The sequence below is a fragment of the Miscanthus floridulus genome, chromosome 6 (assembly GCF_019320115.1).
Source record: "Miscanthus floridulus cultivar M001 chromosome 6, ASM1932011v1, whole genome shotgun sequence".
NCBI lineage: Eukaryota > Viridiplantae > Streptophyta > Magnoliopsida > Poales > Poaceae > Miscanthus > Miscanthus floridulus.
Window position 1 is genome coordinate 119,192,540 of NC_089585.1, and position 144,179 is coordinate 119,336,718.

Here is a 144,179-nt window from a genome sequence, read left to right on the forward strand (position 1 = left end):
TTTTTTATTTCCTGAAGAGTTAGGTAATTTGAATCTTCCATTAATCAAAGAACCACTTGATCCGATCGAACAAAACCCCTCTGGACCAGTACTTGGTACTACTCTCTGGAGTCATTGTTTGTTTCCTTGTTACTTTGCCTTTTCTAGATGTGTTAGCAACTCCTTTTTTCATGTGGAAAAGGATTATGCTATTCTTGTGTAAATGTTGTTTGTGTGGTTGAGCCTGTCATATCTTCACTTTACTGGGTTTACAATCGGTTGCGCGGTGAGATGGATTCGAGTAGGACCGTGCCAGCCTATAGCCCATCCAGCCCATGAGTCTCATGAGAACAACGGCATTAATTCACCTCAGCCCCCACCAAAGTTCCAAAGCTCTCGTCTTTTCTCATGCCCCCTTTGATTTCTTGCATTGCATCAGAGAGCTTTAGCTTTTATGTGCTAGTCTTTAGTATCTGTGCTGTGCCGTCACTTTTGTTAAGCATTTGGTTCTTCAGAACGTAACGGCATGACTGCTGCGTCAGGCGTATATGGAAGGTTAGGTGAGGTGTAACCTGTGTAACGCTGTACTATATGCTGGTACATGAGGGAGACCACCTCCAAGTAATGGAATCTAGCAGTTTTCCCTTTGGGAGACTTTGGCAAAACAGTTCTCTTGGCATTATCTGCTATTGTTTTCTTATGATGATGGTTAGTTAGTCCTAATTCCAATGCTTGGAGGACAGTTTTTAGTGAGCAACTTTTAAAGTTAATATGTTAAGGTAATGAGTAATGTGCTTTATTAAAAGGAGGCTTGTGACTGATGAATGATGGCTACTTTCTGATGTGATATGGGTGGTTTGCTTTTGTCATATGCTCCTGATCCCAACCCCAACTGCCCCGTTTAAAAAGAGGAAGATAAACTATGGCAGGTCAGTTTGATGGTTGTCTTAGGTTGAGATTAGAGGAAAAGACAATGAGGGTCATGCGTGTTTCCTTTTGGAGATGCGCTTACTACTGGCAGTTGAGAAATATGAAGCTTTTGACCATGGTAGCTCCATTTGCCAAAGTGAATTATTCTGGGTTATGCAAAGTCATAGCGTAGGTAGGTACAGCTTGAGTGGCTCCCAATGCCACCCTGAAACTCCCGAATAATTTGTCATGATGTATAAGGTACATTGTTTCTTATTTAGTGTTCTAACTAATGCAGTATTTTTTTTTTTGTAGTTTTAGGGTGTCACAATTCTGTTTAGGCCATAAGAGTAGTATTTCGTAATAGAATATCTACTAGTATTTCTTTGCTGACTAAGGATTCTGTCTTTGAAATGAACTAAGATTTGGCCTCGATTTTGAAAACTAGGGAGACATGCTACTAGTGGATTGTTAATACAGAAAATGTCCCACTCCCCACCTATCTATTTTTGAAATATCTTTGTATTTTTGGGATCCAGGTATTTGATGTACTGTTTTCTGCAATATTGCCAACATGTGCAAGATGTGCTCCTCACACTTTTTCTCAAATTTCTCAGGTTCTCTTAATCATCTTTATTTTTCTTATTAGGAAGTTAGTGATGAAAGTATATCAGAGGGCACGAGCTTATGTGTCATGCTTACTATCCTTATTTCCTTCTTTTATATGAACTATGATTTTGTTGTTATGCTCTATTTTCACTAACTTTTGTTTCTTTTCTATACTGCTAGAGAATTGAAGATTTGAAGTTATGATGGAAAAGTTTGTATAGTAGCGCTGAATCCAGTTCTCTTCAAGCAAGTCTCAACTATGCAACATCTTACAGTGATAGCCTTTTTGGCTGCTTCTCTCCTCATTGCAAGCATTCCGCATGCCAAAAGTGCTGATCTGAACTCTGACAAACAGGCTCTTCTCGCATTTGCTGCATCACTGCCTCATGGCAGGAAGCTCAACTGGAGCTCCACCACACCTGTCTGCACTTCTTGGGTGGGGGTGACATGCACACCAGATAAGAGCCGTGTACATACACTGCGCCTACCTGCTGTAGGACTTTTTGGTCCAATACCATCAGACACTCTTGGGAAGCTTGATGCCCTGGAGGTATTGAGCCTTAGGTCAAATCGCCTTACTGTCGACCTCCCTCCTGATGTAGGATCTATTCCTGCCCTCCATTCCCTCTACCTTCAGCATAATAACCTGTCTGGAATCATACCAACTTCCCTCTCTTCCAGCTTAACATTCTTAGACCTGTCATACAACACTTTCGATGGAGAAATCCCATTGAAAGTGCAAAATCTTACTCAACTTACTGCATTGCTTCTCCAGAACAACTCACTTTCTGGACCCATTCCTGACCTCCAACTTCCTAAATTGAGACATTTGAATTTGAGCAACAATAACCTCAGTGGGCCAATACCACCTTCCTTGCAGAGGTTTCCATCAAGTTCCTTCTTAGGGAATGCTTTTCTGTGTGGGTTTCCTTTGGAACCATGTTTTGGAACTGCACCTACTCCTTCTCCAGTATCACCACCATCACCCAATAAGACCAAGAAGAGCTTCTGGAAAAAGATTAGAACTGGTGTGCTAATTGCGATTGCTGCTGTTGGAGGGGTATTGTTGCTTATTTTGATTCTCACGCTCTTGATATGTATTTTCAAGAGAAAGAGACACACTGAACCTACCACAGCTTCGTCCAAAGGAAAGGCTATTGCTGGTGGCAGGGCAGAAAACCCTAAGGAAGACTACAGCAGTGGTGTTCAGGAAGCAGAGAGGAATAAATTGGTTTTCTTCGAGGGCAGTTCATATAATTTTGACTTGGAGGATTTGTTGAGAGCTTCTGCTGAAGTCCTTGGAAAAGGAAGTTATGGAACCACCTACAAAGCTGTTCTTGAGGATGGAACCACAGTTGTTGTCAAGAGATTGAAGGAAGTGGTGGTTAGCAAGAAGGATTTTGAACAGCAGATGGAGATAATTGGTAGGGTTGGCCAGCATCAAAATGTCATTCCATTGCGGGCTTACTATTACTCCAAGGATGAGAAGCTGTTGGTGTTTGATTATGTCCCATCTGGTAGCCTTGCTGCTGTTTTGCATGGTACGCTCATTATTTTGCCACTTTGATTATTACTGTGGTCAACACTATTTCTTAATTTCTAACTGTTCAACTTGTTCCTCAATATTGAAGCTAGGAAATAGACTAATACGCACAGTTCAAGGTTATTAAAGATTTAGCTAGAAAATCACGAATTAAAACCAGAATCAATGCTACTAGTGGGTTTGGGACAGTGAATCTTTAATGCTTTAACATAATTAGTAAATCTGGAATGATTCCTTTAGTATGTATAGTAGTTGTTTTTATCATCATCCAAGTTTTTCTAATCAGATTGTTTCCCAAGAAAGAGACAATACTAAACATTATTACACTTTTGTTTGAATTGTGCTCTTCAACCTTTACCATCAGAAGAAATGGACTAAAGTGGTGTTCTGTAATATGTGCCAGAGTTGCCACTAAACCTGTATCAAATCTATGTGTTAGCTCTTCTTTTAATCATATGAGAACTACTGTTTTTTCTTCTCCTAAGAAAGAATCGACTAAACTTATCACCATTTATCCTAGCTACCCACCTTGCCCTTTTCCTTTTAAATCCATGAGTTGGAAAATGCATGTCATTAGCATTCACTGTAAGTGTATCAATAAGATTCAGGCATTTAGCATCGTGTTTTGAATTTAATTTATGCCAGAAACATCGTTCTTTGTTGACAAGATTTTGTATATTTTTTATGGCTTGTGATATGAAATGACGCTGTTGCATTTCACTGTAACTACGTTCAGGGAATAAAGCTGCTGGAAGAGCTCCATTGAACTGGGAGACAAGAGTCAAGATATCTCGGGATGTAGCCCGTGGTATTGCCCATCTTCATGCTGAGGGAGGAGGGAAGTTCATCCATGGCAACATCAAAGCATCGAATGTCCTTCTATCACAGAACCTCGACGGCTGTGTCTCTGAGTTTGGCTTGGCACAGATCATGACCACTCCACAGACCGCGCCACGGCTTGTTGGATACCGAGCACCAGAAGTCCTCGAGACTAAAAAATCAACTCAGAAGTCCGACGTCTACAGCTTTGGTGTCTTGCTCCTTGAAATGCTAACTGGAAAAGCCCCTCTCAGATCTCCCGGGCGCGAGGATTCCATAGAACATCTCCCAAGATGGGTGCAGTCTGTGGTTCGTGAAGAGTGGACTGCTGAGGTCTTCGACGTGGACTTGTTAAGGCATCCCAACGTCGAGGACGAGATGGTCCAGATGCTCCAGATTGCAATGGCATGCGTGGCCATTGCCCCCGAGCAGCGGCCTAAGATGGAGGAGGTGATCAGGAGGATTACGGAGATCCGGAATTCTTACTCTTCTGGGACGAGGACGCCCCTTGAGGACAAGCCAGAGACTGCACAAGCACCATGAGGGGGTACAGCATAGTTTAGCAAGAGATGGTAGCTAGGTTGCATAGTGAATTGCTTATAGAGCTTCAGCAAAGTTGATAGCCACCTGCATAGCACGGTTTCCGTTGATTCCCCATCGTTTCCAGTAAATCTGTTGTGCATTTTCTTTTTTTTCTGAGTCTAGCGAGCTGATTGACAATCCATGCCATTATATTGTTCAGTTAAATCAGTAGCTCTTCTGATTTTCATAGGATAGTGTTGCTCTGTAATTTGACATAATCTCTGCAGCGTGATTAATGAATTGAATTTCCCCTCTATTTGTGCCAGACCACTCAGATTTCGCAGTGCTTGATTTGGTCTCCTTTTCCTGTTCAGTCAGATTTCGCGGTGCTTGATTTGGTCTCCTTTTTCCTGTTCGTTTTCCCAGGGATTTTTTTTTGGTCCGTAGCTGCTGCTTGTTGGGAGATCCAAACCAAAGGAGCTTGTTGCTTGATCTGGTTTAGCTGGTGGTAGTAGTAATAACTAGCCGCTTGCTGTTGCTGGCTGTACCGTCCTATCAACCCCGTACTTGTAGTAGTCAGCGACCTGAGTGGGTGACTCCCAGAGGACATCAAGATGTGATCTTGCCCGTCCGCTAATGGGGCTACACGAGAAGGCAGAAACGGACGTGGGCTCGTTTGTTAGGCCTTATTTTTAGTCCTTCTCAACGATTTTAAGTAGAACCGTGTTTTTTTAAGTCAAATTCAGCCAAACGAACGGGGCTAAGGTGGGCGCAACTATTGCCAAACCAGGACGGCGGCTGGCCGGCTGCGCTGCCTCCACGTTCTGCCGCCTGCCGGCCGTGTCCGGCAACTAGCCGTCTAGCCCAACTAGTGGTTGCGCACAGCCTCAGCCGCAGGCCGCTGACGCCGAGCACAGGCTCGAGACCCAACCGCGTCACCTGGGCCGGCGGGCCCCATGAGTCATGGTCCCCGCGTGCGCGCGCCGCGTGATTGCTGTTGCAGCCTCGCAGGGAAGGCTGTAGCAGTGCGCGCCTTCACGGCAACGCCGGGCATCCGGCACGCCCGCGGCGCGTGCGTAAGGCAGCACAATGGAGTTCTAGCCCAAATAAGTGATCCATATATATTAGAAAATATTAAGACTACTGTTTATACAATATAAACTATCATTACTTACGATTTGTAAAGAAACTTTTCTCTTTCATCATACCTTATTTTTATTTCCTTTTCCTCTTTTTTTTATAGTATGAACCACTTTCTCTTTCTCTAAATATACGTAGTTTCTATAAAAACAGCTATTTTTTTATCTGATACTATTTGGGCTACTAGTAAAAAAAAAGCAGCGGAGAAACCCTTGGTTCGGGTTGGCGGCAGTCGTGATGGCATTCATGCGCGGGGACGCAATTTCACGTGGCGTTCGTCGGACGCCGTGCGCACGCTGGCGAACCGCCGGCTGCCTGTGGCTTTTCGCAGAGCGTATAATAGCAGGCTGTAAGTCGACTAAATGCTGAGGTAGAGGAGAGAGGGGAGGAGAGAGAGGAGAAGCGGGCTGTAAGCTTAGAATCAAGAAAGTCTGTGAGAGAGATAAGTGGACCATGTATTAACTGTAAAGAGCCAACTACTATATGAGTGGGCTGAGAGAAGGCTGCAAAAAACCTTACAGCCAGCAAGCCGGCTGTATTATTAGTCTTGCTCTCATAGCAGTAGCCAGTAGCCGGTAGCGTTCTAACCTTCGGTCTGTTCGCTGGTTAGTTTCTGGGCTGGTTTAGATTGGCTGGTGCTGGTTTGATGTAAAAGAAAAATACTATTGACTGGCTGATTTGGGCTAGCTGAAACTAACATGCGAACAGGCTGCTTGTTAACGCCGTCTCTTATTGAGTTTGGCATAAGCACGACCGACTGCCGTGTCTGCTATAGTCGCGGGGCAATGCATCTATACCAACCATATTTGATGTTCACTTCAGGCTTTGACCGGACTAAGAGGCACTAAATACAATAAAATGTTAATGAAAATATTGGTCGTGACATACATTATTTCACCTACTTTATAAAGCACAGGTCATTATCATTATTAATTTATTATTGATGCAGAGCATGTTTGTTTCAGCTTGCAGATGCGCTAGATAATGAGCTGTACAATCTGATGCTCAAATAAACATTCAAATTACAATAACATTACTCTTAACATCCAAATTATCATTTTGAGTGTCTCCATGAAAAAAAGTTATCATTGCTTGGATATGGTTCTTTTCCCCTAGATTCTATATATGATTGTAAGGATCTGTTTGTTTCCGCAACAGCCCATCGCGCGACCGTGATAAGCGAACGCGGCGCGTGATTTTCTATCGTACAATTCAAATTTTTCCGCGTATCCTGTTGTGGGAGGCTGGCGGACGCGCATTTGATGCGAGGCGTTCGACGGGCTTTTCTCATGATTTCGCTGAAACGTGACGCGACCGCGGAAACATACAAGCCCCCAACACGAAAATTCTTGACAAGCTTCATATTTCAGATGGTATTCCGGAATTACCCCCGGGCCACCTTGCATTGCATATTCAGTTATCGGTTCACGACGCACCAACCGAAGCCAAAGGCCACCACCATTCCTTCCCCAACTCCGCAGGCTGCTCACCGCCCTCCCTCCGCGCCGGACGCGCCCCGATCCAGATCCAGGTATCCCCATCGGCCGCAGCTCCGCCTCCGACCCTTATCCCTTAGGCGTCCTCATCGTCCCCGTTCCCCTTCCACCTTCGTCGATTGGGGATCCATCCAGGACTGGATTCGATCCCTTTTTTGTTTGGTTATAGGAAGCCTAGATTGCTTCGGCGGACTGATCGTTTTGCTCTGTTCTGTAGAATATCTTTTCTGCTGTGAGCCCTGAAATCGAAATATTTCTTCCTGCGATTGGTGCTCCCTTGCATCCAGTTTGTTGCGGATTTGCTTGTTGTGTGGTGTCGTGCTAATAATACCTGTTTGATTTTGCTATTTTGTGGGGTGGTCAAGTTCTGCTTCTGGGTTTAGCAGTAGCGGTGGTTGATCTGATGTCCGCAGATCGTGGTCCGCATATGTTTCTTCGTTCTAGCATAATTCATGAAGCTAACTTTAAGATTTTAAATTGTCAGCCTTATCTGTCCAATTGGTACCTGATTGATGTTTTATACGCTTCTAACAGACGAAGTCATGTCAAGATTTGGTATATTTGTGGATCCACCATGTAGATTTTAATGTTAGCGTCTAGTAACCAAATAAATACCCACTCCTTTACTTTGTTCTGTTTACTCATGCTGCCAGAGGTGCCAGTTTAGTTTTTCTAAGTAGCATTAGTTTAAGATTTGTTTGAACTATTGTATTTGCCATTTACGTCTAACTAGTCACAATATGCAAATTTGGTCAATGCAGGGGCTTATCATGGCATCAAAACGTATCCTCAAGGAATTAAAGGACCTGCAAAAGGACCCTCCAACATCATGCAGTGCAGGTATGAGCTTGCCACATGGTTTTTATCTGAGCATTGATGCATTGTGTTATATTTCTGGATACTAATTAAACTGTTACAGCTTACAGGGTAGAAGCTCATGATAGAAAATCTTTATTGTGCTATAGAATTTTGTCATCACGAGTAATTTTTTCTGTCATAGATCTCTGTACTTTGAGTGAACCTAAATAAACTGAAAGTATTCATGGGTTTGGTTCTCTCAGGAATTCATTTTGAGATGTTTCGTTGGAAAATAAATTATGAATATCTGTACTGCAGTTTGTCAGCTGGGAATGCTATTTGTGTAATCACATATTTATCTATGCATACAAGTTCATTGCCATTCTTGCTCTGCGATACTGTGGAATGGTTGTTGATGTCTCATGTTGTGATAGCTGACGTTGATGTTTGATTTTCAAAAAGAACCATCCAGAACAGAGCATCTTACTCTCATTATTTAATTAGAAATCTAATTTGATGAGTCGTGAGCAATGATTTTGTTTTTGCTCTCTTTTTGTGCTTTTCTTGTACACACTTGAGCGTTCATGGATTATAGTTTTCTATTTCCTTAGGTCCTGCTGGTGAGGATATGTTCCACTGGCAGGCAACCATCATGGGTCCTCCTGATAGTCCATATGCTGGAGGTGTTTTCTTAGTGAACATTCATTTCCCCCCAGACTACCCCTTCAAGCCTCCAAAGGTTAGCATCACTTTATTCTAGAGTTCAATTTTCTGTTTTTTTTGTTTTCTTTATTGGAGGATGAAAGTGTTGACTGTCTGTCTGCGAGCAGGCCTTTAGCTAAGTTGTTTAGGTGGCTCTAGTAGCACTCCTCAAGTCCTGGATTCGACTCCCCGTGGGAGCGAATTTTAGGCTGGGGTTAAAAAAAAATCTCCTCGTCTGTCCCACGCCAAAGCACAGGTCTAAGGCCCAACCCAAGTTGCGGTCGTTCTCACATGGGCTACGGTGCCGCTGTGTATGGGTGGGGCAGGGGTTCGGGGGTTTTCTCGACTTGCGTGAGAAGTTCTTAGCAAAAATGCCCGGGGTTGTCCCCCTGCAGGTTGAGTTTTTTTTTTCCCTGTCATTCTCTTCTGTAATGTGTTATCGTGAAGAGATGTTCATGCTATCAACTTACACGCTTCATAAATGTACCAGTGTTAATTCTTGTATGTATGATCATCCGCAGATTTTGACATGCAGGGTCAACTAACCCATCTGTTTCTATGGTTTAAAGCCCATTATTTCATTATTTTAGTAATTCCTTTCATCATTTTTATGTTGTTTATTTTTCTGAATATCACCAATATACTTCTTGGTGGCACTGAACTTAAGGTCAATTTTGGATAGGTTCAAATTTTTGGGTCTGTTTCTTTCTGTATAAAGTTTTTCTCTGTATGTTTTCTTCTGTTTCTGTTCACTACCATTGAATTGTCTCTTTTTTAGGTATCTTTTAAGACGAAGGTCTTCCATCCAAACATCAATAGTAATGGAAGCATATGTCTCGACATTCTTAAGGAGCAGTGGAGCCCTGCTTTGACAATCTCTAAGGTGCTGACACAATTTAGTATGACTTATGCACAGTAAATGATTAGCTTAAATGCATGCTGTCATGTTTATCTTCGTTGTGTTAGCCCCTATACTCTTCATATTATAATCGAATGCTAATTTAGATGATATAGCTTCCTGCAATTTGAAATGTCAGTATTTGCCTCCTGGTAATAGTCTCTATATATGTAGAAGATTAAATGCTGTATTGCTGTTTATCCAGTCTAATGGTTCAGAATAAAACTGATATATATGTAAGCTGTTTTTGTTTATGCTGTCAGCATATTATGGGCTTATGGCAGGATATCAATTGCAAGCCATTCTTTTGGTTCAAAATTTACACGTCCCAAAAAAATACCAGAGAAATTATTATATATAGTTAGGTTGTGCAGTCGTTCTTATACACCTTTTGATTACAGAACTGTCAGACAATAGTATGATTCTCTCCTCAAGCTCACCTAATCTACAACTGCCATTCAGGATCAGTCCGATTACTATATGTAGTATGCTATCCTCGAAATACTTGCATACTAATGTGTAGCTGCATCACTAACCACCATTGTTTTTTTATGTTTTAGGTCTTGCTTTCTATCTGCTCCCTGCTTACTGATCCCAACCCAGATGACCCTCTTGTCCCTGAGATTGCTCACATGTACAAGACGGATCGGCCTAAGTATGAGGCGACAGCCCGCAGCTGGACCCAGAAGTATGCCATGGGATGAAATGAAATGAAGCCGAAACCCCATATTCGGCATTACTGCTTAAATGCAGACGATTGTGGTGTTGCCCCATGAAACTGTTTCTAGGGACGTATGTTCTTCCATTCCTTGTGGTCCGTGTGCATTCTTCGATCCTTCTAGGATCGAGTCCTAGTCCAACATCAACCTACCATTGTCGTCGATAATGAGATGACTTATGCTTGCTGTGATAACTATGCTAGTGTTGATGTTATTTGGTAAATGATTCTCATTGACGGCCTGTTCAGGGATTGGAGGGGATGAGAGGGATTTTGACTCTCACGTGTCTGTCTCTTAGTGTTTGGTTCAGGGAATCAAGTGGGATGGGGTGGGATGGTCAGGGATAAGGGGTGTTTGGACGAGGGGCAACCAAGGGCAGGTCGGTCCCAAGATGGAATATTCGCCTCGCCTTGGATCCAGGGCGTCCCCATCCCATGAAATCGAGGGGACGGGGTCAGCCTCAAGTGGGATGAGCGCGCTACAGGCGAGGAAGGAGAGAGGAGGCGTGCTTGCTCACGAACGGCGCACAGGAGAGGATGGGAGAAAGGAGGACGGGCATGCGGGAGAGGATGCGAGGAAGAAGGACGACGCACAGAGGATCTTGAAGATGGAGGAACCCAGTAGGGCGAGCACGCCTCCTCGTGGGCGAGCGCAAGCACGTCGCCTCGCTGAGCGGCGGCGAGCTCGGGGGAAGGAGGCACGGGGCGAGCTCGGGGGAAGGAGGTGCGGGGCGAGCTCGCTGGATGGAGGCGCGGGGCAAGCTCGCTGGGGAAGCCAGGCACTGGCGGAGGAGACGAGGTGCGCCGTGCCCATGTGTGAGACTCGAGTCCAGGTGGTTGGGATCGAAGAGATAAGGAGAGGAAAAAGAAAAGATTTTTTTTTTTAAAAAAAACTGACAATTGGGTCCCACCTGTCAGTAGCTAATCCTACTTTTGGTCTCTCGTCCAAACAGAAAACGGGTTCGTCCCATCCCTCAACCAAACAGAGAATAGAGCCGTTCCATCCCACGAATCAGAGTCAGGACCATCCCACCCCACTTTGACTCTCAACCAAACGCTACCTTACATACTCCCTCCGTCAACTGGCTTCCAGTGGTGGAGCGGCCGGTCGTCGTTTACCATTGGGGTTTCCCTCAATATTTTTAGCCTTGCACATGGATGTGCCACAATGATCAGGGTGACGTGTCCGTCACATGTGAAAGGATCAAGATGCCCAAGAGGGGGGTGAATTGGGCTAATTCTAAATTTCTGCAATAATTAAATCCAACGGTTAGCCCAATTAACCCCTTGTGCCTAGAAAGCGTTTCTAATGTTCTATCACACAAAAAGTCTTGTAACCTAAGTTCCAATTCTACTCTAGCATGACAATTCTATGAATGTAAAGATAAGTATTGAATTGCTCAAAGTAAATGCTCAAAGTAAAGAGAGAAGGAGGAACGCGGCGATGTTTTGCCGAGGTATCGGAGAGTCACCACTCCCCACTAGTCCTCGTTGGAGCACCTGCGCAAGGGTGTAGCTTCCCCTTAATCCACGCAAGGATCAAGTGCTCTCTACGAGTTGATTCTTTGACACTCCGTCGCGGTGAATCACCCACAACCGCTCATAACTTGAGTTGGGTCATCCACAAGCTCCACCGGATGATCACCAAGCTCCCAATAACCACCAAGCCGTCTAGGTGATGGCGATCACCAAGAGTAACAAGCACAAACTCTCACTTGACCACAAGCCTAATGAGAAGGGTGGATGCACACTTTGCTACTCTTGATCTCACTAATGAGGGCTCTCTTTGGGATTCTCAAATCTCAATCACCTCACTAGGATCTTGCTCTTCTTGACACTCTCAAAGGTGTTTCTCAACTGTTGAAATAAGCAAAAGTACCCCCACATACGAATGGAGGAAGTATTTATAACATGGGCTGAAAAACAAACTATTATGTGCCTCTGTGGGGTGACCGGACGATCCGGTCATGTTGATCGGATGCGCTGGTCAGTTCACCCTGAATTCCAGTGATCAAATAGCGATCGAACGCTAGACAGCGTCCGGTCAGCACTGGCCAGACGCGTCCGGTCGTGATTTTCCCTCTCTGGAACCTTACTGGAGTCGATCGGACGCTGGCCCTCAGCGTCCGGTCACTTCACCTCTCAGCGTCTGGTCACTTTTAGACGACTTCACCTTGATCAAATGAACTGATCGGACTCTGCGCTAGCGTTCGGTCACACCAAAGCCAACGTCCGGTCAGTATTTGACCCTCCATTCACTTCCAATTTTCGATCGTACGTGAATGGAGTTTGCTCCGATGGATCTAAGGGCTTTTTAGGAGCTACCTAGTGCTAGGTTTAGCAAGTGTGCACCACACCTAACCCACTAGACTCACCTAGGTCAAGCTACGCATCCATACTCCCCTTAATAGTATGGCCAAAGAAAAAATAAAGTCCTAAACTACTCTAAGTGTATCTTCAACACCAAACGACACTTAAAACTAGTCCATCCTTAACCTTGTCGTCCATCCTTTGAAAACCGAAACGATTTCCATCGTAGGGGCATGACCACCATGATAGCCCAATCGATCTCCATTACCATGACCTAACTTAATTGCCTCCGCAAAACACACATTAGTCATAGTAATCACGTATTGTCATTAATCATCGAATCCAACTAGGGGCCTAGATGCTTTCAATCTCTCCTTTTTTGGTGATTGATGACAATACTACCTCGAGTATATGAAAGAGTTGAGGTTTTTAACATGCTTGGTTCATATAAGCTTTTGACAATAAGAACAAAAGAGTTAGGCAAGCTTATATGACCCAAGCCAACATGATGTACTCAAAAGATATGAAAGCTCATTTGCATCGGAGTAAAAATGTGGAAGCAAAGCAAATGAGCATAGCTCAAGTGATATGCCATATAAATAATTCAAAATAGAGAGCACACATGTCATATATCACGATCACGTAGATATCACTATCACATAAATATAGTTTGATGCATAAAAGTAAACACATGAATGCATAATAGTATATCATACATAAAACTCCAAATGTAATAGATAATCTAATAGATAAACTAAGCTCCTCCTAGATATGTCGCTCCTCCTAAGACTAACATACTCGATCCCTCTTCCCCTTTGGCATCAAACACCAAAACCTAAGGGTCGGTCGGCGGGGCTGCAGCGGACGAGTCGGGCGCTGAGGTACGAGGAGCAAGCTGGAACTGAGTGCCATCATCATCTGAACTAGAGTTCTGAGCAGTCTGACCCTCTATAGCTAGAAGCGACGCTGAAGCGGTCTGGGTTGGATCAACAACTAGAGCTGCTGTAGACTGTGCATGTATGACTGGAGCAGCCGGCTCTGATGATGCCACTAAGGAAGGGAGCGTCTCTGTAGTCCCGATAATAGGTGTAGCTATAGAAGGACCTAGGACATACAAATATGGCGGAGTAGGCTGTCCTATCAACTCACTAAAAGTCGCTCCAAGACTCCTGGAGACTAAGGTATCTAACACTAGTAGTGAGGAAGTCTGAGCCGGTGTGAAGCCCGTCTAAAGAGGTGTGAACTACGGGGCTAACACTGGCGAAGCAAACCACTAGGACACCTACTCTGTAGGTGAAGTAAACTGTGCTGGTGGCTATCCCTAACTCTGAAGCCCACTAGGCTGTAAAGCTAGAGTCATAAAAGTGGTGGTAGGCTGACTAAGCTGGGGTGAAGGCTATGGCGGTGGAACCCCAATAGTTGTCACTACATGCTGCATAAATCTAAGGAGCTACTGCTGATGCATGGCCTGCTACTGCTGCTGTATGGCCTACTGCTGTTGCTAAAACTCATCCTGTCGAGTCTGAAACTATGCAAAAGTGGCGGCGGTCTCCTGAGCCTGACGAGTCTGATCCTGCCTCATTCGCTCAAGTATGGCAAGTAGAGCGGAGTTTGTCTGCGCTGTAGGTAGAGATGAACTGGAGCTACCAGCCTCATGGTCATGTCGACATGGAGGCATCTGAGGAATGTCTTGGTAGTCCTCATCTGAGCTGTCACTGGGGTCGCTCTCGACCATCCCCTCCTACTGAGCATCAAGCTGCTCCTCCTCTATAGCTGCTATGCCCCTAATAGTCTCATCCTGCTGAGTTGCAGTCTCTGGCATCTCTGGACATCAGCTCGACTGGCTAGGTGTCCTCATTGCACTATGGCGGATCATCTGAGTCATGGTGTATGCAGGGAACTCTATAGTAGCACCACTGTACTCTGCCAGCATCTCTAGTGGCCTCATAGTAACTGCCCTGTGGATCAAGAATGTAATCCAATGAGCATACGACAGCTGCCTGTGACCCTAAACCCTTCTGCAATAGTATCCTTCATCTCTGATAGAAGGAGATCCCAAATATCAAACACTGTCTGCTGCATTAGAGAGTTCAGTAACCACAACTGTATGCGAGTCCAGCCCTCGCGATACCCCATCCTTAGAAGTAGTGTCCTCCTCATAATAGCATTAAGCACTCTAGCAGTGGGAGTGAGATCACTAGGTGTCCTGCTAGACCCCTCGCTGAATGGCTCTGTGAAGCAGTGGTGGACTAGATCTATAGGGGGCACCATACCACCATGAGGGCGTCTGGGGGGTATTGTCTGTCCATAGCAAACCTTATGTAGCTGGGTGGGCTGCTCCTAAAGCCTGAGTATCTCTCTGAACCTAGTGCTCGTCAGCCTATAATCTCTGCCACTGAATACAAAGTGTAAAAATCTGTGCTGCGGGTCAATCCAGAGAGAAGCATAGAACTAACGAACCTAAGATGGAACATATAAGTCTATCATTCCAAGTAAATTTGCTAGCCCTAGCAGGTAAGATAGGTAGGGACGAATGTGCTCTCCAGCTACTGCAACAATGGTCTCAATGTTACACACCCTCTGAGATCTGAATATAGCCCCACTGTTAAGATACGCATTATAAAAATCTTCCTGCAGAGGTTTGTAGAAATCCTCTGAAGCAAGCTCATCCTGCCTTGGTGGAAACCACTGCTCAAAGTCTACAAATCTGAGCTGCTGAACCTGCTTGGCCGTGGCGTCCCTCAAATCCAAGTGGGTCACTGGAGGCTGACCCTATGGTCTAGGCGGTGGACATGAACCCCTCTGCTAGGTCTTTGACCTCGGAGTGATTGGCACACGGGTACGACTAGAGCGGCGAAGCTATGGCTAAGGTGCCTGCTCTATCTCCATGGCCTGCTCTCCCTCTTGAGTCTGCGCTGCTGGCTGTGGCTCCTGCTGTGATGCCCTCTAAGGCTGACTCTTATCCAAGACAACTTGTCATCCCGCAACCATGACAGTCCTAGCTGGACCACCATGATGGCGCTCAACCTGCTCAAGTGTAGCTCTCATAGATGGAGAGAGCTTATCTATGATCTGGACTCCACTCCTAACACCTCCTGCCTCTGCATGCTCTGCTGCTGCTACAACTGTGGCTGCTCTAGCTGTATCTGCATCTAGATACTTCCGCTTCTTTATTGCAAGCTTCTTCGTTGCCTTGTCTTTTGGATCTGCAGGCAAGCGAGGTGGGTGCCTCAGATCCTCATCACCGGGACCACCTCCAATATTCTTGACACGAGCCATCTGATGGATCTGAAAAGAACAACTGCTGCTTACAAAGATCAATTGTCAACTATCACTTCCGAGGCTTGGCCTCGATCCGTACTCGCAAGCTTGGCCCCAAGTTGACTGACAACTACAAATAGGACCACAATGGCACCAACTCGCTACACGATAGAATAGAGGGTATATAAATAATTTTAATTATTCATCTAGAGATACAAAACCCTAGGAAAGCAAGCAAATAGATGCGGAATTAGAACCGATGGCTTGCTACCTGACGAACCGGCGAAACAACAAGAAGAGGAATGGATCGGGGGACCACCGGGTCGGCAACTGGTGATTAGGGTTTGTAGTGGCATGGATCAATGACAGAGGATGTAGGGCATTGTAATGTGGCTCGGGCACATGAAGTAGAGGCACGAGTGCGGGCTAGGGCAAGAGCTCGATGGCGCTGGAACAAGGCCTCGGCGGCACTGGCGCTCGGGCAGGGCATAGCAGCGCGGGTAGCGGCGGTGTGGCTGCGGGCAAGGCATGGCGGCATGGGTAATGGTGGCGTGGCTACGGGCAGGGGAGGCATAGGATGGCATCGCGAGGCACGGCGGCGGCGGCGCACGGCGCGGAGGCGTGGGTATGGCGCAGCGCGGGCAGCGGCAGAGCACGGGCAGCGGCGGTGGTGGCGCATGGCATGGAGCTGGCGGTGACATGGAGGATAGGCGCGGTGGTGGCGAGGATGCGGAATAGAGATAGGTCAAAAAAACCACACGCGGAGATTTATAGTGGCCCCCACGAAGTAGAATAGGAAACGGAGAAGGGAGTTCTATTCCCGCACGATTTCTACTGACCGGACGCTGCCACCCAGCGTCTGGTCGATTCCAAAGAGGTCCAAATCCCTTGGAATTGCGACCAGACGCATCCGGTGAACACCGATCGGACACAGCCAGAGTCCGGTGAAAGCTACCTTCATTGTGTTCGATCGACCAAACGCTGGATCACCATCTGACCAGACGCTGGGATAACACTATTTCAGCATCTGGTCACTCCTTAGCAGTAGTTCACCTCCTGTGAACTGACCGAACGCTGGATATCAGAGTCCGGTGCAGCGTCTGGTCACCCTTTTTCAGCAAATCTTCAAAGTCCTTCGTGCTACATGTTCCCAATTAAGTTTCAACTCCAATAAGATCCAAATAAACACTAATTGGGACTGATATGAGTGACCTCTCTCAAACCCTCAAGTTTTTCAAAAATATTTTGCCTTAGGCTATAATTCTTTTTAAGAAAATAGGCAATAAGAGGGCAATTGAAGATAAACGACAAAGCAATATTCATGCATATGCAATGCAATACTTGAAAATAAATCTAGTTGCTTGTCAAGTTTGATCTAAGGTTAAGCTTCTTTACACGCTTTACGGTAGTTATCTTAACCATGTTAGACAATCCCTATATGCATTACCAAAAATTAAAGATGTTGTATATTACAATGCAATGCAAGGGACAACACAAGCTTATTTTCTAGTGAAGTTACTAAAATCAAGAACATTAAGCTCATTCCACAATCGATAAAAAGTCACCTCATCTAGCGGTTTAGTGAAGATATCCGCCAATTGATCCTCGGTCCTTACACCTTCTAATGATATATTATTTTTAGCAACATAATCTCTAAGAAAGTGATGGCGATATCTATGTGCTTGGTGCGCGAGTGTTGAACCAAATTATTTATAAGTTTTATCGCATTTTCATTGTTGCACAAAAGAGGTACTTTTTCTAGAACTATACCATAGTCTAGCAAAGTTTGCTTCATATAAAGTATTTGTGCACAACAAGCACCCACGGCAATGTATTCCGCTTCGGTGGTGGACAAGGCCACACTATTTTGTTTCTTGGAGGACCAAGACACAAGTGATCTACCAAGCAAATAGCACCCTCCGGATATACTTTTTCTATCAACTTCACAACCAGTATAATCTGAATCAGAATAGCCAACTAATTCAAATAAAGCTCCTTTGGGATACAAAAGGCCAATGTTTGGTGTGTGCTTAAGATACCTAAGGATTCTTTTTATAGCAATTAAGTGAGTTTCCTTAGGATTAGCTTGAAATGTAGCACACATACATACACTAAACATGATGTCGGGCCTAGATGCGGTTAAATATAATAAGCTATCAATCATAGAGCAGTAGATAGTTTGATCAACCGTGTTACCTCCCTCTTCTAGGTCGAGATGTCCATTAGTTGGCATTGGTGTCTTGATTGGGTTACATTCATCCATCTTGAATCTCTTGAGAAGATCATTTGTATATTTCTCTTGAGAGATGAAAATCCCTTCTCTCATTTGCTTGACTTGAAAACCAAGAAAGAATATAAGCTCTCCAATCATTGACATCTCGAACTCCTTTGATATCAATTCACCAAATTCATTGCAAGAATCTTCATTTGATGATCTAAAGATGATATCATCAACATACACTTGACAAATGAAGATGTGCCCATCAAGCTTCTTGGTGAATAGTGTGGTATCAACCTTCCTGATGGTGAAGCCCTTCTCAATGAGGAAGTCCCGAAGGCGCTCATACCAAGCTCTTAATGCCTTGGACAACCTATAAACATGATTAGGATATCTAAGGTCTTCAAACCTGAGAGGTTGAACAACATAGACTAGTTCATTAATAAAGCCATTTAAAAATACACTTTTCACATCCATTTGATATAATTTCATTTCATGATGTGATACATATGCAAGGAGGATACGAATAGCTTCTAGTCTTACCACCGGTGCAAAGGTCTCTCCAAAATCCAATCCTTCAACTTGAGAGAACCTCTTTGCAACTAGTCTTGCCTTGTTCCTTACAACTATGCCTTGATCATCTTGCTTGTTGCGGAACACCCACTTTGTTCCAATGACTCTTGCACCTTTTGGTCGCTCTTCAAGAGTCCAAACTTCATTGCGGATGAAGTTGTTCAACTCTTCATGCATGGCATTTATCCAATCTGGATCTTGAAGAGCTTCTTCTATCTGGTAGGCTCATAGCAAGAGACAAAAGAGTGATGAGCAATAAATGAAGCAAGTTTTTGTGAGCGAGTCATTACACCCTTTAATGGACTCCCTATGATGAGATCTTGTGGATGATCTTATAGTAGAGGTGTATTTCTTCTATTGACCACTTGAGGAGAAGGTTGTGGAGCATCAACATCTTGTGCTTGTACCACCATTTGATCATGGGAGATATGAGTATCTTCATTTTCTACTCTCCCATCTTTATCACAATCTTGTGGCACACTTGATGAAGAAGGTGGATCAATCACTTGTATATCATCTTCATCATGTTTAGGCTTGATGTCTCCAACCAGAATTTTCTTCATAGCCTCCCTTAATGATTCATCACCTACATCATCAAGATTCTCATGTGCTCCTTGGGAGCCGTTAGATTCATCAAATTTCACATCATATGTTTCTTCAACCAAGCCAGTGGCATGATTAAATACTCTATATGCTTTAGACTTTGATGAGTAACCAACAAGAAAACCAATATCACAACATCTTTGAAACTTCCCTAGGTGTTGCCGCTTCTTGTAGATGTAGCATTTGCAACCAAACACCCTAAAGAAACAGACGTCTGGCTTCTTCCCATTGAGCAACTCATAAGGTGTCTTGCCAAAAAACTTTTGAAGGAATAGGTGGTTGGATGCATAGCATGCGGTGTTGATAGCTTTCACCCATAGAGCTTCGGGGTGTTGTACTCATCTAGCATTGTTCTTGCAAGAGTGATCAATGTCCAATTCTTTCTTTCAACTACACCATTTTGTTGAGGAGTATATGTTGCGGAGACCTCATGCTTAATCCCAACTTCATCACAATAGGCTTCTATGTTTGTGTTGTCAAATTCCTTCCCATTGTCACTTCTAATCTTCTTGAGCTTCACTTCAAATTCATTTTGTGCTCTCTTGGCAAACTTCTTGAAGCAAGATGTAACTTCAAATTTGTCATGAAGGAAGAATACCCATGTATATCTTAAATAATCATCAACAATCACAAGACAATAAAGATTTCCTCCTAAACTCTTGTATGTTGTTGGTCCAAATAAATCTATGTGAAGGAGTTCTAGCACTCTTGTGGTTGACATGAAAGCTTTGGTTGGATGTGTATTTACAACTTGCTTGCCGGCTTGACATGCACTACAAAGTTTGTCCTTCTCAAACTTCACATCCTTCAACCATCTCACCAAATCATTCTTCATTAGCTTCTTGAGTGAGCTTATCCCAACATGAGTAAGTCTTCTATGCCATAGCCACCCAAGTGTTATTTTGGTGAATAGGCAAGTCTTCAAATTTGTATCTTCAGAGGTGAAATCCACTAGATATAGGTTGTTGTATCTAAATCCTTTAAATATCACTTGATCATCATCCTTCTTAGATACAATAACTTTCTTCTCGGTGAACAAGCATTGAAAGCCAAGATCACACAATTGTCCAATGGATAGCAAGTTGAAGCTCAATGAAGCAACATATAGCACATTTGAGATAGAATGATCATTTCATATTGCCACTTTGCCCAATCCTTTAACCTTGCCCTTTGAATTATCTCCAAATGTGATTCTTTCTTGTCCATCTACTTCTTCATCTAGTGAGGTGAACATACGAGGATCACCGGTTATATGTTGTGTGCAACCACTATCAATAACCCAATGACTTCCACCAGTCTTGTAGTTCACCTACACATAAGAGATCAAGCTTTAGGAACCCAAATTTGTTGAGAGCCCTTCACCTTCTCAACAAGTGACTTTGCAACCCAAATTTTCTTAGGCCTATTCTTGTTGGAAGGTCCTAAGAACATGACTTTTATTTTTCTACTAGAATCCTTTCTAAGCATGTAGTGTGCATTGAAGGCAAAAGGTCTAGCATGCTTGGGTAAGGGTTGTGGTGGTGGAGTTTGGCACTCATAGGCAAAGTGACCTTCTTGTCCACACTCAAAATATCTCTTTGGCTTTGGCTTTGACTTGTGTTGTTGTTGAGCTTGAACCTTCTTCTCTTGGTTTGCTAAATACCCAATGTCACTTCTATCCATCTTCATGATGGTGTTCATAAGTAGCTCACTTTGTAGATACTTGCCTCTTATGAACTTGCTCAATCCAATCTTGAGATGCTCTTTCTCCAATTTGAGCTTCTTGTTTTCTTCCTTGAGAGCATCATTGTTTTTCTCTTCCTTGAGCTTCTTGTTCTCTTCTTTGAGCTTCTCATTCTCAAGGATTAAGTCACCATCATGATCAAGAGTTTCTTGCATAATAGTGTTATGGCTTTTGATCTCTTCAAGATCTTTCTTGAGCTTTTTATTGTCATTCTTGAGCTTGACAAACTCATCATAATCATTAGCCTCAACCACTTGCTTGCCCTTGCTACTAGAACTTTGCTCAATGCTCTCAATGATCAAATCATCATATGATGTAGCTATATCAATCTTAACAATATTGTTAGTAGCATCATGTGGCTCATTGGATAAGAATTCTTGAGCAATAACAAGATTATCATGATTGATCTTTAGAGTTATATATTCTTCTTTTAGCTTGTTATGGCTAGTGATGAGCTCATTGTGTATCCTCTCAAGTTTATCATGTTTATCTCTAAGCTCTTTCTTGGAAGATTTAAGCTCCTTGAGTTTGGATGATATAGCATCATTTGCTTCTCTAAGCTCAATACTAGCCTTTTCCGCTATATCACATTTTACTAAAAGTGAATCATTCTTAGCTTCTAGCTTTTCATTCTTAGCTCTAGTCTTTATAATGATCTTAGTGTATTGTTTTAGCAATCTAGCAAGATCATCATAAGAAGGTGATTCATATTCATCATCATCACTATCGCTATCATCATTACTAGCATATTCATCACTACTACTATCATCATCATTTGATACCTTGGGTTCACCCTTGGCCATAAGGCATAGGTGTGTAGAGGATGATGGCGGTGGTGGCGGTGAAGATGATGAAGAGTCAATAACAATTGCGGCCACCTTCTCGTTGTCACTATCATCATCGAATGAGCCACTAGATGAATCAATATCCGTGAGCTAATCACCGACGATGTATGCCTTTTCACTCTTCTTCTTCTTGTGGAAGTCTTTCTTCTTGCCATCTCTCTTCTTGTATGGCTTATTTTTCTTCTCATCTTCTTCTTCATTACTTGAGTCATCTTTCTTGCTCTTGTACTTGTTCTTGAACTTGTCTTTCTTGGGCTTGGTGCATTAGTGTGCTAGATGACCAAGTTCTCCACAATTGTAGCAATCCATCTTGGAGATTGGCTTCCTTCTAGAGCTAATGAAGAACTTCTTTTTCTTGCCATCGAACTTGATGCCACTCTTGTTGAGCTTCTTTAGCATCTTGGCGGTTTTTCTCACCATGAGAGCAAGACTTGAGTCTTGCTTTGCCCTTCTCTTGGCTAGCTTTGAATGGTAAGTCCTTTTCTTTCTTCTTTATAAAGGATGAGCCATCTTGAGGTGTGATGTGCATGTACATCTCATGAGCATTGATCTTTCCCAAGATTTGTATCGGTGTAGCGGTGGAAAGATCACCTTGATGAAGCACGGTCACAATATGCCCATATTTGTCAATGGGGAGGACACTCAAGATCTTTTTTACAACATCGAATGGTTGCATTTGAGTGAGTCCAAGCCCATTGACTTTTTCTATAAGAACATTCAAGCGTGAATACATTTCATTAGCACATTCTTTAGGAAGCATCTCAAAGGAGTTAAGCTTTTTCATGACAAGATGATAGCGTTCCTCACGCTCACTCTTCATTCCCTCATGGAGCGCACAAACATCTGACCATAGTGCATGGGTGTCTTTGTGGTTCCTCACCTGGTTAAACACATCTTTGCAAATGCCTCTAAAGATGGTGTTTCGAGCCTTTGCATTCCATTTCTTGTAATTCACCTCATTGCCTTGTAGGTTAGTAGCATCTCGAGGTTTTGGGAAGCCTTGTGAGGCGGCTCTAAGTATTTCAACATCTAGAGCTTCTAAGTATGCCTCCATGCGAATTTTTCAATATGGAAAATTGTCCCCCTCAAAGATAGGAGGAGATCCATCCCCGTGAGACATCTTTCTCTAGGCGATTAAGCCTAAATACGTGAGCACGAGGCTCCGATACCAATTGAAAGGATCAAGATACCCAAGAGGAGGGTGAATTGGGCTAATTCTAAATTTCTTTGCAATAATTAAATCCAATGGTTAGCCCAATTAACCCCTTGTGCCTAGAAAGTATTTCTAATGTTCTACTGCACAAAAAGTCTTGTAACCTAAGTTCTAATCCTACTCTAGCATGGCAATTCTATGAATGTAAAGACAAGTATTGAATTGCTCAAAGTAAATGCTCAAAGTAAAGAGAGAAGGAGGAACGCTGCGATGTTTTGCCTAGGTATCAGAGAGTCACCACTCCCCACTAGTCCTCGTTGGAGCACCCGCGCAAGGGTGTAGCTCCCCCTTGATCCACGCAAGGATCAAGTGCTCTCTTTGGGTTGATTCTTTGACACTCTGTCATGATGAATCACCCACAACTGCTTACAACTTGAGTTGGGTCATCCACAAGCTCCGTCGGATGATCATCATGCTCCCAATCACCACCAAACCATCTAGGTGATGGCGATCACCAAGAGTAACAAGCAGAACTCTCACTTGACCACAACAAGCCTAATAAGAAGGGTGGATGCACACTTTGCTACTCTTGATCTCACTAATGAGGGCTCTCTTTGGAATTCTCAAATCTTAATCACCTCACTAGGACCTTGCTCTTCTTGGCACTCTCAAAGGTGTTTCTCAGCTATTGAAATAAGTAAAAGTACCCCCACATATGAATGAAGGAAGTATTTATAACATGGGCTGAAAAACGAACCGTTATGTGCCTCTGCGAGGTGACCGAACGCTCCGGTCATGTTGACCGGACGCGTTGGTCAGTTCACCCTAAATTCCAGTGATCAAATAGTGATCGGACGCTGGACAACGTCCGGTTAGCACTGACCGGATGCGTTCGGTCACGATTTTCCCTCTCTGGAACCTTACTAGAGTCGACCGGACATTGGCCCTCAGCGTCCAGTCACTTCACCTCTTAGCGTCCGGTCACTTTTTAGACGACTTCACCTTGATCAAATGAACTGACCAGACTCTGCGCCAGCGTCTGGTCACACCGAAGCCAGCGTTCGGTCAGTATTTGACCCTCCATTTACTTCCAATGTTTGATCGTACATGAATAGAGTTTGCTCCGATGGATCTAAGGGCTTTTTAGGAGCTACCTAGTGCTAGATTTAGCAAGTGTGCACCACACCTAATCCACTAGACTCACCTAGGTCAAGCTACCCATCCATACCCCCCTTAATAGTACGGCCAAAGAAAAAACAAAGTCCTAAACTACTCTAAGTGTCTCTTCAACACCAAACGACACTTAGAACTAGTCCATCCTTAACCTTGTCGTCCATCTTTTGAAAACCGAAACGATTTCCATCGTAGGGGCATGACCACCATGATAGCCCAATCGATCTCCATTACCATGACCTAACTTAATTGCCTCTGTAAAACATATATTAGTCATAGTAATCACGTATTGTCATTAATCACCGAAACCCAACTAGGGGCCTAGATGCTTTCAACATGCAAAGCCTGAATAATTTCGGATATCTCTCAGCCATGTGCAACCTCAACCTCTTCATATAAGGTAGGTCTAGCTTTCGCACTGGAGGATGTGTGTGTGAGTCTGTGTGTGGTGGTGTGAGTTATTGCGTGAGTTCAGATACTACATCTTGCACCTGAAGGTTGAGGAATAAAAAAATGCAATTCTCGTTTCTCGATGAGTCAAAAGTTTAAACTTTGACTAAATTTATATCAAAAGGTACCAACATTCATGATATAAAATAAGTATTATTAGATTAGTTATAGAATATATTTTTATAATAAAATTATTTAGAGATATAAATGCTAATAATATTTATTATAAACTAAGCTAAATTTGAGCTAGGTTAATTGACATGGATCCTATAATTATATTGATGGAGGGAGTAAGTGAAAACTGCGGACCTCCTACGCAGCACATGGGCTAGCATCACAGCCCAGGCGTCTGAAATGGGAATGCTGCTCGCGTAAGGGGAGGATTGCCTGGCTTGAGAAGCAAACTGGGCCCGCTCTGGCCTGCTAGCCGAGGCCATGTACAATGCAAATATGCTTGCTTAAAAAAACATGGGGTCATGGCCTATTTGCTTAGCTGCTCCTTGGCCTGCCAACATCGATGGACCATCACTGAAATTGGTTTAGCTTCCCTGGCCTACCAGCATCGCAACATCGCTGGACTATCATAGCAATTTGGTTTATAATTTCTTATAGTTCAACCATAACAACATGGCCAATTAGTTCTAGGATGCGACGCAATTTGGTTTATAATTTGGGTTTGTCTACTAATATGTCAGGTGATTTATGGCGATTGGTCACCCGAGTGAGCCAGAACCATAAATCACTTGATTCTACCTCCAAACCGGAATCGAGTGATTTCAATCTAGCAATCACCCTATTTTCAAAAACCACAAGATCCAAATCCAAAGCCACAAAAAAATAACAAAAAAACAGAATAGAATCAAATATACAAATAAACAAATTTTATCTATGTAAGGTAAATTGGAAGAAATTCAAAAATAACAGAAAAGAAATACAAAATAAAGATAACAAATTCACAAAATGCAAATTTAAATAGAAGAAAAATATACTAGATTTTTTCTATGGAAGGAAAATTGGAAGAAATTCAAGTATGACAGAAAGAAATACAAAATAAAGATAACAGATTCACAAAATGCAAATTTAAATAGAAGAAAATTTTACATATTTTTTCTATGTAAGGCAAATTGGAAGAAATTCAAATATAACAAAAAAAATAAATTACAGAATGTAAATTTAAAAACTTAAAACAAATTACACAACTCAAAAAATAAATTTACACTGAACATACCAATGTAAAGCATGAAATGATTGACTGTAATTACAGTACACTGAAACTGTAAAATGTAAGGAAATAATACAGAAGCACATGAACCAAACAACAAAATTATCTAAATTTACAGTACAAGCACAAATCTATAGAGATAAGGCTGGAATAGCAACCAGCTAGCAAAAAACACTCATCCTGGAAACTAAATAAGCATATATATTAAAAGAAACAAAAAAAGAAATTATAAGAAGACATATATATTACAAGCCAACATCCATAAGCAGGAATTTAGAAACCACAAGTTCAGATACACAACACATTCTTCTAATAAGAGTCCATTACTTAACAAATTTAACAACTTAAAACAGTTTCAACTACTACTTGCCATCACCTTGCCCACAATAAGATCAGAGAAACAAATACCTCAACAAAGTTGAATTAAACAGCACAAGGCTGCCAAACCTTGCGCATAGAAGCAGACTGATAAATGTCATCACCTGCAGACCTTGTCTCAATGTTAAGCACATGATAAAAACTCATAAGCTGACCTCCCACTTTGAAAGAACGACCATCCATCAACTGAGCCTCCTGAGCGTCGCCAACCAACAGATAGACAGTCCCATTCACACCATCCAAAGCATTCTTGAACTTTGGTAGAGAAGACGCACCACGGTTCGGCCAAACAACATGAGCTACCAGCTTCACCTTGTCTTCGTTTTCCAGACCCTTTGCAGCAAGAAGTCTGTTTTGAGCTTCAGGAACTAAATCCATATGCTCAACAACAAACAATGAAACAATCTCATTGTCCACAGTTGAGTCAGAATGATTTCCTAAAAAAGAAAAACAAATAATAAAGAAATGAAATAGTATCATGTAGATTAAATAAACATCATCATTATTATGCTTTAATATCAAAGGATAACAGTACAAGTATTAAAATAGAACTCAACCTGTTCAGCTATTCATCATAGTTCATTCTTCAGAAGTTTGCTGACATACTAAATACATGTAAATGCATGCCACCCTTAGATATTTTGATTTCTACCACTCCTATGTCACAATGCTACAGACTAAGTAAGGCAATATTGTAGAAAATAGCTATGGAAGGCAAGAAAACAGCTATAGATAACAAGAAAATAGCGTTCAAAAAATTAAGTTTCCAAAAGCAACATCCAAAAACTAATAAAAATACTATAAGAAACATACCCTAATCCAAATTTCCATATCAAGGAAATCTCTTCTTGAATTCTCCCTCTCAAGAATACTCTTGACTTCAAAGAAGGAAACAGTTTCCTCAGCAACATGATAACATAAACGATGTTTATCAGCAGCTAGACCATCACTATGAACAAGGCAATAATCAGTCTCATCAACCTCATCGTAGCAAAACTTGAAATTCTTGACAAAAGCTTTGGAACCAATTTGTTTAGCAGCACGAGCAACCATGATAGCTTTATCTTCACATTTCCACTTCATCATATTTCTAGCAGCCATCAAATGATCCTACTCGCCAACTTGAAGCTCAAGAAACTCCATCACATAATAAGACACATGCCTGTTCTCATAGGTGTAGGGAGAACGCTTGTTCTAAAAAAATTTAAAAACAATATGGGATAGATAGATTAGATCAATGTGCAATTAAAAACAAAGTAGAATAAAATGAAACTATGAAAAACAGATACAAAACATACTTCCACAGCAGCTATGCCTATGAACACCTGACAAAGAAAAAAAATTGTACAATTATAATAGATATAGAATAACATAAAACCAACAATTAAAAAAATGCACTACACATTTCAAGTGAAATGAACAAACACAGAAACTGCATTCTCACTAAAACTAAAACTTAACATTACAGAAACAAAAGATGATAGTGACCATGATCCATCCAATTTATAGAAATTTATCAACACAAAAACTAAACAAAAGTTAACAAATAACGTAGATACAATTTTTAGATATTAAACAGACACAGAACAATACTAAAACTAGATCAATTAATCAGACTACTCCTAGACCTCCTCCACATCATCATCTAACATAGTGGAAAGCTAGTAGATGATGATGAAAACAAAAACACAGAATAAATATAAAGATCTATTCTATGCAAGGGAAATTAGAAGATAACCAAGTAGAACAACAAAAAATGAGCCAACTTGAACCTAATTACACCAACCATACAAGATATTTACAATACAAAAATCATTGTAAAAATTGTAAAGATAAACTGTAATTACATACCAAATAAACTGTAATTGAAAAATCCGCAGCGAAACACGAACATCAAGTGCCTCTAGATGCAAATACTCAAGCAATGCACTTGGATTCTCTCCCAATCTCACAAAGATGATGAATTAATGATGGAGATGAGTGGGAGGGCTTTGGATTCTCTCCCAATCTCACTTGGATTCTCTCCCAATCTCCCAATCTCATAAAGCGAAATCCGTAGCGAAACACGAACACCAAGTGCCTCTAGATGCAAACACTCTAAGCTCACAAGGTTGCTATGTCAATGAAAATGGCCAAAGGTTATGAGCTTCAACCGGCCATGGGGCTTAAATAGAAGCCCCCATGAAATAGAGCTATTGTACCTCTTCACTGGGTACAGCGCGGGGTGACCGAATGCTCTGGTCCAATCGATCGGACGTAGCATCGAACGCTCCGTTCATGAATACCGGACGCATCTGGTTAGACTACCGGACATGTCCGGTAGCTCCCAGACTGCCACGTGTCCAGTTCAAACCAACATAGCCAGTTGCTGCCCATTCTACCGACGACCGAACGCTCATATCGGATCACACAAATACAAATGACCCGACTGCTGAGGCGTCGAGTCCGGTCGAGTCCAGTAAGCCCCCTAGGGCCGACCGGACTATGTCTGTTAGAAACTGACCGGACGCTGAGCCTCAGCGTCCAGTGAAGTACAGTAAGCATCCACGCTCGACCGGACGCGTTCGGTCACATCGAACCGGACGCTGCCAGCGTCCGATCGACTGTCCTGCCGAACATTGCATTTGCTGATTCACACCGGATGTGTCTGATCACTGAGTTCGTCGCCAAATACCGGACGTGTCTGGTCACCATACTGGACACGTCTGGTCACTCTGTAAATAGCGCGACTAACTCCTTTTCAACTCTATCTTCTTCACCCTTGCTTAAATGTGCCAACCACCAAGTGTATCACCTTGTGCACATGTGTTAGCATATTTTCACAAACATTTTTAAGGGTGTTAGCACTCCACTAGATCCTAAATGCATATGCAATGAGTTAGAGCATCTAGTGGCACTTTGATAACCGCATTCCGATACAAGTTTCACCCCTCTTAATAGTACGGCTATTAATCCTAAATGTGATCACACTTTCTAAGTGTCTTGATCACCAAAACAAAATAGCTCCTATGGTTTATACCTTTGCCTTGAGCTTTTTGTTTTTCTCTTTCTTCTTTCCAAGTCCAAGCACTTGATCATCACCATGGTATCATCATCATCATGCTATGATCTTCATTTGCTTCATCAATTGGAGTGTGCTACCTATCTCATGATTACTTGATAAACTAGGTTAGCACTTAGGGTTTCATCAATTCACCAAAACCAAACTAGAGCTTTCAATCTCCCCCTTTTTGGTAATTGATGACAACCCTTTCACAAAGATATGAATTGAAATTCAATTGAATCCATGTTGCTTGTCCAAGCATATTTACCATGTGTAGAAGGATATGGACAAGTTTCATGAACTCTAAATGGTAGCAATTGCTCCCCCTACATATGTGCTAAGAGTTTGGATTATAGCTTGCACATATGCTTGGATAGGAAATATAGGAGTCAATGTCTACCAAATGATGCTAAGGTATAAAAGATGGACCTTTGAAGCATGATACCAATTGGAGTGCACCATTTTACCATCCTTAGCATCATGGTTAGCTTGATACCATTTGGAAACAACACTTTGAACATGAAATCACTATATAACCTATGCATACTAGTTTTTCATTTCATCATTCAAACCTACAACTAGCATACATCACACAAGCATGAATGTTTAAATTTAATACTTGTGCCATGCAAGCAAACATATGAAATGCACATTCAAATGCCATACAAGTTCATGAGCTTGCTCCCCCTACTTGTGTGCTCAAAATTTTAGTTGATCCCTTTCCTTTGTTACTTCTCTCCCCCTATGTCATATATCAAGTATATCTTTATGTTTCTCTCCCTTTATAATATTTCTCCTCCTTTTTCACTATTTTTACTACTATCTTTGTTTCTCTCCCCCTTTGTCATCGATGACTACAAAGGTTCAAAATATAGATAGTATTACTTGTAGGGTCGAGATTATCAATGTCAATCAATGGGGTGAGGATTAAAGTTTCCAAATTTGGTTCAAACTAGAATATATGCCAAAGATATTTAACTCGGTTTGATCTAAGGACAAGGTTCTTCACACCTCCAAATAAGGGTTATCTTGTACCATGTTGAGTTAAACACTTAGAGCTCATTTACTAGATTAAACACTAGGTTTACAAGCCCACAAACATGTCATATGCTACCACTAGATCAAAATAAGCATAGAAGCAATAGTGATACCATATAAACATTAAATTCATTTGATTTTCATGAATGAGCCTAATAAAATGGAGAAATGACTAGATGCACTAAATATGTCTTTAGCAAGGATGTATGCCATGCCAATCAACTTTTACCTTGGATTGCTCGAAGGAGAGGAATGTCATATAAGTGGGGGGTGCATCAACACATATTTGAGAAATCCAATATGTTCAACTCATTCCTTAGCTTGCAAAACCTTTTCTCATCTAATGGCTTGGTGAATATATCGGCAAGTTGATCTTCGGTGCCTACACTCTCAATGCAAATGTCCCCTTTTTGTTGGTGATCTCTTATGAAATGGTGACGGACATCAATGTGCTTTGTTCTTGCATGTTGAACCGGATTGTTGGTTAACTTGATTGCACTCTCATTGTCACATAGCAATGACACTTTCTTGAACTTAATTCCAAAATCACTCAAAGTGGCTTTCATCCAAAGTACTTGTGCACAACAACTACCGGCGGATATGTATTCGGCTTCGGCGGTTGATAATGCAACACTATTTTGCTTCTTTGATGACCATGAAACTAAGTGATCTTCCCAATAATTGACATATGTCCGAGGTGCTCTTCCTTTCAACTTTGCATCCCGCATAATCCGAGTCGGAAGTAACCAACTAGCTCAAACTTTGAATCCTTTGAGATACCACAAACCAACATTTGGTGTATGCTTTAAGTACCTTAATATTATCTTTGTAGCCTTCAAATGACTTTCTCTTGGTGAGGCTTGAAATCTTGCACACATGCATACACTAAACATGGCATCCGGCCTTGATGCAGTCACATAGAGTAGGCTTCCAATCATAGACCGATATAACTTTTGATCCACCATGTTTCCACTTGCATCACTATCCAAGTTGCCATTGGTTCCCATTGGTGTGCTAATGACTTTGCTATCAATCATTCCAAACTTCTTGATTATGTCCTTGATGTACTTGCCTTGACTCACAAATGTACCATTCTTCAATTACTTGATTTGAAGACCAAGGAAGTAACTCAACTCTCCAATCATGGACATTTCAAACTCATTAGCCATCATCTTTCTAAATTCATCACAAAAGTCTTGATTGGTTGATCCAAATATGATGTCATCAACATATATTTGCAATACAAATAGATCTTTTCCTAATCTTCTTGATGAAAAGAGTGGTGTCAACCTTGCCCATTGTGAACCCTTTAGAGAGTAGGAAATCACTCAATCTCTCATACCATACTCTAGGTGCTTGTTTCAAGCCATACAATGCCTTCTTCAACTTGTACACATGGTTGGGCTTCTTGTCATCTTCAAAACCAGGAGGTTGCTCAATATATACTTCTTCATTGATGTAGCCATTGAGAAATGTACTCTTAACATCCATTTGATATAGCTTGATGTTGTGGGTATAAGCATAGGCTAGTAAGATTCTAATTGCTTCCAATCTAGCAACCAGGGCATATATTTCTCCAAAGTAAAGACCTTCAACTTGTGTATAGCCTTGTGCTATCAATCTTGCTTTGTTCCTTACTACTATCCCATCTTGATCTTACTTGTTTCTAAAGACCCATTTGGTTCCAATCACATTGTGTCCCTTTGGTCTCTCTACTAATTCCCATACTTGATTTCTTGTGAAGTTATTCAATTCTTCATGTATAGCATTCACCCAATCAACATCCTTCAATGCTTCATCTATCTTCTTTGGTTTAATGGATGACACAAATGAGAAGTGTTCACAAAATAATGCCAATCTTGATCTTGCTTGTACACCTCTAGAAATATCACCAATGATAGTGTCCAAAGGATGATCTCTTACAATATTAGTTGGTTAGAGCATTGGGACTTGATTGCTTGCACTTGCTTGATCATTTGGTTGAGATGATGTACTAGCCACTTGATCTTGTTTATTGTCATAAGAGCCACTTGCACTAACTTGATTTGTATCATCTTGCACATTTGAGTTAGGAGAGCACTTGCACTTGATCATCTTCATCATTATTTACTTGCCTAGGCCTCAATTCACCAATATCCATGTTCTTCATGGCATTTGAAAGTTGAATGCCTCTAACATCTTCTAAGTTCTCATTCTCTACTTGTGAACCCTTGGTTTCATCAAATTCAACATCATGAACTTCCTCAAGAGTACCACTATCCAAATTCCAAACTCTATATGCTTTGCTTGTAGTGGAATAACCAAGTAGGAATCCTTATCACATTTCTTGTCAAACTTGCCCAATCTTGTGCCTTTCTTCAAGATATAGCATTTGCAACCAAAGACCCAAAAATATGCAATGTTGGGCTTTCTACCATTCAAGAGCTCATATGGTGTATTCTCTTTCAATCGGTGAAAAAATAGAGGCGGTTGCTATAATAGCAAGCCGTGTTGATAGCTTCGACCCAAAAAAATTGACTCACATTGTACTCACTAAGCATAGACCTTGCCATATAAGTGAGTGTTTTATTCTTTCTGTCAACAAGGTCATTTAATTGAGGTGTGTACTTGGCTAAGAATTGATGTCTAATTCCAAATTCATCACACAACTCATCAATTCTAGTGTTCTTGAACTCACTACCATTGTCACTTCTAACTCTCTTGATGGTTGTTTCAAACTCATTGTGAATACCCTTGACAAATGATTTGAATGTTGCAAACACATCACTTTTGTCCACTAGAAAGAATACCCATGTGTATCTAGTGTAGTCATCCACTATCACAAAACCATATTTGTTGCCACCATTGCTAGTGTATTGTGTTGGCCCAAATAAATCCATGCGCAATAACTCAAATGATTTACTAGTGCTCATCATGCTTTTCTTAGGATGGGTGTTTTCAACTTGTTTGCCGGCTTGACAAGAGCTACAAAGTTTATCTTTCTCAAACACAACATCTTTCAAGCCTCTAACCAAGTCATGCTTAACCAATCTATTCAATTGTTTCATTCCAACATGACCAAGCCTTCTATGCCATAACCAACCCATGCTAGACTTAGTGAACAAGCATGTAAATAATCTAGCTTCACTAGCATTGAAATCAACCAAGTATAGATTCTCATATCTAAAGCCTTTGAAGATCAAGTTAGAACCATCTACACTTATGATCTCTACATCATCTACCCCAAATATGCATTTGAATCCAAGATCACACAATTGTGCCACGGATAGCAAATTGAAGTTCAAGCTCTCTACTAGCAACACATTGGATATGCTCATGTCATTGGATATTGCAATCTTACCAAGCCCTTTGACCTTGCCTTTGCCATTGTCACCAAATGTGATACTATCATAACCATCATTGCCATTGGTGTTGATTGAGTTGAACATTCTTGCATCACCGGTCATGTGTTGAGTGCACCCACTATCAAGAACACAATGCCTTCCTCTGGCTTTATAATTGATCTACAAAAGAAGATCAATTCTTTTTAGGTACCCAAACTTGCTTGGGTCCTTAAAGGTTAGTCACTAAGCTCTTTGGTACCCAAATGGATTTCTTCTTTGAGCCCATCCATGGTTTACCAATGAACTTAGCCTTCACACCATTTGTACCCTTAGTAAGCATATAACATGAATCAAGCTTAAGGGAGGATACATTAGCATTTTTGCTTTTGTTCTTGCATTCTTGCTCTTTATGATCAACTTGCTTGCAACTAATGTAAAACCGACCATTGTTCTTCACAAAACTAGTCTTGTGAGGAGCAAAGACCGCCTTGCCTTTCTTGAGGGTTGTTGGCGTGGGACCCATGGGATACCCCATAAGGAAGGGAGAACTAGTCTAACTAGGATTCTTCTCATGTAATCTTAGTAGTAGTATTATTCTGTAATCCTACTAGAAACTCTCATTATAAATCGACTAGGACTCTGGCCTCCTGAGTATATAAAGGATGGGCAGGGCTCCTTGGATCAGGGGGGTTGAGAGGACAATTGTACGACACAACACTTTACAATCAATCCAACGCAAAGGCTAACGCCGACTGGACGTAGGGCTATTACTCGATCAACGATCAAGGGCCCGAACCAGGATAAATCGACTATCTCTTGCGTTTACCATCGAGTTCTGCATACGCCGAAGCCCAAACATACTGCCTCGGGGACCCCCATGGTAGGCTATCGGTGATCAAACATCGACGACTGGCGTGCCAGGTAGGGGCTTTCGACGACTTTGCATCCGAGAGCTCAATGGACCTCGACAACATGATCTTCCCAAAGGGATCAACCTTCATCTTCGGTTCATGGATCTATAAGGTAGGTGATGATGGCAAGCTCCAAGGCCGTCTCCTCAAAGATTCAGATCATCATCAAGACTTTTTCATTTCGACGACAACGACATATCAACTTGCCAGAAGATTTGTGCAGCTCATGATGTCCAATCCAACTCAGATTTTGTGACTTCACGCATCCGATTCAAACTCAAGTTCCACTTCTGAGACAGAGTCTTATCCGAGTTCTTTCAGAAAACTGAGTTCTTTTCCGACAAAGCTCCGGAACATGACGTCAACCTATCAAGAATACTACTCGAAGTACACTTAGAGTACTTCAAAGAAGTCAGGTCCTTTTCCGTTTGGACTCCACAACATGACATCTTATCAGACATGGCCCGAAGGATCCACCTATCCTATGCTTAGAATGCCATGAAAAGGAGCCCAGGAAGGTCTCGTTTTAACTATAACCTCTCAAGACTACATCATCCACTGGCCAGGTTCCATTCCTAAGGATAGCGGCACTCAACTAGTCGACAACGTGACAACAATAGCTCTACCCTACCAAGAAGGAGACTCGATCTGTGACCTTGAAGCTTCTACTAAAGTTATCAACAACTCTAATAGTACGGAAACCAAAGACGATGATAGAACAACTCACTGCCTAGAGAAGTATTCATGATTCGCCGTCCTCGATCACCATTAGTCCCCCCAGAGGCACCCAATGTCAGGTCTTTAGATGAATCTGAATGCAACATATCACCATTTATCTAGGAGCACGATGGTGAGACTAAGAGTCAGAGGCAAGCCAAAGAGAGAAAGAACAAATTGAAACAAGGACGTCAACGCCGTGCTAAGCAGTGAAAGGACACTTGGATCAAATATGAGTCAGACCTAGCCTGAGTACAATAGAAGAAAATCAGAGCGAGAGGTCAAAGAAGGACGAGCAGCGAATACACCCTATGATAAGATCCAAGAAGTACTAGAAGAACTCAGGGCGACCTCATATCCCAATGAAAAACAAGAACAGCTCTGGGACTTTCTTCGATCAACAGTCCTTAGGACACACTGACAGGAAGGGCAACATCTCATGAACAGGAAGATCAAAATCAAAGGAAGTTCACTTTCAAAAGACTTGGATCAAGTGGAAGTCACAATAGAGAGAGTCGAAGAAATCATAGTCAAAACAACCGAGTCGAACAACCAAGAAAGGCCAGAAGCAAAGCACCTACTCGGACAGCCACGCAAAACTACTCTCACCAAGACAACAGTTAGCAAGAAGGGGGCGCCGAATTGGAATACATAGAAGCCAGAACGTACGATAGATTCCCTTGTTTCACAAATAGACTTGCTTCAATACGACTGCCTCATAAATTCAAGCCATCCAACCACTCCAAGTATGATGGCTAGACTGAACCAAAGCAATGGCTTAGGATTTACTCGTAATCGATTGAATTGGCCAAAGGAAACAATGACATCATGACCTTGTTCTTTCCCATGGCCTTAGAAACCATGCCACTGCAATAGTTTGACAAATTGAATCTAGGATCAATCAGAAATTGGGAGGACTTGCAAAGAGCTTTCTATAAAATTTCATGGGTATCATTACACACCCTAATCACCCACGCAGAGTTAAAAGGACTCAAGCAGAAAGGAGGTGAAAGTCTAAGAAATTACTACCGACGATTTGGCGAACTACGAGCTCAGGTACATGACATCACACAACGAGAAGTAATCGAAGCTTTCTCTCACGGAATCATGCCTAGGTGGCAATTTCAAGATTTCTACAAAGAGAACCCAAGAAACAATGAAGAATTCAGACAAATAGTGGATAAGATGATTACTGCAGAGGAAAAGACACGAGAAAGATTCCTGGATAGAAATAATAGAGATAACCCGGAAAGGCAAAATCCTCAAAACAATAGACATCAAGAAAGAAAACGTGGTCCAGACAACACAGTAGCAATGGCTGACAAATTAAAGAAGTTTTCAAAACCCAGAAGATATGATGACATTGATAACCTACGTTGCCCCTTGCACCCCAATGGAAAGCACACCATCGGAAATTGCTACACCTTCAATGAAAGGTACACAAAAAAGATAGTAAGGGGAACAATAAAGAAGACAATCAGAAAAAAGAAGACGACAATCGTGAAGACAAGGGATTCCAAAAATCTAGAGGGATAGTGGCAGTAATCTTTGCTAGGGATTCCTAGATTCTAGAAGTAAACATCAAGAAAAACTAGCATTATGAACCATCATGGCAGTAGAACCTGCTACACCAAGATATCTCAATTAGGTTAGAGTATCCAATCCAATTTTCAAGAGAAGACCAATGGACCAGCGTAGGAAACGCATGCCATTACCCACTGGTTCTAGATCCAACCATTACCGGTATGACTGTTACGAAAGTACTAATAGACAGAGGAGCCGGACTCAACATCATTTTTTAGAAACTCTAAGGAAGATGGGACTACAACTCGCCAGGATGATCACACCAACAAGCACACCTTTCTATGGCATAGTACCCGGCAAGGCGGCAATGCCACTTGGACAAATCACTCTACCGGTTACTTTTGGGACTCCCTCGAACTACCGCACAGAGTTCATCAAGTTTGAAGTCACGGACTTCGATTCATCATATCACGCAATCCTTGGGCGCCCAGCACTAGCAAAATTCATGACAATTCCACATTATCCGTACCTGTTGCTTAAGATGCCAGGGCCTAACAGTGTTCTTTCTCTTCAGAGTGATTTAAAGCGCGCATTTGACTGTGATGTTCAGGCAATCCAAATTGCAGCAAAAGTGCAGGCAACGATGGAAGAAAAGAAATAACCATTGTTGCAGCAGAAATGAGCCCAGAAGAGATAGAGATACCGGCTAAAAAACCTAGCATTCTAGCACCTCCAAAAGAAGCCGACGTCAAGCAAATCGATCTGGGCACCGGTGATCCCTCAAAAACTGGCAACCATCAGCGCCCACCAGTCGGCAAAATAGGAACTCGTGCTCACCAACTTTCTTTGGGACAACAAAGATATCTTCGCTTGGAAGCTGGCCAACATGTCAGGGGTCCCAAGAGAGTTGGTTGAGCATAGAATTATTATCAATGAAGGCTCCAAGCCTATGAAGCAACGGCTACGACGATTCTCATCCGACAAGAAGGCAATAATTAAAAAAATCACGAAGCTATTAGCAGCCGGGTTCATCAGAGAAATCCTTCATCCAGATTAGCTAGCAAACCCAGTTCTAGTACAGAAAAAGAATATAGACGAGTGGTGCATGTGCGTCGACTACACAGATCTCAACAAACACTGCCCGAAAGATCCATTTGGCCTACCGCGCATTGATTAGATAGTTGACTCAATGGCAGGATCTGCCCTATTATCCTTTCTTGATTGCTATTCAGGATATCACCAGATTGCATTAAAAGAACAAGACCAGAGCAAGACATCTTTCATCACTCTGTTCGGTGCCTACTGCTATAAAACCATGTCATTTGGACTCAAGAATGCTGGAGCCACCTATCAAAGAGCTATTCAAACATGCCTTGGTGATCAGATCGGCGAAAACATAGAAGCATACGTGGATGACATAGTGGTAAAGACAAAGAACCCGAATGCACTAATTGAAGACCTAAAGCAAACCTTCGAAAACCTGAAAAGATGGAGGTGGAAATTGAATCCAAACAAATGTGTATTCGGAGTTCCTTTGGGACAACTACTCGGATTCCTGGTCAGTCATCACGGAATCGAAGCAAGCGCTAAGCAAATTCGAGCCATAACAGAGATGGACCCTCCTCGAAGTGTCAAAGATGTGTAGAAGCTAACAGGCTACATGGCAGCACTAAATCATTTCATATCAAGACTGGGCGAAAAAGGGTTAGCTTTCTTTAAATTGCTAAAGAAGACAGACAAGTTCGAGTGGACAGAAGAAGCCAATGAAGCTTTCAAGAAACTAAAGGCATATCTCACATCCTCACACGTTCTCACACCTCCAAGGAAATACGAAGACATGATGCTGTACATTACGGCAACTTCTACTATGATCAGCACAACGATTGTTGTGGAAAGAGAAGAAGAAGGGTGTATATATAAAGTACAATGCCCCATATACTACATCAACAAAGTACTGTCAGAATAAAAAATCCTATACCTGCATGTACAAAAACTACTCTACGCCCTCCTAATCACTTCACGTAAGCTTCGACACTATTTTGAAAGCCACAGGATTACCGTGGTGATAGATTTCCCACTCGGAGACATCCTACACAACAGAGATGCAACGGGGTGCATATCTAAGTGGGCAGTTGAACTTGGCGCTCTCAACATCAATTTCACCCCACGAAAGGCAATTAAATCTCAAGCCCTGGCTGATTTTGTTGCCGAATGGATAGAAATTCAACAACCTGTGTCAAGCACCATCCTTGATCATTGGAAGATGTACTTTGATGGATCACTCAAGCTAGGCGGAGCCAGTGCAGGTGTCCTCCTAATTTCTCTAGACAGAAAGCAACTCAAGTACGTCCTTCAGATATTATGGTAAGCTACAAACAATGAGGTAGAATACAAAGCCCTCATCCATGGGCTACGAGTGGCAATTACCCTCGGAATCAAACGTTTACTCATTTACGGAGATTCAGTAGTAGTAATCAATCAAGTCAACAAAGATTGGGACTGCACTAAAGAAAACATGGGCGCTTACTGTGCTGAAATACGAAAGCTCGAAAAACATTTTCAAGGATTAGAAATTCTACATGTCCTACGCGATTCTAATATTGCGGCAAACATCCTCGCCAAGCTTGGATCAGACAGGGCGAATGTCCCACCCGGTGTATTCATAGAGGAGTTATCAGCTCCCTCTATCAAACAACCCGGTGAGATAACCCCTGAAATCTCAGCCAAAGACAACCAGATCTTGGTAATCACCACTTCATGGACCCAGGTTTTTATTGATTACATCAAAGAAAATAAGTTGCCAACAGAAAAAGAAGAAGCTACCGAGTTGTTCGCAGAAGCAAGAACTATGTCCTAGTAGGAGACAAGCTCTATAGAAGAGCCGCTTCATCAGGAGTACTCCTAAAATGCGTTTCATTTAAAGAGGGCAAAGAGATCCTAGATGAAATACACTCAGGTTGCTATGGAAATCACGCCGCTTCAAGAACACTAGTCAGAAAAGCATTCTACATTGGTTACTACTGGCCAACCGCTTTGAAAGACATAGAAGAACTCATTAGAAGATGCAAAGGTTGTCAAATGTTCACAAGATAGGCTCATGTGCCAGCTCACAACCTCATCTGCATCCCACCTGCTTAGCCTTTCTCCTGCTAGGGGCTGGATCAAGTAGGACCTCTTAAGAAAGCAAAAGGCGGCTTCGAGTACATCTTCGTAGCAATTGACAAGTTCACCAAGTGGATTGAATTCAAACCACTCACAAAATATAGCATGGCCAAAGCAGTCGAGTTCATCCAAGACATTATGCACCGCTTCGGCATGCCCAATCGAATCATCATGGATTTAGGTTCTCCCTTCATAGCCACAGAATTCCAAAGTTAGGCACAGGACTGCGGCTTTAGAATAGATTACACATCAGTCGCACATCCAAAGGCCAACGGATAGGTAAAAGGGCAAACGGACTCATACTAGCTGGATTAAAACCAAGATTGTATGAAGAACTAATAGACTATGGATCAAAATGGATTAAAAAATTACCCAAGGTTGTATGGGGGCTACAGACTCAAATAAGTAGAGCCACCGAATACTCACCTTTCTTCCTAGTGTACGGATTAGAAATCATACTACCCATAGACTTGATCTAGATGTCACCAAGGATAGAACAATACGACGAAGGAGAAGCAGAACACACCCGAAGATTAGAACTCAACAATACATAAGAAGTCAGAGTAAACGCTACCCTTCAATCAGCAAGATACCTCCAAGGACTAAGATGCCACTACAACAAGAATACCTAGTCTTGATCATTATAAGTCAGAGACCTAGTACTAAGAAGAATACAAAAAACCGACGGACACCATAAACTACTCAGTCCATGGGAAGGTCCTTTTATCATCACAAAAGTCATCGGACAAGGCACATACAAGCTAATAACTGAAGATGGAAAAGAAGTAAACAATACATGGCACATTAGTAAGCTACGAAGATTCTACGCATGAGAATAACTCAAGGGAAAATATGTATACAAGACACAAGAGATCAATGTTCATGATCAACAAAGATAGCGCTCATCAACAACATATGTACTATTGTGACCCATTAATATTCATGATCAATAAAGATGGTTCTTTCTCGACAAATATATGTCTCATTATGGCCTTCCCTGAGTTGTTTCTAATGAAAACAAAAAAGCAAAATGACTGAAAATACGCCTAAGCATCCCAGCCGAGAGCAAAATAGCTGAAAAGATGCTTGAGCCCGCCGATGAGGGTAGCTAATAAGCTAACACCCGAATTAAAAAGCAAAATGGCTGAAAAGATGCCTGAGCATACCGACCGAGAGCAAAATAGCTGAAAAGACGCTTGAGCCCGCCGATGAGGGTAGCTAATAAGCTAACACCCGAATTAAAAAGCAAAATGGCTGAAAAGACTGCCTGAGCATACCGGCCGAGAGTAAAATAGCTGAAAAGACGCTTGAGCCCACCGATGAGGGTAGCTAATAAGCTAACACCCGAACAAAAAGCAAAATGGCTAAAAAGACGCCTGAGCATACCGGTCGAGAGCAAAATAGCTGAAAACATGCTTGAGCCCGCCGATGAGGGTAGCTAATAAGCTAACACCCGAACAAAAAGCAAAATGGCTGAAAAGACGCCTGAGCATACCAGCCGAGAGCAAAATAGCTGAAAACATGCTTGAGCCCACCAATGAGGGTAGCTAATAAGCTAACACCCAAACCAAAAAGAAAATGACTAAGAATAAGCCTGAACATAAATCAGAGCAATTTCAAGACAAGACCCTCCAGCTCAGAAGATCCCAAGAAGTGCTACATGGTTTCGCTCAAGAAAGCACTTGAACAATGCTTGTTCCTGCTCAACAAGACTTGAAGGAAATAAGACAAGGCTTCTAGAACTCTACCATGAAGTGATCAGGGGGCTTGCCGATCCTAGGATACTTTTTGCAACCAGAAATAGGACTAGATGCTGACCACACTATGAGCTAAGCCAAGAAGAAGAAGCTAGAGATATCCTAAGTCTTTTTTTAATACTAACAAGAACACAAAGTTTGTCGACACAACGGGCTATACCGAGTTGTTTACAAGTCATAGACGAAAGCCAGACAAGCACTCAACAAGTCAAGGAAGTCTGTCAAGACATCAATCTACATACACCGAGTTGTTTCACATGGCACAGATGAAAGCCAGACAAGTACTCGGCAAATCAAGAAAATTTGTCAAATACAACGATCTACATACATTGAGTGGTTTATACAATGCGGATGAGAATCAGAACAGATAGCTACCCAGAGAAAATTCTGATCAATTGGACAACACATTTAAAGAGTAAGCAAGGATTAGACATCCAGACAAAGAAGACATCAACAAAGATAGAGGATCTTCATTTCAAGAAAGAGTATAAGTATTCTGTTACAAAAAGCCAGAGTGCAGGGGTCGATTACATTCAAGCATTGTCATCAGAAGTAGAAACATCAATATTGAGATTATCTACAATCTTCCTAGCTAAGTCATCGACCTTAGGCTCTAACCTCTCGACAACATCGAGGTACTCTTGGCTCTTGGCTTTGTCAGCAACCTTGGACAAAGGAAAGTTCAGAGAAAGAACCTAGACCTGGGCAAGGACGTTCCTAGTGCAAAGATGGGCACAACGCTTCATGAACTCCTGGAAACGGGTCGGCACTTGGGGAATGAATTGAGCCCAAGAATGACCATCGTCTGCTGAAGTCCGAAGAAGGTCGGCTACTGACCGAAAAGACTTCCACAAAGCTTTCCAGTTTTCAGTAGTCGTTGCCAACTTGCCAGTCAAGTCCTCGATGGTCTTTTGGGCCTACACAAGATCTCTGTCAGCTCCACGCCTAATCAATCTAGCAAGCGCGAGTTCTTCTTTAGCTTGAGCAATTACCTCCTCAGCCTTATTGTGGCTAGTTCAAGCAAGCGTCTTCATCTCCTTGATACCCTCCAAGAGCTTCTGCTTTTCAACTCGAAGAGCTAGACCAGGCAACAGAAACAAGTCAGCGGAAAAGAAAATCAGAGTACAAAAGAAAAAATGAAAAGTTAGCAGAAAGGGAAGCTATAATACAAAAGGAAACAAAAGAACCCACAATACCTTTGCACTCATTCTTCGCAGCATCCTTCTGCTTCTCTACCTCTACCACCCGGGCACGAAGAGTTTTCTCCTCCTTTTGATGCGTCTGATGCTCGGTCTCCAACTCAGCCCGGAGGAGGTCAAGCTCGGCCTTCAGGGCGCTTACCTCAGAAGACAACTTCTTCTCATTTTTGGATGAGAAAAAGAAACCAGTATGATCTCAAGAGAAAGATTGGACAAAAAGAGAGAGAGAAAGAAGGCATAAGAAGAAAACAAAGATCGAACACCCAAAGAAAGAACTCCAGCAAAACTCACCTGAAGCTTTTCACCAAAGGAAGTCGAAAGGGCCCCCTAGGCAGCAGTCAATTCTAACAGACGATGGGTGGCGTTGAACTGTAGCAACACTTCATTGTCCAAGCGCTGACTGCTGGTTCCAAGGTGAGCAGAGGGAGAAGCTGGCATAGGCAAAGAAGGCAGAACTAGGGTTGTATCATGGAAAGCCCCGGCTACCTCTCTAGAAGTACCCACCGCCGTGGCCACGATCACCTCCAGAGCAACAGGATCAGCAGTGGCAGGGGACCTGGCTTCCCTCATAGCTACCTCGCCAACCAAACATCCCAAGTCTAGAGACTCAGTGCACAGAGGTGGGTCAGAGGACTGAGAAGAAGTAGGTGGAGGGTTAAGGGAAGGCGAGGGTCTACAAAATCACAAGAAAAATCGACGATAAAGAATATGAGCGAGGGAAGAACAGAGAGAGAAGCAAAAAGAATAAAAGGAATCACTTACTCAGATATCTTCTTCCTCATAAGACCAAAAGAAGACCTCGCAGGGGGAACCATGGTAGCAAAGATGTCCCCGCCACTTGACGGCAGGAGCAGCATAGCCAGTACTGGAGCCCTGGAAGAACTCGGTACCGGAGCTATGGAAGAACTCAGAGGAACTCGGTGCCGTTGCCCTAGAAGAACTTGTACCCAATGACCGCTTACTACAAAGAGATCAAGACCAAAGTCAGAACAAAAAGAAGGTTTCAACTACAGGAAAGCAAGAAAACAACTCACCAACGAGTAACAAGGGTAGCACCATCGTCCTCTTTCGCCTCACTCTCGACCAAGGTTGCCAAAACACCAGCTGAAAAGGGACAAAAGTACTTGGTTCAAGACAAAAACAAGAAGACAAAGGGACAGAGCGTATTAATATGCTCACCTAAGAGTATGATAGCTACAACTGGAGTACCTAGACGAGTACTTAACTGGCGAGACTTCTTGGCAAAAGACAAACCAGAAGAACTTTCAGCTCGCCCCCTCTTTCCGACACTACGAGGGCCTCGAGGAACTAAACGAGGAACATACTCTATATATACATCAGGGTTTGCGGAAGAAACACCGAGAAGCATTACGATGGTTTACGACTTACTAGTTAAAGAAGCCCTAGCAAGACTACCCCCAGCCTCCACAATGGCAGGGAGGTCATGAAGGGGAATTAGGTCGATGAAGTTACGCCCCAATCCCTATGAAAAGAATAAGACAACAAGACAAGGAAGATTAAGCAAAAAGAAATACAAAAAGTACCTGCATAAAGAGAAAACAACTTACAGCTGGAGGTGGGATCTTTGCATAGAACTCAAAGACAGTAAGCAGGACAACACTTGCTCCTTTCAGTATCTTCTGAAGACGCTCGAGTACTTCCTCATCGGTCAACTCAAGGGCCAGGACCATGCGTGAAGGATCCTTAGCCCCAGAGTACTCGAAGCCAAAGTTCTCTCGCTCCTTTAGAGGCTGAACACGACAGCAAAGAAAACTAGAGACGATTCTGAAGCCGATCAAGCCCTGCTGCTTCAGAGTGCCTATCCGCTCAAGGAACGGCTGGATTGCTTGGAGCTCATCCGGTGTCAGGGAGTTCTTTTCCCACCGGTCATTAATCGAGGGACCAGATCTAGAATGAATGGCGAGAGAAGGAATCAAATTGGTGGCATAGAACCAGTCAGCACGCCAATCCCTCATAGAGTCAACCAGGTCATAGTCAAAGAACTTGCTTTTAAGACCCTGGTGAAATTGAATCCTGCAGCCACCAAGAACATTGGTGTCTTCATGGCGAGGTTGAGGCTTTAGACGAAAGAAGTGATGGAAGAGAGAAAGAGGAGGAATTCCAAGGAAAGCTTCACAGAGATGAACAAAAATAGAAAGATGGAGAATGGCATTGGGAGTAAGATGGTTCAAACTAACCCCAAAATAACCAAAAAATTGATAAAGGAAGGCAGAAGCGGGAAGACAAAGTCTGGCATGGATAAAGGAGACAAAGAGAATAATCTCACTAGGGCCTAGAGCAGGGACTTGATGCTTGCCTGGAGCTCTCCATTCAGTAATGTCCTTGCTTTGGATCAGACCATCGCTAACAAGCTCGCGAAGCTAGTCTTCGGTCGTTGTCGGAGCCGACCAAGACTTCTAGGCAGCCCTCATGGCCATGAACTCCTAGTTCTCGATCATGAAAAGAGATGACTCCTCATCCACGAAGGTTGCTTAGGACTTGCTCATGGCTTTCTTCCTACCCATGTACTAATGGAGGCAAAAAAGCACTAGGGAAAGAGAAGGCTTGGATGGCGGTGCTCAGATGGCGGCGGTAATGGCGACAGCGGAGTTGCAAAGGCTAGGGTTTTTTCAAGGCAAAAGGCGAAGGCATGGTACCAAAGAAAAGGAGGACAAAGGCCTTTAAATAGATTTTACACCAGTAAAAATGTGGCCCACCAGGCCCGTTTTAACGTGGCATGAGAACGCAATGGTCCATTTACTAACACAGCTAAAATGACGGAAGGCATAAATCCACACAACGGTACAGTTCAACGGGCAGATTTTGGGCTTATCCATCCAGCAAAACGGCAGAGTTACCATATGGCTACAAAAAAGAACTCATCAGCCATGAAGCAATGAAAGGTTACCTCACAAGGAACATAACAACCCTGGTTCTAACATAAAGAACTCGAGAATCTCATAGACAACCTAGGACATCTAGCAGAATAAAGAATGATAACTCGGAAGACAAGATTCTTTATATTACAAATGATTTCAAAAGATACAAGATTACACATCTTACAAGACCTAACGAACTCAGAACTAGGACAGGCAAGTAGCAAAAAGGAACCCAGAAACAACTAGGCTCTGGAACGACTACGTGTTCCAAATTACTACTCGATAGAACAAACCGCACTCAGCTACACAATTTTCTTCAAAGGAATGGACGCAGTGCACCCAAGGTAGAAATCAGTAGAATGGCAGGACAACATGGAGCAGAGAAGGCTAGTGGGCATCTGTCTACCCAAGTCTGATGTGATGCTAGATATGGTGTTGATCTGCACCGGACAGTCTCAAGACAAGCGGCAAGGATCAACCCAGAACTGCCAGATGAAGGAACGAAGCCCACATCACAAGACTTCCTCCAACTACTACCATGTACATCCTGGTACATTGCTGTTGCGGGATTAGCCTACCTCTAATCCCTATCACAAGAATCCCTCTAGCTATGGCAAGACACATAAGAACTGCAAAATAAACCCAGAGGGCTACTCTACTTTATAAACTACCATATTCATGACTACAGAGACTTCAGAACAAGCAACAGAATGCTCAATGAATCAAAACAACACTCTAGGGGGCTATTTATAAACCAAAGGAGTGGTGCACATGGACCAAGAGCACCAACGGAACAAGCCTAACAAAGGACACAGTGAAAAGATAGAACTCAATAATGAAGGGGAACTCAGGCATGAAGGAACAGTACTCAACAACAAGCATATTTAGGAGAATATACTAACACAGTACAACCCGTGAACAAAAGGCATTTACACTCAACTACCGCCATTCAACTACACCTGACAACAGCGGACTCTACATCTGAAAGCAGCAGACTCTACATCTGACAACAGCAGACTATCAGAGAATATGCCTATCTGAGTTCTTTTTGAACAATGCTCGGGAGCTACAACAGGGGAAGTTTTCAGTTCAGTTGAACAACTTAAATTCAAGACCCTCCAACTTTTTGTTCCAAATAGAAAGAGGCTCGGGGGCTACACTCAGTGAGTGCACTTTTTCTTCAAAAAAGCACATGTCACTCAAAAGACTTCTTCAAGACTAGACGACTTCAAGGCCATGCGATAAAAAGAACCCAGACATAACTATATCCGAGATCTTTGAAAAAAAAGAACCCGGATATAGCTAAATCGAAGCTCTTTTCGACAAAGAACCCGGGTATATGCTCAGGGAGCCCTTCGACGAAGAATTAGGGCGATTTCAAGAAAAGACCCTCAAGCTCCTTGTGCCAAACAGCAAGAGGCTCGGGGGCTACATCCAAATGGGAGTACTTTTTTCTTCAAAAAGGTACACGCCACTGCGAAAGATCTCACTGAAGCTGCTACACTGGTTTCGCTCAAGAAAGCACTCGAACGACGCTTGTTCCTGCTCGATAAGACTTGAAGGAACAAGATGAGGCTTCCAGAACTCAACCATGAAGTGCTCGGGGGCTTGTCGGCGTGGGACCCACGGGATACCCCGCAAGGAAGGGAGAACTAGTCTAACTAGGATTCTTCCCATGTAATCTTAGTAGTAGTAGTATTCTGTAATCCTACTAGGAACTCTCATTATAAACTGACTAGGACTCTGGCCTCATAACTATATAAAGGATGGCAGGGCTCCTTGGATCGAGGGGTTGAGAGGACAATTGTATGACACAACACTTTACAATCAATCCAACGCAAAGGCTAACGCTGACTGGACATAGGGCTATTACTCGATCAACGATCGAGGGCCCAAACCAGGATAAATCGACTGTCTCTTATGTTTACCGTCGAGTTCTGCATACGCTGAAGCCCAAACATACTGCCTCGGGGACCCCATGGCAGGCTATCGATGATCAAACATCGATAGGGGTATAGCCCAATCACTCTTTGTAGAGAGAAGCTCTTTGACTACCCAAGAACATAAGCAAGCGGTCCTCACCACCATAAGCTTTAGCTAAGGTGTGAGTGAGCTTATTGACCTCCTTCTTGAGGTTCTCATTCTCAACCACTAGTGAGGTGTCACAAGTGAGACCATCACTACTAGATGAGGAGGAAGTGGAAGTACTACAAGAAGGGTTAGTAGGAGCAACAATGATAGGCATAGATAGTGATTCATCAATTATATCACAAGTTAAACCTACATTACAAGTTTCAACATGCTTCTTTTTATTTTGCTCATCAAGCAAAGATGAATGAGCCTTTTCAAGCTTTTTGTGAGCTTTGCCAAGCTTCTCATTGGCTTCCTCTAGCCTCTTATGAGATGCATTGAGCTCATCAAAGGCTTGCTTAAGGTCTTTTAGTTCCTTATGTAAGCTTTTGCATTCCCTTCTCTTGATGTCAAAGTGTTCTCTAGCATCTTCTAGCATGTCAAATAATTCATGTTTAGTGGGTTCATCATTATCACTATCATTTCATTTCATGTTTATTTTCATCATCATGTTCTTCATCACTTTCATCATCACAAGATTGTACCTTAGTAGGCCTTATCCATGAAGCATGATGAAGATTTGAAGAGAGAAGGTTTCTCATTGATGGCAATGCTTACAAGAACCTTCTTCTTGGTGGTCTTGTTATCATCACTATCATCAGCATCATCACTTGAGGAGGCATCACTATCCCAAGTGACTACATATGAACCACCCTTCTTCTTCTTGAATGCCATCTTGTCCTTCTCTTTCTCTTCTTTCTTGTTCTTGTTGTTGTACATCATCATTGTCACTATTATATGGGCACTGAGCAACAAGATGATTTTTGCTTCCACACTTGAAGCACCTTCTTGACTCTTCTTTGTTCTTGGATGAAGACTTCTTTCTTCTAGCACAGGTAGCCCTTCTTCACCATGAACTTGCCAAATCTCTTGACAAAGAGAGCCAGCTTCTCATCATCATCCCAAGATGCATCTTCTTCACTTGATGTTTCTTGCTTAGCTTTGCCCTTGGATGATGTGGCTTTGAATGCCATGCTCTTCTTCTTGTCATCCTTCTTATCATCTTTCTTCCCCTTCTTTTCTTCCTTCTCATCATCATCTCTATAAGTATCATCGGTTATTATATCTCCCAATACTTGGTTTGGTGTCATGGTGTCCAAACCGCTTCTCACTAGAATGGTGACCAATGTACCAAATCTTGAGGGCAAACATCTCAAGAACTTATGTGAGAAGTCCTTGTCCTTCACCTCTTCTCCAAGTGCTTTAAGATCATTGACAACCACTTGAAGCCTATGAAACATCTCGGCACACTTTCATCCTCCTCATCTTGAAGCTTGCAAATTTTTCTTTGAGGATGTATGCCTTTGCACCCTTCACGGCTTGAGTGCCCTCAAATGATTCTTCCAACTTCTTCCATGCCTCATGAGCCATCTCAATATTTTTGAGTTGCTCAAATGTTCTTTCATCAATTACATCATGAATAGCACTTAGAGCAATGTCATTGTTTTGGAGAAGTACTTCTTTGGCCACGGTGGGATTCTTTAGATCTTCAATCTCAATTTTGGTTTCTACCACATTCCAAACCTTCCTATTGATGACTTGATATAAGTTGTCATGTTGGCCTTCCAATAGGGATAGTTGGAGCCATCAAATTGGGGTGGCTTCTTAGTGTTGTTGATTTAAGCTATTTTTACACCGAAGGTTGTTAAGCCTCAAATCACGGTGACCTTAGCTCTGATACCACTTGAAAGGTCCTAATGGCTAGAGGGGGGGTGAATAGCCTAATAAAATTTCTACAACAACACTTAACAAAACGGTTAGACAATTATGAGGCGAAGCAAATATTGCGCTAGCCTACTCAAAAGGCAAGCCACCTATCACAATTCTAGTTTAGATAGTGTCTATTCACACAATAGCTATGACACTACTCTATGTTAGTGTGCTCTCAAAGACTAACTAAAGAGCCACACCAACCAAGCATGCAAGCTCTCACAACTAGCTACACTAAAGAGCTTAACAACTAGTTTGCGGTAATATAAAGAGAGTGATCAAGAAGATTATACCGCATGCGTAGATGAAGGAACCAATCAATCACAAGAGTGAATAACAATGAAGACCAATCACCTCGGAATCAAATGATGAACACAATGATTTTTTTACCGAGGTTCACTTGCTTGCCGGCAAGCTACTCCTTGTTGTGGTGATTTACTCACTTGGAGGTTCACGTGCTAATTGGCATCACACGCCAAACCCTAAATAGGGTGCCGCACAACCAACACAAGATGAGGATCACACAAGCCACAAGCAATCCACTAGAGTACCTTTTGGTGCTCCACCGGGGAAAGGTCAAGAACCCCTCACAATCACCATGATCGGAGCCGGAGACAATCATCAACCTCCGCTCAACGATCCTCACTGCTCCAAGCCATCTAGGTGGCGGCAACCACCAAGAGTAACAAGCAAAATTCGCAGCGAAACACGAACATCAAGTGCCTCTAGATGCAAACACTCAAGCAATGCACTTGGATTCTCTCCCAATCTCACAAAGATGATGAATTAATGATGGAGATGAGTGGGAGGGCTTTGGATTCTCTCCCAATCTCCCAATCTCACAAAGTGAAATCCGTAGCGAAACACGAACACCAAGTGCCTCTAGATGCAAACACTCCAAGCTCACAAGGTTGCTATGTCAATGAAAATGGCTAAAGGTTATGAGCTTCAACCGGCCATGGGGCTTAAATAGAAGCCCCCATGAAATAGAGTTGTTGTACCTCTTCACTGGGTACAGCGCGGGGTGACTGGATGCTCCGGTCCAATCGACCGGATGTAGCATCGAACGCTCCGTTCATGAATACCGAACGCATCCGGTTAGACTACCAGACATGTCCGGTAGCTCCCAGACTGCCATGTGTCCAGTTCAAACCAACATAGCCGTTGCTGCCCATTCTACCGACGACCGAACGCTCATACCGGATGCACAAACACAAATGACCCAACGCTGAGGCGTTGAGTCCGGTCGAGTCCAGTAAGCCCCCTGGGCCGACCGGACATGTCTGTTAGAAACTGACCGAACGCTGAGCCTCAGCGTCCAGTGAAGTACAGTAAGCATCCACGCTCGACCGGACACGTTCGGTCACATCGGCCGGACGCTGCCAGCGTCCGATCGACTGTCCTGCCAAACATTGCATTTGCTGATTCACACCAGATGTGTCCGGTCACTGAGTTCATCGCCAAATACTGGACGTGTCTGGTCACCATACTGGACGCGTCTGGTCACTCTGTAAATAGCGCGACTAACTCCTTTTCAACTCTATCTTCTTCACCCTTGCTTAAATGTGCCAACCACCAAGTGTATCACCTTGTGCACATGTGTTAGCATATTTTCACAAACATTTTTAAGGGTGTTAGTGCTCTACTAGATCCTAAATGCATATGCAATGAGTTAGAGCATCTAGTGGCACTTTGATAACCGCATTCCGATATGAGTTTCACCCCTCTTAATAGTACGGCTATTAATCCTAAATGTGATCACACTCTCTAAGTGTCTTGATCACCAAAACAAAATAGCTCCTATGGTTTATACCTTTGCCTTGAGCTTTTTGTTTTTCTCTTTCTTCTTTCCAAGTCCAAGCACTTGATCATCACCATGGTATCATCATCATCATGCTATGATCTTCATTTGCTTCATCACTTGGAGTGTGCTACCTATCTCATGATTACTTGATAAACTAGGTTAGCACTTAGGGTTTCATCAATTCACCAAAACCAAACTAGAGCTTTCAAACATTCAACACTCATAACACAATGCAACCCCAGCAGTTCGTTCATTAAAAAGAAAATATTAAATTCAAAACTACTCCTAGACCTCCTCCACATCATTATCATCATTCCTGCTAGGAAGTGGATAGCGACAAATAGGACATGTGTTGTTGCACCTAAGCCACTCAAAGATACAGTCCTTGTGAAAGACATGGGAGCAGGGCATGACTCGAAGCTCTGCTCTAGCTGCAACATCCTCCTGATAATGGTCGGCCAACGGCTTGAGGCAGATGGCACAGTCATCTTCAATTGAAAGCACATATCCTATTTGTCGATGAGGTAGTGGTGGGGATTGGGGCAGGGGTGCAGATGGAGAACTGAATTGCCACAACCAGAGGCGGTTGTTCGTATATGGGCCTCAGCCTCTAGTTGTGTGTAACGCACTTGTTCCATCTAAATTTTTTTTTAAAAAAAAGTGAAACATAAACCGACAACTTAAGCATGAACTAGCAAAACCTGAACCTGAATAAAAATGTAACTGAAAAATATTACTTTTTCAGTCAAAACAGTGAAAAATGAAATAAATGAAACTAAACAAAAAAGAAAATAAAAACTAAACTAAACTAAGAATAAACCTTAACCTAAACCTAATATAAACATCAAATAAAATACAAAGAAGAAATGGAGATTCTACATAGCACTTTCTATAAAAGGGATCTTCCTACCATCACAATTAAAATATAACTAAAACTCAAAATATAACATGAACATGACTAAAACTGCTACCTAAAATTGAAAAAAAAACTAAGACAAAATCAAGCAGGACAAAGAAAGCAACACAGAACAAGACAAACAACCCCTCCTAGTCGGCTAGTCATAGTCCTTGCTGGGGACATGTAGTTTACAATATTGAGTTATTAGAAACAATTTTCAGTCATCAGGCATGCCTTTGCTAACCTCTAAATGAACTGGAATTCATATATAGAGAGACAAAAAAAGTAGTAGGAAAAGTGCTTCTTCAAAAAGAAGCCCCCCTAGAAACTACTAACAGCAAGATGAACTAGATTAAACAACTACAAACCAACACTAAAATCATACCAAACAATAAACAGTTAAACCTAACCAGGCAAAAACTGAATATCACATATTAAATGAACAAGAACAATAGCAACAAATTATTGAAATCAATTTAACATAAACATAAAAGAAAAAATAAAACATATATTAACATATAAATAAAGAGATAAACACATACCTAGAACAGATTTAGGAAAAACACAAAAGTAAATCTTGATTATGAACCCTAAAAAGAAAACACATAGTTAGAGAATGACCTAAACAGCAAATAGAAGAGAGAGATTGGCTACCAAAAATTAAGAACAAAAAAAGAACCAAGAAACCAGAGAAAATGAATCTAGAAGACAAGAACAAAAAAGAATAAAAAACATTTGATTTAAAAAGAAAGATAAATACCTGATCTACTAGATTAATTAAGATGCAACCGAATATGAAATAGAAAGAAATAAAGAGATAAGATGAGAAAAAAATATAAGGAAAAAATTACAGAGACAAACTAGAACAATAAGGAAAAATAATAGATAAACAAAGATCAATCTGCTCGAGGTAGGATCATACGTAGAAACCAAATCACAATACAAAAACAAAAGAATGAGAAAACAAAAATGAATACAAGAAGAAGAGAAGGCACTCACCTAGATTAGAAGAATGCGGACGGGGAGGGAAAAGATGAAGGAAAAAATACAGAGATAAACTAGAATAATAAAGAAGAAAAATAGATGAAGACTGATCAATGTGCTCGGGGTAGGATCTTACCTAAAAACCAAATCACAATACAAAAATAAAATACTAAGAAAAAACATAAAAGAATACAAGAAGAAGAGAAGGCACTCACCTAGATTAGAAAGAAACCAGACGGGGAGGGGAAAGAGAGGAGCCTACCAAATGAAAGGGAGAAGGGGGAGATGAAGGAAAATGGACTTTAAAAACAAGAAGGAGCAGTTCAAAAGGCAGTGAATCGTGGAATAACTGCACACATGGTTGCAGTAAATGACCGTGGGAATCGGAGAAGACCACCGATGGGATGGAATAGACTAAATGCATGTAACTGCCCATCACTGTAGATCTAAAGGGCCTAATAAAAAGTGAAGGCCCAAGAAATAAAAAATGAAAATTAAAAAAGAAAAAAGTCCAACTAACACTAGAAGGACAAGGCCCCAAAAAAGGCCCAACTACAAACCCCAACTATAAAAAGCACAAGGACAAAAATGTAAAAAACACAACCAACGTAGACCAACTTGATCTACAAGCATCCACCCTAGCCGCCGGCTACAAACCAGATCCAGAAAAACAAAAGAACAAATGGGAGAAAGAGAAACTAACCAAAACTAAGATGGAGGACGAAGGCGAACTACACCAAAAGCAGCAAAGCGAAGAAAACAACAGAAGAGGCAAGAAACCAAGTAAGTTCAATGAGTCCTTAGAAGTCAATTAAGATCCATGGCAAAAACAAGCATGAAACAAGTACCTGGTTTCCTGCTGGTGCTCAACCACTCAGTTCTAACACCAGTTCATCTTTTACCGTGATAGGAAAATGAGAGAATGAGAAGATATACAACAATGGAGAAGGGCAAACATCAATTGATGGACACAGATGCAAATCTGTTGATGCTCAACTCAGAATATATTTGGCCACGAACTTACACAAGGGCTAATCATGGAACAGATAAGTAACTCACAAGAAGATAACACAATTCTAGCAAGTTACTAGGTAATCAAATTGTACATTCATGTTCAATTTACATGAGAAATATACTAATCTTACAACTTCAATGACTGATGTAAATAAACAACAAGCACAATGTAAAAAAGATAAAACATTATTTTCATACTAACTGGAATCAAATATGCAGGATCCATATGCAACATATACATCTTTGCTACTTGGAGACATCAACACAGAGGTACACATGATCAAAAAAACATGCACTGAGATATAATTCCTAGCTGCTATTCTGAATAACCATAATATAATTATTACAGTTAATACAAATTTAGGATTTATACAGGACAAGGCAAGACTCTACACAAAGTGAACAAATATTAGCCAGGGAAGATAACTAGGTAAAAAAATCAAAGCACATGTAATATACAAAAAAACCAAAAGTAGTGGGTAGGCTATCAAACTTACACTGCTATGATGATGATCAGTAGGTACATGAAGGAGACTATGGAAGCTACAATGACTTTGTCAATTGGGACTATGATGAACAAGAATAAGAACAAGAAGAAGAGGTAAGAAAAAAACAAATGCATACATGAGAAAAAATATCAAAAGTTAAAATAAGATACTTATCTTCTTCATGCATGAATTACAGGTTGCAACCCTTGAACATGAAACAATGATAGGGAAGAACTACAATTGGGGAACCAACATATTCAGTGATTTGAACATTGAGTAGGTAAGAGCAGAATATACATCTTAGAAAATAAAGAAACATATTCATTTTTAACATAGAATTAATAAAAATAAACTATTGATGCATGCAGGAAACATCACATAGCATCGGGACAGAGAATACTACAACATATAGTATTGTGATAGGAACATCACAGCTAAGTGGGTCACTAGAAGGAACATCACACATCATTCACCAGACCTACTCAAATGAAACATAAAGGTAAAGCAGAGCTAAAGATGCAAATCAGAGCACAAACAACAAAGAAGGAGATCAAATGCTGATAGAAGAAGAGATTGATGCATTCATTTAGTCAGAACAAAGGGCAGCTAGAGAGGGAAACAATGTAGACTATAATAGCAGATACACACCTCAATTGGGGATGCAATTCAAAAGCTGAGAAGATGCACACCATTTCTTCCACTTCTATGAATTCCTAGCAGGATTCGACATAGTCGTCACACATACAAGCAAAACAACAGACAAGAAAAGGAACAATGAGGTCTTCAAGGTAGAAATGAAATGCCACTGTTATGGCAAACCTAAAAAGAATAAAACAAAAGGAGATGAGGAAGAAAAAATAGAGATACATACAAATAACAAGGACAAAGGACCAAAGGGGAAAACAAATGTACATATTAAAACAGACTGCCCAATGGCGATGGTTGTCAAGGAAGAAAAAGGAAAATGGAAAGTAATAAGATTAGGGCTAGATCACAACCATCCACTGCAACCTGAAGATAGAGAGCAACTATTCAGTGGGCACAAGTATATGATAGAAATGGAGAAGGCAATAATCAGAACACTAAATGACAACAACATCCCCACAAGAAAGATGATATTCGGTACTATCATATATGAGAGGAGGCGTCATAGCTCTACCTTACAAGAAGAAAGATGTAGCAAATTTTAGAACTAAGCTAAACAGAATAATCACTGGATCAGACATGAAGCAAGCACTAAGCTACTTCATAGAAAAGAAAGCTAAGGACCCAAGCTTCTTCTACAAGTTTGATGTAGATGAAAATCTCAGAGTTAAAACATTTTCTAGAGAGATATATAATCAATGAAATACTATGCAGACTATGGAGACTCTGTGAGCTTTGACACCACATACATGACAAACAAATACAACCTACCTACCTTTTGCACCATTTGTAGGAGTGACAGGACATGGACATACCTGTTTGTTTGCATGTGCCTTCATATGCGATGAAACAATAGAGACTTTCAAATGGGTCTTCGAAGCTTTCATAGAAGGAATGGGCGGAAAGGATCCAGTGACAATTATAACTGATCAGGACACAGCAATGAAAGCAACTATAGAACAAGTGTTCCCTGATACGAAGCACATAAATTGCTTATTCCACATCAAAAAAATGCTACAACAAAAATATGAAATGCTTTGCAAGCAATGAAGGCTTACTAGAGGAGTTTGAAGATATCATAGGCAACTGTTTGACAATAGAAGAGTTTGAAAACCTATGGACAAAGATGGTTGCAGATTACAAATTGGAATCCAACAAGTACTTCAACAAGATGTGGGAAATGAGGGAAAGACTCATACCAGTGTACTTGAAGAATGATTTCTTCCCATTTCTTCAGAGCACAGGCAGAAGTGAGGGCACTAACGCTAGGATCAAGGATAATGTAGGACCTACATACAGCATAACAAGCTTCTTGAAAGAATACCAAAGAATAGTAGATGCAATAAACATAGCAGAAGCAAGAGAAGACAATGCAAACAAACAAAAAACTCCCAAGCTAATGGAATTTGGGTACAACATCGAACTACAGGCAATGGAGATGTACAACAGAAATATATTTAGCAAGTTTATGAAAGAACTAAAAGCTACAACTAGACTAAGTTGTAAAGAATTAGAACAACAAGGACAATATGAGGTATGGGAGAAGACAAATCAAGTACATAGTAGACACAGGCTAAGGAGATACATAGTCATCACTGACCTGACACAGGGGAGAGAAGATTATAGCTGCATATGTTGCAAATTCAACAAGGATGGAATCCTTTGCTCTCATATCCTCAAAATATTAGTAGAAATAGAAGTAAGCAAGATTCTAGAAAAGTATATGTTGACACCGTTTTTTGCGCGTGTCAAAATAATCGGAGTGGACTAATCGGCAAGGGGAAAGTTATTGAATACTTTGATAGCCAATAAAAGCCAGTTTGTAAAGATGGTTGCTGATAGCTGGTGATGGTCGATGTAAAGGTTGATTTGGACTCGGGCGTTGCCGATGAGGTTGGAGGCTTGAAGACTACTGCCGATGAAACAGGGAATATGCCGATGAAGGAAGACTTGAAGACTACTGCCGATGAAATAGGGAGTATGCCGATGGGAAGGAGGACGGTGAGATTTCCATCGTAATTGAGGTGGACAGGGAAATAGATAGGAGTTGATTTCCTTTTCTGTATTTGTTAGGTTATGATTCATGTAAGAGTCACGTGTTTCCTTAGATATGGGATTGGTGTCCTAGTTGTGTTTGGTTGTGTCTCTTTAGATCAGGGTATAAATATGGAGTAAGGGGCAATGTAATAGATATCATATCAATCAATATTAAAACCAATTTTTACTCCTATTTGCGTCTACTTACTTTTCGGCGACTTCGTCAATTTGCATATTTTCCCTTTTTTACGAGTTCTCATTGATTCGGCGAGCTGCATCGCTTCAGTGCGACCTTCGGCGATTCTCGAGTTCCGCGTGAGCACCTCTTGGCCGTGACTTCCGGGCGTATCGCTGTTGTCAGGACCAAAGTGTTCGTATCTTCATCCTTGTCGATTAGCAGGTCAAATCGACTGGCACGCTTTGGATATCGATTCGGGTATTAGCCCTTTGTGTTTGCAGATCCACTTTTGCATCAACACATCTTTTGGCACGCCCGGTGGGACACTTCAACCAATATGTTCAATTCCGAGATCGATCCAGGGAACATTATCGCAGTATCAGAAGAAGATCTCAAGGAAGAACAGAGGCAGGCTATGGAAAAGGCTGTAGAAGAATACAAGCAGCTTTGTCTGAGATCGTTTAGCTTGAACAAGAGTGGACAAGTCATCCAGAAGCAAGATTTGCCATTGCCTCGGCAGGTTACCTTTGACTCCAATCCTGGTAAACTTCAAGAGATGGTTAATTCTGCAGTAAATCATGCTTTGATTAATCATTCCAATGTGCTGTCCAATACTGTTCATAATGCTGTGGTTCGAACTCTCAAAGAAGGACAAGCGGCACCACATTATGTTGGGCCTGCCTATCATCAACCAGAGCCGGCATCTGTCAAAACTCCATCGGCTCCTTCGGCCGTTGTGGGTACAGAAGTTACTTCCCCTCCAGTATTGGCAGGCTCACCTAATATTCAATCTACACCGATACAATCAGATCAGGTATTACCAGGAGGGCGAGTTCAGCTTAATACAGATCTATCGGCATCAGCTATGTCAGGCCCTGTGTCTCAGAATAGCCAGATTCCTACTAATTGGTGGGGATATGGCATGCCTCCAGAGTCCTCTGCTGTCAATCCTAGATTACCTCAAGTGTTTGATGCAGTAGGAAGAGCGCCTATACCATCGGCCGTTTCGCCGATGGCTCAAGTGCCTCAATATGCCGCGACTACTTCTGCGCAACCAACTCCAGGAGGTTTCCAGATGCCTATGGTTCAAACATTCAATTCAAGTTCATCGGCGAGCTTACTGCCGATGCAGCAGAAAGCCCCTGCTATGAGTCAAACTGGGGTTCAGTTCATGCCTCAAACCAGTTATAATTATCCAACAATATCAGCAAATTACCAGCCATCGGTAAGTTTTGTACCGATGAGTTCTAATAATGATTGGTCAGGACAGTTACCTGTTCAACATACAGTTCAGCGAAATCAGTAGGTTGTAGGGATTCAACAAGGTCATATGCAAGCTGGTTTCCAGAATCAACCATCGGCAGCCCAGCCGATGAATCCTTTCCAACAGGTTAATGGACCACAAGTAACGGCAAATATGCCGATTGCTGGAGATCGTGGGCCACAAAGATATGTGGAGGGATGTCAGCAGGCACTTCCTGTAGAAATTCAACCAGTTCGTCAGCAGGAGGCTGATGCTTTTTGGGCCGATAAGATAGCAGAAATTATGAAGGATCAGTTTGGGATAAAGCCCAAGGTCAATACTTATTCTTATCGGACTCCATACTCTCCTGCATACGATTTAATTCCTCTCCCAAATCGGTACAAGGTACCGGATTTCACTAAATTCTCTGGGCAAGATGATACATCAACAATGGAATATGTCAATCGCTTCATTATTCAATGTGGAGAGGCAGCTAACAGAGATGAATTAAGAGTCCGATTATTTTCATCATCTTTGTCTGGATCAGCATTTACATGGTTCATTTCATTACCACCAAATTCTATTATTACTTGGGTTGATCTAGAAAAACAATTCCATAAGTATTTCTTTGCTGGAATCCATGAAAAGAAGCTTACCGATTTAGTAAAATTGAGACAGCGTAATGATGAATCGGTGGAGAGCTTTGTGCAAAGGCTACGAGATGTAAAAAATAAGTGCTATAGCCTGGTGCTAGATGATCGGCAGCTTGCCGATCTAGCTTTCCAAGGGTTATTGCCACATCTTAAGGACAGATATGCTTCTCAGGAGTTTGAAAGCCTCAGTCATCTTGTGCAAAGGATCTCTGATCAAGATACTAGGGTTTTTGAACCTAAAAAGAACTGGAGTAAAAAGGTATCATTTGTTGAAGAAGTAGGAGATTCTGACTCTGATGAAGAATCAGTTATCGGCTTAGCTGAGTGGGTTAAGAATAAAAAGCCGATATCATGTCCCTTTGGTCAAAAAGAGCCAGAAAAGTTTACCTTTGATATCACCAAGGCCGATAAAATATTTGATCTTCTGCTTCAAGAGGGCCAAATTAAGCTGTCACCTAATCATGTGATCCCATCGGCAGAAGAGTTGAAGAAGATTTTGTACTGCAAATGGCACAATGCAACTTCACACAGTACAAACGAGTGCAAGGTATTCAGGCAACAGTTACAATCGGCTATTGAATCTGGGAGAATTAAGTTTGGTACTTCCAAGACCCAGAAGCCGATGAAAATTGATCAACACCCTTTTCCAGCAAATATGTTGGATGCCAAAGGAAAGACCAAGGTATTGACGTCAGAGGCTGCTGAGAAAAACGCGTTAGTAGACCCCCAACATCGGATAACTACCAATGATGCAAAGAGTAAGGGTTTGCTAGGAGAAAGCAGTAGTTCCAAAAATCCTCCTCGACCTGGCATTGTGATTACTCATCGAAGGCAGCAGGAGGGTTGGCGTCAACGTAATGACCGATATCGGCAACAGCAAGAAATGAGACGTCAGGAAGAGTGGAATCGACATAAAGATCATTGGAGATGTCCGTTTTTCATCCATTGCTGGGAAGAAGGTATTAAATTGCCAACTGTTAAAAATTGCCCTGAGTGTAATGGTTATTACGGAGTCAATCGTTCAGAAAGGAGGTTTCAACGTGGTAATCAGGGTTTGTCTATCAATGAGCCGATTAGAGGCAGAGCATCAGTGCATGATCGGTTGGGGGGCAGACTTAGTGTACATGAGAGGCTTGGTAAACGCGCTGGATGTTTTCCAAGGAATCAAGAGGAGCTTGAGGAGATGGCAAACGCAAGAGTTCCCGATGAGGAAATATTCTACAGGGACCCTAATATACGTCGTGTAGAACCAACTAGGACTTGTTATCAGCCGGTTTGGAAAACCAAGTTTCCTCGATGGTGCCCAGAGGGTCTAACAAAGACGCAGAGAAGGAGGATGCAACGTGAGCGTCAGGAGGATTTATACCAAGAGGAAAATTCCTCCAATGAAAGGCCTGGTCATCAGCAGTGGCAGGTAAAACACAAAAATAAGGGTCCATCGGCAGATGTTAATATGGTATTCATGTTGCCGATGGAGTTTCTGGCACTATCTGATAATGAGGAAGAAGTTGTTCTCTCTGATCAAGTAGCTCAGTTAACACTAGATCCAATGATGGCTGTTTTTGAGAAACCTACCGATGACGAGAGACAGCATCTTAAGGCTTTATTTGTGAAGGGCAGAGTTGATGGGCAGCCTATGTCTAAGGTACTTATTGATGGAGGGGCTGCGATTAATATTATGCCTTACGTGATGTATCGGAAACTTGGTAAGGGAGATCAAGACTTGACCAAAACCGATATGATGTTGAAAGATTTTGAAGGCAATGTGTCACCGGCTAAAGGGGCAGTGTGCGTTGAATTGACCATCGGCAGCAAAACCTTGCCAACGACGTTCTTTGTTATCAACGGCAAGGGTGCGTATAATCTGCTTCTAGGGAGGGATTGGATTCATGCTAATTGTTGTGTTCCTTCTACAATGCATCAATGCCTCGTACAGTGGATTGGGGATAAGATTGAGGTCGTCCCTGGTGATTCTTCTTATATCATCGCATCGGCGGAATCAGATACTTATGAGCGAACTAAATGCATATCGGGAGAAGCTTGGGAAAAAGAGTTCCTTAGAGTTGCTGATTATGAAATTCCACCGATCCAAGCAGTCGGTTCTGAAGAGGAGTTGTAATGAATAGGTTTGCCGATGATGGAAAATTAGGTCAAGGGTTCACATCGGCAGATGATTTAGTAGAAGTAGATATCGGTGATGATGATAGGTCAAGACCTACTTTTATTAGTGCTAAGTTAGATTCCAAGTGTAAGCAGCGAATAACAGATTTGTTAAAAGAATATAAAGATTGTTTTGCTTGGGATTATACTGAGATGCCTGGATTAGACCGATCGATAGTTGAACATCGGTTACCTATCAAATCTGGATTTCGGCCACATCAGCAGCCAGCGCGCCGATGCAACCCTAATGTACTTCCTGACATTAAGGCCGAAATAACTAAATTAATTGAAGCAAAGTTTATTCGGCAATGTCGATACGCAGAGTGGATCTCTAATGTGGTTCATGTTTATAAGAAAAATGGAAAACTTCGTGTTTGTATTGATTTCAGGAATCTCAACAAAGCCACACCGATGGATGGCTATCCAATGCCGATTGCTGATTTGTTGATTGATGCTGCGGCTGGACATCAAATTATCAGCTTCATGGATGGTAATGCAGGTTACAATCAAATATTCATGGCTGAGGAAGATATTCCCAAGACTGCTTTCAGATGTCCAGGACATGTGGGGTTGTTCGAGTGGATAGTCATGACGTTTGGTTTGAAAAATGCCGGTGCTACTTATCAAAGGGCTATGAACTTTATTTTTCATGAGTACATCGGCACATTAGTGGAGATCTACATTGATGATGTAGTGATTAAGTCTGGAGATATCACAGCACATTTAGCCGATCTGCGAAAGATACTGGAGTGCACAAGGAAGCATGGATTGAAGATGAATCCTAATAAATGTGCATTCGGTGTATCGGCAGGACAATTCTTGGGTTTTATGGTGCATCAACGGGGCATTGAAATCAGTAGGAAGTCTATTGATGCAATTAACAAGGTGATTGCTCCTGCCAATAAGACTGAATTGCAATCTTTGATCGGTAAGATTAATTTCATTAGAAGATTCATATCTAATCTGTCGGGTAAGATCAAGGCTTTCAGCCCACTACTTAAATTGAAGGCTGATCAGGAATTTGTATGGGGAGTTGAACAGCAATTAGCTCTTGATGAAATTAAGAAATATTTATCAAATCCTCCAGTACTAGTTCCACCTCAACATGGGAAGCCTTTCAGGTTGTATTTGTCAGCTGATGATACAGTTATCGGTTCAGCTCTTATTCAAGAATTTGAAGGGAAGGAGCGTGTTATTTATTATTTGAGCAGAAGATTAGTGGATGCTGAGACGAGGTATTCGGCCATCGAAAAATTATGTCTGTGTTTATACTTTTCTTGTGTCAAATTAAGGCATTATTTGTTATTTGCCGAATGTACGGTCATATGCAAAGACGATGTGGTCAAGTATATGCTGTCGATGCCGATATTAAGTGGTAGAATCGGCAAATGGATTTTAGCATTATCAGAATTTGAACTACGCTACAAATCAACTAAGGCAGTTAAAGGGCAAGTGATGGCTGATTTTGTCACTCAGCATTGTAATACGGTGGATTCTCTGGGGATTGCTCCCTGGACACTTTTCTTCGATGGGTCCACGTGTGGTGAAGGGGCAGGTATCGGCATTGTGTTAATTTCACCTCAAGGAAAGAAATATGAGTTTTCATTGCCGATTGTTGCTACAGCGACAAACAATCAAGCTGAATACCAAGCCTTGATAAAAGGGTTAGAATTGCTAAAGGAGATACGTGCCGATGTTGTTGAAATCTTTAGTGATTCTATGCTAGTTATAAATCAATTGGCTGGAATTTATGAATGCCGAAGTGAAGCTTTGATTTCGTATTATGAAAGATGTTTGCAATTGTTGAAAGGATTTAGAGATTTTCGTCTTGAACATATCTCTCGATTGCATAATGAGGAAGCTAATCGACTAGCTCAGCATGCTTCAGGGTATCAGCCTATTCAGGAAGTGCTAACATCGGCAGTTGATACCGATGACTGGAGGAAAGAGATTGTCGATTATTTAAAGGATCCATGTAGAAAGGTTGAGAGACGTATAAGGTTCCAAGCTACTAAATATGTGCTCCTCGATGATGAATTATATTATCGAACTATAGATGGAGTTTTACTCAGATGTGTTAGCAATGATGAATCGAAAAGCTTGATGGGTGAAATTCATGAAGGAGTATGTGGGGCACATCAATCGGCTTTCAAGATGAAGTGGATGATCAGAAGGAATGGGTACTATTGGCCGACTATTCTTGAAGATTGTTTTAAATATTTTAAGGGATGCCAGGGGTGTCAAAAGTTTGGTAATATTCAAAGAGCGCCAGCATCGGCTATGAATCCTATAATCAAACCATGGCCATTCCGGGGATGGGCTATTGATCTCATTGGTCAGATTTATCCGCCATCGAGTAAAGGACATAAATTTATTCTGGTTGCTACTGATTATTTCACAAAGTGGGTTGAGGCAATTCCTTTAAAAAAGGTGACATCGGTCAATATGATTGATTTTGTGAAAGAGCATATTGTTTACCGATTTGGTATTCCTCAGACTATCACTACCGATCAGGGTACTATGTTTACATCAGGAGAATTTGATGAGTTTGCTGTAGGTATGGGAATTAAAATTTTAAATTCTTCTCCATATTATGCTCAAGCTAATGGTCAAGCTGAGGCTTCTAACAAAGGGATCATCAAACTCATTAAGCGCAAAATTGAAGAAAATCCTAGGAGGTGGCATACAGTATTAAATGAAGCCTTGTGGTCATATCGGATGTCATATCATGGTGCAACCAAAGTAACGCCTTATCAGTTAGTATATGGACACGATGCAGTATTGCCTTGGGAAATTAAGGTTGGCTCTAGACGGATACATTCTCAAAATCAGCTGACAGCCGATGATTATAATACTCTTATGAAGGATGAGTTGGAAGATGTGGCGGGTCATCGGTTAAGGGCTTTAGTTAGTATCGAAGAAAATAAGAAAAGAGTAGCTAGATGGTATGACAAGAAGGTGAAAGTAAAAGAGTTTGCCGATGGAGATCTGGTCTGGAAGTTGATTTTACCGATTGGGACTAAAAGTTCAAAGTTTGGAAAGTGGTCTCCCAATTGGGAAGGTCCATATCGGATAAATCAGTCTGTTCCTGGTAATGCATATATTTTAGAAACCCTCAAAGGGGTTGTGTTTCCCAGAGCGTTAAATGGAAAATATTTAAAGAAATATTACCCTAGTATCTGGATAGATGCATAAAAGTACAAGTGCCGATAACAGTACTATCGGCTAGAATTATGCAAGGATGTCAATGTCTCATAAAACGCCGATACAATAAATAAGATTACATGTTCAACAAGGATTGGATAGCTAATATCGCACGCAGGCGAATCTGGTCGGCTTCCTCCATTTCTTTGATATCGTCATCGGCGGTACCCTCCACAGGCTTGAGTTTTTTCTTCATGGCTAAAGCCTTGCGAGCTTGGATATCTCTTTCTTGCTGAAGGGCTTTGACGGCACTAGGTAGCTGGCTTTCTTCTTGTTGAGCATAAGTTAAGGCTGCATCGACTTCTTTCAATTTAGCCAATAGAGCTGCCTTCCTTGCCGATAGATCCAAGATTTTCTGCTTAAGTGCAGCACCCGAAGTCTGCAAGTTGACGATGCCCTTGTGCTTCTCATCAGTGATTTGTTTCAGTTGTAGCATTTCTTCTTTGAGTTGAGCTTGAGCTGCTCTATCGGCAATACGCTGAGCAGCCCGTTGATATTGCAGTTGGCGGCTTTCCAAATGGGCTGCTGGGAAGAGTACTTCTTCAACATCGGCAGGGACCTGGCCACGAATTGTTTTGAAAATTGCCTTTGCGGGGTCCGAGTCATCTACCAGTTGGGCAGTTCCTTGCTGTAGCAAGTTCAGGAGGGTTTCCAACTTGGATTTAGTCTCTGCCGATATTGTTCCCAGCGCAAGGGAAGAACTTGTCTCCTCTCCATCGTCGTCAGAAATGTCAATAGCAAAGGAAAATAGGCTGTTCGGGGAGTCTTGTTCCTGAGAGAGAGAAAAGGAGATCAGTTAGGGGTAAGTATGAGTATTGTAAAATCAGATAGGCTGATTGGTTTACCTGTTTCAAGGCAATTTCCTGTGCTTGACTGGAGGAAGCAACCTGGAGTATGTCGTGTGGAGGATCGGCTGAGCTTGCCGATGGGATATCCTCTGTGACTTCATCGGTGGTGGGCTCTTGAGGTATGATGACCGATGACATTGGGGCAGATGTAGGGATCGGCATAGACCTTTGTCGTTTTGGCTGTGCTTCAGTATCTGTTGAAGCTTTGCGCTTTGCTTGGGTATCGGCAACGATTGGCTGGGGGGGCATCGATACTTGTTGGTTGTGAAGCTTGGACATCTGGTACGTTTGCCGATGTACCCAATTGTTGCTGCAAAACAAGTGTAAGATATGATATTTAACAGATAAAATGTAAAGTCAAGAAGCTACCTCTGAAGGTTCATCGAAAGAAGTGGTGCTTGATATCGGCGGAATTGCCGATGATGATCCAGTAGCAGCTCTTACCCCCTGATGATTAAAGTTAATACAGTTTGTGATCGGCATAAGTGAAAATAAACAAGGTTGTTACCTTAAAGGCTTTGACCAAGGTTGTAGCAGCGGCCGATGGAGTAGCCCTGGATGTAGCCAATTTGGACTTAGAAGTGATGGTCTTGGTATGAATCTTCTGGTGGGTCAAAGCGGCTAAGGTGGGAGCGTTGTAGCCGATCGGCGATGTTGGGGAAACAGGCCGGAGATTGAAGGGTTTCCCACTTTTGCTCACCGATGGTGCTGGGTTGTTGACCTGTTACAAGAGAATCAGTTACTGATAAATAAAGGGAAAAGCAGAAGGGAGTTAAAGGAAACTTACCGCGTCGTCAGGGATGGCATATTCAGGGTCGATCATGTGCCGATATGTGTGAGCAGAAGTTGCGAACAGTTGTTCTTTCCACTCTCGCCACCATTGCTTGTATGACTCGGTGATGAAAGATATTGGTGTCCAGATGGATATATCAACATCTGTAGTATCGGCATCAGGAGAGAGTTGTACTACCTTGTTCCAGTCTGTTCCGCAGGTGATTGTTTCCCTGGGTTTGATCACATCGGCAAAGCAGAGTTTGATTGGCAATTGCCCAAAAGCCAATTGGCGGGATACTGCCGATGGGTTGTAAAATTCATATGTAATGTTGGTGTTTTTCCCGCTGCCGAATGTGTTTACTGGAATTGCCCTGGGAGTGATGATAGCCGTCATGAGCTCATTATCTTGATTCAGAGTGTCATCGGCAAAGTTGAAAAGAAGGGGGAATCTGTTTTCTTCGTCGATATAAGGCACCCAGGCCCTATGATCACGAGAAAGACCATTGTAGAAGCTTTGAAAGAATCTGCCGATTTGGTCTTCGTTGGCTTCTGTTCCAGGAAGGACAATTATGGCTTCACCAAAATTGAGGGGTGAGCGTGTTGCCGATTCATCATCCCCGAGCACATAATCTTCAGCAATTTCTCGTGGGAATTGTTGAGCAAAAAAGTCCCATTGCAAACGTTTGTGCATATGGGCATTCAGCCACATGTTGATAAACCACCACGGGCCTCCCAGGTTGCCGATGGGTTCGCCAAGCAAAAGTTTCTGAGACACTTGGTGAAGAAGATGATAAGTGGAGCTCAGAAGGTATCGGCCAAGAGGAAACCTTACGCCATTAGCCAGAAGTTCAGCTGCAGGGAGGAAGGCGTTGGTTGGTCCTACTGATCGACCACAGAAGATAAATTTTTCTAACCACATATTCAGGAATGTGGCATGTTCCCTCTGGCTAAGTGTCCCGGTTTTCTGGTATTCTTGAATATATCCTGTCCAACCGCCGATGTTACGGGTATTCACTCTATATTCAGGCTTTCTACCATAGATGGAGCCTTCATCGGCAGTTGAGATGTCCAAGCCAGTAAGCATGTGGACATCGGCAAGGGTAGGAGTAGCTGGGCCATGTCCAAACATAAAAGTATTGGTTGTGTCTGACCAGAAATAAGCAGCTGCAATTATCATTGATTCATTTTTCTGCATATCGGCAATAGAGAGCCTGATACATTGGTCTAACCTTCGTTCTGCCCAGTATACTTGCATCGATCTATTAACCCTCAAATACCAATCTTTCCACCCTTTGGTGGTTTTGGGCCAAGATCGGAATGTGTCTTTCCACAAATTCAGAGAGAAATTTTGGGCTCTAAAGGGGATTCTGTTAACCTCTGCGTTGATCAGATCGGTTGGATCTGGGTTGCCCATTGGTCCAAGGCATTGGACGTGCGGCTGATCGGTTGGGATAATTAATTTGTTGCGCAGTTCCTAAGGTTATGGAATCCAGAAGACAGAAGAAAGGAAAAATCACCAACTGAATGAATTTGCAAAAAGATCAAAGTAAAAGGTAATGGAAGTGGAGCGAACCGCGGGGACGTCGAAATTGATGGCCATTGTCTTGAGGAAGGTGGAGGTACGAGCCGGAAACTTGAAGTTAGCGCCGGGGAAGGGTTCTTGTTGGTTGAGGTCACGCGGTTGTTCGTCGGAGTCGCCGCCGGAGAGAGAGAATGCCAAGGATTGGAGGCTGAAGATAGAAAATGAGGGTTCCGGAGAAATCTATTTATAAGCCGCCCAGAATAAGGGTATTTTGGACTTATCTCTATGTCGCGCGCATATAGGTCAAGGCGGTTCAGAGGGATATGGTAACTGTTCGCGCGATAATCAGGGGATTGTACAGATGAGTTGATAACAAGTAATCATGGCTTGGAAGGGATATCGATACATGATATTTTAATTCTGAAAATGGCAGCATTATCATGTTAAGATCTTGCCGATGGGTTATTGTTTTGGTATCTCAACCGTAATCAAGGCAAGAGTGGTTGGCGATTGTGCGATATTTACTGAAGTGCGTGAATCAAGATTAGATTTGATTGGATTTGATAGCAAATCAAGTTTTGGCTTGGAGAATGAGTTACGGTAATCGGGCAAAGGCAAGCGTTATCTGGAGTAAATTTCGGAGCATTAATGGTTTTATACTCCGAAATTGGGGGGCATGTGTTGACACCGTTTTTTGCGCGTGTCAAAATAATCGGAGTGGACTAATCGGCAAGGGGAAAGTTATTGAATACTTTGATAGCCAATAAAAGCCAGTTTGTAAAGATGGTTGCCGATAGCTGGTGATGGTCGATGTAAAGGTTGATTTGGACTCGGGCGTTGCCGATGAGGTTGGAGGCTTGAAGACTACTGCCGATGAAACAGGGAATATGCCGATGAAGGAAGACTTGAAGACTACTGCTGATGAAATAGGGAGTATGCCGATGGGAAGGAGGACGGTGAGATTTCCATCGTAATTGAGGCGGACAGGGAAATAGATAGGAGTTGATTTCCTTTTCTGTATTTGTTAGGTTATGATTCATGTAAGAGTCACGTGTTTCCTTAGATATGGGATTGGTGTCCTAGTTGTGTTTGGTTGTGTCTCTTTAGATCAGGGTATAAATATGGAGTAAGGGGCAATGTAATAGATATCATATCAATCAATATTAAAACCAATTTTTACTCCTATTTGCGTCTACTTACTTTTCGGCGACTTCGTCAATTTGCATATTTTCCCTTTTTTACGAGTTCTCATTGATTCGGCGAGTTGCATCGCTTCAGTGCGACCTTCGGCGATTCTCGAGTTCTGCGTGAGCACCTCTTGGCCGTGACTTCCGGGCGTATCGCTGTTGTCAGGACCAAAGTGTTCGTATCTTCATCCTTGTCGATTAGCAGGTCAAATCGACTGGCACGCTTTGGATATCGATTTGGGTATTAGCCCTTTGTGTTTGCAGATCCACTTTTGCATCAACAGTATATAATTGATAGGTGGAGGAAAAGGGAAAGAAAACTTAACCTAAAAAGGGTACAATCATCAACAGCCACAGATGACATCCTTAGATTCAATATCCTGTCAAGAGAAGCAGCACAACTAACTTTGAAAGGATCTGCAAAGGAAGAAGCAATGGAATATCTGCTGGATGAGTTCAAAAGAATTGGGAAAAACCTAGAAATCATCCTTTCATCAGGAAATACAACATTACCTAAAGGTACACAAGCAGCTGAGGCATCTGGAGGAGCAACTGATAATGCTGAGCAACCGGGCATACAGATGAGACAGGAATCAGATGATGCACACACTTTGCAAGACCTAGAGAGCATAAAGAACAAAGGAAGACCAGTAAAGCCAAAAAGATGGAAAGAATGGTCGAACAAGAAAGAGAGAAAACAAAGGCATAAAAAAGCAGAACGCCAAGAAGGCAGAAACTTCAAGTAAGAATACAAAAATAATAGCAAAATACATAAATATAATACTACTATAGATATTATATACTAACAAGAATAATAACAATGCAGGTCCAAATGGAAAGAGCAAGAAGAAAATGAGAAGAAGTACAAGCAATGCATAGTCTGAAAGAGATGGACCACAACACAACAGCAAGGTAGAAGACAAAATCAAATAGCACCATCAATGGGGACATAGAACCATATTATCTACTAGATTGTAGCAATTACAGACCATAGGGCATCATATCAAGCATTTTAGTTTTAAATTCTACACCTATTATAGAAACCTCCATATGGACAATGTAATGTCTGAACATTTGTACATCTACTTAATATGCTGTGATGATATGAGCATTAGCGCAAAAGCACAAGACCACAATGATTACATGTATTGATTATCCTATCAAATTTATAACAGAGTCACAGAATCAGGAACAATTATAATGAAACAAATAAAACAAACAAACTAAAAAGCTTACTTATAAAACCTTACATCAAACTAATAACTGGTGACAAGATCCTTGCGACCTATGTTCTTTGCAGAAAACACAAGATCATTAGCAAACTTAATCCTCAAATTCAGAATGTTAGATTCCTTGAATAGAGTGAATAGAGAAGTGAGAGGCGATTTCCAATGCTCAAGAAACATCATGGAATAAACACCAGAATCAGAACTACAAACAAAGAAAATACTTAGATTTTCAATAGACAAAAAAATCTAGAATTAAAAACAAAATAAGATCATATAATTGTTCAACTAATTGTGACTATTATTTTTCATGAACAATCAATTTACACCAATCAAACACAGAACTGCACCCATACAGGAATAGTAATAATTTATGGTACAATAATATGTAATCTGTAATTAGTAATCAAGCAAAGCTTCTCTCAAGATAATCTGGCGCCATGTAAGCATAGGTAATACCCCTGCTATTTTGAGAGAGAAGATCATACTAGTATGGATATGGACAGGGAAGAACGATATAGATGCAACATAGCAAGCCAGGCAGGGACATGTCATGGTCTCAATTTTGATGCATGAATGAAGAGGTCAGCATTCAATGCTTCGCCTAGCCTCTGGGCTCTCAAGTCTGACCAATAGGTGGGCAACTAGCTGTAAAAAAGCCTAAACATAGCTCCCTAAACACAACAGCACAGCCTACATTGTCAAAGACTGATGGCCTAGGACACGGCGCAACACTGAATTCACTAGCACACAGTAAACTTAGCAGCAAACAGATGTAAAATCGGATGCACACAAAAAATTGAGTGACCAAAACCTGTAAAACACTTGACAACTATCTAGATTTACCTAACAATACAGTTAAGAAAAAATTATATAAAAACAAACATATAAAAAAAAGAAAAACTAAAATGACACAATGAACAGCAACATAACTTATAGATTATTAGTAGCCTGCTTGGGAACAAATGGATAAGACACCTTGTAACCATGGAAACCCATATCAATCAAACCAAATTTCTTCCACCAAAACTTGAAATTTAGAATCTACAAGCAGTTCAAAATGAATAAAAATAGATTTAAAAGGAAACAACATATAAAATAAAAGAAAAAGATAGAAAATAGAAGCAAAAGCCATACCAATTTGTCCCTAATTTCAACCTGGTATTCATCTTGTTAGCCATAGTATGAATCCAAGAAAACAAATGTGTGGTCCTTTATGTCAACCACAAAGACAAACCAGTGCTCATCATAGAGACAAGGGAAGAATAGCTATCAGAAAAAAAAGAAAAGTTAGATAAAAATATAGATATAAAAAGTTTGAAAAAAATTGAAGAATGAAATAGTCAATACCAAATTAGAACAATAAAGAGGCCTTGACTTGGAAGTTCTTGTAAAAGCTATGTTCAAGATATCTTCACTTGCAGTATCTATATCCTTTAGAAGTTGATCCTACATATGTAAAAGGGTAAGAGAAAAAATTAAACATAAATCAAAATAAACAGAAAAAAAGAAAGAAAAACACTTATAGAGATACTAGAAAAGAAGTAGTGGCATTTAGAAACATCAAGATGACCAGATGGCTGAGAGTACAAATGATAGAAAAATGCAGCAATAATGAAGTTCATGACAAAGCCATCAGGCTTAAGAGATTCACCAAGAGCCCAAAAGGTGCATGGAACTGCTCCAAATAAGATAACATCATCACTGTAATAAAAGAATAAACAAAATAAAGTATAAAGAGATAAAGAAAAGCATAAATGAAATATAAGAATACAAAAATAAAACATACCCACTGTACTGTGACATGGCCAAATTACATATAGCCTTGTAATTCATAATCTAAGACTTGCTAACTTTGAATTTTTCCCTTTCAATCTCAAATTCATCACCCATATACTGACTTGGCTTAACAGACCTCCTAGGGTCATGAAGAGGAAACTTACCACCAGTAGAAGATTCCAAAATCTTGAAATCAGATTTACTTGAAGATTGAGCGAATTGATTGGGAATCAAAGATGGATGACCACCCATCTTCGAAATAGATTCACGAAGAGTATGCACACTAGAACTTGAATTCTGCAATTTCGAATTATACAAAATTTCTGATTTCTTTCCTATCGACCTAAGCTTCTGAGATAGAGATCTTGAACCAACAATAGTAACTTTAGGAGAGGACACCTACCAAAAAAGAGAAAGAGGAAAAAGCAAATAAAAATAATATGAATAGAACAAAAAAATAATTAAAAGAAACCAATAAGTAAATAATTATATTAACAGGAGCAGCAACAGAAGAACCAGCCTTAGATGAAGATTTCAGCTGAGAAATAGGAGGCAACTTCTTTGACAGCTCAGGAGTTATATTAGGAGACTCATCATTAGAAAAGGGAAGAGTCTACATAACAATTGGAGCCTAGAAAATACAAAAAAATAAACAAATACAAGAAAAAACATAATAAGATTAAATGCAAAAAAATATAAACAACAACATAAGAAAACAATATAGAAATTAACTTACTACAGTAAAATGATCTGGACAATTAAATCCACCGGCTAAAACATCAGAATCATGATCTTTAGCAACAGGAATTACATCATTAACAACATGTGCAGGCACAGACTGAGAAGAAGATTTCCCAACAAGATGACCTCGATGAACGCTTTTATGAAAAAGATCATATGGCTAAGAAAGATCATTCGGAGAAATGGCTAAACCAAATGTAACTTGCTTCTTGGAAGATGAAGGAACACCTAATACATTTTTTAAAAATAATAAATTAAAAACAAAAAATATTACTAATGAAACACAAATACAAAGGAAAATATAAATAACTCACACTTGGAAGATGAACCCAGAGCAACACCCATGACAGCCTGACCTCCAAATTGAGTACCAACCGGAGGAGCAACAAATATGAACACATGAAATAAAACAACAAATTGAAACACGTCATTACTAAAACAAAACAATAGGCAATGGATGGGCACAGAAGATAACTCACCGAGATCCTTAGCCAAAGAAGAAGCTCTTTCAACTTTCTCAACATTAACCTACAGTTCACATGAATGAAAATTACAAATGACAAAACAATGTATAAATAAAAAACATTAAAAAACAAACTAAAGTAGTACCTGAGAATCATGAGGTTGATGAAAACCATTTACATTTCCTGATGTAGCAGCCATCTTAGGAGAAGCAATATGAGGATCAGAAGAACTTTCATAATCAGCAAACTCCTTCAAAACCTTAATAACTAATTTTTGTGACTTTTGCTTAAATGAATATACATGATTCATCAGTTTAGAGAACATGGTCTTCAAATCATCAAGAAGAGCACCAAGAGAGACCAAATCAAGAGGAATACAAGGAAGATAACTCTTGCAATGTTCTTCAATGACATTCAACAAACTAGCCTTCAAACTGTTAGGCACATCACAACCACAAGCTGCTTCAAGCTTAGACAAGAACTCAGCAACATCAGAAGCCTCAGAAACTGATTCTTGCTGAGAAGTCAAAGCCTATCAATCAAAAAAAATGTTAACACATAAAAACATATAAACAAAAAAATATGACAAAAAATACCTTGTGATAGCATGTCTTCTCAAAATCAAGAAGAGGCCTCATACCATAACTAGACGGAGATTTTATATCAAGATCAGAAAAATCTTTGATCATATTTTGCTTCCAAACTCCAATTCAAGGAAAGGTATCAGATACACGGCGATGAGAGAAGTCAACATGATCCAAATCCATAGCGTTGCAAATAAAATAGAAAATGTAAAAAGTTAGAATAAACTAAAGAATTCAAACACAATGATACAAAACTGAGAATTCAAAAACAATAAAAACAATGCACATAGACTAGAGATAACTTACAATAAGATAGAACATAGATCGACCAAGAGTACCAAAACTTTTCTGACCATCTATCTTTCCTTTGTTGAAACTCTTAACACCATCAAGCAACCAACACAAAACAAACCCCGACCAGTCAAAAGAACTGATATGCTCAAGGTCTTCAAACACACCAAGGTAACAAGGGCTCAGAACCAAATTAGAGTTTGGACAAAGGAAATAATGCAGAGCCACAACCAAAAAACAGATCAGCACTACTTCATCAGTAAGATCATCGGCTGCCAACTTATCAGCAAAGAAAGAAACTTGAGACAAAGAAGTCTTGTCAATCTTAGATAGAACAATAGCTCTGCCAACAACATAATTGGAAGGAAAAGGAGTACCACCAACAGGAATACTAAGAACAAGATTCATAGATTTGGTAGTCAATGATATAACCTCCTCATGAACAATCAGATCTCTAGACATCGACTCAACAAGAGATGCCAGCCAGTTAGAAAACTTCTTAGGGACAAAACACTTGTCAAAAAGTAGCAGAGAGCCAAATCAATATCTCCTGATTGTAACACCCTCGGTGTTACGCCCTAAACAAATTACCAAACCATGTTGTAAGCATCATATTTATGTGATAATGCATGTGATGGAAGGTGTAGATAACATTTTTGTAACTTTAGATGATCAATAAAAATGTAAAATGATAAGCTATTCCATAACTCATATGTATCAAGTAGAGTTTAAAACTAATTTTTATTGAACCAAAATACTATAGAACATATATGTGGCGCTTAAATAAAGTTTGGAATATAAACTTTGTAGATGACAATAAAATACTTGCTGTAGAAAAATAACATTGCTAGCCAATATTTCTAATAGCCTAGAAATGAAACTTGGAATCAAATTCAGCTCGTAGGCTTAAAAGATTTTTAAGTATATAGACAGCTAGACAATGCCATGTTTGTCAATTTATTTTGCAAAATCGGGTTAAGAATAAGTGTTATGTTTTAGCTCAGTTTGGTAGCCTCATATGCTTTAAAATGGTGAAGATGGTTTAGGTCTAGAAGCAACCGTTTAGTTGTTATAGGTGCTTTAAAATGCGTGCACAACACGTTCTTGGGTTGGCTGGGTGGACACGATCACCACGCTTGGGCGCACGCCGTTGCCGTGTTGGTCGCTCACGCATGCACGCGCTGCCATGCGTGGCCGACCATGGCTGCCTCTAGCCTGGTCACCACTAGCCTCTACCGTGTGGAGCCACCGCTGCTGCTTGCATGGCCGTGCGGCGCTGCTGGCTGTCCGACCTCGCTGCCGCACTACCAACCTACCCCGCGCCACAACACAGTCGCTGCTGGTGTCGTCGCCTCACCATCACATCCATGCTTCTCTCTGCACCTCTCGCCGCTGCTGGCCCTGTTTGAGGCCACCACTACAGCGCGCACATGGCTGTGCTCATCGTCGCCTTACCATTTATGGCGCTACGCCACGTGGGCCATGGTCGGTCGGGGACGCATGCGCTTGTCCTTTGTGTCTCCGTGCATGCCTTCCCAGTGACATCGAGCACATCCTGCCAAGGCGAGGCCGTGCAGTACCACCTACCGGTCCATCTCTATCTCTATCTCTTTGCTGCCACCATCGGAGTCGCGCCCCTAGCAATTGACCAACGAGTGGTCATCTCCTTTCAAATTCATGCCCCTATGTCTTCGCCATAAAGTCATTTTGTAGCCCAACCCCACCCCGCCTTGAATGGTGCTCGGTCGAGCTCCAATTTGGTGTTTTTCCCACCGCCCTACCGATAAGGCCATGTCCAGCCATGGACGAGGGCAACCCTCCTACCGTCCCTCCCGAGCCAATTCACCTACACCACTAGTTTCGCCTTGCCTCCCTCTCTACCTTGCGCATGCCAGTGGAACCGCTATCGTCTCTACATCACCGCTGACGCGACCACGCACTATAGTGCGCCACCGCATGGCTCGACCATAAGTGGCCACACCTCCTCTTCCATCCTCTACCCCAACCGTCACCTTAGCTAGGTCTATGGTAGTCTACTGATGCTCCCTCGCTAGCCAGTTAGGTTCTTAGGTGCTCTAGATCATCGACATAGTTGTGTCGCTACCGTGGATGGTCGTGCGTCGCTGCAGCTCACTCTAGCGTGTCTCACCGCCCCACGTTGCTGCTTGGTGTAGGTGGTTGCACCATAGTTGAAGGTTGGCCCAATCGACGGGACAGCGCGAGCCTCTAGTGGCCAGCACGGTCACACCGTGTCATCGCCCACGGCGTCGCTGTGCGCTGAGTCGCTGGGGGTGTGCATGGGTAAATTAGGGAAAAGCCAAAGGGTTAAGTAAGAAGGTCTGAGAGAGGAGAAAATAGTATTAGTACTTAGTTGTAAATTGGGAGGAGTTTGCGGTCTCTTTTGCAAAATCGCCAACGCACACGGAGTCCTCCGCCGTAGGCCGCCTCGCGTGGGCCATGCTAGCGGGCCGCTACGCGTGTGCACGGTGTCGCACGGGCCATGCGTGTGGGCCGCGCGGGAGATTTAGTTTTCTTTTTCATGAGGAATTAGTAATGGTTTTCTAATTTAATTTTTGAGCTAATCTTTGGTAAATCATATAAAATCATGTAGGTGTCAAAAAATTATGAAACAAATTTTATTAGGTTCCTAAAATTATGCTCTATCGGTTGGTGTATTTAGTTCATGTTTATACGTGTTGACATTAGGAGCTATTAGATCATTTGAGGATGCTTAATAATATTAAGTTAATTATTATAGGAATTTTTTGTGGTAAATTGGTGATAGCTTTAGTTCTAGAATTTTTATAGTAGCTTCATTGTATTATTCTGTGCACACTATAATTTTTGTAGCCTTAGAATAGACTAAGCATTAGGGTAGTTAGATGCTCTTCGTTTTAGTATACATTAAATCATTAGTAGAAATAAAGATATACCCTTAAATTGCAAAACTGAGTGTTTGTTAGTTGAATCCAACACCTTGCTTGATGAAGATGATAGTTAGCTTAGTATCTTAGTTATTAGAGCTAGTTTAGTAGCTTGGTGTGCACATTCTTAGTTTTAGAGTTGTTGTTGCCTGAATGCTAAGTGTTGTATCATCATCGCATGCATGTAGAGAATGAGTTGGTGGGGATCGTGACCACCGACAGTCATGAGTTTGAGGAGGTCGTCGAGGAGTACGAGGAGAAGATTCACGTGCAGGAGGAGGTTTTGAAGCCACCACTGACTAACTTAGCTGACATCGCGCCTGCCCAAGGCAAGCCCCGGTGCATAACCTCTATTTTATAATTTACCGTGTATAAATGTGTTGTGCATTTACGTTACAAGAATTTTTTGGAAACTACATGCATAGATACACATGTCCTAAGAGTCTTACTAGTGTAGGTTCGAGTAGATGCTATGCTTAGATCATCGGTAGTGTGAGTAACCTGTCGTTGCTCATAATAGGGGATTATTATTACTCTCATAATAAAATGATGAAAGGAAAAATGGAGACAGGATAGGGATATGGTATGGGTATTGGTGGGTGTAACAGGTTGTGTCCCACGGCCAATGGGGCTTAGCTTGGTTACACGGTTTTCTCTGTTCGTGTCGATTAAGGACCGTCCATTGTTGTGAATGATAGTCAGGTCACAGACTCATTATCCTGAGCACATACTTGCTTATGGGAGCAGGAAAGCTCATTACGCTCTTGTCGTGGGTTTCGGCTCTTTTCGGACCGACTGATTGGAGACAGAGAAAGGTGGAGGTCTAAGCACCATACTGAGACCGGGTCTCAAGTGTAGGGGCTTGGAGTCCAAGTTTGGATGGGGACCTAGACCCCGTGACAGAAGTAGAATGGGTTGGTCTTGTTTGTGCCTGAGGTACAAACTGGGCGTGTGTTTCGGGGTACCCAGCTAGGATACATTGGTTCATAAATCATCGTGTCTGTAAGATGGTACGACTTGATTATGGTCTAGTACCGTAGTAAGAACTTGAAGATGAAAGATGGTGAAATAGTTCTAATTGCTTAACCCTTGCTTGAAAGTAGAACAGGTGGTTACCTAGAATTGTTAGCTAATGAAGTAATCATGACTACTAATTAAACTTGATCTTAAGGACATACTTCTAGTAATGTTTTTCGCAAACAAAAAGAAAACAACAAACCCATATTGCCTATCATATCCTTGAGAGTCGAGAAACTATTCCCACTAGTCGGGTAAGTCTTGCGAGTACATTGTGTACTCAGGGTTTATTTTACCTCTATTGCATGTGCAGCTTGAGGAGTAGCTCTTGTGTGGAGGATTCTTCTGGTGGGCACAGATGGATCCTTGTATCATTTTCGCTAGATGTTTATTTTCATTTCGTGGTTTAATTATCGCACTCTAAACTCCCGTATTATAATAAATAATTTTCAAGAACTCTTGTTGTATGAAATAAATTAAGTATTGTAAGCTCGTACTCATTGTTGGATTATAGATGTAAAATATGGATTGTTCGAGTTCTCTCTAGGGGTGTGCTCGACGAAACTATCTAATGTAGGTCACTTTCGAGGTGCTTAGTGCCTAGTGGAAGACGAGCGCCTCCGAAAACGTGTTATTTCGGACGGTTCTGCCACACTAATAACATCCTTCTTAGCTTCGAACATTGAACTAATGGCAAGAGCAAATTTACTGACGGACTGCCTAGTAAACCCATAAGACGAAGCCTTTGAAGATTTCTGCTTCTTGGACTATATTAAAATAGAAAAGGAAAAAAATAAAATATACAATACTAAAAATAGAAAAGAAGAAAAATAAATAAATACCTGAGCTAGCAAAGCCACAAACAATTTACGCTTTAAGACCCTGATTCTTTCACACTGAAATAAGGACAAAAAATATAAAGTAAAAATGAAGAATTATATGAAGGGAATTTAAACACAAAAAATATAAAAAACAATAATAGCTAATTGAATCTAAAAGGGCAATTCGAACAAATCTTCAAAAGAGATAGCAACTCTCATTGCATAAAACAAAATATAGATTGCACTACCACAAACGGATAGATTCATTGAAAAAATACAAGGAAAGAAAAAAAACAAAAACATCTTCACTAATCAATGACATATTAAGTGTAATAGATTAATAATTAATATAAGAAAAGCACATAGAATGACAAAAGCAAAAGCACTAAAATTCTAAAGGTGGTCAGATATTTGATTTCTTGAGATAACTAATCAATAACAAGCAAAATAATGACCATCCACAAACAGGGAGTGGCACAACATTACCAGATCAAGACTAACAACAGGAAACTCTTATTCCGGACTATAGCGGCACAAGATTGGCAACAATCAATAAAAAAAGGTCAGCAGAAATGCAGTATGAGATCTAAAATGGAGGGAGTCAAGCTTGGCATCACAGTCATAGGGATCTCAAGATCAGATGCAGCCACCAGCACAACACAGACCTTGCTAAAATAAAAATGAGGAATAATACACAGCCTACAAAACCAAGCAACTAGCCACATACAAGTTTCACTATTGGAATTAAAAAAACAAGTGAAACTAAATAGAGAAAGAAACAGACATGATGGACAGATGGTACAAGGAAACATACATCTTTCAAACACTGCTCATACAAAGTTTTATTGAACCTCTAAACAGCTGAATCATCAGATGAAGAATCCTAAAAATGACCAAAAACAAACATTATAATTAAAATATGTAAAACAATAAAATACAACTGAACAAATAAAAAAAAACTTACCTCAGATAACATCTCAACATCAGAACTTGATTTATCACCAAAAGAATCATCATTAACATATTGAGAACACATCACATCATCACTCTGACTATCTTCTAAATCAACAAAATCATCTTCAGAATATAAACCAGCAACTCGACGCTTTTTTGACCTCTAGTATCCATCTACAAACACAAAAAGAATCATCTATCACAAAAGGAGCAAAATAAGAAGTAAACTAACACAAAAGGATAGTCATTGCAAAAATACTACAAGCTAATACATAAGGGAGAGCTACAAATAGAGATCAGTAATGATTTTAAACATGATTGCTTCACAAGTGACTCACAAAGGCAAAATAAAACAAAAAAATATACTTAAACTCTAAATAAGATGTAATCAACTAAACCTGAACTGAAAATGGAAATAAATTATAAAAATACGGACCTGAAGTAAACATAGAAGCTAAAGACAATAAATGAAAAAAGGAAATCAAACCTGATATAATAAAACATATTTCATAAACTGAAACTCTGAATATTAACTAAAGTAACAGCTACAACACTGAAGCCTGATACAAATTGAACTTAAAGTATATTAAAACAAAAATAAAATCAAACATGATATAACAAAACAAATTTCATAAACTGAAATTCTGAAAGTTAACTAAACTAATAGCTAAAACAATGAAGCCTGAAACAAAATTGAACTAGAACTAATTTAAAATGAAAATAAGATCTACTAAACTTAACCTGAACTTCAGTTCAACTAAAACTAAAAATAGATTATACTGAACAAAAATAAATGTCAACTACAACTAAAAATGGATTCTATTAAACTAAACTTGAACCGAAAATAGGATGTACTCAACTTCTACAAAACAGAAACTGAAGTAAACATAGATTCTAGTTGACCTCGTACTAAAACTGCTACTGAACCAGAACCTAGAGCATCGAACAACATGAAATAGATCAATCAACCATTACAACACATTCAACATATAAGCACCACACACAAAACAACTCAACACATAGCTGCACAATGAAAGGAAATACAGAGAAAAGAATAGAGAAACTAATACCTTATACCAGAAGTTTATACAATCTCCAGACAAATACAATCACCGAAGAACAGGACATCGCAGCTTAAAAATGACCGACAAAACCACAAAGATATAAAAATGAATTTGGTCAGAATGAAACATAAACAGATACAATCCAAATCCACAGCAAAAAAATAAAACTACGAACATAAATAAGAACCCTAGCACCGTGGATGATCCAAGCTCCGGGTCAGCAGCAAACCTCAACACGAACAGATCAGAGACAACCATAGAAAAGGGGAAGAACAACATCCGACCAAATCGAAGAAAATATAACAACACAGGAGACTCCAAAGACATGCATACAACTCAAATAGCTCAGATACATGGAACTAAAGGAGAAATGAAGGAACAAATCACGAACCCTAGCATTGAATCCCCGATACGCCTTGCGTCACCACCGGTCGCCTCTTCGAGATCCACTGACAGATGAGGAAGACGATACAGGAGATTCATAATACATGCATACAACTCAAAATAGCTCAAATCCATGGAACTAAAAGGAAAAATTGATGAAGAAATCACGAACCCTAGTGCCGAATCCCCGAGACGCCTCGCATCGCCCCTTCGAGCTCCACTGACAGAAGAGGAAGACGAAACGTAGGCGGAAATGAAGCGGCGAACGTGAGGACTCTGTTCCAAACCAGAAAATAAGGCGCAACTCCAAAAATCGAAACAGTAGGCGCCGACAAGATAGACCCACATGTCAGACACAGAGCAAAGCAAATGAAACACGGACGGCGCAGATGAGAGACAGAGAGATCGGATGGCATCCAGAATCGAGTGACAGATGCCAAAAGATTGCTCGAGTGAGCAACAGATTTTCTGTATAATTTTTACAAATTACGCAAGTACAGATGCAGACGCCACACGTCCCTACGAATACTCTACCCCTCGCGTTGCTTGCTTGACTCTCCTTTACACCATTTTGTCAACTGGAACTACGGTGGGGTTTCAACCCCCTGGGTTAGCTCGGGGGAAAAAATGCACTGTATCGAATCCGATGATTTGCTTGCAGGCTCGGAATTGAAAGGTTCCCGTTCCAACATCCAGAAAGGGTCCGCGGAGCTTGTACACCGTAGTCCCGGTCCCAACTCCCAACTCTAGCGACAAGGACGCTGATTGACTCGGACAGCCCATATTGATCCGGTCCAGGCGTTGACATCGATGTCAAGCGAATGTGAACCCAAGTGAGGGAGGAGAGTGTGTCTACTATCTAACCATATGTTTTATATAATTTTAACATATAAATTTCTTTACATCATAAGATTAAGATCCAATAGCCTTCACCCTTCTTCTATCTTCAGACAATCACAAGATCACAGATCCATATATCACAGGAAATAATTTTTTTCTATGGAATGACAAATCACAGATCCACCGCCACCATCGTGGCCGGTAGGACGACACACGTATGCAGAAAAACATGTGCCCCTCTACGTACGCTTCAGATAAAAAATTAGTCTACACGTTGATTGCTTGCCTTTATTTCAGTAATCGTGGATGCTGACACTTCCCTGACAACTTATTAATCGATCGAACATGGCAAGTTGTTTACCATTGCATCCCGTGCAACGTATTTTTGCAACTTATGCAGGTGCAACGCCTATCGTCACATGGTTCGCTGGTTTGATGAAGCGTGGGTGCACTGTCGTGAAGCCGACGACATCGCTTCCTCATCAGATCAGTGGATCAAAGCAGCGGTGTATCATGCATGTGCACAGATTGCACTAAAAAATCCATATGTTTTTTTGTTGTTAAAATACACGTGTGTTGTATAGCAGTTCTGAATGAACAAACGGCCAAACGGGTATTCCCGGACGGAAGTATATGCCCGCGTACTAGGAGGGTTGTTCCTGAATTTCCAGTCCCGCCCGTGGCCCGTCAGCCCGTGCACACCTCTGATATTTCACTAATCCTTGTCAACTGCATCGGCTGGAGGCCGGAAGGTGTTTCGCAAAGCAAGGGATACTTCGATTCTTCCCTTCATGTCTTCGATAGTAAACGGGTGCGATAGCTACGAGGCACCGCCGGCGACAGGTGAGAAGTCAAGGTTTCCAGAACAAACTAGTACGTAGAGTAGTTCCTTGTAAGTAACAATGGAGACCCACTGGCCATTAGTTAACCGACGCCGTTTGTTAATCGAAGGCGTTGGTAAACAAGGAGTGCTAGTACTCATTCATGCAACAGCAATTGAAATTTGGAACAGAGAACGAAAAGGATGTGAACCATATGTGGTGCCGTGTGGGAACACGTCCGCACTGTGCTCGAGCGCATACAGCAGTGGGGGATCGACCGGGTCTCCGCCGCCTCGCTTTCAGCACCCGTGCGCGTTGCCCTGGCAACACCTACCGTACCATTTCACTCGCGTTGGTTGGCGTCAACGGCGGTTTGGAAGCAGCGATCTCGTCATTACAGCCTTTTTGTGCAAAGCAGAAGATGTCCTAGTCAAACACAGCTTGTCCTCACGCACCTCATCTACTGCTTCCTAGCTGTCTCAAGAGACGAGTCTCCCGGCTCCTCCGCGTCCAGCATCCTTCTGCTGATCCGGCTTCACGTCTCAGGACGTGGACGGACCCCGGGGTTTCTTGGAACGGAGGATCTGAGCAGGGCAGGGCAGCGAATTCCCGTCCTACTTGAGATCAGTGGATGAAGAGGTGGAGGAGAAACCAAGAGAATTCTTAAAAGTTTGGCGGGTCTAGGTATGCCTCTCGATCGGTTCTGCGTCGTGATGCCACGCGGTTCTTGTCGCTGCCGCTCACGAATTCCAGCTGTGTTCTTGCAGGAAAACCGCACCATCATGCAAACAGAGGAGGTGAAGTCGCGGTTCGGGCGGTGCCCGTACTGCCGCGCCATGATCTACCAGGACCTCAGCGCCATCATCTTCTACTGCAGCAAGTGCCGCACGCCCATCCGAGGTACGCGAGCACTGGGACGAGTTCCGGCACACGACGCTGTGTCGTGTCGGCTTCTCTGTACAGCACCCGGCGCGATCGATTGATGGCTTCTCCTCCCGCATTGCTGCAGGCAAGAACCCGCAACCCACCGACGAGACCGAGTACGCGCTCGCGCAGCTCGAGATCCTCTCCGCCGACACCGCCTCCGTGTTCTCCGACGACGTTGAGCCGCCGATTCCGAGGTCAGCATGGGCCATCGAGGATGACAACGGTGGGCGGCCGCCGCTGCAGAGCAGGTCAGCTACCGGAAGAAGCTCCGTGCCGAGCACGAGCAGGCAGGGCGCAGGAGCCGCGTCGTCCTCGTCGTACAGAGACAGAGACTTTGGTTCGGTTAGGACAGGTCCAAGAAGCAACGGCGGCGCTCTCAGCTCCGGCCCGAATCGGGATCACCAAACGGAGGCCGCGAGAAGCGCGTCGCCGCTGCACAGTCGCGTGACCCAGCTCCGGCCGTCGTCGCGGCGGACCAAGCGATCGAGCACCGGCGACGTGGACGTGCGCAGCGACGCGGGATCGGACACCCAGTCGGACTCCGACGCGCCCGCGACGGCTACTACGTCTTACTACACGCGCCGGTCGTCGCCGCTGAGCTCGCAAGAACTCGAAGTGGCGACGGCCTTGTCCGGATTCGAGCCGGCTGACCTTACGAGGACGCCACTCAGTGATCCGGCGTTCCAGAAGGACCTCCTGCAGGCGCTGGACAACCTCCGGAAGCTCATCGCCGCCGTCGACCATCCGCGGAGCATCGGCGGGCACTGGCAGGGCGCCATGCCTCGGCTGAGCGCGTCCTGCAACGACGAGAGCGGCGGCAAGCGTACGATAACGAGGCGCAGCTCCCGCCTCATGCGCCGCCTGGAGTCGCAGCTCACGCGGGCGTTGCCCGCCGAGCGCCCGCGCCGAGACGCCAGCACTTCGTCCTCCTCTTCGGCGTCGAGCAGCCGGCGCGGTGGTACCAGGGCGCGGGCGCACCAATGCCGCCCGGTGCTGGGCGGCACGCCGTTCGTTGTCTGCGGCGAGTGCTCGGAGGTACTGCAGCTACCGCCCTCCCTGCCCGCCGGCAGAGTCTCCAGGCTGCAGTGCGGCGGCTGCGGCGAAGCGTTCGAGCTGACGCTGCCGGCGATCGGCTCGACGGACCTGCCCAAGAAGATCTTTTCGGCTCCGCAGCCTGCTGCTGTCTGCGCCGGTGAGGACGCCGAGGAGTATCCGCTCACGAGAAGCAACCTGAGCGGCGAGCAGCCACGGGCGGCGGGGCAGCTGCACCGCATGCTGGGTTACAGCTCCGTTAGCTCGGTTCTACGCAGCCGGCGGTACGGCGAGTACAGCTGAGCGTGCATTCTCCTTTTTTTCATTCTTTTTTTATACTATAGGGCGGAAAGATTCAGCGGCGTGGTGATTTGTGAAAATTCATGAACGATTCTTCATTCTTTTACGATTTGTTTCATAGAATTGCTTGTAAATTGCAATGAGCCTGATTAGTTTTTTTTCCCCATGAAAGATGCACTTTTTTCACTCATTGTGTATTCATTTTGGATACATTCGTAATGGAAGCTGTATAAAATGAGGGTATGTTAGTCTATGCTAATTACTTATCAAACTTGTTATTATTGAACGATCTGTATCTTGCGGAAACTCTAAGATTTGATTGTAAGTTCGTAGCTAACAAGAACAAGTTGGGAAATAATAACAAAAAGAAGAAAGAAAGAAAGAAAAAGTTGCTTCAGTTGACCAAGACTGGCTGCCTGGCAGCACGGGCCCGCCCGCCAGCGAGAGAAACATATGATCGAACACCTAACCTTCTCCCAGTGAGAAATGACAGCCCATGGAGCATGGCCACTGAATCTTTCCGCCGTCGTCGTCGCTGGCGACGCAAATTCCACTGAGTCATGGAGCGCGCGGGTGCGCACCCTCACGCGCCTCGGGCGGCACAGGGAGTCTCTTGCTCTCCTACGTCACGGCGACCCCTCGCCGCCGCCCCACTCCCTGGCGCTCCCGGCCTCGGTCGTCTCCTGCGCAGCGCTGTCCCTCCCCGCCGGCGTTGCCCAGATACACGCGCTCGCCGCCAAGCGCGGCCTGCTCCCCGCCGCCGACGCCTACCTGCTCTCCGCGCTGCTGACCGCCTACTCCCGCCTCGGCAGCATCCAGCTCGCCCACCAGCTCCTCGACGAAATGCTTCTCGAGTCCACACCCCACACCACGCTGCGCACCGCGTTCAACTCTGTCATCTCCGGCTGCGCCCTCCACGCTCTCCCGGTGGCCTGCTTCGCTCTCTTCCGCCGCATGCGCGCTGCCGCGGTCCGCTTCGACGCGGTCACCCTCCTCGCGCTTGTCCCTGCCGCGCCTCTGAGCGTCGTGCCGCAGGTCCACGCCCTCGCTGCCCGAGTCGGGCTCGCCACCGAGACCTCCGTGGCTAACTGCCTCATATCCACATACGCGCGCGGCGGCGCGTTCGGCGCGGCCCTCGCCCGGAGGGTGTTCGACGAGATGTCGCTGGTCTCCCGCGACCTGGTGTCGTGGAACGCTGTGCTATCAGCCCACGCGCAGAACGGCCTGGCCGTGGACGCCCTCGATCTCTACCGCCGCATGCGTAGCCCCGAAGGCTGCGGGGTGGAGCCGGACGCCGTGACGATCGTCGGCGTGCTCTCTTCCGCAGCGCACCTGGGCGCGCGCTGTGTGGGATTCAACGTTGAGCACTACGTGCGCCAGAGGCTCCCGGGCTTCCGCACCAACGTGCAGCTGTGCAACGCGCTAATCAACTTCCACGCACGCTGCGGTAGCCTACCTCGAGCGCAGCAGCTGTTCGACGAAACGCCCAGAAAGAGCATCGTGTCATGGACTGCGCTGCTCACTGGGCACGGCATGCACGGAAATGGTGACGTCGCCGTCAGCCTCTTCGAAAGGATGGTGTCCGAAGGCATCCGCCCGGACAACGTCGCAATGGTCGGCCTCCTCTCCGTGTGCAGCCACGCCGGATTGTACGACGAGGGGCGCAGGTACTTCTCAACAATGGAGACCGTCTACAAGTTGCGGCCCACGCTGGAGCACTACACCTGCATGGTGGACCTCCTCGGACGTGCTGGCCGCCTGAAGGAGGCTCGAGAGCTCATCTCATCAATGCCCATGCCGGCTGACGGCGCGGTCTGGGGTGCCCTTCTTGGTGCGTGCAAGATACACAAAAACTTGGAGGTTGGGGAGGAGGCCTTCGTGCATGTCATCGAGCTGGAGCCGAGGAACGTGGGATACTACGTGCTCATGTCGAACATATACACTGACACAGGGCAGCCGGACAGGGTCGCGAGGGTACGGGCGATGATGAGGGAGCGCGGGCTCAAGAAGGAGCCCGGATGCAGCTACGTGGAGCACAAGGGGAGGGTGCACCTCTTCATGGCCGACGACCACTCGCACCCACAAGCGAGGAGGATCTACGAGCTGGTGATCAGGCTGGAGCTGATGGTGAAGGAGAAGTCGGGAGTGAGGGAGAGCGAAGTGGCGGCCGCCAAGGGAGGCATGGAGAAGGCGGCTGCACAGCCGCTGGTTGGGATTCACAGCGAGAAGTTGGCAGTGGCGTTTGGGTTGCTGAACACCGAGGCTGGCAGTGAGATCGTGGTTATCAAGAACCTCAGGGTGTGCGGGGATTGCCACTCGTTCTTGAAGGTGGTTTCGGCCAATACCAACCGGGCGTTCCTGGTCAGGGACGCGAGCCGCTTCCATCGCTTCGATGGTGGAGTTTGTTCCTGCAAAGATTACTGGTGAAGGGCCTGGTGTTGGCCGTTGGGCGTGAGACCATTTGTCGCCTTTGAACAAGGCACTAAATGGGATGTACCGATCCAGACGTGCTACAAACTACAACGTCCTCCACCGCTAGCGCCCGATGCAGCCATGCAGGTTTGAACTTGAGGAAGATGAGCGAAACACTAGATCAGGCTAGTGCTACACCGTGACGAGGGAACCAATCTACCATTGCTCGTCCAAACAAACCGACGGGCGACGAAGACGTAAAGCTGCACAAATGTTGCATTGTAATGCCCAGCCAAACTCACTACGTCCTGAATAGTGCGTAGTTGGTGTGGATATTTTTTATTGCATATGTACTGTAACACTGAATGCAGAATCATATTAACCTGAATCACGGCAACGGCTGCTGATAGAGTAGACAAGCTGAGAGTCGGACTTCAAAGGAGGTGTTCTTCGAATCTAGGGACTAAAGTTCAGGAGCGTTGTTACATCGGAATGTCACATCGAGTTTTTGAATAGTAATAAAAAAATAAATTACAGGAGTCCTCAGCAATCCACGAGACGAATTTATTAAGCCTAATTAATCCGTCGTTAGCACATGTTTACTGTAGCACCACGTTGTCAAATCATGAACTAATTAGGTTTAAAAAATTTGTCTCGCAAATTAGTCTCAATCTGTGCATTTAGTTTCGTAATTAGTCTATATTTAGTACTTCATGTATGTGTCCAAACATTCGATATGACAGGACTAAACTTTTGCCTGAGGGAAACAAACACGGCCAAAATGTCCAGAATGGTTTCTAATCCAGAATTTCCTCCTACAGAATTTGAGTTCAAAGTGATGTGGGATTTTTGTTTCATCTCAACAAGTTTCAACCTAGCAAAAAGGACATGCCCAAGTAATCAAGCCAAAATAAGGCAGGGCAATATATTAATTAATAATATGGACGATGACTGTCGCTGTGATGTACAAAAAGTCTTCTGGATCTATTTTAATACACAATGGTAAAATAATACTAATACATTGGTCAAAATCGTGTCCATATATATAAATCCTTTTGCTAGTTTACAAAGAATGACCTCCTGGACAGACTCAAAGCAAGGGGGGCAAAAAGGAAAACTTTGCATTCTTGTACAACACTTGATATTGTAAGCCGTCACATTCCAGTTGAGGATGTTCTTCCTATTCTTTGAGCACCAAGTTTTGGTTGCGCCGGCTTTGTTCCTCGGCCCCTACCTGATGAGGCTAAGGGTCTGGCTTTGGTTGCTGGCGGAGGTGCTGCAATGGCACCCCATAGGTCATCACTATTCGCTGCAGCTGGCTTCAAAGGCTTCCCAGATGATTTTGGAGGTGCCGCTATTGAACCCCAGAGGTCATCCTCATCATTATGTGATGTTGATGGCTTGATGTCTGCAGATTTTACTGCACTTTTGGGTGGTGCAGCAGCTATAGGACCCCATAGAGGATCGTCTTCTGATTTTGGCGCCTTTAGAGGGTTGGATTTAGATGAGTTTGCAACTGCATTTGAGAAAATCAAGAGAAGAAAACCGACAAAAGTATATGGTTATCTCATTAGTTCAGTACAATCACAAGGATGTAAAAGATGGAAATGTCACCCTATGCGAAGTTCATACGTGGGTAATTTCGAATTTGATTATGTTTGCAATAGTACAATTGTAATGAAATATGACCATGCAACTGCATGAAACAAAACAATACACTTGACAAAAGCAACTTACCGGCTTGCTTTGGTTGCACCACTGGACGTTTCTGAGCAGCCTGTATGTTGGATAGAAGAGATGGGGATGGCTTGTCCTCAAACGGGTCTACATCATCCCATCCATCTTTATCACTACTATTCTCCTCATGGATATTACCATCGTCAAGCTCACCCCACCCATCTACTGAAGACCTTGCTGATGCTGGTGCAGCTTGATCAAGGGAGCTGGATGTGGATGGTGCATACGCTAGTGTGGAAGCCTGAGTGTCTGGCAATCGAATTGATACTCAATTGTAGATCTTTTAAAGTGAACAGAACTACTGCAGGTGCTCACACTCAAATAGTCCACACACACCCAAAAAAAAAAAACTAGCATAGATGTTGCAATGGGGCATGAAGGTACTAATAACAACACATGGCATTATCAATTCTTGTTTGTCATGGTTTTTCTGTTCTTTCTTGTTTGTCACCCACCAAAGGCTAGGATCAGTTCCATCCAACTTTCTGAATTTTGACCATTGATATGTGAAACCTCTAAAGTTTGATTTATATGAAAAATCATATTAACAGATTTTTCTATTGAAATTATTTCAAAGAGGTATAAATTATTTAGTAAATGTTAATACAAACTTGTAAAAGCTAGTTGTCAGATGCATCCAGAAACCTACAAGTATTCATAACAATTAAGAAAGAATTGACGGGAGTACTGTATTAATCCTCTTTTTTAGAAATCTAAACCTCATCCCTTTATGCATGTGAGAACAGTAGTGATGTTAGGGATGAAAGCAATTGTGATAATTAAATTACCAATACCTGGAGCGGCAGTCAAAGTTGTTGATGCTTGAGAATTACTGGCATTTGCAGTAGATATTGGGGCGTGGTCAGAAGGTTTACCCTTTTGTGTGACAGAACTCATGGCCCACCTGTATCCAGACAAGTTTGAATAAACAACCCAATAGAATACATCAGACTAAAATAACATATCATTCAGTATGTGGTTACTGCTTAAAATCGGCATATTTTCCCAACTCTTTCACAAATGCAGGTAAATTTATTACTGATACTCAGAAGTCCATGATGCATTGGGCGAAGCTTTCAACGAGAAATATTATGCGTGAATGATTTGATCTGTTTGGTTCCCTACCACACAGAAAGAAAACCGTTGGGGCGTAACCCTCTTAGTGACGCGCCATATCGGAACCCGGGTATGGTGTTAAATGGGCAAGGGCCGGGTCGGCACCCCCTTGGTGACACGCCGTGTCGTGATTTGGGCATGGTGTCAAGTGAGCAAGGATCGGGTCGTCGCTTCCTTAGTGGCGCGCTACATCGGCGCCCGAGTGTAGTGAAAAATGAGCAAGGGTCTTCACATCTGAGTCGCCGGGTGCGAAGGGTAAGGAAGCTAGTCGAACCAACTAGGATCCGTTTAGGTAGTTGAAATGTAGGGTCGCTTACAGGTAAGTTAAGAGAATTAGTTGATACCGCGACTAGGAGGCGTGTAAATATATTATGCGTCCAAGAGACTAAATGGAAGGGTCAGAAAGCGAAGGAGGTGGACAATACAGGTTTCAAGCTTTGGTACACAGGGACAGTCGCGAATAGAAATGGAGTAGGAGTTTTGATTGATAAGAGCCTCAAGAATGGTGTGGTGGGAGTGAGAAGGCAAGGAAATAGGATTATCTTAGTCAAGTTTGTCGTTGGTGATATGGTCTTGAACGTAATTAGTGTGTATGCCCCCCAAGTAGGCCTCGACAAGAGTGCTAAGAGACAGTTCTGGGAAGACTTAGATGGCCTAATTAGAGCTGTACCTAGTAGTGAGAAGCTTTTTATAGGAGATCTTAATGGACATGTAGGTACTACAAGCGCAGGTTTCGAGGCAGTTCATGGAGGTTTTGGGTATGGTAGTAGGAATCAGAAGGGGAAGGAAGTTATGGACTTCACGGTAGCTTTTGACCTGATGATAGCCAACACTTTCTTTAGAAAGAGAGAATCTCATCGACTGACCTTCAGTAGCGGACAACACTCTAGCCAGATTGACTTTGTCCTCACAAGAAGAAAGGACAAACGAGCATGCTTGGGTTGCAAGGTGATACCAGGGGAGTGTGTTGTTTCTCAGCATAAGCTTTTGGTGGCAGACTTTCATTTTCAGGTGCGTGCCCATAAGGATAAACAAGCTAAGATTGAAAGAACAAAGTGGTGGAAACTGAAAGGGAAGACGTCAGAGGTATTCAGGGAAAGGGTTATCAAAGAGGGCCCTTGAAAGGAAGAAGAGGACATAAACAACATGTGGGAAAAGATGACAACCAACAATCGGAAGGTGGTCTCAAAGGTGTGTGGAGTAACCAAAGGAAGTGGAGGTGAGGCTAAAGATACTTGGGGGTGGAACGAGGAAGTCCAAAGGGCTATTAAGGAGAAGAAAGAATGCTATAGACGCTTGTACCATGACAGGAGTGTGGACAACATAGAGAAGTACAAGATAACAAAGAAGACCGCAAAGCGAGCTGTAAGTGTGGCAAAGGGTAGAGCGTACGAGGATCTTTACCAACATTTGAGTATGAAGGAAGGAAAGAATGACATTTATAGGATGGCTAGGGTTCGTGAGAGAAAGACAAGGGACTTCAACCAAGTTAAGTGCATTAAGGATGAAAGAGAGCATCTCTTGGTGAAGGAAGATGAGATCTGACATCGATGGCAAGAGTATTTTAACAAATTGTTCAATGGTGAGAATACGGACACAACCTTTCAGTTGGATGACTCTTTTGAAGACACCAATAGGCGCTTTGTGCGGAGAATCCAAGAATCTGAGGTCAGAGAGGCGTTGAAAAGGATGAAAGGAGGTTTGACGATGGGACCGGATGGTATCCCAATCAAGGTGTGGAGATGCCTCGGGGACATAGCTATAGTATGGCTAACCAAGTTGTTCAACCATATTTTTCGATCGAACAAGATGCCTGACGAGTGGAGAAGTATATTGATACCGATCTACAAGAATAAAGGGGATATTCAAAGTTAAACTAAATACCAGGGAATTAAGTTGATGAGCCATACTATGAAGCTATGGGAGAGAGTTATCGAGCATCGCTTGAGAGCAATAACACGAGTCTCTATGAACCAATTTGGTTTCATGCCCGGAAGGTCAACAATAAAAGCCATTTTCTTAATAAGACAAGTTATGGAGCGGTATAGGGAGAAGAAGAAGGACCTACACATGGTTTTTATTGACTTGGAGAAGACTTATGATAAAATAACTAGGAATGTTATGTGGTGGACTTTGGACAAACATAAAGTCGGGCTCATTAAGGACATGTACAACAATGTTGTGACTAGTGTTCGAACAAGTGATGGAGACACGGATGACTTTCCGATTAGGATAGGACTACATCAAGGGTCAGCTTTGAGCCCTTATCTGTTTGCCTTAGTGATGGATGAGGTCACAAGGGACATACAAGGGGACATCCTTTGGTGTATGCTTTTCGCGAACGATGTGGTGCTAGTTGATGAAAGTCAGACAGGAGTGAATCAGAAACTGGAGTTATGGCGGGAGACTTTGAAGTCCAAAGGTTTTAGACTCAGTAGAACTAAAACTGAGTATATGAGATGTGACTTCGGTACTACTACTCAGGAGGAGGAAGATATTAGTTTGGAAGGTCAAGTAGTGCCTAGGAAGGATATCTTTCGATATTTAGGATCAATGCTACAGAGAGACGTGGATATTAATGAAGATGTTAGCCATAGAATCAAAGCAGGGTGGATGAAGTGGCGCCAAGCATCTAGTGTCCTATGTGACAAAAGGGTACCACAGAAGCTAAAATGCAAGTTTTATAGGACGACGATTAGACCTGCTATGTTGTATGGTGCAGAATGTTGGCCTACGAAAAGACGACATGTTCAACAGATAAGTGTCGCGGAAATGCGTATATTGCGTTGGATTTGCGGTCATACAAGGGATCGAGTTCGGAACGATGATATACGTGATAGATTAGGGGTAGCACCAATTGAAGAAAAGCTTGTCCAACACCGGTTGAGATGGTTTGGACATGTCCAACAGAGACCTCCAGAGGCACCGGTGCGTAGTGGAATCCTAAGCCAGGATAGTAACGTGAAGGGAGGCAGAGGAAGACCGAAGTTGACTTGGGTAGAGGCAATAAAAGGAGACTTGAAAGAATGGAATATACCCAAAGACTTGCCTTAGATAAGAGTGCTTGAAAAACAGCTATTCACGTGCCTGAACCTTGATTGCTTCTGTTGGGTTTCAACTCTAGCCTACCCCAACTTGTTTGGGACTTAAAAGACTTTGTTGTTGTTGTTGTTGTTTCCCTACCACACAAGACTTTGCCTAAGGTGTGGCAAACAATTTGCTCACCACACCTTACGCAAGGTGTGACAAGAACATGTTTATGACGGGTGGGGCTGTGGCATGCCAAAAGTGTGGTAGTGAACCAAACAATTGACTCAACTGTGGCAAAGTGTGGCAGTGAACTAAAACAGGCCCCGATTATAAACAATATTTATTTCCTTTTGGCAGCCAAGATGTAAGATAGCTTACCCAAGTAAACCTGCATTTCCAGGCTTTAACTTAACACCAGTACTTTCAGCCACCCTGTTGTCTCCTGTAGTAAGCTATAGGACACAAAATTAAAACATTAACAACATAGGAAGAGCAAAATCGACAGTACAGAAATGTAAAGTAGAATATTTACTAATTTACATTAGTAAAAATACAGCAGATGACCTTATCCCAAAAGGAGAGGCTCTAAAAACATTTTAACCTATGATCTAAACCGTGAAAAGAAACAAAACCCTTGAATCTAAATGAACAAAGTTCAAATAACTAGCATTGACGAATGCTTGCCAGTTCCAATTTTTGGTAGGATCCAGAACCAAGTCACCAACTGCAGTGATGCTTTTAGAGTATGTGTTTTCATTTTGGTATTGTCCAGAAGAATATTATTCTGTGATTTTTACCTTCTGCCTTACTCAAGTCTTAAGACAATCGGTGCTTCAGAACATAAAAAGAAAATACACGTGGCACACCATTAAAAGCAAAAAATTGGCTGGTTCAAGTGATCCAACAAAGTGGATAGGTCGTAAGTAGGAAACTAGATATGCATACCTTTTCATGGTGTTGCTTTGCTATTTGCAAGAACTGATCGGTAGCCTGAAAAGCCTTGGTTCGGACATCACTATAGAAACATCAAAGAAATTTGCTATAAAAAACAAAACACTAAAATATGGTGCAGAAAAGTATGTTAGCAAGATATTGTTGCATTCAAAGTGGAATGGCATGAAGCACTTTTCTTTTAGCAACTGTGCATCTAGTGCTCAAACAATTTCTCCAATTTGATCTCTGTGCCACATGCTACTGAATCGTGGGCCCACAGTTATGACAATAGGTTATAACCAATACTCACTCCACAAAAAGGGGAAAAAAGTAGACTATGATGGACAAATGCATAGTACCATATACAGACATGGAATGAATGGTGCCATGCATTCAAGTTTGCTGACACCAACAAGGCAACAATCTAAATCGACTTGAATGTAACAAGTACTACTATTTATTAGCGATTAACATGCATATATCAAACCAAACCTAAAAGGCTTTCTTTACTGGACATGTGACCTCTGAGCCTTGTCGGCGCATTTGGAAAACTTGGCCTTCTCCAAGGTCGAAGTTCTTTATTTGGCTTGTCATCCATAATCAGTGCTGGACGGCCGACAGGGTGTGTGCTCAGGAAGACGAGACAATCCATCACTTGCTGACCAGCTGTGTGCTCACTCAGCAGGTATGGTAAGGTCATTAATGTCAGCTTACAGGACATCACACCACAGCTGGTTGATGAGGATTTTACGACATGGTGTGGATAATCCAAGGCCAAAAGATTGGAATGGATGCATTGGCCAGCAGCAGCCCGGTGAAGGGGTTGGCATTGCACAATCACCTGGTATTAGTTTTTTTTTGGTATACTGGTAGTAGTAGGTTAGTAGTAGGTATTCAGTAGCACAGGGTATGAGGGATTGGTGATCAGAGTCCTGTTCGGCTTGAGTTTGGTGATGAGCCAAGACCCAAGATAGACTAGTGCCTCCTATCCTTAATTTCCCTTCCTTGTTCTGTCTACAATATATGTGTGAAAAATACGCTGATTACACTTGTGCTATCTTCACCAAAACACATCCTTCCCTGTGCCCAAGATGGTATGCCTGGTCTAGCACCATAAAAACCTTACACGCAGTCATCTATTTCGGATCCCCAGAAGTTTTACAGGGATGAAGCCTGTTATTACCAGCTAACAAGGAGAAAGTAGAGACTGAGCTTACCTATCTGGGTCAAATGTGAGGACAACAATGTTAGGCAGGATGCGCGTTGCAATCTCTGTCACTTCATAGTATGAACTAGTGACACTCAGTGCCATGATTCCTGCCATGAAGCAAGAGTAAATAAATGTCATGTATGGTACAAAGCATTCACTTGCTCACTGAAAAATACTCGTAGATCTAAGTATCTAACAGTACTAAAACAGCACGTTTGCAAAGGCATTCACTTGCTCACTGAAAAATACTCGTAGATCTAACAGTACTAAAACAGCACGTTTGCAAAGGTATGTACCAGCTGCTCTGGCCGGAGGGAAGGTATCACGTAATGCACGAACTGTGAATGCATTGATCAGTACTCTCTTCCTGGTCTGTCAGATAACAAAGCCTTGTCAGAAAAGAGGCAAACACTATGCTAGAATTAGCAAATAAAATCCATCTCCAGGCTAATATGGATACAGTTCTATTTTTCATATATACAGGCTAATCCTAGACAGAGGCAGTTTTCATAATATTTTTTATGTTCTGTAATCATGTTTCTGCAGCAATAGATAGTGTTGAATACCCTTAACCAGGTGTACCAGTCAGGTTAGCTGTGAAAAAAGTGTCTCTTCAACAGAAACATAAAACCTTGAACATGGAAGCAGAAGCCTATACACAAATGGATGTGTTCATATTTGTACATTTTTTTGTGTGTGTTTAAAGCAAATTTCAAACAAATGGATATCCAGAGTATAAGAAACTCCAAAACTTTCCCCTATACACAGTTGACATATACAGCTATATACCTAATATTAAGAGGAGAAAATTTCTTCCTCCAAATTTTTGTCCTTCACTCTCCCCCAGTCCGTCCCTCCACTTCCCCAAGCATAATAGTTATAGCCAGTTTTACTAAGAATGGGAGTAGATGATGAATTAGAGATAAGAATCCTGATTGGTTTATTGTCCTGTCCGTGACCCAAACTCACGACCGGTGCTCATATGTGTTAGAACAGCACGCGTCTAGCCATGGTACATAGTCCAATTCCAAGATGTATTGGAACAGATGGCGTTGTACGTTCCGATGCAATGTGCTGGCATGTTTGCTAATATCTCTAAAAGCTAATTTCCATGAAATTCCCTAACACAACATGTTCAGCATGTCTAATTAGTACATAACATGGAAAAGGATAATCAACAAGGAATCAAATAACACAATAATTGTATCTTTGAGACAGACCCCATCATTCATGTAGCTTGCAATATTGCCAAGAAGAATTGTAGTGTTCGTCCTGATTCCAGGTTCTTCGTCCACCTGTCACAGAAAGCAGTGTCTACCATAACTGTAGTATAAACCTTTTCAAATCCAAAAGTGAACTTCACCTGTAGCTTAGAGAGATATTTCAAGAGAGATCCTGAGATTGTACGCTGAGATAACTGCAGTAACAGACCAGACAATCAGTCATCAGGAAGTATAGTTTTTGGAAGAAAATAAAAATCAGTGCATGAGGATCTAAAATCCCAGAAGTATTCCATTAAAGCATGTCATGGTAAATTGTGGTGTGTTATGTGCACGCTCCTGCGTCTAAAGGCAAGGATATGAGTTCATACAACCAAAATGATTATAGGAATTCAGCCCTAACCTTGCATAATATTAACCTTAGAAAAAAAAACACATTTACAGAATAAGACTGAACACAAGACAATATTGGTTACCAAATTAATACATATATATTTTGTTTCTTTGGAATACAAATCACAACCAAGAAAATAACGAATTTAGAAAATTTGACAAAACAGTTATACTTTTCATAACTAGGGTCCAGTCAGTTTATACATCATCTCACTGATAGACCCATACCCAACAGGAGGATAGAAGCAACTCACTTTTGGCGCTAATACGAGCATTGACTTCAATGTCAGTTCACGAATACTACCATCAGTATCGGAGAAGCCAGTGGCTACATGAGGAAAAACCTAAAAAGGAACATTAGATCATTAGATAGATAAATTTATGCAGACAATTTTATGGAACGAATACAGATGTCCGATTGTCCATAAAGTATATCACATACTTGTTCATCAACAGTTTGAGCTGACATTGATTCCCCAAACTGATCTATGTGATGCAAAAGACATGCTCGGATAGCTCGGTCATTGGAGGCAAAAAGCTTGACAATAGTTGGCAAGACCTGAAAAGAGCCAGCATTCTCTACTAATCAGACTACTTGATAATTCATAAGCAGTGTTAATCATAGTAAGTAGAGAAAACGTCACCTTGATACTAAATTGGTCAGCAGGAAGCCAGGAACCCATCTTTAACAAAACAGTTAAGGCTGGAGCGGCAGCTGAACCAAACTCAAGAGAAGAAGCCAATACAGGGAGCAGCTGTGCACAAAGTAACCCAAACAATAAGTATACACATAAGGTCACCTGGCTGGTTTGAAACAAATAAACAAAGGTAGAGAATAATCATGAATGGATGAATAGAGGGTTCTACTTGAGACTTTGGAAGTACCTTTTTCAGGACTATCTCACGGGGAAGCTGTTCGGCTATATTGGGGAGTTTCCGGAAAAAACTGTCTTTCTCAAAGGTGTCTTTCAAATTAAGAATTTCCATGAACTGGATAGTCTCTACTAACTTATTCTGGAAAAACTCTGAAAACAGAGAGCCAAAGACACCATTTCAGCTTTTTGAACAAATGTAATTCCCACATGGAGGACAATAATTGTGGTAAGACTAAGCACTGAAGAATGTATTATAACTAGATAAATTGTCACCCCAAAAGTTGGCTGATCGACACGGTTGGGCTTACCGCTGTTGTCAATAAGTTTTGAAGGATTTAGTCTACGAGAAGGTGTGGAATTCAAGAGCCTCTGGTAATCTGGAAGTAGAGACTACAGGGAAGAAAATAGTCAATAACCAAAAAGACACAAATGCATACAAACTTCTGCAGTTAGAACAGTGGGAAACTCCAAAACCAATAAAAAGGTAATTGCACGGTGCGAAATAAGTGACGAGGTGAAATCATGTGAGCTAACCTTTGGGATTGAAGCAGTATTTCGAAGGTCCTCTGTTCTAGCCAGTTTTGCACCAGAAAAGAGTTCATAAATTAAACACCCTGCAATGAGTGTCATGTTCTCATTGTTTCAGCTTTCAGGAAATAACAACCAATGATGAAGACCACCGAAAGCAAATGGCATCAGTTTATCAATTTATATTTTGATTTTGACATTTTTGTTTAGCCCCTCAAGACATTATGTAGAATGCAAAAGCTCAGTACTATTATTTAACCACTAGAACACAACTTCTCCCATATATAGTAACCAAAAAAATTATAAGCACAACCATAACAAGCATGCCATGCATGAGGAGGACCCATTAAGAGTTATTTATGCTCACCCAGTCCCCAAGAATCAATGGCCCACGGAGGTGATTTTCTAATTGAAGCCCAATCTGACTTTGACAGCTCCATTGACTTGTATTGTGTCCCAACTAACCATTCAAATTGCTGCAAAAAGAAAAACACATGCATGGGAACAAATTCAGATAAAGTAAACATTTTATTACTTTATTTATCAAGGAATGTAATTATATAGTCCATCTCTTTTCCTCGATTTCCATGGTACTAATATGAATTAAACCCTTCTAACTTTTTTGGTTAAAGTTGACCTTAACACAACAAGTGTCGAAATAAAACAAGTTTCAAATATATTTTGTAGGAGCACTGTTTGACTTTGAGTATTACCCAAATGACATCGGAGAGGGAATTGTTGTCTAACTAATATAAATAAAGGTGTGGAACAAGTCCTTACCAACATGGGGCTACCAGAGGCTTCATTGTTAGCATCAAATTCTGACAGAACATCAAAAGCATGAAGCTTCCAATCCAGGGTTTGTGTAACAACAACACTAGCCAAGCATACATTCCCATGAACCTATATTGATCAAGTGATGAAACAGGTCATTTAACGATCAAATCATTTACAGCATTTGTAATTTCTAATTATGTGTTAAGACCCCCACTGTTTTGATTTAAATGACTATATGATCCAATAACATCTGTACAAGGCACCCACATGACCACATCAATAATCAAAACATGGAAATGTTCTAGTTCGAGACTGAAGAACGATACAACAAAAAACCTAACCTATTTTAAGAACAACTGTGCTGCAAGCAGCATACACAAATTCGCAACCACATGCTTCATAAGATCGCTTCATCATCTATAACTAAATAAAACAATTGTTACAAGCAAGAAGGGATTATCAGAACAAATCAATGCAAATCTACATGGAAATGTCACGAAGCAACAAAATGGAATGTTTTATCTTGCATCTAAGGAGAGATTAAAACAAGCCGGATTGCATATTACGTTCCAAACTTCAACTTGATGCAGGAACTTACAAGTTTGCAGTCATTATTGAGAAAGCTCACAGCTTTGGATATCTGGTGAAGCCCCCATGCAAAGTACTCATCTCTGCACCATTAACCATAATGACAAAGTAGTTCAATGTTCCAAAAAAAGGAAACATTAACAGAACTGAATTAAAACCTACTAAAAAAATGCTAGAAACTGCAGAATTTTTCTTTCTGAAAAGAACATTTTGATAAACACAAAACTACAAGAGGCTCATGGTACCTCTGTGTACCACCAAGATTCAGTTCCTTGAGCTTTTCAGAAAGTGGCATAACAGGCTCTGTTACAATATAAATTGTGTGTTTCATGGCAGGTCCATCCGCAACTTCTGCTTCAGTACTGTGTAAAAAGGATAAGATATTTGGATGCCGCACCTGCAGTAACCAAAGCAGCACTGCACTGACTTAGCATTGAGGAAATAAAAGGTCAAGTTAACCCCCCCAAAAAAGAAACATGTGTATTGTAGAAATGCTACTTCTGGTGAAAGTAAGATATAACAGAAACAATTCAGCAGTGTTGTGGATGGAAGAGCACATAGAGGTATACAATATTGAACGCTGAAATATCGCCAAAAAAAAACATTTCCATCTTCTTTTTTGGCATTTTGCCTTCTCATTTGGCCTATATATTTTTACGATGTTGTCTAGATTTTCTGAAAGAAAGCTCTGTTGCCATCATTCTTTTTTGAAGACTTGACATTTTGCAACCACAGACTGCTCCTCAAGTCTAAAAGGTACAGCACTATTGAATATCGGTAATCAGAACCCAATGACTGAAGTTGTTAGCTTACTGTTCGTAATCTCTTAACACCATTGCGACCAGCAACCATGTGTCTGTCCTGAGGGTTGCTCCCTGACAGAGAAAAAATTGACACAGGCGACCCATCATCCTGGAGAAGACAAGGCAACAAACAATGTTGGCAATGGCATACAAATCTAACAAAAATTCAGACAAAATAATCATTTGGTGGGAAAAAAGGATAGACTGCTTAAGAAAACAAAATTGATATGAAAATTCAGTATTGATGGTAAACCTAGGATGAATAACAAAACTCCATTGACAGTGCGCAATATCACAGTGACAAAATCCTGAGTGGTAATATGACCCATGTTCTCTAAACTTCTGTGTATTTGGCAATATATTAAGAATTACTAGTTTTGCAAGTCATCCAAGGTTTTGCGTTTATTTGCTTTATCGTCTTCTCAGCCTACAGCTGATGTGATGTAATAGTGAGATGATGTGTGCACAGTCAAACAAGCAGACGAAGTTTAAATAACTGCACATAACTATATCACACAAAGTTGGATGGTATGGTGATTGGTGAATGCAACATAAGAGCTAGTAGCAGTAACATCCTCAACATCCTCTGACCCTCACCAAGTTGGATGGCATGGCACTGTAAATGAGCTCCATAGTCAAACAAGCAGATCGAAGTTTAGATAACTGCACACAACTACATCACACGAAATCTAAAGTACAATCAAATACCCTTCGTTGGCTTAACCAGACTAGCCTCGAATCAACTCTACAACGAATCCAGCAATTATGCTTCTGAAGGGCTGCTAAAGCTAGCAATAGTCCAACATAGTCACACCTACCCTAAAACAGCACTCGACTGCTCAAAATGCTACAAAGTGCACACCCACAAAATCAAGAGCATATGCAGCCACATAGCACAGAACCACACAGCAAAGTACACGCGAAGCATAGCGTGCACAGTTCGTTCCTCCCCGAATTCGACCAGCGGAACCAGTTCTACCGAATCGTACCAGTCGACGAAGCAAAACAACGACACATCTAAGGGGGACTGATCGATCGGGTGGGAAGGGGTGGAATGATGCGGAAGCGTACCTTGGAGGTACCGCGGAGGTGTGTCCATGAGCCCCAGGCGGATGCGTAGGGCTCGCCGATGGTGTAGGGGAAGTCCTTGAGGCCCGATCCGGATCCCGCGACCACCTCCTTGAGGAACTTGAACATTTTGCACTAAGCCTCCGGTGCTCGATCCCCCGTCCAATTTGGTACGGCGCTTCGTCCGCCTCGATTGCCTCCTCGCTTCGGTGGATGAGCTGCGCGCCGACGCGGCGAGGTAGATCCGGGGCGGTGGAGAAGTGTATCGTCGAGGGAGAGGGTGAGGGGAGGAAGGGGAGGAAAAGGGGCCCACCTGGAAGAGAACGTAGAAATATTATCGCTTTTACCCCTGGCCTGGCCTATGATTAGACTCGTGAGAGAATCTGAAGCTGGACAGACAGACTGACACGCAGGAGCGCAGGCACACTACTCATTCTAGCAAATTGCGAGATAGTATGCGACTATGGCCGCGTTTATTTCAAACCCAAATTCCTAAAAAGTACTAACTATAGTAGCCATCACATCGAATCTTTCGATACGTGCATGGAGCATTAAATATAGACGAAAAAAAACTAATTGCACAGTTTGATTAAAAATCGCGAGACGAACGTTTTGAGCCTAATTGATCCACGATTGAACACTAATTACCAAATAAAAACGAAAGCGCTACAGTAATCCAAATTCTAAAATTCGGCCAACTAAACACGGGCTATTTTGAGTTTTTGACACAACAAATTGTATGGTTTGCAATGAACATGCACGTGTGATTTAGTTCTGAGCCATTGTATTTTGAAAAGTAAGCTTAGCGCTCTACGGGGAGAAAAACAAGGAGGGACAGCCGGACAGGGAGCATAGAAGCTGCACCTCGAGATTTGTGCGGTTAAAATTGTACTCCCTCGGTAAACAAAAAGTGACGTTTTTTATTTTCAGACACCCTGACTGTTCGTCTTATTCAAAAAAAAATTATGTAAATTATAAAATAAACAAATTATTATTAAAGTATCTTTAATGATAAAATAAGTCATGGCAGGCTACCGACTTTTTTACTGTCAACATCACTAAGGGTACATGCATAATCATCCAACCCTGTTGAGTTTATCTCGGGGAGGTAGAATTGCTTCTTTTCCGAACGGAGGGAATACACATTTTTGGTACCGATGAAGCAAGTGTTGGAAGACGCTAGGTAAGCATGTGCTCAACACACTTGAATACTTTTATCTTTTACTCTTGTTTAGTTATACTCGTGTCCACCTTTAATATATAATTCACTGTATTGAGATGAATTAGATAGAAAATTAACTAATTTTGTATAGTCAATTTTTTTCCTAATATATCCTAACACATATGGATTAAGACAAGTACAGATATAGTCAAAAAAAACCTTAGGCATAAAAGTATGTTGGACACTCCAATTTTGTCGTAGTAGCAAAGAAAGTATGAGAGATCAAATACATGACACGTGCTAGCGTGAGTCATTGAAATGGGCCAAATCCGCACCAAATAAATCATGTTGGTTTTAGCTTGTAAAAGATGGCGAAAACTAACTTGTTTGTTTCAGCGTCAAGCAGTATTATAGCTAGCATCTTTCTCAGGACATAGGTAAAACTGTAAAGTATGGTATACACTATAGTGATGTAATTTTTACCTTTTCTAGGTCCCCGAGCTGACACAAAACTTAGCCAGTTGAATGTAAATTATTGTCTTAATCGAACTCTAGTGATTGGCCCTGGCATAGCAGTGATGCCCTAGATCTCTACGTGATTTCGATGTTGTTGGTGCCTCAGGCCTTTATGTCTTGCTGACACCTTGAGCCTTCGGAACCAAAGTTTGTTGACCTTTTTCAGCTTCGGTGTGGAGCGATTGAAACTATGAGAAGTGCGCTCATCCGACATGAGGTCCATCTCTATGCAAAGGTAGTTCAAGAGACTTGATTTGGATGTGGTTTCTGACCGGAATAAATAGCCTTTGTCTCAACACAGCATAGAATGGCGTTTATTCCTTGGATACCATGGGGGAAATCCCTTGTGGAGGTGAAAAGTACAAATAGACCAAGAGTGGGGTAGGTTATGCTAAAAGAATCAAAGTAACAACTTTAGCCTATCAAATCTATTTCGCGCACTGAACTTGAACTGAGACACCTAGGACTAAAAAAATCACACTAAACTGAAAGGAGGGCGTATTGGTTCTGGTCACTTGTCTTTTCAGCCATACATTTTCAGCGAAAGAACGATGTTTTTCTCTCACAACAAATCAGCGAACAACATTTTTTAGCTTGTCTTTTCAGCGAAGCTATCATGATGGGTTCATAACCTGCCCTCCTGCCAAACCCCCCAGTGTCGCTCCCCGCGCGGGCGACCCGGGTGGCCACCAAACCTAGCCGCCGCCCCCACCGTCCTTCTCCTCTCCTGCCACGCTGCCGCCGACAGGGCCGCGCGGCTCGCCGTGATGGCGGCGGCGGGGCCTCTTCTCATGTCTAGGCAGCGTGGTGGCACAGGTTTGTGGCGGACCAACAGGCGCGGCCAAGCTCGAGCCGCGCGGGGCTCGGCAGGGCCACCCCCTGCGGTTTCGACGGCGCGGGCCAAAGTCTGAGCGGCCAGTCGCGACAGCGGAGCTTGTCTCCACCTCCGCCCTCCCCTTTCCTCCTTCCTCGACGGCGACGTTGGCGCCGTCTTGGGTTGCCCGGGAGGCTAGACCCGATGCCTGGTCGGCCGGATCAGGAACCCCGGCGGCTGTATCTGGCCCTCCCTGGCTGGGAGGCACGGCGACCGGTGGCGGCTGTGGTGGCAGCGGGCGGAGCTCGTGCGGGCACGGAGGGCGGCGGCAAGGCTCTCTTTTTCTTCTCCTCTACCCGCCCCTTCCCCCATGGCGATGGCGCCTGCGGCGCTAGCCGGCAACAGTCGGGGCAGGGCTGCCCACGGCGTGCGGCTTGGGTATGCCTGGGGTGACTGGGCTGACAATTGTGCGTCTCGTGGATGCTGGCGGCGTAGATTGATAGCGACGGCGGCGGGTGTTAGTGCCGCCGGCGGCGTTCAGCGATGGCCTCAACGTGTGGCGGTGTTACGCGAGCTGTGTGGTGGAGCTAGGTCTGGCTCTTCTAGTTGCTCGGATGGAGGGGGCGGTAGCCGACGCAGCTATACGGCTGCTACGAGTAGCGGGTGCATCGATGCCCCTCTAAAGGGACTTCTGCGAGGTGGCGAGACAATGGCGAGGGCGACGCTGGCAGGCATGGGGTCCGACTTCTTGGGGCGACTGTGGGGGTATGGCCCCCGGATACCCGCGGCAGACATATGGGCTGCGCCCCCAGGGGTGGCCCAACCCACAAGATCAAGACATGCATGGCGCTGCTCGGTGTTCACCGTAAGACATTGTATAGTACCAAATAGGATACTTACCTTGTAACCCTGCTCCTCCAGATTATATAAGGAGAGACAGGGGTCCCCTAGCGGACAAGATACATAGAAGATCCATCACGATCTATCTACTACATCTCAATACAATACACCAAAGACACAAGACGTAGGGTATTACGTCGATCAGACGGCCCGAACCTGTCTAAATCGATGTCTCTGCGCCTTGTGTCACCATCTGGTTCCTGATTACGCGCACCCCCACCGACAAATCTACCATCGCGGGATACCCCTCGGTGAACTGCCGACGATATTCTATCGACAGTTGGCGCGCCAGGTAGGGTGTGCGCTTGATCCATGGCGAGCCAGATGGACCTCAAATCAACAGTGCATTCTCATCGTCAATCTCGTGGAGATCCATGCCGGTCCACGACGACGATTCATCACTGGCTACACCAGCCCCCGCGACAGCAGATCCGATCTTGGAACCACCTCCGAGGTCGTCTTCACCAACAACTCAGCGCCCGCCAGGTGCTCGTCGTCAATGCCGACCAGATAACGCCATACGTTGCCGACCAGACGCTCCGTCTAAAGCTAAGTCATGCTTTAATATTCTTCTAAATATTCTCCAATCTCCGTATATCGCCATAATGTTTCTCCGAACTGTTTTCTCCATATTTGCTCTCCAAACGATTTTCTGAACCCCCGAACAGTCGCGTTGATGCTCGGACACCTCCAGAGACGGCACTGTCTCCGGCTCCTCCCTACACATGCTACGGGCTCCGCGCTCTGCGTTATGGGTGGTCGGCAGCAGCTCCTTGGTCACGCATGTTCCTCCTACACGTGCACGGGCTCCGCGTCGACGTTATGGACTATGGGCTAGCTAGGGCTAGAGACTCAGCTACACACTAACTGTTTGGGCGGTTTATATTAAACATAAATATATTTTCACGCCAACTGATCGTCGAACTGCATACGCCGTTTCATCACCATTGCAAATTTTTCTCTGGAGTTTATATATTTGTACATCGTATACTACCCATTCTATATATTTGTATTGCAGGATCATCGTCCAGGTGATTGGATCACCTGGTGCTCGGACTTCACCACCGATCAACTGGTCAGACCGCTTGGTTCATGGACTCCATCATCGACCAGTTGATCGGACTGTTCACCGGTCGCATCTACTCATTGCTCACTTCACCGCCGACCAGTTGACCAGACTGTTCGTCGCTCTTGCTTCATTGCCAGCTATGCCGGTTACTCCTCGGCGCACGGATACTTCGTGCTCGAGAACTAAGTGGGCACACTTCACCACATGGACGTCATCAGCTACGTCGGTGCTCGGACATCGCTGCCTACGCGGGGGACTCCTCGGTGCTCGGTCATCGCCAGCGATGCCGGGGACTCCTCGCTCCTCGGTGCCCGGTCGTCGCCAATGACGCCGGGGACTCCTCGCTCCTCGGTGCTCGGTCATCGCCAGCGACGCCGGGGACTCCTCGCTCCTCGGTGCTCGGTCATCGATAGCAACGTCGGGGACTCCTCGCTCCTCGGTGCTCGGTCATCGCCAGCGACGTCGGGGACTCCTCGCTCCTTGGTGCTCGGTCATGGCCAGCGACACCGGGGACTCCTCGCTCCTCGGTGCTCGGTCATCGCCAGCGACGCCGGGGACTCCTCGCTCCTCGGTGCTCGGTCATCGCCAGCGACGCCGGGGACTCCTCGCTCCTCGGTGCTCGGTCATCGCCAGCGACGCCGGGGACTCCTCGCTCCTCGGTGCTCGGTCATCGCCAGCGACGCCGGGGACTCCTCGCTCCTCGGTGCTCGGTCATCGCTAGCGACGCCGGGGACTCCTCGCTCCTCGGTGCTCGGTCATCGCTAGCGACGCCCGGGACTCCTCGCTCCTCGGTGCTCGGTCATCGCCAGCGACGCCGGGGACTCCTCGCTCCCCGGTGCTCGGTCATCGCCAGCGACGCCGGGGACTCCTCGGTCTCCGGTGCTCGGTCATCGCCAGCGACGCCGGGGACTCCTCGCTCCTCGGTGCTCGGTCATCGCCAGCGACGCCCAGGACTCCTCGCTCCTCGGTGCTCGGTCAACGCCAGCGACGCCGGGGACTCCTCGCTCCTCGGTGCTCGGTCATCGCCAGCGACGCCCAGGACTCCTCGCTCCTCGGTGCTCGGTCAACGCCAGCGACGCCGGGGACTCCTCGCTCCTCGGTGCTCCCTTGGTGGTTGGATCTTGCTACGTCTCGTTGGTGTGCTATCAAGCTGCTCCATGCTGTTCGGATCAGGGTGCTGATCTTGGGCAGCACGTCTGGGGTCTTGATACGCGCATGTCAGACGACGTCGGCAAGCTTTCAGACTTCTTTTTCTTTGACCTGCTACAAGATTCATTCTTCATCTTTTAGTAGGCTCGGGGACTAAGTGGGCACACTTCACCTTACGGTGAATGTGCTTGTTCTTATCTTGAGGCTACGCCCGGGGACTGGCTGCCTGCTCGGCTGGTCTTCTACTTTCTGACCCTGGCACCACGTGACTACGTCACCTACTGTCAGGCTCGGGGACTAGCTGTGGGGGTATGGCCCTCGGATACCCACGGCAGATCACATGGGCTGCGCCCCCAGGGGTGGCCCAGTCCACAAGATCAAGGCGTGCACGGCGCTGCTCGACGTGCACCGCAAGACATTGTATAGTATCAAATAGGATACTTACCTTGTAACCCTGCTCCTCCAGACTATATAAGGAGAGGCAGGGGTCCCCTAGCGGACAAGATACATAGAAGATCCATCACGATCTGTCTACTACGTCTCAATACAATACACCAAAGACACATGACGTAGGGTATTACGTCGATCAGACGGCCCGAACCTGTCTAAATCGTTGTCTCTGTGCCTTGTGTCACCATCCGGTTCCTGATTACGCGCACCCCCACCGACAAATCTACCATTGCGGGATACCCCTCGGTGGACTGCCGACGATATTCTGTCGACAGCGACGTTCGTGCTAGAGGGTTTCTTGGGCGAAAACCTTGGCGACAGCGACGTCGGTGGGCGCCGCTTTCCCTATTGGGAGCGTCATGTCTTACCCTCTCGCATTATCATCAAAGGGTGAAAATCGAGCCCTCTGTAGACGTGCGACGGCGGCGCCATCGGCGCCACTCCTAGGCATTGCATCTGGATCGTCGTCACGGCTTCAATGTCCCCCTCGACGTTGCGCTCCTTGGCGCCTGGTGGACGCATGGAGGCGGATTTTGCAATGTGAAGTCGGTGCTGCTGCGTCTGGGACCTGGCTCGGCAACAATGACACGCGGCGAGCCCCCCTTCATCGTGGTTGGGGCTCTGCAAAGAGTCTGCATTCGTTGGGGGCGAAGTGTGGGGTTGTGACTGGCAGTCGGAGCTGCTCTTGTTTGAGCTTGGCAACTATGACGGTTGCGGCCTCGTGCTTCTGACCCATTAGTAGGTGGCTCGTGGGTGGGCTACCATCGGAAGTCAGAGCTGCTTCCGACCCATTGTTGGTGGCTTGTGGGTGGCCTGCCATCGGAAGTCGAAGCTGCTGGATGTGTTTGCTTCCATGCTCGGCAACAATTACCCAAGGCAGTGTGTCGTGTTTGTGCTCAACCGTGTCGCGTGGGGTGGTTAACCACTCGAGTGCTCGGTGGACATCTCGTTTGACGAACCTCCTTGTACACACACTAGTAAATTCTTTTTTATTTAATCAAAAGAAACAATGAACGCCAGAGAAACAGGTGGTTCAGGTTAGGAGGGACTGAACATTCACTACAGTTTTTTTTTTTTTTTTTTTTGCGACCACTACAGCTGTGGGCTGTGGGCTGTGTGCCAACTATTGCTTTGCTTGAATCGAAAGAAGACCTAAATAATACCACTCTCCTTTGTACAGGTTATAAGCTGTAATATCCTGCATGAATAAGAATGTACATGTTTTGTTTTTCAGTAAGTCATCGAGTGTGCGACAACAAACTGCATCGCTTCTGGACTTCTGGTAGAACTCTGTTGCAGTAGATAAATGGTCGCTAGGGAAAGCGCGCGGGATAAAATTTTCGAGACAGTTCAAGAATTGAAGGCTTCATCGAATAATTATCAGATTTCTCCCTTTCATCCCCTTCTGTTGCAAATAACATTATCCTTATCCAGAGCTTTTTTCTAGTACTTCCTATACTTAGGATAGGTAGCTATACTTAATTAAGCCGGAAGAACATAATAAAAAGTAGTAGTACATGAAAATGCAATGGATCGTGTCGTGTGTGCTGCTCTTAGAACGTTCTTGGCTTGCACACGATGTTGGAATGCTTCAAGATGTGGAGGCTGAACTGGCCTCCTTTCTCGGTGGTGTCGAGCTTGTCCTGCCCGGGCGGCGGCAGCAGCTCGAAGTTCTGGACGAGGCGGCCGATGGTGATGCCGAGGATGGGCAGCGCGAGGATGATGCCGGGGCAGCTCCTGCGGCCGACGCCGAAGGGCAGGTACCTGAAGTCGTTGCCGTTGGCCTCCACGTGCTTCTCCTCCTCCAGGAAGCGCTCGGGCCGGAACTCCTCGGGCAGCTTCCAGCTGTCGGGGTTGTTGGCGAGGTACCAGGCGTTGACGAGGATCTTGCTCTCGGCGGGGACGTCGTAGCCGCCGAGCTTGGCGTCGTGGAGGTTCATGTGCGGCACCAGCAGCGGGATGGCCATGCGCAGCCGCAGCGTCTCCTTGATCACCGCCTGCAGGTAGGGGAGGTTGTGCGTGTCCGGCTCCGTGATCTGCTGGCCCGGCCCCAGCACCGTGTCCAGCTCCTCCCGCAGCTTCTGCTGGATCTCCGGGTGGTTCACCAGCTCCGCGATCGCCCACTCGATAGACCACAGCGTCGTCTCGATCGCTGCAGATGACAAACAGAGCAGAGGAAATTCGAATTCATGAGCTCCCGTCACTTCCAATTTCAATTCCGTGATAAAACTGATTGATACCGAGCGAGAGCGATCAAAATGGTTAAATGCAGTTCACGGACACCGTGGGCACACTGGTTGGTACTAGTACGTTGGGTTATCACGTCAAGGAGTTTTACAGGCTGTTCGTGTTGCCACACACTACTTAGCCTGTTCGGTTGGCTGGTTCGTATCGTTGCTGGTTCGTAAAGAAGTACTGCTGGCTGGTTTATGTGAGACAAAAATACTATTTTAATCAGAAATTTACGATCATTTACGACAAGCCACAGCCAAACAAACATGCTCGTGCTGAATCACTGGATGTTGAAAAACTGGACACGTCTTCTGTACTAGTTTGGTGCCTACAGCCTACACTATTTGTTGCTAAATGCTACTAGTACTTTCCTCACCCAAAAAAGTTAGAAAGGTGAAAGCATCCTAATCACAAGCGGAGTGCAAGATTAAGCCTGCAGCACGTTGGTACATTTTACGTTGACCATTATGTTTAGAAATTGAATTGTCATCCGTTTAATACACAATTATATTAGAAGTAGCATCACGTGTTTGACAGGCCAGGAAGCTTTACGTTGACCAGTATGTTCAGAAATTCAATTGTTCATCCGTTTACTACACACAGTTCATACTACTAGAAGTAGCATCATGTGTTTGACCGGCGGACTGTCAGGTGGACAAAACCTAGCTAAGTTTCCTGGGCCTCACACGGCGCCATCGCTGCGTCTTGGAAGTATACGACATAAACTTGCAGGCTAATAAATTTCAGCGGCAATCTTTGTCATACTAAACCTGAAGCGAGGTTAACTCAGTCTGTATGTATGTACCTGCAACGTTAATGTTCTCGACGATGTAGAGCACGTTGTCCTCGTTGATCTCACCCTTCTGCTGCGCCTCCAGGATGTGATCAATGGCGCACTTGAGCCCGTTGCTGTCCATGGCCTTGGTGCTCGCCAGCTTCCTGCAGAAACACGCAACGACACGGACAACCACGTGAGTGAGCACATCAGGCTCGTACAGGCCAGGTCGACAAAGAAAAGCGAACGAAACCCAGCAGACTCCTGCTTGCCTGTTCTGGTTGCGCTTTCACTCTCTCGCTGGCCCAACAAAACAATGGAATAATTGAAGACGATTAAAAGGAGGAACTCACTTCCTCTCCTCGAGGAAGAAATCCTTGAAGATCTTGAGGCGGGTCTCCTTGACCTCCTTGCAGATCCTGAGGTAGCCGCGGAGGAAGGGGCGGAGGATGGGGATGAAGTCGCCGTAGTTGTACTCGAAGCTCTGCGCGAGGCGGCTGCGCTCGCCGTTGAGCGCCCTGAGGCGGAGGAAGAGCGGGTCGTCCATGCTCTCGAAGCGCCGGTCGAACATGATGCGGTACATGTTGTTGTACATCATGAGCTGCAGGCGGCGGCGGAGCACGACGCCCTCGGTGGCCGCACTGGGGTCGGCGCGCATGTCGTCGACGACGGCGGCGGCCTCGGCCTCCCAGCCGGGGCGGTACTGCTGCACGACCTTGTTGGTGAAGAAGGGCACGGTCATTATGCGCCGCATCTTGCGCCAGTGGTCGCCGTACACGGTGAACACCATGTCCTGCCCTTTCCCCGTGAAGATGTCGAACACCACGTTGCGGGTGCGGGAGCCGAACTCCACGCCCTGCGTGTGGAGCACCTCCCGCGCCAGCGGCGGCGACGACACCACCACCAGGTTGCGCTGCCCCATTCGGAGGAGGAAGATGTCGCCGAACTTGCGGGCCAGCGCGGCGAGGTTGCGGTGGTTGAGGTCGTCGCCGACCTGCAGCCAGTTCCCGAAGATGGGCACGGGGACGGGGCCGGGCGGCAGCCGGAGCTTGCGGCCACGGATCTTGGACACCGCGATGGCGACCACGACGGACGCGAAGAGGCCGACCAGGAGCTTCTCCACGAAGAGAAGGTCCATGGCGACGGGGCGGAGATGGAGGGCGCGGGCTCGCTGCTTTTCTCACTGGTTTTTGTGTGCCTCTGACTCTACCTGTGTCTCTGTGTTGGCGCGCTGGAACGGCGGTTCTTCCTGCCTTCCTGGAGAGCCCAACGGACATGTACGTGCGCATATATATAGGAAAACCGGTGGTACTGGGGAGTTGGCGTTAAAATTGACGGCGACGCGGTAGGTAGGGCTGTCGTGAGCGGTGGAGGACTGGAGAGCCGGAGAGGGTTTGGTGGGAGTGGGATGCCGGCGTTGGTGACCGGTGATGAGTCCACGGTTGGGCCTCGCCGGCAATGATTGCCGGTGCTTTTGTTGGTTGGTTGGCCCTCAACTTGAAGGGTCGGTGTGGTTTGTGGCTGTGGCCTCTACGGTTTTGAGGGTGTGAGAATTGACTAGTAGAAGAAAATGTTATTGGTGGGTGGGTGAGAGCTTGATTTTGACTCGCCTCCAAGTTCCAAGTGTCTGGTGGAGTAGTGGCTATTTTTACCTTTCTTTTCTACCCATTTAACCATTACTCTCTCGGTCCTTAAAAAAGATATCACTATAAGATGCTTGCTAGCTAAACTTTCTTAAATTTAACTAGTTTTGTAAAAAATATTACGAGTATTTGTATCTTCAAATAAGTTTTCTATAAAACTGTATTCAACGATTCATTTAATGACACTAATGATGCACTATAAATATTACTATTTTCTTATATATCTTTGGTTAAAGTTAAAATTGTTTGATTTATCGGCAAGTGAGAATGACAATCTTTGTAGGATGGAGGGAGTACATGGAACGTATAGATGAACAAAACCCTCGTGTTAATCTACATGTGATGGGAAATCATGATCTAAACTGGGGTTAAGTTCAGGAGTTCAAGGGTGTGAACTCCCAGTCAAGAAAGATAAGTGTGATGATGGGAGGGTGTTTAAATGTGTTCCTTTATTCGGCCTTTTCAGTGCGATTTTTAAGCTTCGACAACTTAGTGGACGATCAAAAGAAGAAGAAGACCCATTTAATCTTTGATGCATCTTTATTTTCTAGAAGTCGTTATATGACTTATTATCCATCTTATGTATTAGCGTTTGTTTTATTTGATATATATCGGCTTTTAGGATATACTCCGTATATCAGATTTTAGATACTCTTTCAAGTGTCTTTGTTAAAAAGAAAGAAAGTCAAGTGTGTGACTAGTAAAACCATAAGAAAAGAGAAGAAACTTGGATCGTTATGAAAATAAAAAACTAGTTGGTCATAACAGGGACCGCCCGGGCTGAAAAATCACGATTAAAGTCTTATATTTTACCCTTTTTTGGCACCTCCCACTGCAAAGTAATAACGGATGTGTTCGTAGAGAAAAAAAAAACACAACATTGCAGTCCGCACCTACTACCCCATAAAAGATGGGACATCAACTTCTGTAGCTAGTGCAAGCTCAACGGTGCTTGATACTGTCCAGAGTCCGTTGGATGAGCTCAGCATTGCATCATTCGAGTATTCGAGACGAGACGTGAGCAATGCGGTGTTTGGTGATGCAAACGAGACAGACGTTTTGTCCAACGGGCTTCATTCCACGGACCATGGCTGATAGACACCCGGTGGTGGAGCCAAGCCGAGCCGTGCGGGCGTGCGTGGACCGGTGGACGAGAGCGGCCGCCGTCCGGGTAGGTGCGCTGGGGAGGCGGTCCCCCATCGCGCAGCGCATGGGCCATGGGCACGAGCGCAGCCATGTGGCGCCGTGGCCAGCCACAAATCCCTTTTGCGTCTCAATTTGCCGTTTGTATGTGCACTGTACACCCGTGCAATTATGCTCGTGATCATGAGCTTGTCCATGACGAATATGCGCATTCGCTCCATATGTCCGCTGTTTACGCACGGAATACCTCAATGCTGGAGTTGGGCGACGTTCTTTTTGTGTAGAACGTGTTGGATCTCTCGGGAGTCTTGGTGGTTTACGTGACACGATTGTTTTGTACTTCTATGGCTCTTTTCGTGTGCCCTTAAACCTGTTTTGATCCGTTTTTTTTATCCGGAACAGTGTTTTTCTCTCATAAATTCATCCAAATTTCTCTAAACGAACAGGCCCTATGTCGCGTGTCGCGTCACTGTCTCAAATCGGATTGACACTTTGCTTGTCCGGCCTTTTGGGCGTGTATCGTGCATGCTTGTGGACTTGTGGTGGATCTCTCCATGTACCATAGAAGTACTCAGTCTCTCCCCTCTCGTTTGTGGAGCATATAAGCATATTCGCTTGTTGGTTTCAGCCAGGGCTTATCAGTTAGTCAACAGTGTTTTTCTCTCACAACAAACCAGCACCAGCCGAGCTTATCAGTCCAGAAATCAACCAGCGAACATGCCGTATATCTAGAAAGTGTGTTCGTTTGTCTAGATCGTTTTCTTCTGCCTTGGTTCGACTTCCCTCCCCTCACATGTGACCCACACGTTGCACGACTCACGTCCTCGACAGAAATCATGCAAAAAAAGAAGAAGTCCCGTCTCTTCTAGCCTAGCCCACGTCGTCTCCTCGACCCTCACAGAGAAACAAGAAGCCTCGCTTCCCTGACGCCGCCGCCGAAACTCCATGCCCTGCCCCAACTGCCCTCACCTCCTCGCCCCTCCCTATTGCCGCCGCCGTCCTGACACGCCAAATTGTTTAGTATAAATAATCCGGTGATAGGATCTAAATGACTGGATGGAGTCCTATAAAAAAAATCTACAAAAGTCACAATGTTGAAGCAAAGATGATTAGTAAAAAATGATCCTAATACTCACTACTTGCTCTAGGCCTCTAGCTCAACACGTAAGCAAGTCCCCTATTCAATTCTAGTAGCAAGTAATTTCTAGTCTAAATCACAACACCACACAAAGCTACAAGCTACACTAAGCAACTCTAGCTAGCTAAACTAGTGAGCAACTAAAACTAGCTACTCTACTACGTACTAAAGGTACCACTAAATAGAGAGCTAACTACCGAGCAACTACCACACAAAAGCAATGGATATGCAAGTACAAGTGGAACTATGTCATTTGAAAACACAATTCACTACTTGTGATGTTGATTTATCTTCATTTTGGTACTCAATTTTCTGTTCAACACTTAGGCCCCGTTTGGTCGGGCTCCGGCGACTTCGGTTCCCGCACTGTTCACCTATTGACTCGTGGGCGGCCGACAGGACGCTATACTGTTCACCGGAGCCATTTTTCTCTCTCCTCATTTCCTCTCTCACTGACACCACCGGAGCTGGAGAAGCTCGTTTTTCTGGCTCCCGCGGCTCCGGCTCCCATTGGCACCTATTGGCTCGTGGGCGGCCGACAGGACGCTACAGTGCAGGAGCTGGAGCCCGCGGGAGCCCGGCCAAACGGGCCCTTAGCAAATTTGTTAGACCTTGGCTATGTTGTCATTCAGTTCACCAAATTTCAATAAAGGTCTAGGTGCACTTCATGTCTTCACGTACCCATCACTCACTTGCTCGCCGAGAAAAAAGAAATCAAGGTTTTCCTTCACTCTCACTGTGGTCACCTGTTCGGCCCATCACTGTGGTCACCTGTTAGGTCCATCAGAAATGCATACACCTAACATTTGTCAATTACCACCCTGTTCGTTTGGGTTTGTTTAGTTTATAAGTCATGGCTGAAAGTACTGTTGGCTGGTTTGGTGTGAGAGAAAAATATTATTCGTTGACTGATAAGTCATGGCTTATAAGCCAAATACGACCAAGCAAACAGGTTGTACGCTACAGTGCAGGAGCCGGAGCTCGCGGGAGCCCGGCCAAATGGGCCCTTAGCAAATTTGTTAGACCTTGGCTATGTTGTCATTCAGTTCACCAAATTTCAATAAAGGTCTAGGTGCACTTCATGTCTTCACGTACCCATCACTCACTTGCTCGCCGAGAAAAAAGAAATCAAGGTTTTCCTTCACTCTCACTGTGGTCACCTGTTCGGCCCATCATTGTGGTCACCTGTTAGGTCCATCAGAAATGCATGCACCTAACATTTGTCAATTACCACCCTGTTCGTTTTGGCTTGTTTAGTTTATAAGTCATGACTGAAAGTACTATTGGCTGATTTAGTGTGAGAGAAAAATATTGTTCGTTGACTGATAAGCCATAGCTTATAAGCCAAATACGACCAAACAAACAGGTTGTACGCCTACAACATCATGTTAGGAATAACTTTCTATCCGGACATCCGCTTAGTTTGCCAGACCACAAATAGCCGCTCGAAAGCAATTGCTGCAGGAGCGCTACGACTGTCGCTGCATCAACCACTCCTCCTAGTACCGTTAGGGATGGCAATTAAACCCGCAGGTGCCAATTCGTACCAATGGGTCTCATCGGGTTGGGTTCTGAAATGAATGAGGGTCGGGTACGGGTGTTTATCAGATCCAAAATATAAGGAACATCCCATGTAACTAGAGTCCATGTCTAGTTGCTAACAACGAGGTTGACACCTAAATATTCATTTTTAGCCCATTTCAAAATCTTGTATAATTATATGACACCTATGTTTTAGATGACTAGATGTGCGACGTACACACGATGAACTGCGCTTATTTTCAACTTATAATTATTAATGCAATCATGATGGTACTGCGCGATTAACACATTTGATGGGTGCCTAAAAGCTACTCCCACCGTCTAAAAAAAGTGATGTTTTGTAATTTAAAATTTGTCCTAGAAAAAATGATGTTCTGAGCTTTAGACACGCTTTTGGCCCACAGGAGAATCTACATGCGCAACAAATCCGGCCTTTCCTTAATCGAACTCATGCGGTCAGGTTTATTTCCCTGTCGCGTATACCGTCGTCTCTGCTGCCGCTTCTCTTCCTCCGCCTCATCTCTTCCTAGCTGAGCGGCCTCTCCTAGCGCATGGTGGGCAATCGCGGCCATCACCATTGGAGGGGTCAGATCCACATCCCTGGCGCATCTCAAAGGGGACCTCAGATTCACTCTAGGAGGCGGCACACTTTTGGGATGCAAGGACGCAGGCGTGACCGCGTGAGCGCCGTCGAGGTACATGGTGGGATCGAGCTAGGGGTCGTGTAGTTGAGGAAGGGAAGGACTTTGTCCAGGATACTCAGGATGGAGGCTAGCGCCAGAGCAATATTTATCAACGCTAGTGGAATAGTGTAGGGAATTTGGACTTCGCATTTGGGCGCACGAGCATTAGTGTAGGCCAATTTATGTTGGTGCCAAATTACGAATAGATACGCGTGGAAGGCTGCATGCTTGCATATGGCGCATTTAAATTAGGCAAGTAAACCCCAGAACATCCTTTTTAAAGGGAATTAAGTCCAACAAACCAAGGGTATTAGAAATATTTCTCTTCTCCAATAATCTGTCTGAAAAATTCTAGAACATCATTTTTACGGAGGGAGTATATACCAGGGCGAGAGTGCAGGTCCAAACTTACTCCCACAGGGTGTACCAAGGACGGGTGGGACAATATTCTGTGGATGATGTCGCTGGTGGGTATTTGCAACATCCGCACCACATCTTAATCTGTTTTGTTTGCGAATCACATCCTTCCCTAGTAATTGTTTATAGGAAAAAAGTTCACATTACCTTCCTCAACTTTCGAAAAAGTCCGTTTTTCCTCCCCAAACTCTAAAACCGGGCAAAACACCTCCCTCAACTTTTAAAACCGTTCATCTTACCTCCCTGACCCTGTTATAAGCGGTTTTGAAGACGGTTTTGTCTTTTTATTTTTATATTTATTTCAGTTGAATCTTTAAAAAATCATAGTAAATCACAAAAAAAATTATAAAATAGAAAATCAAATTTTATTGGACTTCACATGAGTAGATCTACACAGTGAACAAATAATATGGTATGCTTTATTACAAAGTTTTTGTTATGACTTTATATCTATGTTTTTTTGTAATTAAATAAAATAATTCATAGCTGTAGTTTCTATGGTCCAATTATGATAAAATTTTTATTGTGGGATAATTATTATATGCTTAAACCATAGTAAAAATTTCATACTCATTGGATCATGTTTAACTTATTTATAGATTTTATTTAGGTTTATGCTTGTTAAATATAAATAAATCTATAACTAAGCTATATATGATCGAATCAGTATGATATTTTTACTATAGTTCAAGCATACAATAATTAACCCACCATAAAAAAATAATCACAATTGGACCATAAAAACTGCAGCTATGAATTAATCCAATTAATTACATAAAAGCATAGATCTAAATTCACAACAAAAAATTTATACTAAAGCAAACCATATTATATGTTCACTGTATAGATCTACTGACGTGGAGTCCAACAAAATTGAATTTTCTATTTTATAATTTTTCTATGATTTACTATAATTTTTCAAAGATTCAGCGAAAATAAATAAAAAAAAAGACAAAACCGCCTTCAAAACTGCTTATAACTGGGTCAGGGAGGTAAGATGAACGATTTTAAAAGTTGAGAGAGGTGTTTTGCCTGGTTTTAGAGTTTAGGGAGGAAAACCGGATTTTCGCGAAAGTTGAAGGATGTAATGTGGACTTTTTACTTACGATGAAGACCTAATTTTTTACTATTTAATCTATTTTTAGAATAAAATTTACATTTAGTCCTATGAGAAACGTAAACTCATCTTTGGACCCTGAGGTCGGTGGCCGTGCGTAAAAAAAATCCTACATAGCTTAGTACCTCGGTGCTATAATACATAGCGTGGAGATCAACGCCATGGATCTTGACGCCGACCTCGGAAACGCTGCCCCACAGACTGGGCGGCCGCATTGGCTCGGTTCCCGTGCTCGTCACAAAACTGGAAGTGCTTAGGGCAGTCCCAATGAAAAAAACTAGTAGTTTCTATAACATAGGATATCGCACCAAAAAAGTACTGCTTTTCAACCCATGGTTTCTATGAGTAATAACTATTTTCTCTTTCTCTCTCCCAACTCTATCTTTTCCTCCAATGGGAGTGCGACACGAGCTCCCTAGAAACTAGTGGTTTCTCCCCAATGGCGATTTCATGGTTTCTTGGTGCATTGGGTCAAGAGTAGACTTGGTTTCTTCACGAAGAAATCAGGTCTATGATTTTTGCTCTCTTTCTTCATTAATTACGTTGCCATGTCAGTATTTTACCTACGTGGCAAGTTATTTAATAAGGATAGAAACCATCATCAATACACCATTGGGACTACCCTTAATGACCCTGACGCGCGATGGTAAAGCGGTGGAGGGCAAATGCATGCAGCTTGCTTTGCTGCTGGTGCAGTGCTTTGTTGCAGTTGCAGTGGCTGCTGCATGCGCCCCCTCCCTCGGGACGCGGAGCCATGACTGTGGTCATGGCCACAGGCAGCTGGCTGGCTTCCATGCAGGTAGGCTAGCTATCCTTGCTACTGCCTACTAAGCCGGACTACCTCACTCACCCTCATCAGTCATGAGTAGGATGATACGTACGGATATCACTGATATTATATTTATTTTTATATTTTTTTAATTTGAATTTGAATATGGATAGTATCAACTATGTTGACTAAGATATAATTGGATATCAATATCATAAATATGCGATTTAAGTATTCGGATATGGATACAGTATCGGATATTGAATATCTAGACTCGGATACGGACATATCTCAATCCCTCTAAACGAATTCAATTTCCAATACGGTTGAACCCAAATACGGTCATTAGTGATGCAGCCAGCTTTTCTTCTCCATGGCGCAAAGATAAGGATGAGGATGAGTTGATGCAAATGCACACAGCACACACACTCTTGACATGGTACAGGCTCTGCCTCTACTACAGCAGTAGGGCAGCTAGGCAGGTAAAAATGTAATAAAGGAAGAGGCCTGAGGCCCTCCTCACTTCAGTACTTCCACTGGGGAGAATCAGAGTTGACATGCTTTGGGGCGCGTTTAGTTGGCCGAAATTTAGATGTGCAAAGTTTGTATAGTGCCAGATTTTTACTGTAGCATTTCATTTGTATTTAGTAATAATTGTCCAACCGTTGACTTATTAGGCTTACAATGTTCGTCTCGCAAAGTACAACCAAACTGTACAATTAGTTTTTAATTTCATCTACTTTTAGTATTCCATACATGTACCACAAATTTAATGTGACGGAAAATCTTCTTTTTATATAGTGCCAAAGTTGAAAACTAAACAAGGGCTTGGCCTTGTGCCGTTGGCCTGTTCCTGAGAGCGAGAAGCTCAAGTCCGAGGACATCACATGAGGGCCCCTTCTCCATGGAGCGTCTGTCTGGTTCTAAATAAGTCATCTACTTATATGTTAAAAAGTGAAACAAATGAGTTTAAGTTGGTTCATCCCTGCTTATAAGTTTTAAGTTGGTTCACCCCTGCTTAAAACTTATAAGTCATTCTTTTTCGCGTGGGGCCTACACCTTTAATGAGCTTATAAGTTATCTACAACAAAATAGACATGACTTATAAGTCACTGGTTTTCAATCATCTGACTTAATAAGTAATCTGACTTATAAAAACCAAACAGTGATACCAGCTGTAACAGAACCGACCAATTATACGAAATTAAATAAGAAAATCATCCGCCAGAGCAGACGATTTAGTAAACTTAAGTCCGTATAACCCGGTAGTCCGTGAAATCATGAAGGATTTCAAACCAACTCACATCCCAGCCAAGATCGTAATAAGTTTAGCGGTCACCATCACATATTACATAAAAGTTCGCATCTCAGATACATCAGAGTTTAAACATAATTATTACAAAACGAGTTCGAATAAAAGTAGCAGAAGCCATTTGTTTAAAACCACACACACTCACACGGAGTTCAAATACAGTGCCAGCTGATGATCATCTCCAACAAAAGCATCAAACGAGACGTAAGGAATGACCATGCCCATGGTCCTAAGCATCACCCATCGCAGGATAAAGGCAGTTGATACAGTAGCCGTAATACATCTGCCTATCTGCAACAAGTGGGAATAAAACCCTGAGTACGAGAAGGTACTCAGCTAGACTTACCCGACATAATCGAAAATAAGTGACACCAAGGATTATTAAGGCTTTATAGTAGGGTAGCTGACTCATTTGCAAAAAAAAGCATTTTTAGCATTTTCAAGAACCTTTCTAAAAGCATTATTGTCAAGTTAATTATTATTAACCTGTCGACTAGATTTGCACCTATACTAGAACAAACATGTGATTAAGCCAATAACGATAACCAATGATCATTAACAACTTCCATATTATCATATTCATTATAATTGTCCAAGTGTTCTATTAACATTACTACGATGAAATAACTCAAGTCAAGTGCTCACTATCCAGGAGCGATGGCGATTCGAATCGATTCCTAACCAGCTGGTGATTTATTCCTTACACATATCTCACTCACCCGCTAAAGTGAGATATTGATCACCGAGTCAACTACCCAGGAATCTTGAGTTTGCCAGGAACCACATGTACCCAGGGGCCGACCGACTGCACTTTGGTCTTATCATCTCGCCCCCGTGTCCTACCACACCTGCTCCAGCATAGTGCGCTATGGGCAACCTACTCGGTCCGAATAATCTCCCAGCTTCGTGGTCGGAAGGTACTTTATCCGACCAGCTAAATGTAAGGCATGCGTTCAACATAACTCGAGGCCCAACAACGGTCGGTCCTTAATCGACACAGACGGAAAGTACTACAATCCAAAACTCTGTAAGTCTTCGTCCGGTCTCAACTTCATTTAACACTTAGTTATACCATGACTACATAGTTATCCAAGCAGATCTAGGTAACCACCTATAGCTCGCAGGTGACAGAAAATCATCCGACTTCTATCGGTCTAAGCCAGCTAAGCATTGACTCGACCACGGATACTAGGGTAACAAGGATACAGTATAACAAAGGTAGACAAGGCATAATGCAGCAACGGTTGTAAACAACTCCTGAACATAATGCATCAATTAAAGTAAAGCATTTAATTAATAATTTACAAACCAGGGAGAAAATGCTCCGGGGCTTGCCTCTCTCGAAGGAGCTCGGGCGGTGATTGGGGCACTCCAGAAGTTCCTCAACGTCCTCCTCGTCGGCTTCGGGCACTTCCTACGGCTACACCTCGAGCTGCTCCTCAGGCTCCTTGGGTATGATGACTGGGTTCTCGGTTTACGATCCTATATGATGCAATGTGCGTAAGTGCTTATGCAATCGGTGCATCGGATGAGATGAATACAATGGATATGCTTGAATGCAAGGTAGTCAACATCATCCAAGAACATATACTACAAGCACATATCATCTACTGCATTCTCTTCTACTACTAATATGCTAAGTCAACACATCTTATTAATTGCTTCAAAGATACACCAAAGCTTCACTAATTTCTTAATCACACATAAAGCCACACTTAATTAAACCCTAATTAATAATAGGTTTGAATAGCAACATCTATTTTTATTGCTTAGAAAAATCTTAGAAAATTACCATAGCACAGTACTACCCTAAGTAGTCTACCATCATATTTTCATGGTATTTGAATGAGTAGATTAGCCTACACAAATAACAAGCTATGGCATAATTATGAACATGAAAATACTTTGAACTGTGAAAAGTGTCAAACAACAGAGGAAATATTTTTCCTATGTTCTACACAGCAAATAATCACTGCACAAAAATTATCACATGCATGTTTTATACAAATTTTGCTCTCTAGCAAAAATAACAAAAATCAGCCATTAAAGGCACTTCAACTACACCTCATAATTTTTCTACAACACATGCATGACACATATTTTTCCTAGGAAGTACATTACCTAAGAAGATTAACAAACTTGAAATCCTATTTTTCTGAAGCTTATAGGTTTTTCTACACATTTTTCAAGTTATCAGCAATATCAAGGATTAAATAAAGCTCTACAGAAAAGTATCTCAAAATTGACATGCAATATTTTTATCATGTAGATCTGGTAACAAGGAACCTAGCAAAATTTGTTTTAATAGATTTGGAGCAAATTTGAGTATATAAACATTTTCCAAATCATTTCTCTTTCCAAATAATAAAAGAAAACTGAAAAAGAAATCTTCCTATTACTACTGGGCCGACCCGTGGAAACCAACTGGCCCACGGCCACATTCGGCCCGCGTAGACCGAGCGAAGGAGAGGGCGGCAGCCTGGCTAAGGGCTTCGGCCCAAGCCAGCCTGGCCCAGCTCGGCCAGGCAAAGGCCACGCCACTGCGGCTGGGCCCTGCAGGTCAGCGACCGAGAGCAGGGGAGGTGCTCCGCCGACCGGTGCTCATCGGCGGCGAGCCCTTCCGGTGGCGTGGGTGGTGCCAGCGTGCACGCCTTACTGAGCCGCATCGGCTGGGATAGTGGAGGTGGCCCGACGACGTGACGAACTACCTGGCCATGGCAGCGCGCTCGCCGGAGAGGAAGGAGGTGGCCGAGCTTGATCCTTACCTCGACGACGGCGGCTGCAAGCGAAGCAGGGAGGCTAGGCGGAGCTACTGGTGGCGGGAATCGGGGAATGGAGGTGTGGGAGGGGTATGCCGCCGAAGAGGCGCGTTGCGCGGTGGAGGAGCTCGTGGCGAGTGCGGGCGTGAGTTGCTGCTGCTAGCGCTGTGCCTGAGAGAGCGGGAGGAGGAATGAGGAGGAGGCAGCGTGGTTGGGTAGAAGAAGGCACGCGTGTGGAGGCGAGGCAGGCCGTGGCTGCCGCGCGGTGGGCGTCGCCGGCGCATGGTCGCCACGCGGCGGTCACGCCCTGGCGCGGTCGGGACGCGACGCGCGGGAACAGTGCGGCGCAGTGCTGGGGCAGGCCTGACGCGGCGCTGGGCTGGGCCGAACGTGAGGCGTGCGAGCGGCGGGCGCTGCTGTAGGCCGGGCCGGCTTCGACAATGGGCCGAGAAAGGAGGCGACAGCCCGTGAAAGGAGAAAAGCATTTTTTTTCAATTTTTGATTTTTAAGGAAATTTCAAATACCAGTTTTTAAATATCATTTTGAGCAAGAAAATGACTTCTTTTGAAAATGGCCCAAAAATAAAAGTTGCTTAGAATTCAATCCTCTACAACTTTGCTTTTATGACCAAAGTCCAATTCTAGCTAGATTTTGAATTATAAAATTAAAGTCAATTTTAACTCAAAACCCTAATTTTGGAGAATTATTTTTAAAGCAAAATTTGGCAATAATTTGAATACAAACTTTGCTCCAAAAATTATGCTAAATAATTCTAGATGATTTACAATGATAGCCAAACATGTTTTACTAACCTAGCAAGCATAATTAGGGCAAAAACAACTCTAAACAAGTGTATGCAACATTCATGTTTCACGAACATATTTCGTATGTTTCGAAGCAGGGTTTTAGTTATTATTTACATGATTAGGCATGTATGATTAGGATGCTTGATGATGCATGATATGCATGATTTGTAGTGCCTAAATACTGGCATAACACCGAGGTGTTACAGCCCTCCCCCCTTATAAAAATCTCATCCCGAGATTTGGGTTACGAACCATTTATTATAAAAATCTTCATAAGCTTTTTGTAGATATTCTTCCGTTTTCCAAGTTGCATCTCCCTCATCATGATGATTCCACTGTATCTTGTATATTTTCACCACACCATTCCGAGTAGCATGTTCTTTAGTGTCTAACACGTGAACTGGTTGCTCACGATACAAAGTCTAATTTGAGTTGGATGCCTCGAGGTTCTATTATTTCTTTCGGGACACGCAAACATTTTTTGAGATTGGATACATAGAAAACCGGGAAGACGGTACTCATTGTCTCAGGTAACTTTAACTTGTAAGCTACTAGACCTCTTTTTTCCAAGATCTTGTATGGTCCTACGAATCTAGCGGCAAGCTTTCTTCAGACTCCAAACATTTTCTTCTTCATTGGCATGACCTTCAGATAAACATAGTCACCAACTTCAAACACAAGAGGTCTCCTTCTTCTGTCTGCATAACTTTTCTGACGCGATTGAGCCGCCTTCATATTTTGTTGAATAATATGAACTTTCTTCTCGGCTTCTTCTATAAAGTCAATGCCATAATACCTTCTATCTCCAGGCTCGACCCAATTTAGTGGTGTTCTACATTTTCTGCCATACAAAGCTTTGAATGGAGCCATCTTGATGCTTTCTTGATAACTATTATTGTAAACAAACTCAGCTAATGGTAACCATGACTCCCATGATCCCTTATAAGACAACACACAGCCTCTTAACATATCCTCCAAAATAGCATTCACTCGTTCAGTCTGACCATCTATCTGAGGATGATAAGCGATACTATGAATCAAACTAGTTCCTAAGCCTTTGTGCAAATGTTCCCAAAAGTGAGCCGTGAACTGTGATCCTCTATCAGATACTATAGTATTTAGTATACCATGCAACCTCACAATTTCTGCGATATACTTCTCGGCATATTGAGGTGGTCGATATTCTGTCTTGACAGGCAGGAAATGAGCGGTCTTAGTAAGACGGTCCACAATTACCCAAATCGAATCATGTCCCTTTTGAGTAGTGGGCAAACCTGAAATAAAATCCATACTTATATCGTCCCACTTCCAACTAGGTATGAACAAAGGTTGCAACAAACCGGCAGGTTTCATATGAATAGCTTTCACTCTACAACACGTGTCACATCTAGCAACATATGCTGTAACTTCTTTCTTCATTTTGGTCCACCAATAATAAGGTCTTAGTTCTTGATACATCTTACTACTTCCCGGATGAATAGCTAGCTTAGAAAGGTGAGCTTCATCTATGAGTTTATTTCTAAGCTCTCGATCCTTGGGAACTACAAGACGGTCGTCAAACCACAGCACGCCCTGTTCATCAACTTTAAAGTACTGAGACGGCTTTTCTTTTATTTTCTCTTTGATGTGGAATATTCCCTTGTCGGTTTTCTGGCATTCTATTATCTTACTCTCCAAAGTGCAACTAATCTGAATACTATGTAATACAGCAGGATGCATCAGATCGAACCCATCTTCAAGTAATGGCTGCATATTCAAGTAATGTGACTTTCTGCTCAAAGCATCTGCCACTACATTGGCCTTTTCAGGATGATATTGCACATTTAAGTTGTAATCCTTGATCAATTCCAATCATCTGCGCTGTCTCATGTTCAGCTCTGGTTGGGTAAAGATATACTTAAGACTTCGAATGGAGCCATCTTGATGCTTTCTTGATAACTATTATTGTAAGCAAACTCAGCTAATGATAACCATGACTCCCATGATCCCTTAGAAGACAACACACAGCCTCTTAACATATCCTCCAAAATAGCATTCACTCGTTCAGTCTGACCATCTGTCTGAGGATGATAAGCGGTACTACGAATCAAACTAGTTCCTAAGCCTTTGTGCAAATGTTCCCAAAAATAAGCTGTGAACTGTGATCCTCTATCAGATAATATAGTCTTTGGTATACCATGCAATTTCACAATTTCTGCGATATACTTCTCGGCATATTGAGGTGGTCGATATTCTGTCTTGACAGACAAGAAATGTGATATAATAGCGGACCGTCATGAAGTGCATGCAACAATGCAGTGGCCGGTCAATTAGAAGCAGCAGATGGATCGAGGTTGCGACGAGTCACATCAGCTAGCCCCTAACCATGTTTGTATAGTTATTTCTTTAATACTAGCATATTTTATTTTATTGGACCATATTTACTACTTCTATTTTTTTATGTTTTTATTTTGTTCTCCTTTCATATTTTACAATTTAGTTTACATAGAAATAATATGACAATTATTTTTTGTTTTTATTTTCTGTATGTTTTATTTGATCCTTCTTTGATATTTTTTAATTTTCTTTACACATAGAAATAGTCTGGCTAAGATAGGAAGTGCGTGGTAAGTCAGGAATTGTGTAGTGACCAGTGGCCACACTGCATCAATGATGCAGGCTGCTGCTGCTGTGCTTGCACGGTCCAGCAAGCGAGCAGTTGTGCCGCATTCGCGAACAACGTGACTTATTTTAATTACAGCGGGGCCGGCACACACTGTGCGGCACGTCGTCTGTCTGGTTCACGCGGGTGCGACCTACTCGTACCACAGTGCTCCTACTACCGTAGCCCTTGTGTAGGTGCGCAGTGACGACAGGAGAGGCATCGTTGTTCGCGAATGCGGCACAACTGCTCGCTTGCTGGACCGTGCAAGCGCAGCAGCAGCCTGCATCACTGATGCAGTGTGGCCACTGGTCACTACACAATTCCTGACTTACCACACACTTCCTATCTTAGCCAGACTATTTCTATGGGTAAAGAAAATTAAAAAATATCAAAGAAGGATCGAATAAAACATACAGAAAATAAAAACAAAAAAGATTGTCAGATTATTTCTATGTAAACTAAATTGTAAAATATCAAAGGAGAACCAAATAAAAACAGTGACAACAGGAGAGGCATCATGATCAAAAATCTTGGGCGCTGGATTTTCTTCCGTCTGGCCGATTCCCTCCTTTCTTTATTTCTTTCCCAACGCAAGGTGCGCAGTTGAGGTGGTCGGCGCCAAGATCTCTGGCGTCGACCTCGGCGTCATGTGTTTAGGGTGTTACCTCGGCGTCAGGACTCACGGTGTCGATCCCCAGGTCCAAAGATGAGTTTAAGTCTCTCAAGAGTCAAATATAAATTTTATTAAAAAAAGGTTAAATAGTAAACAATTAGGTGGTGAAGAAAAGGAACAGCTGCAGCGGTTGCCGAAGTGGCATCAGCGAGTAGACCCACTATAGATGAATTTACAGCCCAACGAAAAGCAGTTTAAAGCCTTGAAGGAGAAAGCCCACAACTTCGTGAACCAGAGCCCGCAGCCCTGCAGACCAGTTTTGCAAAGCGGACTAACGAGAAATGATTCAGCCCGCGTACAGCCCACGAAAACTTCCGACCGCGAAACGCGGGAGGGCACCGACGGCGGCGGCACCGACGGGAGGGCCGACGGCGACGCGGGAGGACCGGAGGAGGCGGACTGGCGGTGGCCTCTCGGACATTTCCTACGGAACGGATCGTGCAAAGAGATGCAGGTTTCAGGTTTGCTCCTTGGCTTTCCAACCGTTTCTGCGAGCCCGAACCGTTCCATACTTTCTGACCCAAACTGCTGTTTACTTAACAGCTTTAGGATCCCAGAATTTCAGCCCAGCTTGGTCAGCTACATCCTTGGTGATTGGACCTTTGGTGACTGGTGAGTCCGGCTTCATGATGAATCCTGGATGCCTCATCTTCTGCTTTGGGCCCAATCCCGCAGGCGAAAATGGGGATGATTGAGCATATGTCGATTTTTAAGGAGCCAGGGTGGTCGCGATCTGAAACAAACATAGTTTTCATCGCGTATCAGGTAAGCATTAGTACGACTCTGACATGATTCGCAACAGTTGTAAGATGTTTAGTAATAACGACAGAGAAGTGACTAACGGTGTGTGGTTATAAACTATTCGGCAACATTTGAGTGCACTCGGGGTTACTTGTGGGCCATTGTCCAAATCAGCTTACTTCGAGAAGATTTCTTTGTTTTCCTTTTTTTTTTTCAAAAGGATAGAATCACTTTTGGTATCATGGCCTGTGCCACGACTAAATGACCTCATATGAACACACATGTGAATTGTGCTGGTTTTCTAAAGTGATCCTTCATTACTGGGACACGGAGTTTTATTCCAGAACTATTCCAACTGTCGGTTTGCCACTTATTTTAGATAATTAACTGGCATGGCACGATGAAGTCTATGGTGCTGTGGTTGAGTAGTTGCAGTCTGAAGAGTGATATACATTAACGAAAGTGGTACTGCAACGAATCAAGATCCTACTTCTGCAGACCAATTTTCAGAAAGCTGTGTGAAGGCATGATCAGGGGAGGGACCTTTTGGACTATGAAGCTAGTGATTGTCCCATACTTGTGTATCACAGTGCTCACATCATCTGAAACATGTAAGAATCCCGTCACTCTCTTCCCTCTTTTACATTCCAAATATTTTAGCTGGGAAAGTATATTGTATCATTCAGATTGATGACGCTCACACAGCGTTTACCTCATTGTATTTGTTGATCAGATTTACAAAGATTTGTGGGGACAGTTCTGCACTACTTTTGACCTATAATTCAATTCAAAGATGGTTAAAATAGTCACAATTGTGTATACTCATGTAAGTTGAGAAAAAGGCTTGACTAGTGCCTAGCTGTTACTTTAGTCATAAAAAAAATTGATTAATGAACATGGAATTAACGTCAATACAAACGCAATCAGCTATTTACACAAAGGCTTCAGACTAACCATAACTTTGTACAATAAAAAGGTGAGAATAGATAACAACTACAGGTAAACTTATGACAGCAACTTTGGATTGTTCATGAGTGGTACCTTTGCGTACTATTTTCAAAAGGTCATAGATTTTCTATCAGGTCTCACACCAACCACACAGCATGTATCACATTCCACTTGATATATATTAATTTCAGATAGTGATCACTAGTATTTTTTATGAGAATAGTGATCAGTAGGATTTGTTCTTTCTTGTTAGACCATCCAAGCGTATATCTTGGTGTACTCAAGTGCTTAAAAATGCATAATGCTACCTGTCTTGTACTTTTTGATTGAGCTTTGGGAACTTCTAATGCTTGCGCCTTGAATGGTGCAAGATTGCTAAGGTAATATAGCACCTTGCAAATATCCATGTAGAAGTTCAGTTCGGCAGTCTCTTTGGCTCAAAATCAAGAACTCGAAGAAACTATATTAGCTACAATACCAATGGAAATAATGTGTGCTTCTACTCATGTTTACAGAATGGTGGTGTTTACTTATGGGTGTATAACATCGTAGACATCATCATAACCAATGTCCAAGAACGTCACATTATCACCCTAATTAATTTACTATATTAGGAGAAGGATCTTAATTGTCAGTTGCATTATACCCGATATTTTTCAATTTGTTTCACTCAAGCTTACCCCATGTTTTTGCATAAATCACTCACATGCAACAGTGTAAAACTTTATTGTAAACTTGCTCCTATTAATTCACATTACTAGTAAATCTCATTACTATCTCTACATTTTGTCTAATGTGCTGCAACCTTCCTAAAATGCATAAATCTGGAGAAATAGAGAAATCTATGTGATTTTCCATAATTTACTTCTACTAATTCCACCAATCTTGGGCCTCAAAAAGTATATGCGTCACATGCGAATTTGCAATTTTTCATGCAACTACAATGAAAGTGAGCACCTAGCTATATTTAAACTGCAAACAAGGAAACTGATTTAACCAAGATTATGAGATTTGGGAATTCCAGAAGCTAAGCTTGGATCCTGCACATTTCAGCATGTACATATCTAGAAGTTTTAACCACTGACGGGACCTGAGAATCTAAGAAGCTAGACTTAGATTTAACAACTCACTCTACCCATATTTAGAAGCATTTTCATGCTGGACTAAGAAGATGTCCATTCATCTACCCATGTGCATCCTATCAAAAGGCTACCTTACAGTTCTTCACATAAGTAGGCCTCAGGTACTGATATGTCAATCTTGAGATTCAAATATGGCATACAAATGTTAGCTATTGCACCCCAAAATCTGGATATATATGCGTTATTTCTGATGATTATCTGACTCACTGCAGAGGTTGTTTTTGGCAACTGGTCACAGCAGAGGCAGCAGACAGCAGTACATTAGCACCGGTCGTCGTCAAACCATACCTGTGAAGTTCTCTTTATATCACGAAGCCTAAATATGGAGGACAATCTGTTTCTCCAGAAACATGTAGATGGGCAAAGCGAAATGCGATAATCAAACCTGTCTTGAAGGTCTTCATTGTTGCAAGCATACATAAAAGACAATAATATGCTACTTGTGTCTTTCTTTTACCCTAAGAGACCTGAACAGGTGCAACCATGCATGTCACGTTGCATACATGTTGCCATGTTGGTTGAGTTCAAAAGTCCAAAACACGGTTATTGGAGTCAAGTGTAGATTTAAAATTCTGGAAGCAAGCATGCACCACCAACTCCAGGTCAAGGTTCTCTGTGTATATATGAGCTACTGGCTGTGCTTGTCTGCAGCAGTAGACAAGGAGAATAAAACTCATCATCTCCACTTCACACCAGCCAAGGCTCAGCGTTAATTGCTGGGAATCCATTGGGAGCTCTGCAATCGCAAGGTAATTTGCTGTCACCAACGCACATCCTTGTTGAGAGGCCATATCGATCAGTTTGAAGACGTTGCAAGAGGCCAGCCATCATGGCTAAGAGGGATGACTACATGGACAGCTCTTGCGGCTGCTCTAATGGAACCCCTAAAAGGTTGCTGCAGGATTGTAGCAGTTATGCCCAGGCGCATGCTAAGAAGTAAGTCTAAATCATGTTATATATACTAAACAGAGTTAAGTATGTGAACTGCAAATGAAATTATGATAAATATAGAAGGAAACATAGTGCTGTGCAATTTCAGTTATTTCTTTTGTTCCACATGATGTTCCTAGTTCTTATTACTTGTGCAATTCTTTTTGTTTCTTGTTATGTTTACAAGTTATTAACGGTACTTTCCTGAAAGTAGGAAAGTTCGCATTAGCACAAGAACTGAGTACACATACGCACCGTATCATGATGGCTACCAGTGGAGAAAATATGGACAAAAGATGATCCGGGGCAATACCTACCCAAGGTATGTCTAATTAATCATTCAATCTTTTATCTTGCATTTTCTAACCAGTGGAGTTAATAGGTACAGACTCGTGTAATATGTTAATTATGTTGAAGTATGACAATTCATTACCTAAGAACTACTACCTAGGCTATTTTTTTTTGAACGCAAACTACCTAGGCTAATTACTACCGGTGCTCATCAGTTAAATCACACATGTTCCAACTGGGCCATGCTCTTTGGGTCTTACAGTTACAGAAGCTTCCTAATTTATAAGGGATCCAAGAAGAGCTTTAAAACAGCAGAGATATAAGTGTAGATGTATCCCTTACCTAAATTAACATAGCAAATCCAAATATCGAAGCTTACTAGCTGTAAATAGTGGATGCTTACTGTACACGTGATCAGTCTTGACGTATTAGCTATAATACACGTGATTGATCTGGCTTGGTTAGCTTATGTTCCCAAGCCTGAAAGCTGGCTTTCTGGTCACATAAACGTAGTTTAATGGCAAGTGTGTTTGGCAATACAATAAAAAAATCTGGTGCATGTACACTTATGATTTATTAGGTTGCTGTCTTCCCAGTAGCAGCCGGTTCCTCTCAGGCTGTAGCGTTTACCTTTATGTTGTCGTGTAGCTAAAAGTCACATGCCAGAATGGGAATTTTTAAGAAGCGGAATAAACCCAAGGGGGAAAAGAGGAAAGAGCTAAGCATCATATGCTAAAGGAATCATTACACACTCTGCTTTTGTGCACTTTGTTTACTAGTGCAGAACACGAATTAGTTTCCTAATTAGCATGCCAAAGCATGGATGAGGTATTTAATGCTCTCCAGACCCAACTTGCTTTTGAGTAAACCACGGTTCTGCTATTTGTTTTTTCTTTTTTTTGCAATGATTGGCGATATAGTATTTTCTAAAAAGGATGATTGGCGATACATTGTACAATACTAGTGGGTCCAACTAATGAGTTGATACAACATGAATGACCTGCTGTCTAGGACTAGGTTTTTTTTTTGAAGAATTGGACTAGGTTTTTATACAAATGCATAATGTGAATATAATATATTTTGAGGGAGAAAGTGTTATTAAATCGTATAATCAAACCTAGTCGTATGGGTACCTATTAGACAACTAATTATGATTAGTCATCGATTAGTTGAGTAATCATGCAGCACAAATCTACTAAAATCGTCCTTGCATTTGAGCGGTAACAAGATCAGGACTTGATTAGCGAAGGAAGAGGAGGGCTTCCCAACACCATGCATTGATCTTGCCGCTGCTTGACCAGCTTCATGGCCCGCAACCGCTCCATGTCCAACAGCTGCGTGTGTGCCACCTCCCGGTCCCTCCGCAGCATCTCGAGCTCGCTCTCATGGTCCGACATTTTCTTTTAAAAAATTAAACAATAACTAGTAGCATTGAAGGTACAGATCAACATATGTATGAGTAGTGGTGTACAAACTAATTTTGTTACGTAACTGCTACGAATGGAATTTTCTTTTGTCAAATTTATTGAGTTATAGTAGTCAAATCTAGATTTAACCAACAGCTACCAATTTTTCTTATTTTAAAACACATGTAGGAAAATTTTACTTCCTATGCCTTTCCTATATACTCTCTCGGTTTCAAATTATAAGTAGTTCCGATTTTTCTAAGTGCATAGCTTTATCTATGCATCTAGATTTATACTATGTCTAGATACATAGTAAAAGCTATGTATATAAATAAAAGCCAGAACAACTTGTAATTTGGAACGAAGGAGTATCATATTAGAGGTAGTGTACTACCATTATCAGTAAGTATTGGTGATGTTAGATCCTCTAGTGTATGCATGTGATATCCAGTACTTGGGGAAACTCCCGGCATTGGGGTATGATATCCAGAGCATGCCTGCATTGGAATCCTCCATTGGAGCTAATAATGCATGTCGGCATGATTAACTATTCTGAGCCAGGCAGACAACGCCACGTGTTGTCATGTGTCAAGTTTTTGGCTTTTACATGCATGTTGGCGACCTCTTTTGTGAGCATTTTCCCTAGGACATGGAAAAGTGAACTCTAAACAACTCTTGATGTCTACGCATGCAGGTGCTACTATAGGTGTACATACCATCAGGATCATGGCTGCCCAGCAACCAAGCATGTGGAGCAAACCAATTCCCAGGATCCGCCATTGTTCCGGGTAATCTACACAAAGGAGCACACATGTTGCTGCACCCATGTCTCGGATTACATGGCTTCATCTATACACATCCAGCAGATCGCCGATGCTTCTTTGAGAAAGGAAGAGGTGAAAATACCTAGCCTGACCCACTGTTTTGATGGCCACGGATTGATAAAAGAAGAGAATGATGCCATCATCTCCTCCTTGCTCACGGCCATCAGTGATTGTGATGTTGCAACATCAGATGGTGGGCACGCAGCCGTTCAAGGGGACACACCTGCTCGGATGTCCAGAAGCAGCAATGAGGCTAGCCCTTCGATTTCACCTGTACTGTTGCCGGCATCCGATAACCTGAAAACAGATTTCATTGAGCAACTGGAGCCTCAATGGTTCGAGCCTTTGGATCTGGGTTGGTTCATAGAATAAGCAGACTAGTTGATCTATCATCTATTAGTAAACAGTAAACACATCCATAACCATCCTGCGGCGTTTAGGACATCTGGACATGCACTGTCAGAAAATGTGTAGTGCTCTGTTTACTATAGCTCTCTCTATGTATATGTTTTCGTTTGAAGCCATACATATTTACTGATCTGGTATATCTTCAGTTTTGTGAAGTAACATGCATGTAATTTATAAGCAGGTGTGCACATTGTATATCTTCACGGGGAAAAAATTAGGGCGTGTTGGCTTTTACTAAAGCAACGGCTTTTGCTAAAGCTGCTGCTGTAGGCGTACTCTGACGAACTACTGTGTGCAGCTGCAGTGCAGCTGATTCAAACTGGCCATTAGAAGGCCATGTTTAGTTCTACCAAAACTCCCAACTTTGGCACTATGCAAAAAGAAGATTCCCCGTCACATCAAACTTGCGGTACATGCATGGAGTACTAAATGTTGACGAAATCAAAAACTAATTGCACAGTTTGGTTGTACTTTGTGAGACAAACGTTTTGAGCCTAATTAGTCAACGATTGTACAATTATCACCGAATAAAAACAAAATGCTACAGTGTGGCTACAGTGATTGAAATTCCGGCGGCACCGATTCAGGAGGCAAACTAAACGCGGCCTTAGTATAAATGTTGCTTCTCCAATAAAAACTGTAAATACCCACTAGAAGATAGTACTCCAGGGCCCTTTTGTTTTTTCTGTTGATTTCTAAAAGCTGATTTTGGATTGTTGATTTTGAATAACTGGAATTTTACAAGCTGAGGTTATTGGTCATGTATTTTGGATGGGCTGCCGCTGGTCGGCAGTTTTTCTCGTGTAATGTTTGTAGTGACAATAGCTATTCTGAGTGTCTATATGTATTCTATGATTTTAGCTATCCGTTTCTATTATTGTCCCTAAATCTTTTTTTTTCACGAGTATTAGTATTTAATAAAGTGTGTATGTACTTGTACGTTGTCACCAGATGCATATTCTTCTCTTAGCTGGTTCAGAAACATGACACAAATCAAAAGGTATGTAAATTATATGTAAAAAAGATGCATTAAAAAAAGCAAGTTTCGATAGCCAAATCATATCTCGTGACATCAAGGATAGCAACCAAGCCTCACAGTAATCAAAACAATGAATTAGCAATATTATCATGAAAGGTATCAATGTCCGTATCTTCTAATTCATTGCCTTTTTTGACATAGCAAGTTGCTTGACGACGTTTGCATTGTAGCTTTTATTTCATCTTGGGGGATGACTATCTATATACAGAGCACTTCATGAGGTAAACACCTCTCTCTTTTTATTTTTTTTTCTTTTATAAACACCGGAGGTTCATTCGGTCAAATTGTAAAGGGATGAATGCAAATGGTTCCTCTTTAGCAATATCACCTTTTCATCCTAAAAACACCGGATCATGGAATTTTTATTTATATGCCATTCTGTGAAAATATATTAACATCTACAATAACACAAAATGCATTATCAAGATATATTTTATTGAGTATCAATAGCTTGGCAACATAGGCGTCGGTGTATTTTTTTATAAACTTGATCGAAACTAGATAATTTTGACTTAGGACAAAATTGAAGAGAACTATATATTATTTTTAGGTAACAAAATATATGAGAAATAATTTGAGGTGGATGCGTGTACTAGGCACGCTGCACGCAGAGGGTATCTCAGTCGGGGGCTTCTCGGGGCCAGGAGATGTGCAGGTGCAGCGGGTAGAATTTTTTAATTTTTAGCTTTTTTTTCCGAAAGTTTCTCACAAATAAATTTTTGGCGGAAAGAATTAAGAAAATAGACCATTAGCTCGACGTCATCGACGCTGACGCTGAGCTAACACGTCTCGGCGCCAGCGTCTCTGGCGCCGAAGTCTTGGCTTGACGCAGAAGCGAACGTGGTAGGCAGCTCGGCGCCATTATCAATGACGCCAACCTCGACGCCGTAAACGTTAGCGCCAAGCTCGACGCCGTAGACCCAGGCGTCGAGAATGCAATTCCAGTCCTCCAGTGCCGTCCCAGTCCACTGCTCACACTGACAGGCACAGATGACAGGACACGTTGGTACTAGAGTAGTGAAGTTGAAGTTACCACTGTTTTTTAGTGCTGTTATAAAACAAAAGGCCCTGTTTAGTTCCACTTCATTTTGCCAAATTTTTCAAGATTTCTCGTCACATCAAATCTTTGAACACATGCATGAAGCATTAAATATAAATAAAAAATAAAACTAATTACACAGTTTAGACGAAATCCACGAGACGAATCTTTTAAGTCTAATTAGATTATGATCGGACACTAATTGCCAACTAACAACGAAAAACGTTATAGTGTCATTTTGTAAAAAATTTTGGATCTAAACTGGGCCAAAGATTAGATTTGTGACTGAGAGGGCAGTACAGTAGCATGGAAGTTACTACTGGCGATGCTGAATGCCATGACAGGAGATGTGGGTACAGTAAGGGTGCGTTTAGATCCAAAAAATTTTGGATTTTGGCTCACTGTAGCATTTCGTTTGTATTTGATAATTAGTGTCTAATTATGGACTAATTAGGTTCAAAAGTTTCGTCTCGCGATTTCTCGACCAACTATGTAATTAGTTTTTTTTCATCTATATTTAGTACTCCATATATGTGCCGCAAGATTCGATATAATAGTTACTATGTAAAATTTTTTGGCAACTGAACGAGGCCTAAGTTCAGGGATCCTTATCATGCTTCATGCATCAAGGAGGAAGAAGAAGATGCGGGGGGCGAAAAACACGAGCAGCTATGGAACAGTCGATGTGGAGTGATGGGGTGATGGGTGTGAAGACTGACGTGCGGTGACCGTCGTCGTCGCGTGACATTGGCGGCACTGTGGATTGGAGCAGCGTAATTTCTCCTCGGAAAAGACAGCGGCTCTGATGACTAAGCAGGCCAGCAGCTCGTCTCTCTTTTTTCCTCCGGGCCTTGTTTAGTTCCCATCAAAATTCCAAATTTTTTCACTCTTTTTATCACATCAATTTTTGGACGCTTGCATGGAGTATTAAATGTAGGTAAAAAAAATAACTAATTATACAGTTTAGTTGAAAATCACGAGATGAATCTTTTGAACCTAGTTGGTTCACGATTAGACAATATTTACCAAATAAGACAAAAGTAATACTATTCATCAGGTTGAAAAAACTTTCGATCTAAACAAGGCCCGATCAGGCGGTCACTGCTGCACCTGGCGAGTGCTCCTAGCTGGTATAGGTCCCATGTTCGACTTCTTTTCGTAGGAGTTGGTTGAATTTTAGGAATTTGACTATTACAGCATTTTCATTTTTATTTAACAATTGATGTTTAATTATGAATTAATTAGGTTCAAAATGTTCGTCTCATAATTTTTAATTAAATTGTGTAATTAGTTTTTTTTGTCTACATTTAATGCTACGTGCACGTATCGTAAGATCTGATATGATGACTACTGTAGTATTTTTTGGAAAAACTTTTTAAAACTGCCTTAGGGGGTGTTTGGTTACTACAGGAAAATTTTAGTCCCTGTCCCATCGGATGTTTGGACACATGCATGAAGTATTAAATATAGACGAAAAAAATAACTAATTACACAGATTGTGGCTAATTTGCGAGACGAATTTTTTAAGCCTAATTAGTCCATGATTTGACAATGTGACGCTACAGTAAATATGTGCTAATGGCAGATTAATTAGGCTTAATAAATTCGTCTCGTAAATTAGTCTCCATCTATGTAATTAGTTTTATAATTAATTCATATTTAATTCTCCTAAATAACATCCGAACATCCAATGTAACATAGACTAAAATTTAGTCCATGAAACCAAACACCCCTCAGTCGAAACCTCGGAGGCTTGGACTCACTGGCATGCATGACACGCTTCCTTTTTTCTTTCTTCCTCCTCCGTCCCGGAGGCAGGCACGCACACAGACACAGGCAGCCTTGCTCCGCGCAGAGATCAGAGGTGGTGTAGCGGCGCAGGCCCGTCTGATTGCAACCGCATTGCACTCCGTCCACTGACGAGCAATGTTGGCTAGCTGGGGGGGGGCCGTGGTACAACGTACAAGTACAGTGCAGCGGCAATGATGACGATCGACGACGGTGACAGCGACCAGCGCAGCACAGTGCGGGCGTACGCGCAGCTGCAGGGGTCAGGGGCAGGGTGCAGGCGCAGCGAGAGAGAGAGGGAGGAGGAGACCGGGCAGGGTACGGTCTAATCGTAAGGATCGCGTGAATTGCTTGGTAGACCGGGAAGAGTATTTGGATTGCACGTGGATATTAAGCAGTCTAGCTTACTTCTACTTAGGACTTGTTCAGATCACCTTCAAATTTTAAGTTTTTTCAATCTTTTTCTATCACATCAATTTTTGGACATATATATGGAGCATTAAATGTAGGTAAAAAAATAACTAATTGTACAGTTTGGTTATAAATCATAAAACGAATCTTTTAAGCCTAGTTAGTCCATAATCAGATAAAGTTTGTCAAATACAAACGAAACATGCTATATTGTCCAGATTGCAAAAATTTGCAATCTAAACATGACCTTGGTTCGTGCATATGAATACGAGTAAAATTTAATCTCCTGCGTTATTCCACATGTGCAAAATTGGCAACCAGCTAATATGGTCCTGTTCGCTTTGCTGAAAGCCTAACACTGTTCTGGCTGAAAAAAAACAAACTAAAAAAGACGGATTATAAGAGAAGCGAACATGACATGTAATACTATCCATTGAGATCAGGTGAGGAAACGACTACACTATCTTAGCAGTACTTTTTAATATGAATAAATAGTATTTTTCTCTTAGTATTTTAACATAAGTCTGATCTCAGCTAAACGAACATGACCATCTTTGTTTAATAACAGCACTAAAAAACAGCGGTAACTTCAACTTCATTGCTCTAGTACCAACGTGTCCTGTCATCTGTGCCTGTCAGTATGAGCAGTGGAACTGGGACGGTGGCAGCGTCAGCCGTCAAGTATGCCAAGGCACTATTGGGCGAGGCGCGGGCCGTCACTCAGAGTGACCGGCGTCGCGCCGATATGTAGGGCGTCGAGCTCGACGTCAGAGTGGCTGGCGTCGAGCCTCATTCATCATGTCCAGGAGCTCGGCGTTAGAGACATTGGCGTCTAGCTCGGCGTCAGCATCAATAGCACCGAGCTAAGGGTCTATTTTCTGAATTCTTTTCGTCAGAGGTTTATTTGTGAGAAACTTTTAAAAAAAAAAGACTAAAAAATAAAAAATTCGGTGCAGCAGGCGCTGGTGCAGTGCACACTCTGGCCTGTCCCGAGGTTGCCGGGCAAAAGACAGCCAGCGCGCGCCGGGTAGCAACAAACCATGTTCCGGCCTTCGGCCTTCCAGGCGGCGCCGGTGCTCCGACGATATCAGGCCGACGCGTGGGCAGGCGCCGAGACTCGTAGCTAGGAGACTCGCCGGGCCTCCACAATTCACAGCCAGCATGGTGGCATCTCGGATTTTTGACCCCAAATGGCCGCTAGGTCCGCGTCGTCTCAACCTGGGGTTGGGGCCGTGTGGACCTCGACCTGTGCGTTACCAGATCTCAATTAGATTAGGAGAAATCTGCTTTCTCTGGTAGGCAAATGCAGCAGAACTTGTTTATGGTTGGTGTGGTGGCCACTGGCCATTTTCTGAAGGAGGGCTGGACCTGCTCCTAAAACCACGTGCTAATTCCTTCGGTCACTGATGCATAGGGAAGCAAATGCTCTGTCACGATCAGCTGAAGAGCATTGTTTAATCGTCATCGACATCGACAACCAGCTTTGTTTAGCCTGCCACTTGCATTAGTTTACTCCTGTCTTCTCTCATGGCAACCCCGAGCCGATAACCTATGTTAGTGACGAGATTAGACTAGTGATTCGATCCATATATGAGATGCTTTGTGTCCTCGTCACCATGTCCCCAACCTTTTGGCTGCGTCTCAGGTTCTCTGCTCGGTAACAAGCTGGGGTCAGTCAGACTGTCGAACGGTCATGCTAAGGTCAAGCCATGAATGAAATTAGTTACGACTAAGTCTGTGTTATTATGCGCTCCGTAAATCAACATGAGATGCCGCAATAAAATTGGTTACAGCTAAGGGCCTTTTGTACCCTCTAGTTTCTCGACTCCGCCAACCAATGGGGAAGAGAAGGAACAGCTCCGCCCCGAATTCGTGACCAACAACCGAGTAGGAACTGAAAATTACAGCTTCTTCTATCTCCAGCCTCTATGGCGATGTGGGTGTGGGTGTCGCGTTCGGAGTTGAAGCTCGACAACGCTGGCACCAGCCTCAACGAAGGGAAGTGGCAAGATGGGAGGCGCGGATGGAGGCAAGGCGGAGGGAGGGGAAAAGGGGGGTGCATTGGTGTTGAGGAGAAAGCGAGGGAGGCGGCATGGGCGGGGAGGGGCTAGTGGATACGAAAGAGAGAAGAAAAAAAGGAGAATTATAAGGGAAGGAAAAATAAAGGAAGAAAAGAGAAAAGAAAGAAAAAAATAAGGGTATAATAGATATTTCACGTTTTTTTAATCTATCATGAAAAACTATTTTACTAACGATAATGATAGGACGAGGACGCCCGGACGGACGGGCAGACCCCGACCCGCACCGTGCTTGCACCTAGCTTGACCCGACCTGCCCGCGCCTTTACCCTGACCTGACACGTCTACACCCGCATGCGCGCCTTATCAGCCACCGCTCCTGTCTCTCATGCCTTCAGTGCTACTCCCTCTCCCTATCTCTCTCTCTACGGCGGCACAACGGCCTCGACGTGAGCAGTGGCCTCGGCGTGAGTGGGCCACAACGAGGAGGCCCGAGCGGTCTTCGACACGACGGTGCAATGGCGTCGGTGGCCCCGGTCACGGGCGTACCAACATGGCAAGGCCGGCACGAGTGGCTCCCCGACAGATCTGGATCCCTCTCCCAGTCGTGCGGGTGCTGCCTCCTTGCCGTGCCACGCAGATGCTATCGCGGATCCGCTGCCTCCGGTGAACTCCACACACCGACGAGTCTTCATTCTCCCAGTAGCATGGAGATGTTGCGCTCTAGTGTTTTAGATGTTTCTGAGGTATGTTGCAATTGCTTCATATGGATGTTGCAAAAGTAGATCAAGATGTTGCACATGTTACATATGTTGCAAGTGTTTCACCTTAATGTTGCAAGCCTTTGTTCAAAATGTTTTATCTCTATTTCAGACGTATGTTTGCAAGCGTTTTGATCTATATGTTGCATAAGTTTCACATATGTTGCAAGAGTATGTTCCAAATATTTTAGTCTTATATTGCAGCAAGTGTTTTCATGTTGCAAGTTATAAGTGTTTATCTGAAAGTTGCATATATTGCAATGGCTATACACGTGTGTTGCAAATGTATGTTTCAAATATTTTAGCTGCTTTCAGAAGTGTGTTGCAAGTATTTTATCTGGATGTTACATATGCTGCAGTGGCTATACACATATGTTGCAAGCGTATATTTCCAAATGTTTCATCTGTTTCAGACATATGGTGCAACAAGTGCTTCATATTGCAATTGTTTTCATTAGCAAGCATGGGAAGCGAGCGCAGACAGAGAAGGTCCCGCGTGCAGGCCCAACAACATGGCGTGCATGTGCAGTAGTAGGCTCATGCACGCACGTGTAGCAAGAGCTAGTAGGCGCATGCGACCACGTGCAGCGGGGGGACAGGCAGCAGCAGCAACAGACGCGTGCAGTAGGCGGGGCAAGCAGCAGCAGCATGCGCATCAGGCAGGCAGGCATGGGAGTTTGGACGGGGCTAGCGTCCAGACGTCCGGGCGCTAGCAACTCTGTTTTACTAAATACTCTTCTAGAGGAGATGTCTAGCCAAAGAAAGCTATTTCAGAGAGGAGCTGAAGCCAGAGCAGCTTTAGCTAGAGTCGGAGCTCTACCAAACACACCCTAAGTTTGTAACGCCAAATTCACCGAGAACTGAATCGCGAAAAATTCTTCCACACCAGTATATATTTCTCCTGTATCTCATCTCCGATCACTAATGTCCTAGAGTTGGCGATATGATATATACTTAAGATTTAAATGCACTAGTGTCCCTCAAACTTGTAAGGGCGTGTCAAATAGGTCCATGAACTTTGAAAATGCATTTCTAGGTCCCTAAAGTTGTTAAGTGATACACCACATGTCCATACCAGCCATATGGACATTTCTCGCTGACGTGGCAAGCCTAGTGATGGCAGGGGGTTGGGTAAACAGCTCGTGAAGCATTTACCTACCTCGAGCATACATGCGACCCTAACTTTTAATCATAGAGATATAAAATAATAAATTCATAGTTAAACGAGAGGCAAATATATCAATCTCACTTACATAGATATCATTAGGACAATATACAGTAATTCACAAGCCACAATACATCATAGATTCATAATTCGATCATTCGTGCTCATACAAATAACACAAATAACTTACACAAGCTAATAGCCCACACAATCACTTTATTCTGTTATCCATAAAAATATCATATTTTATAGTTCGATATGTTATTTATATGCTACAAATTATGTGTTAAATAAACTATTCGACATAATATGCATATGAAGGTGACATATATTCATATATATATTCTCAAATTGCTGGTACCTACGGGCAAAATCTGTTACCTACACCCTACCCGTATCTTTGCGGGTATCCGACCATTATGTACCCGCTAGTGAGTTTTCATACCTGTGCCCACATCCATTGGGTACGAAGCCCTGCGGGTGTTGCCATCCCTACAAGCCATCGTGTCTTGTATATATTTTTACTTTTAACCCCTCACAGTTATTTTCCCTTTGAAAATAGACCCTGCATGGGCATGTGTGCATCTTTGGTCCTAACGAGGGCATCTGCATGAGATTGGAGAGCATCTGTGTGGTAGTAGTTGGGTGATGGTAGGGTGACACCGTGCGCTAGAGGTGCCTACAAAGTTGGCAAGAGGCCAATCAAGCACAAAGTGGCCAACAAAAGTGCATTGTTGCTTTGGTTTACGTAGAGACCTTTAGATCGGCTACTAGAAGCGCTTGCTTTGATGTGTTGTTTTCTCAGTAAGGCGGTTAGGTTGTGTCGTAGAATTTATCGTCTGACTAGTAGATCAACATTTTGTGCATGTGGAATCAGATGGGTAGCTCATGATACACAAATTTATATGGTTCAGATACGTGGTACCCTACGTCTAGTGGAGAATGCTTCTCGTATATCGTATGTCTAGGTGAAAGGTCCTTGTTTAGTTTTAGTAATTGAGTGACAACCTAGGTGGACTAATATGTGTTTATGAGAGATACATAGGAGATTAGTCCATAGGTGAACATGTAATGAAGGAGCTCATTGCATATGAGACATGACATGGAGTCATGTGACTAGGGTGGAGAAGATCAAGACAAGACTTGGCTTGATGGACCGGTTGCAAGTGTGAAGGGCAAGTTAGAGGCTTTATAGCGATGGACCGCATGGCGGTAAAGCTTGAGCAAGACTTGGCGCCAATGGACGAAGGCAATGGTGAAAAGCAAGTGAGGTCAAGATCGATGAACCAATAAGGTCACGTGATGATATGAAGTGGATCATATCATTTGTTGATCAAGGTTGGTGCATGTATTGCATCAACATTGGAGGAGATGGAATAGAATGCACAAGGCAAAGGTATAACCTATAGGGCATTTTATTTCACCGGTCATAGGTGAGTAGAGAAGTTTATGACCGGGTTTAGGATAGATGACCGTACTATTAAGAGGGGCAAACTTGTTTGCATATCGATCATCTAGTGCCACTCGAGTGATCTAACTTTGCATCGTTGCTAGGATCGAGTGGTGTGGTGAATTGAGTGACTAATCCTTTGGAAAATGTTTGTGAAAAGCTAACACACATG

General features: G+C 43.1%; 7 protein-coding genes and 1 pseudogene across 7 annotated transcripts in view; 5 read left to right on the forward strand and 3 right to left on the reverse strand.

The window, feature by feature from the left end:
* Positions 1 to 4,697, forward strand: part of LOC136456741 (probable inactive receptor kinase At5g58300) — a 5,378-nt gene extending 681 nt beyond the window's left edge. The window contains exons 2-3 of the mRNA XM_066456696.1: positions 1,678 to 3,038; positions 3,777 to 4,697. Of these exons, the coding sequence (XP_066312793.1) occupies positions 1,757 to 3,038; positions 3,777 to 4,402 (1,908 nt within the window). The 5' untranslated portion in view covers positions 1,678 to 1,756 and the 3' untranslated portion in view covers positions 4,403 to 4,697. The remainder of the gene's footprint in view (positions 1 to 1,677; positions 3,039 to 3,776) is intronic.
* Positions 4,698 to 6,897: 2,200 nt separating this feature from the next.
* Positions 6,898 to 10,328, forward strand: LOC136456738 (ubiquitin-conjugating enzyme E2-17 kDa-like). The gene is made up of 5 exons (XM_066456690.1): positions 6,898 to 7,052; positions 7,779 to 7,857; positions 8,427 to 8,554; positions 9,296 to 9,400; positions 9,976 to 10,328. The coding sequence occupies exons 2-5, from the start codon at positions 7,788 to 7,790 to the stop codon at positions 10,117 to 10,119; spliced, it is 447 nt and encodes a 148-aa protein (XP_066312787.1). The 5' UTR covers positions 6,898 to 7,052; positions 7,779 to 7,787; the 3' UTR covers positions 10,120 to 10,328.
* A 32,205-nt stretch (positions 10,329 to 42,533) lies between these two features.
* Positions 42,534 to 81,218, reverse strand: LOC136461114 (uncharacterized; annotated as a pseudogene).
* A 2,175-nt stretch (positions 81,219 to 83,393) lies between these two features.
* LOC136459306 (uncharacterized) lies at positions 83,394 to 85,405 on the forward strand. Its single transcript, XM_066459178.1, has 3 exons — positions 83,394 to 83,668; positions 83,752 to 83,884; positions 83,994 to 85,405. The coding sequence occupies exons 2-3, from the start codon at positions 83,767 to 83,769 to the stop codon at positions 85,244 to 85,246; spliced, it is 1,371 nt and encodes a 456-aa protein (XP_066315275.1). The 5' UTR covers positions 83,394 to 83,668; positions 83,752 to 83,766; the 3' UTR covers positions 85,247 to 85,405.
* A 106-nt stretch (positions 85,406 to 85,511) lies between these two features.
* On the forward strand, positions 85,512 to 88,155 carry LOC136459305 (putative pentatricopeptide repeat-containing protein At3g11460, mitochondrial). Its single transcript, XM_066459177.1, has one exon. It carries the CDS (start codon positions 85,730 to 85,732, stop codon positions 87,668 to 87,670), a length of 1,941 nt encoding a protein of 646 aa, XP_066315274.1. The 5' UTR covers positions 85,512 to 85,729; the 3' UTR covers positions 87,671 to 88,155.
* Positions 88,156 to 88,552: 397 nt separating this feature from the next.
* Positions 88,553 to 102,254, reverse strand: LOC136456744 (uncharacterized). The gene is made up of 21 exons (XM_066456698.1): positions 101,937 to 102,254; positions 100,876 to 100,974; positions 100,308 to 100,459; positions 100,073 to 100,145; positions 99,478 to 99,600; positions 99,065 to 99,173; positions 98,704 to 98,783; positions 98,478 to 98,559; positions 98,180 to 98,319; positions 97,939 to 98,049; positions 97,737 to 97,853; positions 97,549 to 97,638; positions 97,045 to 97,098; positions 96,902 to 96,976; positions 95,978 to 96,053; positions 95,689 to 95,788; positions 94,484 to 94,553; positions 93,917 to 93,990; positions 90,187 to 90,296; positions 89,393 to 89,641; positions 88,553 to 89,171 (listed from the first exon to the last, which is right to left on the reverse strand). The coding sequence occupies exons 1-21, from the start codon at positions 102,060 to 102,062 to the stop codon at positions 88,810 to 88,812; spliced, it is 2,472 nt and encodes an 823-aa protein (XP_066312795.1). The 5' UTR covers positions 102,063 to 102,254; the 3' UTR covers positions 88,553 to 88,809.
* Positions 102,255 to 109,358: 7,104 nt separating this feature from the next.
* On the reverse strand, positions 109,359 to 112,279 carry LOC136456745 (trans-cinnamate 4-monooxygenase). Its single transcript, XM_066456699.1, has 3 exons — positions 111,354 to 112,279; positions 111,031 to 111,164; positions 109,359 to 110,145 (listed from the first exon to the last, which is right to left on the reverse strand). Exons 1-3 carry the CDS (start codon positions 112,136 to 112,138, stop codon positions 109,547 to 109,549), a joined length of 1,518 nt encoding a protein of 505 aa, XP_066312796.1. The 5' UTR covers positions 112,139 to 112,279; the 3' UTR covers positions 109,359 to 109,546.
* Positions 112,280 to 131,234: 18,955 nt separating this feature from the next.
* Positions 131,235 to 134,400, forward strand: LOC136459307 (probable WRKY transcription factor 46). The gene is made up of 3 exons (XM_066459179.1): positions 131,235 to 131,413; positions 131,622 to 131,729; positions 133,799 to 134,400. The coding sequence occupies exons 1-3, from the start codon at positions 131,307 to 131,309 to the stop codon at positions 134,298 to 134,300; spliced, it is 717 nt and encodes a 238-aa protein (XP_066315276.1). The 5' UTR covers positions 131,235 to 131,306; the 3' UTR covers positions 134,301 to 134,400.
* Positions 134,401 to 144,179: the final 9,779 nt, after the last annotated feature.

Excerpts from the sequence above, each read along its gene's own strand:
- LOC136456738 (XM_066456690.1), top strand. The coding sequence starts at position 7,788 with ATGGCATCAAAACGTATCCTCAAGGAATTAAAGGACCTGCAAAAGGAC. Across the intron at positions 7,858-8,426 it reads TCCAACATCATGCAGTGCAG|GTCCTGCTGGTGAGGATATG; the intron begins GTATGAGCTTGC and ends CTATTTCCTTAG. Across the intron at positions 9,401-9,975 it reads CTGCTTTGACAATCTCTAAG|GTCTTGCTTTCTATCTGCTC; the intron begins GTGCTGACACAA and ends TTTATGTTTTAG.
- LOC136459306 (XM_066459178.1), top strand. The coding sequence starts at position 83,767 with ATGCAAACAGAGGAGGTGAAGTCGCGGTTCGGGCGGTGCCCGTACTGC. Across the intron at positions 83,885-83,993 it reads GTGCCGCACGCCCATCCGAG|GCAAGAACCCGCAACCCACC; the intron begins GTACGCGAGCAC and ends GCATTGCTGCAG.
- LOC136459305 (XM_066459177.1), top strand. The coding sequence starts at position 85,730 with ATGACAGCCCATGGAGCATGGCCACTGAATCTTTCCGCCGTCGTCGTC.
- LOC136456744 (XM_066456698.1), bottom strand. The coding sequence starts at position 102,062 with ATGTTCAAGTTCCTCAAGGAGGTGGTCGCGGGATCCGGATCGGGCCTC. Across the intron at positions 98,560-98,703 it reads ATACTGCTTCAATCCCAAAG|TCTCTACTTCCAGATTACCA; the intron begins GTTAGCTCACAT and ends TCTTCCCTGTAG. Across the intron at positions 98,320-98,477 it reads AAAACTTATTGACAACAGCG|AGTTTTTCCAGAATAAGTTA; the intron begins GTAAGCCCAACC and ends CTCTGTTTTCAG.
- LOC136456745 (XM_066456699.1), bottom strand. The coding sequence starts at position 112,138 with ATGGACCTTCTCTTCGTGGAGAAGCTCCTGGTCGGCCTCTTCGCGTCC. Across the intron at positions 111,165-111,353 it reads TTCTTCCTCGAGGAGAGGAA|GAAGCTGGCGAGCACCAAGG; the intron begins GTGAGTTCCTCC and ends GTGTTTCTGCAG. Across the intron at positions 110,146-111,030 it reads CGAGAACATTAACGTTGCAG|CGATCGAGACGACGCTGTGG; the intron begins GTACATACATAC and ends TGTCATCTGCAG.
- LOC136459307 (XM_066459179.1), top strand. The coding sequence starts at position 131,307 with ATGGCTAAGAGGGATGACTACATGGACAGCTCTTGCGGCTGCTCTAAT. Across the intron at positions 131,414-131,621 it reads GCCCAGGCGCATGCTAAGAA|GAAAGTTCGCATTAGCACAA; the intron begins GTAAGTCTAAAT and ends TCCTGAAAGTAG. Across the intron at positions 131,730-133,798 it reads CGGGGCAATACCTACCCAAG|GTGCTACTATAGGTGTACAT; the intron begins GTATGTCTAATT and ends CTACGCATGCAG.